Source organism: Haliotis rufescens, unplaced genomic scaffold, assembly GCF_023055435.1.
Source record: "Haliotis rufescens isolate VD_foot unplaced genomic scaffold, xgHalRufe1.0.p SCAF_4, whole genome shotgun sequence".
Taxonomy (NCBI): domain Eukaryota; kingdom Metazoa; phylum Mollusca; class Gastropoda; order Lepetellida; family Haliotidae; genus Haliotis; species Haliotis rufescens.
This window is the reverse complement of record NW_025964112.1, coordinates 54,991,446-55,135,624: the sequence shown is the minus strand read 5'-3', so window position 1 is coordinate 55,135,624 and position 144,179 is coordinate 54,991,446. Positions and strand designations below refer to the sequence as shown.

Here is a 144,179-nt window from a genome sequence, read left to right as displayed (position 1 = left end):
TCGTTGACTTGGTTGATGCATGCCATCCTATCCCATATGTGTGTGGATCGATGCCATGATGTCAATCACTGGATTGTCTGGTCCAGACCCGATTATTTACAGACCGCCGTCATTTAACTGGAATGTTGTTGAGTCCGGCATTAAACAACAAACAAACAAATGGTATGCTTACACGTTAATTTTCCTCGCACAGAGTACGAGTCGATGAGGATTGTCACGGCCGTCGCTAACAACACAGATGATGACAGTTTGAAGACCCTTGATGTTGTCACCGCCAGGTAGGAATATGAAAGTAGGGTGATTGTGTACCATGCCCGCTGATCAGTGTAATGACACATTGCTCATCTGGAGACCGAAAGGTCCGAAGTTCTATTTCCGGCCGCGTCGTACCAAAAGACTTTAAAATATGGTACTAAGTGTTACCCTGTCTGGTGCTCGGCATTAATGGGCTAAAACAAGGTCTGATCGCCCCAGGACTGAGCGTAGCGCCAGCGCAGCATACCCAGGGAACCAGGCTGTGGTCGGCTCGGAGCCGACATACTGTGTCCGTGTGGTATTTTTTCTCATTGAGCAACACACAAAACACACACACACACACACACACACACACACACACACACACGTGCATGTACGTCGCTACGTTTGTGCAATAATCTTCCACGTGACGTTAAACCCCATTATACATCACTGTAGTTACATTGATCGCAATCTATTAACTTTTTAAAATACAGCCGAGATCTTCTGAAACGTTGCTTCAAGGATGCATGTTCCTCCAGATGGTGGCATGTGCTGGGTCATTTCATATCACGAAGCGAAGCAGGGGAAGAAATTGTTAGGGTAAACACGTAACTTTGGTTACTGTAATGTAATGAGTTTGGCACATTATGTACGAAAAATAAATGTATTTCTTTGCAAAATTTATACAGGATAAAATCTTTAAAAATGTCTCTATTTTATTTTATTACATCCCCTTTCCAGGTCTATCCATGGTGGGTCAGTCCTGCACCACGACTGTGGAATGTATTTATTTTATGAAAAAAACACAATCTAGAAACGTATACAAAAGCAAGTCTAGCCACCTCAAGCTAGCTCTTTTATGGAATCAGCTTCGGGAAGGGTATTTTGTTATATAAGATTTCATAGACTAAATGTTAGTCTAATGGTGGGTATATAGACTATCTTGAATGCATCGCTGTTATTATAGCTCAATTCATCACATGCCGCTGCAACGTGGATATTTCAATCTCGTATATGTCTCTGATATTATTTTATCTAATTCATCTATCACGTAGGTATATTCCACACAGTCCGTGTCTCTGTAATATTGTTTTAATTCAACTTGTGGGGCACGTGTGGCCGATTTGCCGAGTCGCCCTGGAGACGCTGATCGTTGATTCGTATCCCAGGTTATGAACCTTGGCTTGTCAGCACAATACGCACTCGTAGGTTTCACTAACGTCTACGTTGCCTTTACGAGTGAGTGAGTTGGGTTTAACGCCGCTTTTAACAGTATTCCAGTTATATCACGGCGTGTCAGCTTAATGTGGGAAAAAGCCCGAGGTGATGCAAGTCTCAGACGTTTACCACTTCGGTAAAACACACGAGCACGGGTATGGTGCTGACAAACCTAGAAACATAATCGGGGCGAACCGGGACTCGGACCCACAATCATAGGTTTCTGGCGTGCCCAAGGGACGCAACTCTGCACAGCGAATCGCGGCGCCTTAGACGACTGAGCCACCCATGCCCCCTTCCCTTTACGACTACAGTTTACTGATTCAGCTGAACGACTGCTTACTCGGCAACTATTCATTCTGATTCTACCACATTCATCGAGAATATCAGCTTGCATATGAAGTTATCCTATTTCATATCTGTGACATATGAAGTTATATATAGTTAGAATACCCTAGCCAGGTTCATATAGTACATAAATAGTGAGTGAGTGAGTTAAAATGTAACGTCACATCGCCAATATTTCAGCCATATCGTGACGAAGTACATACATACATTGCAAGTGATTCCATGACAGTTATAGAACAGGTCTTCAAAAACCCATGCTTGTCGTAAAAGGCGACAAACGGGATCGGGTGGTCAGGCTCGCTGACTTAGTTGATGCATGTCATCGATCCCAGTTTGCGTGGATCGATGCTCATGATATTAATTACTGGATTGTCTGGTCCAGACTCGATTATTTACAGACCGACGTCATGTATGTTTCCATTCCGAAAAGTGTGTAGTTGTTGTTGTTGTTGTTTAACGCTGCACTCAGCAATACTCCAGCTATATGACCGCGGTGTGTAAATAATCGAGTCTGGACCAGACAATCCAGTGATTGATATCATGCGCATCGATCCACAATTGGGATCGATGACATGCATCAACCAAGTCAGCGAGCCTGACCACCCGATCCCGTTAGTCGCCTTTTACGACAAGCATAGTCACCTTTTACGTAGGCCACGCCTACTAGTGGAAAACTGTTTCATGATTGACTGATAGTAAGGTGGGTGGGGCTTGTATTGCATTAGTGCGCTGCACGATGTCACTTGTCTCGTATTGTTGTCTACGGTCTGTTGTGTTAACGATTAATTAAGCAATCTGTGAAGTTATTATTGTGGACTTATATATTTATAAGAAACAAACTTCTATATGATTTTGTGTTTAAATGTTGAAGGTAAAAACCGGTGTGCAAAATGTGTAAATAAATTCTTAGTTATAATACGTATTCCTATATCATTTGATATTCTGTTGTATTCAACAGTTGCATGGACGCTGCTGCCTTCCCTATCGCCGTTGAAGCCCCAACCAGGGGCACAGGGGGGGCAGATAAAAGGGAAATAACTCTAAAACTGCGTGCCTTCCACTTTGACGGTAATGACCAAGTCGGGTTCAAGTTCACCGTAAAAGTGTGTCTCACCGCAAATGATGCCGATTGTGACCCTGTGAGTATTGGTTGCTGAGATACAGATCTTTAAAAAGTCACTTGATTTCACAAAACATTACGTGTGATGTCTGTGAAACATGGTTTGTTTTATGTGTTTCTTGTGCAACACCGCACACGGCAATATTCCGGCCATATGACGGCGGTCTGTAAATAATCGAGTCTGGACCAGACAATCCAGTGATTAACATCATGAGTATCGATCCACGCAATTAGGATACGATTAAAAGTTTACGGCAAGCATGGGTTGCAGAAGACTTATTCTTCCCCGGATCTTCGCGAGTCCCCAGAAATATGAATTCATACACCAAGACATTCCTCAACTTGCCATTTTACGATTTCTTCTAATTCCTGTCGTCTACAATGTTCCCTCGTCGTTTATTTATCCTGTGGTGTTTTACTGTACCGTAAACATTTCCCTACCCGATTATTTCATAAATCGCCAGTTTCTTTCATGGGATCATAGTTAATCTGTCTTGTCATATATATTATGTATTACATACTCCATGTGCGATGGACCCGTGAAGATCCGGGGTAGAATAGGTCTTCAGCAACCCATGCTTGCCGTAAAAGGCGACTATGCTTGTCGTAAGGGGCGACTAGCGGTATCGGGTGGTCAGGCTCGCAGACTTGGTTGATGCATGTCATCGATCCCAATTGCGTGGATCAATGCTCATGATGTAAATCACTGGATTGTCTGGTTCACACTTGATTATTTACATACCGCCGTCATATAGCTGGAGTATTGCTGAGTGCTGTGTTAAACAACACGTAAACAAACAAAGCGATGGACTAACATATGCTCGACTAATATTTTCGTTGTGTCCATACATAAATAATTAAATTTTCGTTGTGTTCATGCAAATTCCTGCATTCTGATTAGCTGAATTGGTCACGTGTTATTGCATTCATTTCCCAATGAATGTAAAAAATTAAGCCACGCCCACCGCGGCGCACTACTTTTATTACCGCGGAATGTCGGGGAATCCCAATATTACAGTCGAGGGAATTCCCTTTCTGCTCACGTGTATCGTCATGCACAGGACATTTAGCGACTTTCATGCATATTCATTTTCCAAACAACCCTTTGAAACCGAAGGCCGAAAACGAATGAAACAGCAAACGTGCAGGCTCTCTCGCCTATTTTTTTCCCGCTCGTCACGGTTCAACTTTCATGTCTTCGGGTTTCATTTCTAACTAGCATTTGTCCAACTGTGTTTTACCGTAATCAGGGAAGTAATGTTTGAATCAGCAGTAAATGACCATGTTATTTGAAACAGCCGCCTTCTCTCGGTCGACATATTTTTTCCGTTTCGTTACAGTCTGACTGTTGCAGTTCTTTTCGCCTCTTGCCTTAATTGACAGGTCTAATGAACATTGTTTTAATCCCACTCTCCGTTGATTGGCTACTGAATGTGTAGGCGTGTCAAGTTATGTGCATAAATTAAACGATCACCTGATTCATGTCACGCCACTGTACATATTCTTACACCTGGAATGTTTATCAATGTCGTCATTTTTGTCTGTTTTGATATATGCAACTGTTTTGGGTTAAACTATTGTAGATAAAACCGATTTGCAAACTTCGCGGATTCATACAGTTTGCACATCGGTTTTTCGATTCATACCTCAATGAACCGAACAAAATACACAGTCAATCCTTAAATGTAAAACATCTGTTTCAGGAAACGTGTAACGGAGTTACTGCATCCGGTTTCGGTCGTAAGAAGCGAGAGGCCAGTGATGACGAGAAGGTCATCACTAGATTCATCACTGTGCGAGACTCCCTGGCTGGGGGACAAGACGGTATGTTATATTCAGAAATCATTTAACTTCACCTGAGTTCCTCTGAATTAACATAACCAACATATTTATTGACATTATAAGGTCAAATGGATTTGTCCAACATACAAACATTCCATAGGACTATATACAGACACCGGGCAGTAGCATAAATATAAAACACTGAAATAAATATGGTGCATATATAATCAATACTTCCATGAAAATCATTAAAATAAATACAAAGGCATGACAGTTTGATGTGACGAATACTGTGCATTGTCTACACAAAATATTTTCTCTAATAGCAATATCTCATGATAAGAAATATTATTGTGAGCTTTATTTGAGTAATACTTTGACAGCAATACATCTCCTGGACAGGGTTTAACACATTGTACCCATGTTGGGAATCAAACCTGCTTCTTCCATCTGACGAGTTAATGCTTTAACCATTGAGCTAACAACGTTTGTAGAAATTTTTCAAATGAACGGAAATATTAATGGTGTCTGTTAAAATATAGCTGTTTCAACAGTTTTGCAGGAAAATGTAAACTGAAACTCACCTACACCCAATTTAGGCGAAAACCACCCGGGTCAACACCACCCTCCACCATGTCAGCACCACCCTCTAATGCCCATCCGGGTCAACAAGGACGTCAGCACCACCCTCTAACGCCCACCCGGGTCAACGCAAACGTCAGCACTGCGCCTCCTCAAACTACAGAACTCATGCATGTCTTCTATCTTTTCAGGTCAAACTGGACTGACAAACAACGACTGCCAGATAAATGGACAGACGACCGTTGCCATGGTTGCTATGGGCATTGTCATCTTCACACTTATCATCCTCTGCCTTGTCCTGATCGTCCGCTCCGTGTCCCGCCGTACCCGATCCGAGTCGAAACAGGAACTCCATGCTTAAAACATGGAGGTGATTTTTGGCCCAAAATATCGATACAGCAACGTTCTTATATAATTTAGAACACTTAGCTATTTCTCACTCATTTCTCAAATTAATATGTACTTCATGACAACATATTCATAAATAGTTGGGTTTAATGATATTTGTAAGTGCAAAGATTTTGGTAAAGAATGTCCTTCATGTTCAAAATCTAAAGCATGCCATATGAAGGTTCACTATAGCAGACCTGTATTTTTACTTTTCGCTTACTGAATGTTATGTGAGACTTAAGCTTGTGATACGTACCCCTCCTCCAGATAATGTCTGTATAGAACTGTACATCTTTATGTTATATCCTTTATAGTTTTATATTTTTGTAATAAAACATCTGACGCATTGAGCGATGTTTTTTTCATTCTCCTTGAAAAAGTGCCGGGCAACAGAAAAAATGCACTTCAAAACTGGATAATACATTACAAATTTTACCATCCGTTACTAGGCTGAAAACAGTCGCCGAAACACTGCAAACATATAGTCCCAAGCTATGATATCCAGTCACGTACATGTATATAACCATTTCTTGTATATTTCAACTTTAGTCACATGGGAGCATACCTTCTGTTGCCCGGCAGTTCAGGACTGGTAGTCATGACTGGTATTCATGACTGGTATTCGTGACTGGTGCAACAATGATGCTTTCTGTGTAAAAGGTCATTAAGTGTCGGTTGCAGTTTTCAGCTCCTGGCTCATGGTTGACCAAAGGTGTTTTTGTCACTCACTCACTCACTCACTCACTCACTCACTCACTCACTCACCCACTCACTCACTCACTCACTCACCCCACTCATTCACTCACTCACTCACATTCCATCCTCCAATCCATTCACTCACTTCTTATATCCGAAGTTGGCTAAACCAGCCTGATCTTAATGACCACAGTTGGTGAAACATCACTCACTCACTCATTCACCCCACTCATTCACTCACTCACTCACATTCCATCCTCACATCCATTCACTCACTTTTTATATCAGATGTTGGCTACGGACTTGATCTTAATGACCGCAGTCACTCACTCACTTACTCACTCAGACTCAGATATAACTATTAACATTCTGCCGTTAATGACGATGTACGAGCCTTTTTAGGTTTGAGGGAAATATCAAATCACTGGACCATGAAGTATGCGTTTTGAAACATTTGCCAAAATGGGAAGAAATCCAAATGGCTTTCAACTGTTGGCCGCCTCCGTGTTTAAGTGGTAGAGCGGTGTGGGGTTTGATGCCCGGTCAGGCTGAGCATATCGACAGACACTGTCACCTGTGGCAATAGTTGCACGATTTCGCACGAACATTTAGGTAAACATTGTGACACGTAGCATTTAGTGACACAACGAGTCACGTTGTATTTAGTAACATATTGTGACACGTAACATTTAGTTACACGTTTAGCATTTAGTGACTCATTGTGAAACGTAGCATTTAGTCCGACATTGCGACACGCAGCTTTGAGTGAAACACTGAGACACGTTTGTTTGTTTGTTGTTTAACGCCGCACTCAGCAATATTCCAGCTATATGACAGCAGTCAGTGAATAGTCGAGTCTGGATCTGACAATCCAGTGATTGACAACATGAGCATCGATCCACGCATTTGGGATACGATGACATGCATCAACCAAGTCAGCGAGCTTGACCACCCGATCCCGCTAGTCGCCCCTTACGACAAGCGTAATCGCCTTTTACGGCAAGCATGGGTTGCTGAAGATCTATGCTACCCCGGATAGTCCTGAGACTATCACTATTTTAACCCGGATCTTCAAGGGTTACTTTATTTAGTAAATTGTGACAGAAAGCATTTCGTTCCACACTGGGACACATAGCATTTAGTTACACAATATGACACGTAGTGTAAAAGTGACCGCAGCTTGGCTTCTGAGGTAAGGTGAAATGGGGTTTGACTTCGCGTCCAAGATTATTGCACTTATATAGCGACGTGCATGCACGTGTGTGTGTGTGTGTGTGTGTGTGTGTGTGTGTGTGTGTGTGTGCTTGTACTAGTCCGGACTGATGCCGATTTATTGTGCTAGCTCACTGAGATACCATGCCGCAGTTTAACATGAATACCCCACTCAGACACAGTATACTGACTCCGAGCCGACCAGTCCTTGTTTTAGCCCCTTAATGCCGAGCGCCAGACAGGGTAACAACAAGTACCATCTTTTAACGTCTTTTGGTATAACGCGGTCGGGGATCGTACCCCGGACCTTCCGCTCTCCGGGCGGACGCTCTACCACTAGACCACGGAGGCGGTCTTGGTTTCTGAGAGTTTCTTGGGCTTCGGTCCTGCCCCACTGAAGGACATGTAACACATGTGGCGTCTCCTTTGGCAATGTGCCACTGTTCACCCTGCAATGAATTGGTACCCGGTAGGAAAAGATGGCAATATGGTTGTTCTTCTTCAGTGTGGTCCTTTTAGCGCCTAACAGGCAATTTAGGTTGTATACTCCCCAGGGAGCAGAGAATGATTCTTGAGTGCTCACTGTTCCAGTGACCGGGGTAATGAAAGTGCTTCTGAGTGGTGTGGAAATATGCGCAATATAAACGGCCTATTATTATTATTTATTTTATTATAAACAGATTAAAAAAAAAAGAAGCAAATTATTATTATAATATATTATAAACAGATTAAAATAAAAAAAATGCAGCAAAGGGTGATCCTGGCATTCCGTCATGACGTTTCTACATGTTGATCACAATGTATGCAAAACTATTGCCGCGTGTGGTCTGTAGTAAGGTGTTTGGGATTGAGAACTGTAAGTGAAATAAAATATCTTGTGTTATGTTATAGAAAAATCATAAAAAATTAAAGCGAAACACCTTTCCATAACTATTAGGAAGAGTCTATTGTACGATTCTGTGTTCGCGAAAAGGGGAGCGTATTCACATATCTACCATAAATGTGTTGCAAAAACATTACTGATTAAGCCCTTAAATGATGTAAACTTCAATAAACAACCTTTGAGCACCAGTCGTATGACGCTATTTGAAATCGTCGTATTAAAAGCATGTTCGATTGTACCTCAAATGGTTGTACAATTTATGGATAGATACATATTCTATTCGGTATTTAAGGCCTCATGGCAGTTGACATTTACAAGTTCATTTGTTAAGTCACATAATACACATGATATATAAAAACTATCTGACGGAGAATATATGTTTCAAAAATATGGCTAATGAACGTATAACAGATGAGATGTTGGATTTTATAAGACTGATCATTAACATCTTGTTTGTATGCCTATTGTTAAACACCGGAATATACTTTTCTCTAAGATGTTCATACTTAACATATACTTAAAAAACATGAAATTCATCCTCAATTTCACCTAATTTGCAGTTTTTACAGATACCCATTTCAACGTCCCATTTTTCACATCTACGTCTGAAATTTACACTGAAATTGTGTAATGACACTCTGAGTTTACAAACTGCCCTAACAAGCGATTTATCATATAACATACTTATAAACTTCTCTGGTTATATAACAGCGTTCGTAGGAGAACAAAGACGTATTAGTGTCTTTAGATATTTTAATCCGCTGCAAACGACGAGAAATACACAGATGGGCTTTGAGATTGAGTTGTGATTGTGTTTTACCCATCATTACTTTGTTTTTCTTCGTGACTGGCATGTGAAATAACGACATGCAATCCTCTCCATAACATTTTCACCAACACAATTCAATTGATCTGTTGTCACCTTGTGGGCTTATCACAGACAGAGATTTAACAGATTTGCTCACTAAAATGTCTCCAATTTCTTCCAGTGCTTTATTTGAAATTTCCTGCCTTTCCTTAAACCAATCCATTGCCTGCTGACATTCTGTTTCACCTTGCAACACTGACAAATACTGCCTATGGGCATCATACAGAGCTTTTACCGCAGCTTCAATTTTATTGCATGTCAGCTGATAATGTTCGTTTCAACCGCTTTTTCGTAATTTGAGACCTTGCCGTATTAATAATTGCCGTCAAACGAGCAGCATAACCACTCCTGGCATACTTCAAGTCTTGTGTTTCTGTGTTAAACTCGTATCTCTCGGGATGAATTCCCTTTGTCGATCTGCTAGACCGTCTCGGCAAACCAGGCTCAGAACGAGTGCTTCGCAAGTGTTTAGAATCAAATTCAGCATTAAGTGACAGTTTGGGGGGCTCAACTTGCTTAGATTCCATCTTTAAAGAATAACTGAAAGTTCAAACACTTCTGTGCTAGATAAGAGTAATGTACTGTGTTTGAATGTTACAAGGAGTTCAGTTTTCGCGCACAAGAAGAAAAACCTTTTGTTCGTGAGAGAACAAAGACGTATTAGTGTCTTTAGATATTTTAATCCGCTGCAAACGATGAGAAATACACAAATGGTTGAGATTGAGTTGTGATTGTGTTTTACCCATCATTACTGTGTTTTTCTTCGTTACTGGCATGCGAAATCACAACGACATGCAATCCATAATATTTTTACCAACACAAAGGAGATAACTAAAAGATAATAATTACGGACTATCAGAATTTTGCCTGATAATCTATCAAATTCAGCTGGTATTCCATCAGCAGATTTACCAGCTTTCAGATTTTGTAACGCACATTCAATTTCTTTCCCTGATATTTCACCTGATAATAGATCATCTGTAAATGGTAACTCGTTGCAGTCTTCACATGAATGGGAATTATACGAACTGGGTAACATAACAATCAAAGGTTTTGGCTTCCAAGTTATTAAATGCGGGGTTAAGTAGATCTTTAAAATAAGTGAACCAGATATCTGGTGACAAGGAGTAACTAGATGTATTACCTCGTATCGCCCTTTTTAATGAATTCCAGAAACGTTTACACTCTCCATGTTTAGCTGCCAACTTTATATCATCACACAGTTTAGCATCGTATATATTCTTCGTGTTTTACAGCATTTCTTGTACTCAGATTTCGCATTGAGATAAAGGTGTAAATATATCACATGTATATGTTCTAAACTTGTTCAGCAAACTATATTGTCTACATATTAGATTAGTACACTCTATATCAAACCATGACGGTTGTTGCTTATCGTGCTTTGTAGCTACTGGAACATATGATCCTGCATTTTTACCACATTGAATTAAAATATCACAAAATTATCCTACAACAGTATCAACATTATGTTCAAATAATATAGAAAATTCATTAAATGTTTCCTTACTCGCAGTGCTGCATAAATAATTTTGATACGAAGACCTTAACTTCAGGGAGTCTGTATCTAGCTATGTGATTTATTAGCAAATGAGTAGTTTCAGGCCTCTTATTGGGCTGACAGGTAGGATGTTCTTCAGAGTACATAGGGTTGGGAAATGGTCTGACTCAGTTTGCTGAAGAACCGACATATCTATTATATTTGTGAAAATATCAGTAGATATAATAAACTAGTCAACAACGCTGCATCCAGAATGTGATACATAAGTCAAATTGCCAATGATATCTGATTTAAATCTTCCATTAACTATATCTTACACATATCTAAAAAAATTAAGCCATAGTTGTTTATGCCTTTATCTAGACATTGTCGAGGACGAGATAAGTTATATATTATCAACATAATCAACATAATCATTTATTATATAATCTACCTGATTTCCAGTCCTGGCATTGAAATCTCCACATACAATGAATTCGCATAGGTTGTGAAATTTAGACCCCAAAGTATGGAGCTGCAGGAATATTACTCCGCATATATGGAAACTATCGACTATGTGACTAATCTGTGGAATCAACAATTAAATACTGACTGTAGCCAAACTAGTATTTACTCTGTTTACGAGCACTTTGTTATCGAAAATGTGATTTTCTTATAACAGGCCAATCAACACGGACAAGTATCATTAAGTGATTGATAATTGTGATCGACACAAGTCAGAGGCACATATGTCATAAGCCGAGTCGCCAGAGATCGAGGTGCAAGTGTGAACGTCCGAGGGAGCCATATTTCACGTGCATTACGCAGGGGCTATTCAGTGTACTCACACTTATGTATAGAGTTCGTGAGAATCTATTAAAATACAGTTGTAACACACAATCAAACCAATGGTTTCACCTCGTCCTCAAACCCACGATTCATTGGCAAGCTTTATATGCAGCTGACCCGTACAAGACCCTGTCCATTTGACCTTAAATTAATGAACAAATTGCAATTATTTGATTGCATTGGTGCCCAGTGAGTAGTCAATTAAATATATCGAAATTGTTCACAACAGGATGCACATATAATACTTAATTAGACCCCCTAATAAAACCATTGTCCAACAACTATTTAAAAGCCTTGCTGTGTCAGCGTCACATACAGTCAAAGTGGACCTGCTTGTCTACATAGTTGATGGACCAGCCTTCTTATTTCTGAACGTTTTGGGCATTAGAAAGGACGTGCATGACTTTACCCGTCATATCAACATGGAGATATTTGGTCTTGTGGACGTGCCACTAAATCTCCTTCTGGCCATAGCGGCGGCTGTACTGGTCTATAAGTAAGTAGACCGTCATATACAATCACTTATTTCATGCCAATAGCAAGTTTCAGAGGTTTTCCTGAAGACAAGCATTATATAACACAAGTCATCATACTAAGCTTCAAAAACGTTGAGACGCCTCCGTGGTCTAATGGTAGAGCGTCCTCCCGAAGAGCGGCAGGTCCGTTGTTCGATCCCCGGCCGCTTCATACTAAAATAGGTTAAAAGATGGTATTTGTTGTACCCTGTCTGGCGCTCGGCATTAAGGGACAAAAACAAGGACTGGTCGGCTCGGAGTCAGTATACTGTGTCTGAGTGGGGTACTCATCTTCAACTGCGGCATGGTTTCTTGGTGGGATAGCACTATAAATCGACATCAGTCCGGAAAAAAGCAGCCACACACACACTCGTGCATGCACATCGCTATATAATTACAATAGTGTAGTTTTACGCCGTTTTTAATAGTATTTAAGTCCTATCAATGCGTGTCAGAAAGTCCCCCAAAACAGTTCCAACTGATGCATGTCTTGGACGTTTACCACTTTTGTGAAAACCACAAACCTGGAAACATAGTCAGGACGAATCTTGGGTTCGAATCCACGATCACCGAGTTATGGCACACCTAGAACGCAACTCTGCACAGCGAATTGCATCATATTACACGACTAGGCGGCCTATGCTCACTCTTCAAAATGAGAAGTTTAGACTTACTTTTTAAACAATAACATGCTATACTTATATATTGTTGACAATAACAACATTCGCCTTTTCTTAAAATATGGCTAGAAAATGGAGTTGTATTTTGAAGTTCGTTTGAAGAACAAGGACAAGTTCTTACGGTTAAACAACTTCTCGAAAACATTTTTGTTTCTTTTATTTGTTGTTTAACGCCGCGCTCAGCAAAATACCAGCTATATTACGGCGATCTGTAAATAATCAAGTATGGACCAGATAATCCAGTGATTGACATCATGAGCATCGATTAATGCAATTGGGATAAGGTGACATGCATCAACCAAGTCAGCGAGCCTGACCACCCGATCCCGCTCATCGCCTCTAACGACAAGCATAGTCGCTTTTGGCGGCACGCATGGGTTGCTGAAGACCTATTCTACCCCGGATCTTCACGGATCACTTCTCTATGACAATAAAGGCGACGTTTCGGTGTAGATTCTGACGTGAGTAAGGTGAAGTATGGGGTTATATACATAATAGATGGTTTCTGTTTATACAATAAATGGGATGGATGTACAAACATAATGACGTTTAAACATACTTACATGCTTCCCCTTCACTGATCCATTCAAATAACCTTCACGGTTTAGATTTACATCGTCCGCCTCAGATATCAACCTTGAAGCAGTCCTGAAAAAATAAACGCGAGTGTGCCTCATTCCTTGTGGGCTAGCACTATACAACCGGTATTTGTCCGGACTAGTTTACACGCACATACGGAGACGCACGCACGCACGCACATACATACATGCACATCCGTATATATACGTGCAATAATCTTGAACGACATGACGTTAAACCCAATTCCACCTCGCCTAATCTTTTGATCTTTTTAAAGTACACCTAGTATCTATGTTACAGATACGGCACCCGGAACTATGATTACTTCAAGAAGCAGGGCATCCCTGGACCAACACCCTACCCTATTATTGGAAGCAGCCTTAGCTTTGTAGGTTTAGATAATCACTTAAACACTTCCTATGTGTAACATGGCTTTTGCAGATGTACATGTCGTGTTGTTAAGATGAGCAATTCCGCAAAATATATGTTACATAACGTAAACTATAACAATTTCGTTAATCAGGCATGACATAACTGGCATAGCGTCCGTGACCGTTCATGGCATTTACGTCAATAATGGTAACAGAAGTACATGGTGAATGGCTAGGTTCGTAAGGGCAATCCTAGTCTGGTCTCTACAGACGTGTGTCTAATGCCTCGCGTTTATATTCACTTAAAAAGCATCAAGCGCCCTCTGCGTCACGAGGCTTTGAAACACCTGTGTACTGGCCCTAAATCTATGGCATATAAACCATGTTCTGAAGGAATAATTCCTTGTCGAAAATAAGGACAAGAATCACGACATTTAGAAAGTGGTATTCATAACAATTCATTGTGTGTATTATTGACAAAATTGATGCTTAACTTAAACATGCTGCTGCAGGGTGTCATGGACAGCTGTTGGTTGTTTGGTTGGTTGGTTGTTTAACGCCGCACTCAGCAATATTCCAGCTGTATGACGGCGGTCTGTAAATAATCGAGTCTGGACCAGACAATCCAGTGATTAATATCATGAGCATCGACCCACGCAATTGGGATCGATGACATGCATCAACCAAGTCAGCGAGCCTGACCACCCGATCCCGTTAGTCGCCTTTTACGACAAGCATAGTCACCTTTTACGGCAAGCATGGGTTGCTGAAGACCTATTCTACCCCGGATCTTCACGGGTCCATTGTTGCTACAAACAACTGTTTTGGCCTAACCATGAATTCCTGTAATGAGATTATCAAGAACGTGTATCCGCCTCAATCCTCGTCCTCCTGCATCCAGTGAGACATCTGATGCGCTCATGGGGTAGGTTTTTGCCATTCTCGGTGCTGAGCCTGTATCACTTCCTGTCTATTGGATGCTGTTGGGTCCACCTTCTCTACCTGGCGTCCCAGGATGTCCCAGATGTCCACTTGTATACTTTCTGCAAACATGTATATCATTGTACTCTCAGTTGGAAATATCTCAAGACTTACAAATACAATTTTAATAAGCCATATAAATAATCTTCATTTCTTACAATAAGCATTTAAAGAAGTGACAAACCAAACTTAGTTTTCAAAATAATAACAAAGAACAATGACACGTTTCCCTAATTTCAAGAAAAATATAACTTGATAAATAGCTCTGGACCCTTCATAAACATGAATAACTTATTTATGAATAAATCATTCTGAAAAGCCCCAATGTGTAACTTCTGATATTTGCCCCTTTTCAGACCGCCATCATATAGCTGGAATATTGCTGAGTGCGGCGTAAAACAAAAAAACAACAACCCTTTTCAAATTACACTGACAAATACAAAAACGTATCTGCTCAAAATGTTTCTATTTAGAGGACCCGTGAAGATCCGGGGTAGAAAAAGTCTCCAGCTGCAGCAACCCATGCTTGCCGTAAAAGGCGACTATGCTTGTCGTAAGAGGCGACTAACGGGATCGGGTGGTCAGGCTCGCTGACTTGGTTGATGCATGTCATCGATCCCAGTTGCGTGGAGGGTTTCACCGAATTGGTAATCGTCTGAGACCTGCATCACTTCGGGCGTTCCTCCCATATGAAGCTGACACGCCGCGATATAACTGGAATACTGTTAAAAGCGGCGTTAATCCCAACTCACTCACTCACTCAATTGCGTGGATCGATGTTCATGATGTCAATCACTGGATTGTCTGGTCCTGATTCGATAATATACAGACGGCCGTCATATAGCTGGAATATTGCTGAGTGCGGCGTTAAACAACAAACCAATCAATCAATTCTATTTAGAGCACATGAGAAAAGTGTAGATAAACATCCCGGATACCCATTAATTTTGAATCCGGCCCCGAATCTTCCAGAAACCTGCATTATGTTCATTCATTTGTTTTGTTTTGTTTGTTGTTTAACGCCGCACTCAGCAATATTCCAGCTATATGACGGCTATATATCATTCTATGTTTCTATTCCTACAGTTGATCTTCTCCAAGTTCTACTCCTGGAAACAGCAGTATGGAAACATCTTTGGGTAGGTTCACCTCTCATCTCATTAACATACAGAGCAGCGTTTAGATCACACACATGGAAACGATCGGGCGGACAGGCTCGCTGACTTGGTAGAAGAAAGTATTATCTTACATCATACTTTCGATTGAGCGACCCATGCTTGCCGCAAAAAGGCGACTATGCTTGTCGTAAGAGGCGACTAACAGGATATGGTGGTCAGGCTCGCCGTCTTGATTGATGCATGTCTTCTAGACCCGTGAAGATTCCGGGGTAGAATAGGTCTTCAGCAACCCATGCTTGCCGTAAAAGGTGACTATGCTTGTCGTAAAAGGCGACTAACGGGATCGGGTGGTCTGGCTCGCTGACTTGGTTGATGCATGTCATCGATCCCAATTGCATGGATCGATGCTCATGACATTAATCACTGGATTGTTTGGTCCAGACTCGATTATTTACAGACCGCCGTCATATAGCTGGAATATTGTTGAGTGCGGCATAAAAAAAAAAAAAAAAAAAAACTTTCACAAGCATAGTCGCCTTTTACGACAAGCAGTAGTGTTGAAGACCTAATCTGATCCGGATCTTGTGAGGTTTAATCTGGGATTTGAACCCATGATTTTAGGATTCATGCACGCATTGGGTCCCAACTCTGGACAGTGAATTGTGGCGACTGAGAGCACTGGGTCAACCTTAAAGACACCTTCACATTTCGGATGCTCAATTGCCGTTTTCTGTGTCTTATTGATAAGTGCGAATACTGTGAAGATTCCGGGGTAGAATAGGTCTTCAGCAACCCATGCTTACCGTAAAGAGTGACTATGCTTGTCGTAAAGGGCGACTAACGGGATCGGGTGGTCAGGCTCGCTGACTTGGTTGACACATGTCATCGATCCCAATTGCGCGGATCGATGCCCATGATATCAATCACTGGATTGTCTGGTCTAGACTCAATTATTTACAGACCGCCGTCACATAGCTGGAATATTGTTGAGTGCGGCGTTTAACAACAAACAAACTAACATCCTCCCCGACGAGGTTTTGTTTGAGGTAGTTTTTGGTGTTCTTATTATCATGCCATGTGTTGTTTCGTTGCAATAGGATCTTTATAGGAAAGGTCCCAGCCTTAGTCATTTCCGATCTGGACATTCTAAATGAGGTCTTTGTCAAAAGTTTCAACGTTTTCAGAAACCGGATGGTAAGCATTGTCACTCATTAATCATTTTGCCCATTAACCTGCAACAATGCTATGTTATCAGGAAGGACATAGAGATTGGTTGGCTTGTTGTTTTACGCCGCACTCAGCAATATTCCAGCTGTATGACGGCGGTCTGTAAATAATCGAGTCTGGACCAAACAATCCTGTAATTGATATCATGAGCATCGATCGACGCAATTGGGATACGATGACATGCTTCAACGAAGTCAGCGAGCCTGACCACCCTATCCCGTTAGTCGCCTCTTACGACAAGCATAGTCGCCTTTTACGGCAAGCATGGTTTGCTCAAGACCTATTATACCCCGGATCTTCACGGGTTGGATATGAAGAAAATAGGGCGTCGGGGAAGATCAGTGGTTAAAGTGTTCGCTCGTCATGCCGATGACCCGGTTTCTCCCGCCGTGATATTGCTGGAATATTGCAAAAACGGCGTAAAACCATACTCATCCACACTAAAGGAAATAATCGTCGAAAGTGTACCCGTCACAAACACATTCCAAAGTCCACCTACAAAACACATACCGGTTTTTATGGTACAGGTAAAAATAGGACATCGGACATTTTGTTTGTCACTGATGCGTCAAAATTTGAAATATTACCGATGGCTTGAATGTTGTAACCTTGATCATACAATTTTGTGTGAGTGGTATGAGCAACTATATGAATTTATACAACTGAATCAACGTTAAGAGGTCGTGCAAAAACTCACTCACCCCGACAGATAGTGATTACAGTTGACGCGTGTTCAATAATAAAAGTTTCTGTTCTCATTTCTTTTCCAGAAATCCATTATCATACCGTACCCATTCAGTTTGTCTGTGTTTTACCTTGACAACGCCCAGTGGAAGAGAGTCAGAGACATCATCTCCCCAACCTTCAGCAGCGCCAAACTGAGGATGGTGAGTCCCGCTCCTTGTCTTTGGGTGAGGCATCTCATTGTCTCTTCCTATACATATAGGACATATGATGAGGGTCGGTGGATGGTATGCTTGTGCTATTAATGTGCATGCCACGTCGCAAATGGTATTATCAATATGAGCTCATGTCATTGTAAAAATGATGATACTGTATGCTACAATTAAAATTGTTTCCCGTTTATTTTGGTCTCCAGGACAAGTAAACGACAGAAACGTTGTTGTCAACTTTAAAGGTCGTATATTTTTGGGGTTTAACAATTCATCAATGCCTTACCATAACTGGGGAAAGCCCCGTAGTCCCGTAAAGGTCAGGTTTCGAGAGTCATCCAATCATGTCATTGTAAAGAGGATGATACTTTGAGCTGCATTTGGATTGGATGACAGAAGTCTTGGCCTTTCCCTGCCTATGAATATTTTTCTTCATACGCATTTGAAATGGTGAAATGGATACTATTTGTCAGAGCAACTTAATTCTTACTCTTTTTCTGCATTCTGCTAAATTGGTACGTCCAGTGGTCCACGTGTCACAGTGGGTTATGATGTTATGACATTGAACAACGACGGTTCCTATAGAATTGGGGGCACGGGTGATCCAGTCGTTTAAGGAGGCGCATCGAGTTGTGTCCCTTGTGCACGCCGGAAACCTATGATTTTGGGTTTCAATCCCGGTGTGCCCCGATTATGTTTCTAGGTTTGTCAGCACTGTACCCGTGCTCGTGTGTGTCACCAAAGTGGTAAACGTCTGATACACGATTCACTTCCGAATTTCCTCCCACATTGAGCTGACACGCCGTCTTATAACTGGAACACTGTTCAACTTCACTCACTCGCATAATCACACTATCTATCAAATAGCGAAACAATGAATTCATTGTAGTGGCATTAGATGTACAGAGAGTAAACTCGTCTATTCTTAGATGTGTGTTGCCATCAACGATTGCGCAAAGACTCTTTCTAACAACTTATCAAATGCGGCTGAGAAGAAAAAAGGGGTTACTGTCAAAGAGTAAGTATTTTTTGTATCATGCTAAACTTTGTGAAACAATTGATTTGCCTTTGCATGGGTTTGTGACGGGTGCACATAAAGTCCTGATTTTCTTGTGATTACTGAAAGTTGTGTCGCTTTTATTTAATCATATGCTCGACCATATGCTTTTGAAGGGACTTTTTTAAATTATTTATGTCTTGTAGTGAGTGAGTGAGTGTGTGAGTGAGTGAGTCAAGATTTAACGTCAAATCGGCAGTATTTCAGCCATATCGTGACGAGAAGTACATTTATAATACATAAATGTATACAATATAAAAAGCTGTCAACGATGGACAGTACAATAACTAGAATATCACAGAGTCTATTTTAAACTAAATTTTAGTTGAGAATATATAAAAGTCATAATTATTAGTGAACAACACAATATAAAAATTGGCTAGAGACCGTCAGTTACTAGAGGGAGATCACCATACTAGGGACCATGGGGACTTACAGTGCCTTTGCTTCCTGCATGGACCCTGGCAGGATTTATATCATCCCTTCAGTCAATGGCGACAGTGTACCAATTTAGCCAGAAATTAAAATGACGAATATTCTACGTTTAAAAGCCTGGCATGCAGAAAAATACTTCGAATGATATGGGACTTACATACCCTCTTAGGGGGGACAATAATTTTACGCTACTTCAACCACCCTCGAGGGTACAGCCACTAACAATCTAAGTTCTTAATTCGCCCTACCAATTTTTAAAATAATTCAGCAACTAAATCAAAATTTATGTATAAGTTCTATTTCATTTAAAAAACATAGTATTAAATGAGAGTTAACTTTACTAAAAAGGTCCTTCAATGTTTTTACACTATTTATCCCTTGTAATGGAAAAATCAATGACTATATCATCGTCAGTTTTTATTTAATATCGTTGGCTGGTTGGTTTGTTGTTTTACGCCGCACTCAGCAATATTCCAGCTATATGACGGCGGTCTGTAAATAATCGAGTCTGAACCAGCGATTGATATCATGAGCATCGATCCACACAATTGGGATCGATGACATGCATCAACCACCCTGAATATAGGAATTTAGATCAGATATATAGATGAGGAATTATATTTCATCTATAAGATGAACACACTTTCCAATCACTACATCCCTTTTGACTTATACTGAGTAGTACAAAATCTGGAAAGGTTTCGCATGAAATAGAGTGAACTTGCAGGATATTGCACGAGCTTCAATAATCAAGTTTACGTCCCAAGTGAAATTATTTCACGGACATACACTTTATATCAAATTGAAGGGAGTTTAATATTATAATTATGATCACACCTACAGCTTCAGTATCGTTCATATAGCTACGAAAGGTCAGGGGTGCAAGGTTTGCTGACCAAACAACAGCGGAGGTCAATGATGTCATACCGCTGTACAAAATAGTTTCCCGTATATATTTTCTAAAGTACATGTAAACGACAAACAGATTTGTTGTTGTTGTCAACTTGAAAGGCTGTATATTTGTGTTCTAACAATTCACTAACGCCTTACCATAACTGAGAAAAGCGAAAGTAGTCCCGTTTCGGTCAGGTTTCACAATCATCCAATCAAACGCCTAGAATAACTGAAAAGTGATAAGTGCACACTGTGCAGGTATTAGAAATATGTGCACCGATATGCTTACCCTTGGGGTAATATATTGTTTATACTGCATATTATAACTTAGCCCGTGAAGATTCCGGGGTAGAATAGGTCTTCAGCAACCAATACTTGTCGTAAGAGGCGACTAACGGGATCGGGTGGTCAGGCTCGCTGATTTGGTTCACACATGTCATCGATCCCAATTGTGTGGATCGATGCTCGTGATATTAATCACTGGATTGTCTGGTCCAGACTCAATTATTTTACAGACCTGTCATATAGCTGGAATATTGCTGAGTGCGGCGTTAAACAACAGACAAACAAACAAACATAACTTAGCATACGCATGCCTTTAGATATTCCCTACCATGTCCCAAGAGCTGCCAGTGCTTTCAACGTCCGTCCTGCATTTGGTGGAGTGAATGTGTGAGTGAATAGTGTTTTACACTGATCTTAGCAATTTGCTAGCTCCTTGTGGAAACACAAAGACAAGTAAGTCGCGTCACCCATTTACACACATGGAAGAATCTTAATTACGTCCTTGGTGTGACGGAGGACGCTTAATCATCAGGTTAAACCCTTTGCCATACCCCGAAGACGTAGATCGTTACGAACGACGTCGGTACTTGCCCCAAACTCGATTGTTTGTTTGTTGTTTAACGCCACACTCAGGAATATGATGGCGGTCTGTAAGTAATCTAGTGATTGACATCATAAGCCTCGATCCATGCAATTGGGATACCATTACATGCGACCCGTGAAGATTCAGGGGTAGAATAGGTCTTCAGCAACCCAGGCGACTACTGGGTTGCGACTATGCTTGTCGTAAAAGGCGACTAACGGGTGGTCAGGCTCGCTGACTTGGTTGATGCATGTCATCGATCCAAATTGCGTGGATCGATGCTCATGATATCAATCCTGGATTGTCTGGTCCAGACTCAATTATTTACAGACCGCCGTCATATAGCTGGAATATTGCTGAGTGCGGCGTTAAACAACAACCCAACCAACCAACCATTCCATGCATCAACCAAGTCAGCTCACCACCCAATCCCGTTAGTCGCCTTTAACGGCATGCATGGGTTGCTGAAGACCAAATCTAACCCAGATCATCACGGGTTCCGCTGAAATAAAACTGGAATGATGTTTACTTACATTATATAATAAACTTATTGGGTCACTAACAAGAACGGCTCCATGATTAGCACAGTGTCGTTATTATATATCACAGAAAGCCGTGTGGATGTGTCCTTTGACTGCAACTATTTAATTATCACACATTAACCTTTCAGATACTTTGGAGCGTACACGATGGATGTCATTTCAAGAACTGCCTTTGGTATAAAGGTCGATTCTCAAAACGAGTTTGATAACCCTTTTGTCGCTCATGCTAAAGAAATGCTTGAACAATCAAACATGAGAAGATTGTCATCAATGCTAGCAGGTACCTTGTGCATTTTTTTAAGAAATGTGTATTTTCATTCTACCGCCTTGTATATAAATATACACACCGAAAAAAATTTAGAACCCCTTCGATGATAAATTCTAACATGTCACTATTTTTTTTACTGTGATGGCAATGATGATTATGATTGATTTGTTGTTTAACGCCGCACTCAACAATATTCCAGCTATATGACGGCGGTCTGTAAATAATCGAGTCTGGACCAGACAATCCAGTGATTGATATTATGAGCATCGACCCACGCAATTGGGATCGATGACATGCATCAACCAAGTCAGCGAGCCTGACCACCCGATCCCGTTAGTCGCCTTTTACGACAAGCATAGTCACCTTTTACGGCAAGCATGGGTTGCTGAAGACCTATTCCAACCCAATCTTCACGGGTTGTATATCATAAAGTTGTGTAGTACACCACCGTGTACAAATATTTGATTTTTATTCTAAATAATGTAATTATTTGTATGCTTTGGGATTTGTTTGTAACGTGTGACTGATAAACATTTTGCTAAATTCAACTAATTTGATAACTTGTGTTTTTTAATAATTGAAGCACCAATGGGACATTCAGATCAGAATATATGTTCTTATACAAAATCATTTCAATTATTGTTCATTGTTGAATAACGTTTATTTTTTAATTTAAAAAATAATGATTCATGACACTAGGTCACAACCATGCGTGGACAGAGATACAATTTTCAAAATAATGTCAGAACTGCGTTAGTGCGTCAAGTTGGCCCATACTACAATTACACAAACGTATTGTCGTTCCTTGTCATGGTCACTTAAGCCATGACTTTGCATCTCGCCTTGTCAGCATTGGGGCATCTCAGTCAAGGGGTGGTTAGCCAATCAACACTAACTCCGAATTGTCTCCATCAGCATTTATACTCGCATAATAAAGAAACGCAACGCCAGCTTTATACTCACATTAGTTTTAATTACAATCTCAGTCCATCTTTCAAAACATGGCAGGATCAGACCGACCAGGCTCGTCACTGAGTATGGACAACTTATAACGATCAGGGTTCAACTCGATCGGCTGCAAACCGCGCTCTCCTCTCCTAATGTTGACGGCATCAAAGTATTCGGGTCTGGCCTGTCTTTGTCACATGTCCTCATAGATCATCTTAATTGGTCAAGAACAGCATCACACCATGAACTCGTATTTGTGTCGTGATCCGAAAACTACCGGAACCTACTACCGATTTAAATATGTCTGTTCATTAATTGGCGACAACACCACCGAAGCTACATGTATCTCGAAATACCCTGTGACTGTCATCGCCCTATTGATTTCCTGATTGTTTGCGTCAACACTTCGGCTTTCTGTCGCCATCGTTTTTAAAGCTACAACCATCAATTTAAAGGTTGATTTTGTTATAATTTTCTGAGGTTTTGGGGATGCATTTTTACCTTATGACAATATTGCCTTGATTGTGAAATGAAAATAGGATATGCATCTATTCATTTACAGGTTATAGCACACAACTCTTTTTAGAGGTGCCCTTAATATAAATTTGCTAATATGATCACACGAATTTTATCACTTGTTCCACATATACATATTCATGTATGTACTTACGGATATATTTTCCTAATTTTACAGGTTCAGTTCCTAGACTTGCACGAACCTTAAGGAAGCGAGGGTTTGGAATCTTTCCACAACACGTCATGACCTTTTTTCAAAGAACCGTCCGGGAAATGATCAAAGAGCGACAGGACAACACACATGAACAACGACAGGTTAGGCATTACATTTTGGGCCAAATGTGGTGGTTATAACTCTTGCTGAGGGGACACGCATAATAACATTTGACAACCAAAGCTGGTCTAGAGCTAGTGTTGGTTATCGTCGCGTTGGTAATATCATGCTGCGCATTTCCATTAATATCAAATACATAATATACATTATCACTGTTAGTGACCCGTGAAGACCCTGGGTAGAATAGGTCTTCAGCAACACATGCATGCCGTGAAAGGCGACTAAGGGGGTCGCTGACTTGGTTGATGCATGTCATCGTGTCCCAATTTCGTGGATTCATGTTAATGATGTCAATCACTGGATTGTCAGGTCCACACACGATTATTGTGGGCCGCTGTTATTATGCTGGAATATTGCTGAGTGCAGCGTTAAAGAACAAACAATCAATCAATATTACAGTTAGTATTATGCTTATACAACAGAACTACCTAAACTTGCCTTAAGCAAAGACGATGTTTTAAAGAATTATACAAAAGTATTTTCGCATTGACAGCAGAGACCTGACTTCCTGCAATTATTGGTGGACGCTGAGATAGAAGCGGGTGCAGACAATAATGTTCACGCAGCCAATGGTCAGTTCACAGAGAAAGATTCAGTCAGACGTGAGTACTAATTACACTCTTGAGTGAGTGAGTTGTTTGGAACAGTATCGTGATTATATCAGCTGAAAGAGGGAGGTAGGCCTAAAGTTGTGCATATCGTAAATGTTTACCTTTGACGTGAATTACGATAGTTCTGGTAACAAATCAGAGATCATACTCGGAGCAACCGTGAAGATCCGGGGTAAAATAGATCTTCACCTACCCATGCTTGCCGTGAAAGGCGACTATGCTTGTCGTAAGAGGGTGGATTGGGTGGTCAGGCTCGCTGACTTGGATGATGCAAGTAATCGATCCCAATTGCGTGGATCGATGTTCATGGTGTCAATCACTGGATCGTCTGGTTCAGACTCGATTATTTACAGACCGCCGTCATTTAGTTGAGTGCGGCGTTAAACAAGAAACAAGCCAGCACATCACATCTGTGAAGATCCGGGGTACAATAGGTCTTCAGCAACCCATGCTTGCCGTAAAAGGCGACTAACGGGATCGGGTAGTCAGGCTCGCTGACTTGGTTTATGCAAGTAATCGATCCCAACTGCGTCGATCCCTATTGCGTGGATCGATGGTCATGATGTCAATCCAGTGAATGATATCGTGATTATCAATCCAAGCAATCGGGATTGATGACATGACGTGAATGACCCGATATCTGCGCACCTTTTACTATATTTGCAGGTCTGTCGACAGATGAAATAGTTGCCCAAAGCATACTTTTCTTCATTGCCGGATACGAAACGACGGCTTCAACGCTTGACTTTTTGTCCTACAGCCTTGCCACGAACCCGGATGTCCAAGAAAAGGCACACAGTGAAATCGAACAAGAGTTGGAAAATGTCAGTAGTAATCTTATCACATTAATGTCGGGGGGGGGGGGGGGGGGGGGGATGTTTAACGCAGCGCTCAGCCTATATGACGGCGGTCTGTAAATAATCCAGTCTGGACCAGACGATCCAGTGATTAATATCATGAGCATCGATCCACGCAATTGTGATACGATGACCTGCATCAACCAAGTCAGCCTGCCTGACCACCAGATGCCGTTGGTCGCCCCTTACAACAAGCATAGTCGCCTATTACGGCAAGCATGTGTTGCTGAAGACCTATTCTACTCCGGATCTACATTCATGTGGTAGTTCTAATCATCAGTATTAATATACTTATAATAGCAAAATCACGACAGAGAGTACCCGAAGTGGGCTTCACACATTGTACCCTTGTCGGCGTGAAGAGTGAACGCTTTAACAACAAGCAGGTTTTAAACCGGTGCAGCAGGTTTCTGAGAAATACTAATGGTGTACATACGCGCCTGAATGAGTGAGTGAGTTTGGTCTAACGCCGCTTTTAACAATGTTCCAGTTATATCACGGCGTGTCAGCTTAATGTGGGGGGAAAGCCCGACGTGATGCAGGTCTTAGACGTGAAACCCACGAGCACGGGTATAGTGCTGACAAACCTTGAAACATAATCCGGGCAAACCGGGATTCGAACCCACAATCATAGATTTCTCGTATCCAAGGGACGCGACCGTTGACGATTTCGCCACCCACACCCCCCACAAACGCGCCTGAGAGATACACTCAAGGCAAATATATAAAACACTTTGATAAAACAGAACACTCCTGTCGACTTTTTATACTCAATGAATTATCATGTATGCAATGCGAGAACAAGAAGGAATTTCAGAAATAAAACATGGTCATTTTAACTTTTCAGAAGTAAATCGATAGGCATACCATAGGGTTCGAAGTGTTAAATGAGATTCATCTTGAAACACTCGATAAATCTGCTACATTTTTTTCATCAGTCAGAGTTTTTTTTCCCCAGGAGGAACCAAATTACGACAACATAAAGAAACTGAAGTATCTGGACAACGTCATCACCGAGACGCTCAGACTCTACCCACCAGTTATTGCGTAAGTTTACAAAAATCGTAGGACCAGGTTGTTGCTTCTCAGGGATTTGTTTACTTGTTTGTTGTTTAGAGCCGCACTCAGCAATATTTTACCTATGACGGCGGTCTGGAAATAATCGAGTCTGGACCAGACAATCTAGTGATTGACATAATGAGCATCGATCCACGTAATTGGAATACGATGACATGCAGCAACCAAGTCGGTGAGCATGACCACCCGATCCCGTTAGTCGCCTCTTACGACAAGCATAGTCGCCTTTTACGGCAAGCATGGCTTGCTGAAGAATTTTTCTACCCTGGATCTCCACGCTCTCGGAACCTGTTCGGGCTGATAATCGAGACTGATTATTCTCAGGAGTTTTATATATATTTGATTGTATATACGTAGATCCCAGCTGTATTAAAAAGAGCCACCTTTTGTGAACTGATCTGAAACAGTACATGTGCTTGAATTGACATCAGTGTACTACTATATTTAAGGTTACATCGGAGAGCGTCTGAGACGTTTCAGATTAAGGGCTTGACAATCCCCAAGAATCAAACTGTCCTTATCCCCACGTTCGCCCTGCAAAGAGACCCTCGGCTCTTCAAGGATCCAGATTCCTTCAAACCAGAAAGGTAATACTTTGTTTGTTTGTTGGTTTGTTGTCTAACGCCGTCTGTAATTAACCCTGGCTGTACATAATCGAGTCAGGACCAGACAACCCAGCGATTGACATCATGATTGGCTGGTTTATTTGTTGTCGCCGCATTCAGCAGTGATTGATATCATGAGCATCGATCCACGCAATTTGGGTACGATGACATGCATCATCCAAGTCAACGAGCCTGACCACCTGATCCCGTTAGGCGCCATGCACTTACGACAAGCATGGGTTGCTGAAAATCAATTCTACCCGGATCTTCACGGGTAGAAAGGTAATACGCCCTCCACCAGACGTGGCTAATGGAGGATAAAGCTCGAGAAACCAAGGATTGGTTTTGGTTTGTTTGTTTCACGGGTCCCATCATTATGATAACAAAAAATCCCAACATACATGTAACTCCACTATCTCTCATTTCCATTTAATATGCAAACACGGATTACGAATGAAAACGTACTGAAGAAAGACTTCCGTCAATTTTAAGACAATATTTCCCTTTTTGTGAAGATATAAAACTGAAACATGATATTTTACTGATGCCAGTGATGTGAAAGGTTATTTCCCAATAAATCTTTTTCAGACATGATGAACAGTCCAATCCACTTTCCTTCCTAGCCTTTGGACATGGCCCGAGGAAATGTCTTGGAATGCGTCTAGCCCTGGTTCAGGCTAAAATAGCTCTGGTTCATGTTCTGAGAACTGTGAAGTTTGAACGAATGCCAGACACGCCGGTACGTTATATATCAGTTGGTTGGTTCGTTTGTTGTTTCACGCCGCACTCAGCAATATTCCAGCATTATTACGGCCGTCTGTAGTAAATAATCGAGTCTGGACCAGACAATCATCCAGTGATTGATTTCATGAGCATTGATCAACGCATTTGTGATCGATGACATGCTTCAACCAAGTCAGCGAGCCCGACCACGCGATCCCGTAGTCGGCTTTTTTTCGGCAAGCATGTGTTGTTGTAGACCAATCGCTATATGGATGGAATAATGCCGATGCGACGTTAAATTTTTTAACCCGGGTCTTTTATATTAGTAATATTATCTTCATTGTAATAGTCATGCTCGGTTGTAAACGATCTACTGGCGTCATCGAAAGTTGTGTAGTTCATTCGGATATTGTTTTATGCTAAAATCCACTGACGAAAAAAAATATTTATTCCAAAATAGACACCTTCCTGGATATGTAATTGAGTAGATTACATCTATCTAAAATACTATCACATCTTATATTTTGTGTTTAATCGAATATTCTTCGCGTTCTAACTTGTGGCTTCTTCTGCTACATATATTTCCGGATGTTACGTCACCATGATAAAATCTCGCTCCAAATCAGTTGCAGATATGACAGACTCACCAAGTTAGTTGTAGTTTTGTACGGCAAAAAACTGCATCACTTCGGGCTTTTCTCCCACATTAAACTGACACGCCGTGATATAACTGGAATACTGTTCCGAACGGCATTAAACCCAACTAAATCACTCACTAATGATATTCCCCATGACATCATATTCTTGACATATATGACATTTTCGTGGTATATTTTCATGACATCACCACAGGATATCATATTCACTTCATGCCCTCACAACATCATATTGATGACATCGCCGTTAAGTGGTGAATAATTCCTTTAGCATAATACACCTAATTATTGTCATGCTTTCATGACTAAATGTATAGATCATACTGTTTGTACAATACGTCTTGGTTTTTTTTCAGGACGTTTTGAAGTTTAAGAGCACCAACATGCTTCAGACAGACAAGGACATAATACTGAAATTATCTTCAAGATGCTGAAAAATGATGGAGAGGCACCAGCAAATAATGTATTCAAGATTGATATGGCAGACACCCGTGAAGATTCCGGGGTAGAATTGGTCTTCCGCAACCCATACGTGCCGTAAAAGGCGACTATGCTTGTCGTAAAAGGCGAGTAACGGTTGTCAGGCTCGCTGACTTGGTTGATTTATGTCATCGATCCCAATTGCGTGGATCGATGCTCATGATATCAATCACTGGATTGTCTGGTCCTGTCTCTATTATTTTACAGACCGCCGTCATATAGCTGGAATATTGCGGCGTTAAACAACAAAGAAAGAAATAAAGATATGGGAGGAACATTATGGATTACAGCCGATGGATTTGAATGAAATTAACTTGTCAATTTTCTTCAAGACATCACTGAGCACTTGAACAGGGGAAAAGGAAAACATTTTCTATCAATCGATGATTTTTACCATTTGGGTAAGGGTTCCTTGAGTGCAGACTAAGCGCTAGTACCATTTTAAAATATGATAGACAAGATATTTTTCAAATAAAAATCAGACATACATGTATGATAATCACCTGACAGGCATAGTTTCTTTTGCCCCTCAGTGTATATACTTTTCTCAATAAGGGTAACCAGAGCCCTCTTTTGTCAATTCGCAACCTAGTTGCGCAAGAATCAACCGCACATTCCAGTAGTTAAGTCAAGTTATTTAAATTTGGATTTCCGCGTGCACCGTCGTCATGTTGCTTAAATATTGCGACAAGCAGCACTAGACCCAGCTCATTCACTCATACGATGTCGACAACAGTTTGTGTTACTACCTAGCAACCAATACAGTTCTTCATACAAATGTTCATATTAATTACAGACTTTAAGACTTCTGTGAAAAGAGAACGATATACCTAATCTTAATCTTTGCGTCTCTAACATTCAAACATAATAAAAGCATGATCATATGGCTAATACGTATACCTTAGACCATATTCAAGTATCAGCGTACTGTCTAGATAATATGTACCAAATAAATATTAATGCTACATATACATATTTAGTTTATTTTTATTTCTTTGAATTGACTTGAATGAGTGACGGGTGATTCCGATAGGGCACATCATGCTTGCCCATTTCGTTAACACCTTTTGTCACAACTGGTTTTCAGTGATCTGTTCATATAGTATTTACTGCTATTGTGACTTTCACGCCAAATGGAATATTTTTCGGGAGATGCTCGAGGACACGCGAAGATCCGGGGTGGAATAGGTCTTCAGCAACCCATGCTTGCCGTAATAGGTGACTATGCTCGTCATTAGAGGCGACAACAGTGATCGAGTGGTCAGGTTCGCTGACTTGGTTGTTGCATGTCATCCTATACCAACTGCGTGCATCGATGCGCATGATATCAATCACTGGATTGTCAGGTCAAGACTCAATTATTTACAGACCGCCGTCATACAGCTGGATTATTGCTGAGTGCGGCGTTTAACAACAACAAACAAACAGCAAACAAACGTTGAGTATGTTCTGGTTAAAGATCATATTCATAGAGCACTTCATCTCGGTTTTTTTATTGTAAACCACAGGGCCATTGGAGCAATATTTTACAGGTGCTTCAGAGAATTTATAGATATACCTGATGTGAAATATGACGTGTAGAATGTGTTGAGAGCAGAGATGTTTTAAAGTTAGTGTTGCTTTGAGCAAAAATTAAAACAGTAATATGTGAAATATACTGAGTGAAATAATTATGGAATGGAATTAAGTATGGAATGCGTTGAGTGATTGCATTATTGAAATACAACTGTGTTTCCTGCATTATTTCAGAACCTTATTTCAGAACCTTGTTTCTTCTGGCAGCCTGCGCGTCTGGGTCAATTGCACACACACCATCAACAGAAAACAACCATATCTTTATCTGTTTGTCTTCGAAAGGCTACAGGGACATCATCACAGGGCATTTTGAAAAGAGTATTTCTAGGTTGGTGTGCCCTTCAGATCCTACATTGATGAGAAAGGTTTCATATTGACTAGTATTGTGCACAACAACCGTTGATTATTGTTGGTTGGTATGTTGTTTAACGCCGCAATATTCCAGCTATATGACGGCGGTCTGTAAATAACCGAGTCTGGACCAGACAATCCAGTGGCTGATGTCATGAACATCGATCCACGCAATTGGGACCTATAGTCTAGTTGTTTTTGTTAGATCCCCTATCCTATCCTTACACTTTGCAGAAGTATTGGACATGTGTCTCTAATGGACAACTCTTTGTCCTGATAAGAGAGAATATAATTTCAGTGATATACTTCCAACTGGAGACAATGTGTTTAAATTACTTGAAACAATATCTGTGTCCCAGCTCACCTAGCATCTTGGAAGTGCAGGTCTCAACTGAAAGAAACCCTTTCAACTATCTTACAAGAATAGGATGAGTCCCTATCGTGTCTCAAGTTTCTCTGAAAACACTTGTTGATATATCCGATCTGGCGGCATTAAAAGAACTATAACCTTATCCTTTATCACAGTCATAAAGTCTATAACCACTCCTATAGGTTGTGCAAAGGGATATGGACATCGTCCACAACAATATTCCAGATACTGTCTGATGAAAGGGCTATTCCAGATACTGTCTGATGAAAGGGCTGTACTGCTGCTTAGTGGGATTCCTCCGTGACTGCATGATGATCCATGCACCCCTTCTCGAAATGCCTTGCTCCTGAATGACATCCCGGACATTCCCACAGTCTCGTCTTGGGCAAGCTGTGAGTCTTCGCATCCACTTGTGGCCAGGGGAGGGTACTTCGCCATCTGGGAATAATGTATTGACAATCAATAAGCATGCGAAACTCGGAAAGCGATACTTGTGTTGTCCACATTGATACGACAATTATTCCTTCTGCTATTTCACTGATGATTTTCTGGATACACCTTCCAACCCAATTAAATGGAGGAAAATGATAGCAAAATTGTTCTACCGCTATTACCCCTAGTTCTCTTTTCCAAGATTAATATCTCTCAAGCTGAAAGTTAACTCCAGAAGCAAATAGATGAATATTTGGTGATCCCCACAAACAAACATCTTCTCTGAATTAGGAGTGTTTTTAATGTCCACACTGAAGAGCTGTGGTCCTTTCTGGATTCTCTATCAGCATCTTTATTCGAGACCCCCGGTAAATGAGATGGTGTAGGTTCTACTACACCAAATCAGAACCAGTTTGGACAGTGCGGTTTTCGTAGGGAGCCTTCAGTGTAGATCGAGAGATATCTGCAGGCTGTGATTGGAGGATATTCTGTAAGATTTTTATGTCTTTCAAATGTACATCCATCCGGTTATTGAAACTGACCATGTTTTTCTATATTTAGTACTGTCTTTTTCAACATGATGACTTATGCTGAATGTGACCACAGCTATTTTCAAGTAGGTGACATTTGGTGCGAAACTGGGGGTGGTGTGTTTAGCTTCCGGTACTCGGAAAAGGAGCTGACTAAGCTAGTCATTTTTATTTTTTTTATTGCTGCTCTAAGGCCAAACTGTGCACACACATACAGGTAATAGCTGTTGAATGCTTAGTTATTTAAAAAGAAATCATAACGTTACTATAGAAGTCTATGGGAAAACATTTGGTTGTGTGTAACCTGTAAGCCAAATATCTTAATGTCTACCAATATGCAGTCCTGACATGAACCAATGTTCTGCCAACTCTACTGCTGTCATTTCAAGACAAGTAATGTGCTTTTCAGTTTCCTGCTCTGACCACTGCCGTAAAAGGCGACTATGCTTGTCGTAAGAAGCGACTAAAAGGATCGGGTGGTCAGGCTTCGCTGACTTGGTTTGATGCATGTCATTGTATCTCAATTGCGTGGATCGATGCTCATGATATGAGTCACTGGATTATTTACAGACCGTCATATAGCTGGAATATTGCTGAATGTGGCGTTAAACAACAAACCAAGCCAAAACCAACCCTTTTTTGATGCATCAGTTTGCATAATGTCATCCGGATTGCCTTGTGAAATGAGATTAAATGTAGTGAGGGAAGAATTTTCCATCAACAAGTGTAAGTCAGGTTTACTTTCTTGTGATATCTCCAAGGCTGCATCAAAATTTCCTTGCCGTTGGGTCAACTATCTGGACTTGTCATTATCCAAGATTCTATAAAACAATTGTACAAATTTTACAGAATGAAACCTGGCCACCATTCTACCAACAGTCTCGTCCACTAACCTAATAGATGGTTTTGAAAATTCCAACAATTTTCCACATGACAATTTCAGAGTGTGCTTTCTCTTCTGTCAGTCTAACAGTCATAGAGACAGACAGACAATTCCCTTAACTCGATGAAATTTGAAACCTGCCTATGTGAAAAGTTCAGTTGAATCAGCAACATATCTCATAAGTGCATCCCTAGTCTTGCCTAACAGCAATCATCAATATATTCTGACAATAGACATTCTTTCTCAAACAGGAGACAGGCACATTTCCTTGGCCCTGGGTGCTTTTTATTGTTGTTTGATGTCTGGTACCCATGGTAACCGCCTACGCAGAACCCTTCGAGGAATCGTCCTCTGCCTTGAAAGGGTCTTCGACATAGGTAAAACCCATGATATCCCTGTCCGGAGACTTGATTTCCGATTCGGCTTCTATCAGAAATGTCATCACAAAATAGTAGTGAAGTAACAACAGTATTTGAGCGAAGCTGACGATATCGACTTCTCAATGCCGGTCTGATAAGATCTCTGAGTTTCTGGTAAAGTTCTGCGTTGGCATTGCATAGTAGGGCGACTATATCAAAGTCAGATCAGTGACATCAACATATCGACTGCTCAAAGCCGGCCTGATAAGATCTCTGAGTTTCTGGTAAAGTTCTGCTTTGGCATTGCATAGTAGGGCGACTGAATCAAAGTCAGGTCAGTGACATCAACGGTACTCATGTCAACCTGTTTTTGCTGAACTGCCAGCATTACTTCCATAATTTGCACCATTGGGACGCCAGATTTAACCAGTCTGTTCTGAATCTTTTGCATATTTACGTACATGTATGTCCCTGGACTTTTCTGGATCTAAATTGTCCAACACTTCTTTTTTACAGTAGATGTCACCAAGGCAATATTTTCTGGCATCTTATACCAGTCGAGAGTAGTTTTCAACTTACATCTGAAACTTATTATTTCTCTTCCCTCAGGACAATGCGCCAGTCAGTTATTGCCAGATCACTAAAAGAAAACATTTGTCATTTGATTGTTCATTTCATTACATTGCGTTCAAATGCAAAATAAATTTCAAGCAAGAAACAATTATATGTTACAATATATATGGAAGTCCCGATATATCATATATCCGGGATAGAATAGGTCTTCAGCCACCCATGCTTGCCGTAAAAGGCGACTAACGGGATCTCGTGGTCAAGCTCGCTGACTTGGTTGATGCATGTCACCGTATCACTGGATTGTCTGGTCCAGACTCGATTATTTACAGACCGACGTCATATAGCTGTAACAGGGCTGAATGCGGCGATAAACAACAAAGAAAGAAAGAAACAAATATCACATTTCTGACAAAACGAACGCAATTTGTTTGGGTTGTCACAATGTGATGCGATACAGTGAGCTGCTCGGGAATTCTGTTGTAAAGAATCTTGACGTCAGTGGGTGTGCATTGATAGTCGAAATTAACTCCCATTGTAGGTTGTGAAACAGGCGGATTCAGCTCATTCGGTTTGATATACGTGAGCACTTCACACAGGTCTCCACATCAATGCACCACACGGGTGACTTGGTCATATGTCACCTGTTGTTCACTCATACACACAGAGATAATTGAAATGTCAAATTCGGGTGCGTTTAGTTTTCTGCATGTCATCATAGCCACAGGGCTGTCTCCGTGGTATTGTGGAAGAGCGTCCGCCCGGAGAGCGGAAAGTCGGGGTTCGATCTTCGACCGCGTCATACCAAAAGACGTTAACAGATGCTACTTGTGGTTACCCTGCCTGTCTCTCGGCATTAAGGGGCTAAAACATGTACTGGTCGGCTCGGTGGCCGTATACTGTGACTGGTGGTATTCATGTCAGACTGCGGCATGATATTTCATTGGGCTAATGCTATATACAAACACACACACACACACACACACACACACACACACACACACACACACACACACCCACACACACGTCACAACCTTGGACGCGACGTTAATCCCCATTACACCTCACCTCACCGCATAGTGACAATGATACGTTAGTGTTGGTTGTTGGAGCAGCTGTTTCACAGACTGAAAGCTATCTGACCATCCAGTACATGTACGTGTAACAGACATTGCGCAACTGAAATCAGTGATTCGGAAAACGATATTTCTGATGTTGTAATGATATACAAAAAGCGCGTGTTTGTCGTTGCAGTTGATCTGCCTTCAAAGGGTACGAATCATAATCCTATAGTGTGGCTGTCCCTTGCCGTCACATAACACCTGACTGTGATGTAACGCCTATCTTATAGTGTGGCTATCCCTTTAATATGTACGGTTCAGTCGTATTACATCTGACGGTCATATAAGATAGTAGGATATCACATAGAGTGGCTATCCTTATAGTATGTATTTGCATTTTTTATTACACATTATTTTGTTTTGTTATAATACTCTTCTGTGTTTGAACTTGATGGCCGGTCTGTTTTAATTGTAGTCACATCCACATTCGCTACAGTTTGAGTTAATGTTGGTCCGTATTTATCTTGTACGTATCCTCAGATGCGAATTCTGTCCATCTGCCTCTTCAAGGTATGAGAAGGTGCCTGTTGTAAGAACTAAACATTTTAAATATACTCATTTATCATGGCGTTTATCTCGTGTTTAATAAAATAAAACACTGATACCTGCTGAAACGTTTTCACAAGAACACTGCTTTGCCAGATGGTCAAAAGTACTTTGACAAATCAACTCGGACAAAGAGGCAGAGGGTGCAGTACATGGGTGGTTAGATAACTATTGCCCTGAAGTGAGTGAGTGAGAAAGTATGGTTTTACGCCGCTTTTAGCAATATTCCAGCAATATCACGGCGGGGGACACCAGAAATGGGCTTCACACATTGTACCCATGTCGGGAATCGAACCTAGGTCTTCGGCGTGACGAGCGAACGCTTTAACCACTAGGCTACCCGACCGCCCCTATTGCCCTGGAAGAGCTACAGTCATTAGAATATCGAGTTTGGATGCTATTGTTTAACATGAGTATGCCACTCTGTAAACAAAACAAATGTATCTCGTCAGTATATTAATACAGCCTACGATTTTTTAAAAAGGTTGTAGAGCGAAATAGGTCGTTCTGAAATAGCAAATGGAACCTTCAAGCGAAACGGAGTAGCATTTATTCAACTGTACCTCCCAGTATGCTCAATCTGTATAGGTTCTACTGTTTTCAGTATGTTGCATTGATAGATATATGTATTGGAACTAGGTTGTTTAAGTGTTACTTCTTTTATTAAAAACAATTTGTTTAAAATGCATTTTCCTCATATTACATATACATGATGCGTCAATAAAAACTGCGCCAGTGTTTATGTCTCTTCAAAATTGTCGACAAGAAAATCACAAACTTAGAAACATAGTTTTTAAATACGAATTACTTCGCATTGATTGATATATGTGGTATTCGTCCTCCGCTTATTGAGTGTCAGGCAAATAGTTGCTGTTTAAAATTTCATAATATAATATCAGACCTTTTAGGTGGTGAAACATTAAACACAGACCCGAGTACAAACAACGGTTCGTGGCATTCACTGCCAACACCTGCTTTCACTTTGATGATTAAAATGCATTTCCTTTCTTTGTGGTCATACCTCATGCCTCGTTGCGAGATTGTAGGATATGTCCGTAGAAAAAAACCCGATCGTGACAGACACATGTTACACTATTGTTCGAAGTACAAATGTACACGAGTCACAACTGACTGGGTACAAATAACGACGGAGGATGTACACGGTGTGTAGGACGTATCAACAGTGTGTATTAACTGTGACAGGATATTGAGTTCTGAGTAACCAGATCCCATTCAAATATTCACTGCATAGAGAAGATCCGGGTAGAATAGGTCTTAAGCAACCCATGCTTGCCGTAAAAGGTGACTATGCTTGTCGTAAAAGGCGACTAACGGGATCGGGTGGTCAGGCTCGCTGACTTGGTTGATACATGTCATCGTATACCAATTGCCTGGATCGATGCTCATGATGTCAATCACTGGATTGTCTGGTCCAGACTCGATTATTTACAGACCGCCGTCATATCGCTGTAATATTGCTAGCTGCGGCGGTAAAAAACAAACAAACAAACAACTTCATAGAGACGTCATTTGCAAAAGAAATTGCGGCGTTCGGCAACAAACAAATGCGTATTTTTTATGTGAATTTTGTGAGTGGCGGGTGCTACGGATAGATCAGGAAATGGTAAACCCATTTCGCAAACGCCTGATGTCATTGCTGATTCATATATAATTTTCACCACTATTTTTTACCTATTACGTCCAATGGAGTCTCTTTCAGCAGGTAATCGAGACTGGGTATTCTCTGGCGTCGACGTTTTATATTTACGTAATGTGAAAATCTACCCCGATAAGCAATGACATCATGAGCATCGATCCACGCAATTGGGATCGATGACATGCATCAACCAAGTCGGCGAGCCTGACCACCCGATCCCGTTAGTCGCCTTTTACGACAAGCATGGATTGCTGAAGATCTATTCTACCCCGGATCTTCACGGGTCTCAAATGTTTGTTTGTTTGTTTGTTTGTTTTTTAACGCCGCACTCAGCAATATTTCAGCTATATGACGGCGGTCTGTAAAATAATCGAGTCTGGACCAGACACATGAGCATCGATCATCGTATGTCAATTTACGGCAACTATATCTCAAAGCAAAGTTCTATTGTCATCCTAACGTTCATAAATTTAATATGCTTCTGTCATCACCAGATACATATTATTACAAGTCTAGCAAAATGTCTATATTATGCAAATGAAGTAAGAAATGCGAAACTGAATATCTAAAACTTGTCTGTGCTCAACTTTTGTACACAAAGGACTGTGGCCTATATGTATTGGAATTCAAATAAAATGATTGATTGAATGAGGAAGCGAACATATATGAGATAACAAACATCAAGTCAATACCTGGTAAAAGTGTGCCGTTAAATCACAAGAGAATGAAATAGTCGGGTCACTAATTATAAGTCTCTAACAAAACTTGAGATGACTCTGTACAACGACGACCGCCGGACTTTGCCGAACGGTGACGTAGTTCAAGCAGAAGAACGGTGCGATCACTATACCGATGACACACAGAGGTACTTCTGTATTAGCGCATATCGGAAGTCGAACGCTTGCAAGTGTAATACATATATAACGTCAACGCCAGAGAATAATCAGATCCGATTTTCTGCCGAAACAGATTCCATTGGGTGTAAAAAGGAAGTAATGGTGAACATATATGACTGGATCACTGAAATTCAGTGATGACACCGGGTGTTCGCAAAAAAGCATATATTAGACCCGTGAAGATTTCGGGGTAGAATAGGTCTTCAGCAACCCATGCTTGCCGTAAAAGGTGACTATGCTTGTCGTAAATGGCGACTAACGGGATCGGGTGGTCAGGCTCGCTGACTTGGTTGATGCATGTCATCGATCCCAATTGCATGGATCGATGCTCATGATATCAATCACTGGATTGTCTTGTCCAGACTCGATTATTTACAGACCGCCGTCATATAGCTGGAATATTGCTGAGTGCGGCGTTAAACAACAAACAAACAAACAATGCGATGCGATACAGTGAGCTGCTCGGGAAATCTGTTGTAACGAATCTTGACGTCAGTGGAGGATTAAAGATGGGTTGTGCACTGATAGTCGAAATTAACTCCCATTGTTGTAGGTTGGGAAGGTCTCCACAGTCTTCAACCCAATGAACCACACGGATGACTAGGTCATATATATATGTCACCTGATGTTCACTCATGCACACAGAGATAATTGAAATGTCAAATTCGGGTGCGTTTAGATTTCTGCATGACATCATAGTCACATGACTGTCTCCGGAGGGCGGAAAGTCGGCGGGTCGATCTCCGACCGCGTCATACCAAAAGACGTTAACAGATGCTACTTTTTTTACCCTGGCTGGTTCTCGGCATTAAGGGACTAAACCACGTACTGGTCAGCGCGGAGTCAGTATACTGTGACTGACTGGGGGTATCATGTTAAACTGCGGCATGGTATTTCATTGGGTTAATGCTATAAACAAGCAAACACTCACACACACAAACACACACACACACGTGCATGCACGTCGCTCTCTACGTGCAATAATCTTCGACGAGACGTTCAACCCCATTACACCTCACCTCACCTCACCTCACCTCACCTCATGGTCACAATGATACGTGAGTGTAGGTTGTTGATTTTTGTCATTATTTGTAATTTCATTTTATCTTTGACTGCGCAACTGAAATCAGTGATTCGGAAAGTGTTATTGCTGATGTTGTAATGATATACAAAAAAGCGCGTGTTTGTTGTTGCAGTTGATCTGCCTTCAAAGGGTCCGAATCATAATCTTATAGTGCGGCTGTCCCTTGCCGTCATATAACACCTGACTGTGATGTAACGCTTATCTTATAGTGTGGCTATCCCTTTAATATGTACGGTTCAGTCGTATTACATCTGACGGTCATATAAGATAGTAGGATATCACATAGAGTGGCTGTCCTTATAGTATGTATTTGCATTTTTTATTACACATTATTTTGTTTTGTTATAATACTCTACTGTGTTTGAACTTGATGGCCGGTCTGTTTTACTTGTAGTCACATCCACATTCGCTACAGTTTGAGTTAATGTTGGTCTGTATTTATGTTGTACGTATCCTCAGATGCGAAATCCGTCCATCTGACTCTTCAAGGTATGAGAAGGTGCCTGTTGTCAGAACTAAACATTTTAAATATACTCATTTATCATGGCGTTTATCTCCTGTTTAAGAAAATGAAACACTGATACCTGGTGAATCGTTTTCACAAGAACACTGCTTTGCCAGATGGTCAAAAGTACTTTGACAAATCAACTCGGACAAAGAGGCAGAGGGTGCAGTACATGGGTGGTCAGATAACTATTGCCCTGGAGTGAGTGAGTGAGTGAGTATGGTTTTACGCCGCTTTTAGCAATATTCCAGCAATATCACGGCTGGGGACACCAGAAATGGGCTTCACACATTGTACCCATGTCGGGAATCGAACCCAGGTCTTCGGCGTGACGAGCGAACGCTTTAAACACTAGGCTACCCGACCGCCCCTATTGCCCTGGAAGAGCTACAGTCATTAGAATATCGAGTTTGGATTTGCCACTCTGTAAACAAAACAAATGTATCTCGTCAGTATATTAATACAGTCTACGATTTTTTTAAAAGGTTGTAAAGCGAAATAGGTCATCTGAAATATCAAATGGAACCTTCAAGCGAAACGGAGTAGCATTTATTCAACTGTACCTCCCAGTATGCTCAATCTGTATAGGTTTTACTGTTTTCAGTATGTTGCATTGATAGATATATGTATTGGAACTAGGTTGTTTAAGTGTTACTTCTTTTATTAAAAACAACTTGTTTAAAATGCATTTTCCTCATATTACATATACATGATGCGTCAATAAAAACTGCGCCTGTGTTTATGTCTCTTCAACATTGTCAACAAGAAAATCACAAACTTAGAAACATAGTTTTTTACTACGAATTACTTCGCATTGATTGATATATGTGGTATTCGTCCTCCGCTTATTGAGTGTCAGGCAAATAGTTGCTGTTTAAAATTTCATAATATAATATCAGACTTTTTAGGTGGTGAAACATTAAACACAGACCCGAGTACAAACAACGGTTCGTGGCATTCACTGCCAACACCTGCTTTCACTTTGATGATTAAAATGCATTTCTTTTCGTAGTGGTAATACCTCGTTGCGAGATTCTAGGATATGTCCGTAGAAAAAAACCCGATCGTGACAGACACATTTTACACTATTGTTCGAAGTACAAAAGTACACGAGTCACAATTGATTGGGTACAAATAACGACGGAGGATGTACAAGGTGTGTAGGATGTATCAACAGTGTGTATTTACTGTGACAGGATATTGAGTTCTGGGTAACCAGATCCCATTTAAATATTTACTGCATAGAGAAGATCCGGGTAGAATAGGTCTTAAGCAACCCATGCTTGCCGTAAAAGGTGACTATGCTTGTCGTAAAAGGCGACTAACGGGATCGGGTGGTCAGGCTCGCTGACTTGGTTGATACATGTCATCGTATACCAATTGCCTGGATCGATGTTCATGATGTCAATCAATGGAATGTCTGGTCCAGACTCGATTACTTTCAGACCGCCGTCATATCGCTGAGTGCAACGTTAAACAACAAACAAACAACTTCATAGAGACGTCATTTGCAAAAGAATTACGGCGTTCGGCAACAAACAAATGCGTATTTTTTATGTGAATTGTGTGAGTGGCGGGTGCTACAGATAGATCAGGAAATGCTAAACCAATTTCGCAAACGCCTGATGTCATTGCTGATTCATATATAATTTTCACCACTATTTTTACCTATTACGCCCAATGGAGTCTCTTTCAGCAGGTTATCGAGACTGGGTATTCTCTGGCGGTGACGTTTTATATTTACGTGATGTGAAACTCTACCCCGATAAGCAATGAAATAAAGTTACTAGTAAATTTGCAGCACATTCGGTTTGACAATAACAATGATACTAGTGATACTGAAATAATATTAAACAAAATTTATGTTGAATTTGCTGAGCTTATGGAATGTTTAAAAACAATGGAAATATACAAATCCAATTTTATTGACAAAGGCCCATCGCCTCCAAAGTTTTAAACGCTGATTGCCCATACTGTTCTGAGGTAAAATACGATGGCGAAATGTGATTTAGCTTTGTAAAATAAGCATTGCTGATGACGTTTAACCATTACGTTTTCCCGTAAAATGAAAGTTTAAGTTACACATGAGATTTCCTGAGACTTTGCTTACTCTAAGACGATCCCAAGGTACGGCTACATGCATTTTTCCTTACCAGTTTGTTTATATACTCTTCAAATAAAAAGAAACGCAAAGCCAGATTTGTGTGAGATAGGAAAACACAATTATACAAGGAACCGTACGAGGTATTGAGCCAAAATATTGTGGAGAGAACACTTGGTGATTGTTGTATGCCAACTGCTGCAACGTCTGGGGTTGTGGTTGACGTCGGCGAAGCCGTTTTTCCAATTCATCCCACGGGTGCTCTATCAGGTTGAAATCTTGGGATCTGGAGGGCCAGGGGAGAACATCAACGTTGTTGTTAAACAGGTACGTGTGATCCATGCTGTAGGTGGTCGAGCGTTGTCCTGTTGGTATACAACGTTGCCGTTGGCTGCAGTTGGGAGGACGTGTGGTAGGAGAATTTCGTTGATGTATCGTTGAGCCGTAAGATTGCCCTGGGTATGGACCAAACCTGTCCGGCCATGATGAGAGATAGCCGCCCACATCATAATGCTACCCCCACTCCTGTACGCAGTCTCCGGCGTAACGTTCTCTCTGACGTCTGATGACCCGTGCTCGTCCACCCCGTCGACGGAGGAGAAATCTTAATTCGTCACTGAAATAGACATTTCTCCATCGCAGTTGAGGCCATACCCTGTGTTGACGACACCAATGCAGTTGTTGTTGACGATGTTGTCGACTCAATACGACGCGTCGAACATGACGTCTTGCTCGTATACCTGCTGCTTATAAACGTTTTTTTACGTTCTGGCCGGAGATTCTGCCTAGCCCAGTTATTTGGGATTCGGTTGAGGTGTCTGTGGTCGACCTTTCACGTAGGTGGCGCACTGACACTAAAACACATTTTACCTCTTCACCTCTTGGTCCGCTGATTTTACTTTTATGGCCAAAAATGTCCGTATTGCGTTTCTTTTTGTGAAGAGTATAGTTTAACGCAATACTCAGCAACATCCCAGCTATTTGATAGCGGTTCATAAATAATCGAATGTGGACCAAGCAAACCGGTGATTGATGATGTAATCCGTTGGGGGACAATGACAGGACATCAACCAGGTCAGCCTGACATTTGTTCTTTCAGTCGCCTCTTTCGTTGCTGGTTACATATTCTAACACAGAACCCCCGCGGGGACTTACATTCGCTCATCTCAAGTAACCTACATATGTTCACTCATCTGAGTTTTAAATGTGAGTCTTATTTCTACAGAATCATTTCGCTTGGGTAAACCCTGTCATTGTGCCCAATACCATGTCGAGTCGCTGTCGTGTATAGCCACGTTGCTCTGTAATGTTAATTTGGAATTGCTCAAGTTTATCAGGATGTGAGTACTGGGTTTCTGATTACATACATTTCCAAGCGATGGCGAGATTATGGTTACCATAGATGATAGTCCAGTAGTTATTTCTGCGTATGCTCCACATATTATAGATTTGATTTACGCCAATTATTTGCATTGAAAACTTTACAAGATCACGTTCAATATATACACTAAAAAAAGTAGGGGATACCAGAACTTAAAATTTCCAAAATTGTGAGAGATATTAGTTTCTATTAGTTGTATGATAATGAACGAATTGGGAACACATGACATCCGTTAGTGAAGTATGATAGTAGATGTTATGACTGCCAGCGTTCTTGAAGGACGATAGGGATAAGTGAGTAAGTGAGTTGGGTTTAACGCCACTTTTAACAGTACTCCAGTTATATCGCGGCGTGTCAGCTTAATGTGGGAGGAAAGCCCGAAGTTTTGCAGGTCTCAGACGTTTACCAAACCCACGAGCACTGGTATGGTGCTGACAAACAAAATCGGGGCGAACCGGGATTCGAACCCATAATCATAGGTTTCTGGCGTGCCCAAGGGACGCAACTCTGCACACCGAATCGCGGCGCCTTAGACGACTGGGCCACCCGTGCCCCTGATAGGGGTAAGATAGGAAATTTGAAAGGTGACCTTGTTGGATCAGTAGTACGTAATACCACCACGATTGGTCAACCATTCATTCACTCGACGAGGCATACTGAGTCTCCCAACAGCGATTTGAGGAAGTCGGTCCCACTCTTCTGGTAGAGCCTGGTTAAGTTCAGACAACGTGGTCGGCAGCCTATGACGTTGACGCACACGTCTCCCTATCATGTCTCCCCAGTCAGTGGGGGAAAGACTGGGCTCATTCCCCACAATGGCATTGTATGGATGTTGCGTTGCTGGAACTATCAGTAACTGTCGAAACACGAGGTAATATAACACTGATATACTGCAGCGCCTTATTGACGACTGAGTTTGCGCTCCAACATGTTATGAGTGAGTGAATGACGAGCGAACCCTTTACCCACAAGGCTACCCTATTATGCCAACATATTGAACAACCTGTATACGCGAGGCAATACCTCAAGGCATAATACATGTACATGCACAGCAGCATTTTTTCGAAAGCGCGGAGCGGGGGACATAGTATTCATGATCGTCCGTACGTCCCACCTGTTTGTTGCCGTGATATCTCAAGAACAAACACTGGATTGTCTTCATATTTGGAACTATGGTGTATATACAGACTCCGCAGACACCAGTCGGTTTTGGTGACCTTGACCCCATTTTCAAGGTCACAGCTGGCAAATCTGCTTTTGGAGTTGGAAAACGGTGTTGCCGCGATATCTCAAGAACTAATCGCTGGATTGTCTTCATATTTGGAACTATGGTGTATATACAGACACCGCAGACACCAGTCGGTTTTGGTGACCTTGATCCCATTTTCAAGGTCACAGCTGGCAAATCTGCTTTTGGAGTTGGAAAACGGTGTTGCCGCGATATCTCAAGAACTAATCGCTGGATTGTCTTCATATTTGGAACTATGGTGTATATACAGACTCCGCAGACACCAGTCGATTTTGGTGACCTTAACTTAATTTTCAAGGTAACAGAAGGGAAATCTGTTATTCGAGATGGAAAACAGTGTTGCTGCGATATCTCAAGAACTAATTTCTGGATTCCTTCATGTTTGATGATATTGGCTTTTGGAGTACGACAAATAGTTCCATGGAGGTATCTAACAGAAAATAATATTATTCAAAAGGAATAAAATATTTGGTAAAAAAACACATATTGCATAAGGCGGCGAGGGACATTTCGTCACTATGTGACAAATACTTGTTATATGCTTATTTCTTTATAGGCTGAACAGCACCTGTGTAATTCCAGGCCATGTCATTGCAGGTAAATTGCCTATATTTACTAGAGGGAAGACATTATATATGAAAACAGCATATACATACAAACTAAAGGCGGTGTATAGATAATTTTGTTATCATTGGAGGTAAGTGACCAGAACATTGAGGACGCGACTACGTGTACCCACTGAACACAAAAGGGAGTTTTGTTGTTAAAGACCACGTTACCTGAAGCATAACGCTTCTTGAGATGTATGTATCTTACATTCTGGCGAGCAGCCTACCGTGTAAATACTTTAAAACGAAAAATAACATTCGGCTCGCATTATTAAGTTCCGTGGAGCATATCCTATTCAAATAGTTGGCCCTGGGAAACATGTTTTATATATTGGATAGTTGTGACTTTCATAAGCTTATTGACGTGCAAAGTATAGGAGCCAAACAGTTTTAGACTAGCAAATGCATGCGAAGATATAACTTGTATTTAGAAGAACATTTGAACAAATATTTGCTAAGAACACTTGTCTACAGACAATAATAAGGACCGGTCTCGATATCTTAAGGAAGCGACGTTTCGTGTAAATAAATAAGATTTGAAGTTACTTCATGAAAACAGTTTATATGAGGCCACTGTGTGATAATGAATTATTAGAGGTAGTTTATCCATAGACTAACATTTAGTACAATAAATAAAGTTATCTTATTTCAAATATTAAAAAGTATATTCTCTAGATCAATATCCTCAATATCATTGTTGCAGCTGCGCAACAGTATTTGAAGTAATTTACTATATGTAATTTACAAATGTAAATGATTGAATCTACTTGTCTCAAACGAAAGACCATATTTGACAAATAGTCATTACAGCAGATATCATTTTAAGAGAAATAAACAAAACTGTACATTTTGAGTACTTTCTATATTGCCAATGAGCCAAGGATCAAGGCTACAGACCCGTAAAGATTCCGAGGTAGAATAGGTTTTCAGAAACCCATGCTTGCCGTAAAAGGTGACTATGCTTGTCGTAAAAGGCGACTAACGGGATCGGGTGGTCAGGTTCGCTGACTTGGTTGATGCATGTCATCAATCCCAATTGCGTGGATCGATGATCATGATATTAATCACTGGATTGTCTGGTCCAGACTCGAATATTTACAGACCGCCGTCATATAGCTGGAATATTGCTGAGTGCGGCGTAAAACAACAAACCAACTATTATTAAAATACAAACCCAAGTAAGTAAAACCGCAATCAACTTCAACCCTTTTCCCTTTTTAAAACCACTTTTCGGCCTGGTCCAGACTCGATTATTTACAGACCGCCGTCATATAGCTGGAATATTGCTGAGTGCGGCGTTAAACAACAAACCAACCTTTTCTACCCCGGATATTCACGGGTATAAAACTGGTCTAACACTATTGAAAGTAAACTTTGGTTCGGAGATGTATGAAAGTTCCAAATGTATGGTTGGTTGGTTTGTTGTTTAACGCCGCACTCAGCAATATTCCAGCTATATGACGGCGGTCTGTAAATAATCGTGTCTGGACCAGACAATCCAGTGATTCATATCATGAGCATCGATCCACGCAATTGGGATCGATGACATGCATCAACCAAGTCAGCGAGCCTGACCACCCGATCCCGGTAGTCGCCTTTTTCGACAAGCATGGGTTGCTGAAGATCTATTCTACCCCGGATCTTCATGGGTCTCAAATGTTTGTTTGTTTGTTTGTTGTTTAACGCCGCACTCAGCAATATTCCAGCTATATGACGGCGGTCTGTAAAATAATCGAGTCTGTACCAGAGAATCCAGTGATTGACATCATGAGCATCGATCCACGTATGTCAAGTTACGGCAACTATATCTCAAAGATAAGTTCTATTGTTGTCCTGACGTTCATAAATTTAATATGCTTCTGTCATCACCAGATACAGATATTATTACAAATCTAGCAAAATGTCTATATTATGCAAATGAAGTAAGAAATGCGAAACTGAATATCTAAAACTTGTCTGTACTCAACTTTTGTACACAAAGGACTGTGGCCTATATGTATTGGAATTCAAATAAAATGATTGATTGAATGAGGAAGCGAACATATATTAGATAACAAACATCAAGTCAATACCTGGTAAAAGTGTGCCGTTAAATCACAAGAGAGTGAAATAGTCGGGTCACTAAGTCTCTAACAAAACATGAGATGACTCTGTACAACGACGACCGCCGGACTTTGCCGAACGGTGACGTAGTTCAAGCTTAAGAACGGTGCGATCACTATACCGATGACACACAGAGGTACTTCTGTATAAGCGCATATCGGAAGTCCAACGCTTGCAAGTGTAATATATATATATATAACGTCAACGCCAGAGAATAATCAGTTCCGATTTTCTGCCGAAACAGATTCCATTGGGTGTTAAAAGGAAGTTATGGTGAACATATATGACTGGATCACTGAAATTCAGTGACGACACCGGGTGTTCGCAAAAAGCATATATTAGACCCGTGAAGATTCCGGGGTAGAATAGGTCTTCAGCAACCCATGCTTGCCGTAATAGGTGACTATGCTTGTCGTAAAAGGCGACTAACGGGATCGGGTGGTCAGGCTCGCTGACTTGGTTGATGTATGTCCTCGTATCGTATCCCAATTGCGTGGATCGATGCTCATGATATTCATCACTGGATTGTCTGGTCCAGACTCGATTATTTACAGACCGCCGTCATATAGCTGGAATATTGCTAAGTGCGGCGCTAAACAACAAACCAACCAACCAACCAAAAAGCATAGTCATGATCTGCAGGGACAGGACATGCAAACCTGGATTAAAGAACGCCACTCATTTGCATAAAAGGTTAGTGTTTTTTCTGTTGCCTAACGAAGTAGGGCGGCGGCATGTAAACGAAAACAAGTTGTCAGCTATTTGAATATGTTTGATCATTTTCATATCTATATTTGAATGTTTTCGTCAGGATTTGACATTTCCAGCCAGCTGGTAAGGCGGCTTTTCCTATCCCGTCCTTTGAATATTCCTATATTCCTATAGTCTTTTCACCGTTTACAGGACGGTGAGGTTGGTTGGTTGGCTGGTTTATTGTTTATCGATGACAAGCATCAACCATGTCAGCGAGCCTGTGAGGGAGTGAGTTAATATTAACGTCACATTGGCAATATTTCAGCCATATTGTGAATAGACCAATATACATGTATATCAAGAGTAAATACATTTAGAGTTTATAAAACTGTCGACAATGGATAGTGAAACAACGATAGTATCACAGATTTGAATTTAAAACTTTCATTTATTCTTCAACTGTGACTATTCATAACAATACATAATAAAAATTAGCTATGGATCACCAGCAACCAAGGTTAGGCCACTATACTAGGAACCATGGGGACTTACGGTACTTCTGCTACCGACATGGTACCCCAGCAAGATTTTACACCATCCCTCTGGGTACTGGCGGTTGTCAGGTAGTTAAGCCAAACAGTTGAAATCAACAAGAATACTGCGACTAAAATAACAGAGAAACGATTAACGCCGCTTTTAACAGTTATTATCACGGCGCGTTAGCTTAATGTGGGAGGAAAGCCCGAAGTGATGCAGGTCTCAGACGTTTACCACTTCGGTGAAACCCACGAGCACGGGTATGGTGATGACAAACCTAGAAACATAATCGGGTGAACCGGGATTCGAACCCACGTTCATAGGTTTCTGGCGTGCCCAAGGGACGCAACTCTGCACAGCGAACCGCGGCGCCTTGGACCAATGGGCCACCCGCGACCCCAAAAGACAAATACTTCGAATGACATAGGACTTACGTACCCTCTCAGGGGGACAATTGTTTTACGATACTTCAACCCCCACCCCCTTTGCAGATACAGCCACTAAAAATATCAGTTATGAATTCATTTAAAAAAAATGAAAAATCACTTAAATACATACACATATTATAATCTGCATTTATCATTTAATTCAATCTCTTTTTTAAATCAAAACAAGAATAAAATGATGATTTACATTAAAAAGATTCTTTGTGGATGAAACCTGGAAAGTAATATCCCTTGTGATGGAAAAATGAATGCAGTCAAGAAGGACATGCTTTACCGTGATTCGTTCATCACAAGGGACACAGAATGGAAGATCTTCACCTTGCAATAGATATTCATGAGTTTATCTGCAATGGCCAATACGACATCTTCGCATAAAATTACCTCTACAAATCTGGACTGACAACCCAAGTAGGTGTAACCGATTGTTGGTTTAATAGCATGTAATTTATTTAATATCTACATGAGTGTCCCACTTCTTGTGCATGAGGCCGCTGATGTAAAAAAAGACAGGTTTGTAATCACTGTGAGGGATCACATCTTGTGTCACAGATTTGTCGAGCGCTGCTTTAGCCTTTACAGAACGGACTGGCATGACTGGTCATGCACTCGATGAATACAGTGTTCATTTTATTTCCTCTAATTATATCAAATAACAACTCTTTTGTTAGCTTCATTCATGTAAACATCTCTTTTGAAGTTGTCCCGATCCAGTAGAGCGCTGATGCGTATCGAGATGACACGGCGCATTTCACTCGAAAAGAGAGAGAGAATAATATGCACCTTGCTACATCCAACGATCAATCCCCCTTTTTATCTGCCGCAGTCTGCAGGTTCCTAGTTTAGTGAGTGACGTAAACCAGCTGAAGGTCCTGTTCGGCAGAACCGGGTAAGTCGACACCTAAAATCACCATGAATGTCCATGTACACTTTCCGTATCGCAAGTTTACTTATGTCGAATAGTCTCGATATTTATCTTATGTTTATTTGTTCATTTGTTGTTTATCGCCTAGCTCAGCAATACTCCCGCTACATGGCCATGTCCTGTTTCTTTCAAATTGCTGATGATAAGATGCCCGCTGACACGGGAAAAGAGATCTTTCAGATTTACGCGTTGGTAATGTGAATCCCTTGCGATTGCAAAGTCCACACAGTCAAGCAATATATGCTTGACGGTTAACCTTTCATCACAAGGGAACCCAGTACAAATGAAGAATAGGAATGGTTTTAGAGTCAAGCCAAAAGTTGATAGTACAGTGCATTGTTTCGGCAGATTTCTACCTCAGTTGGCCTTATAGGGAGCATTACTTGATATGTAACTTATATCAAAAAATTTTATCAAACAATTTATGAAGTTATCAAATCTTAACGCCACTCGATGTAAATATCCACATTCTGAGAACTCTGAGAACCGGTATTAAATGCAGTCCTGATTGACTGGAGAACACATGAATTGTATGTTGCTTTAATTCCAAATATAAAAGAAAATCAGTGACAATTCAAAACAGTGGCAACCTTTCGATTTCCGCTTCTAGGTCGATCCTGCGTGCTTCCAGTTTAAGCTTCACAAGCTCCGTTTCAAGATTCGCACACTCGTCTCTCATCCCCTGACACGATTTACCATCCGTTGTCACCAATTCATAGAACATCCATGCATTTCGCGCCTTGCCGCTCTGTCGGTGTAAACGGCGATTTCAAATCGGCCAAAATTTCCGCCATCCGTGCCCCCGCTCCCATTCGTTTACTTCTTTAAGCCATTTTGTCGCAGATAGCTGACCTTACTGTTCAAGATTGCACAAGGATAGTCAAAACTGAAGCCTAAAAAATGTTGTGACTCAAAGTGCGTTGTCTTCTCGCCATGCTTCTGTAGGAGGATGTATGTGGCGCTCGGGTAAGGCAGGGTACTCTCAGTTAAAACTGGGTTTACCTAAAAGTCAAACTACTTGACACCTTTGTTCTGCTACGTCACTACGTCCGGTTCCCATGAGATTGCGCAGTGCGATCGAGCGGCAGTGCACCATGTGCTTTGAGCGGTGGTAGGACTGACGTGGTCGGTCACAGCACAAATTTGTGATTTTCGTTAGTCACGAGGTGGCTAATTTTAAATCAACAAGACCTGATGATGATGATGGTAAATCTGGATAGTATCGTAAGACCTGATAACTGTCCTTCGCTCGTTGCCACACGAGTTGACAAACTTATTTGGAGTCTATTGAGACCTAACTCACAGAGCATGGACAAAAATTTCCAAAACTGCCAGTTAATGATTGTCAAGACAGTGTCTTTATTGGCAGTTATCACTGACAAGATATACTACATGAAGAAAAATCTTGACAAGGGGTCTGGGCCCAACATTGTGAATGATTCTTTGGGAGAAGTGGTCAAGGGTCTCATAGACACCATCCAGATGGCCAGTCTGGCGAACTTCGAGCTCAATATGAGACGGCGTGAACACATAAGGCCAGATGTGCATGCAAACTATATGCCCCTATTTTCTGCCCCTATTTGCAGCTCATAGTACGAGAGCTGCAGCCACATCGGCAGCTAAGAAAGCAAATGTGCCAATGAATGGCATCTTAAAAACTGCAGGCTGGGCTGCAGGCTGGGCTTCAGCTGAAACTTTTGTTAGACACTACAATGTACCAATAGAAACACTGTCGAACAACACAAGTCGTATGTCCAAAACAATTGTGTCGACATCTGCGGGTGAATAGAATTACTACTGATTGGAGTTATGTGCAAACAACCTGCTGGTTGTGATTAGCAGTTTTTAAGTTAGTGGAATGTATGTTTAACATGTTTAGTGAATTTGTGCCATGTTGGCTTGAATACCAGTTTTGAACTTTCGTTGGGTTGTAATGCTTATGCATACATGTTTCCCAATTTTGTGCAAATCTTGTTGAATTTGCTGGAACTGAAAAAGATAAATATACTGAACTTCTCATGGGAACCGGAAGCATTAGTGACGTAGCAGATTTAAACAATTACAAAAGACTTACTTCTTAGTTGAAGTTTGATTGGGGTTCTGCTACGTCACTGGAATGCTGGAGGTTTACATGCCCTCCTCATCCCTCCCTCGTACCTGTAGTGGCACTTGGTGTCACAAGCACACTTTAAATCCTGCCGCTCGATCGCACTGCGCAATCTCATGTAAACCTCCAGCATTCCAGTAACGTAGCAGAACCCCAATCAAACTTCAACTTACAGGTAAGTATCGTTTAATTGTTTAATTACCCTCCATGTATAGATAGCTTCGCTGTGACCCCCTTTTGACACGTTTGCACTTATTCACTCCCGGGACCGACAAAACGGTTTGAGGGGTTTCGAAAAGGCTGACTGTACCTTATATAAATGCGAGACGAATTTTCTTGGTCGAAAACAAAACTCACTGCGCAGAATAACAGTTATGGTGTTATATCCAATATATCTGTCAACTTGGGCGAAACTTTCGAAACAGGCATAGATATGTACCCCATGACACCAATACTAAAGAGAGAAAACGTCGACGTTTAGGTTGGATTTGTGAACTGCATTTTGGGAACTCTTTGCATCTGATTATATCAGCACTTCCTTTACCAAATTTTGTTTTGGCACTACTTAATAAATTAAATACTACGCCAACTTAAACATACGTGATAGGTAACTAAGACAGATATAATAGGATCAAAATGACAAATATTAACAGAAACTCTTTTGAACACTCCCCTCAACACTGTATGACAAGACTTTCCAATAGTCAACTTCCTTTCATGTCGAGCAGCATTCCAGCAGCTCCAGCCTTTTGTGTTTACATTTCACAACTGTTGAGATACAATCGAGCATGCTCTTTCTTCCAAGATTTCAAAAAATCTTTCTCAGAACTTGTTTGATCAAGGTTACAACATTCAAGTTCCTCAGTAAAAATTTCAAAATGTTTTGTGGTAGACATGTTGGGAACATTTCGAAATTTGACGCATCCGTGACTGAAATTATGTCCGACGCAATTCCCTATTTTGACTTGTACCATATATTCCCGTGTTTTTTCAGGTGAATAATTCGACGTGACTGTTATTTTATCTGCTTGCACTATCTTTCCTAGGCATTGGTGGTAACTACTTTAACAGTCAGTTACCTCCATTGCCTCGGGAAGATGTACTTGCCAATGCGGACGTGATACGGGTTGAGGATTGATCATTAAAAGTTTTATAGGTGTTCGGGCAACTAGGCCCATATACACCTTGCCCTTATTAAATGTTTGCCAAGTACCTGGATATTTTATAAAGTATCAAAACTGCCACACTCTCTAATATAAGCGGTGATGGTGAACAATATTCCTAGAAGATAAAATACCAGACAATGAGAAGTCAATATTGAGAACTGTTAGAGACTCCACCATTGCCTTACGCTGATTAACATACTTTTGGCTATGCAATAATAAATGAGCTACATTATCAAACTGATAACACACTGTACAAGACCCGTGAAGATTCCGGGCTAGAATAGGTCTTCAGCAACCCATGCTTGCCGTCAAAGTCGACTAATGGGATCGGGTGGTGAGGCTCGCTGACTTGGTTGATTCATGTCATCGATCCCAATTGTGTGGATCGATGCTCATGATATTAATCACTGGATTGTCTAGTCCAGACTCGATTATTTACAGACCGCCGTCATATAGCTGGAATATTGCTGAGTGCGGCGTTAAACAACAAACCAACCAAAAATCTGATTTAGACGTGTGCAAAACCAACAAAATTGACCACATTGAAGAAGTGTGTGCAAGCCAGTAGTCTGCTCCCTTGTTTTGGACTACGGACGTCAGACAACCGTGACATTTGAACTTACTGTAGTGGATGATGTATTTTGATGTATTCAATATGTTTCAGATATCATGTAAATGATGTTTCTTGTTTTGTCAGACACGCCTGGTGAAATGTGCTTAAACACCATCTACAGCATTGGGGCTGTACTGCTGTTGTGTCATGCTGTTGTGCAAGCAGGTAGGGCAACGACACTAGTTGATAGATTGGTCTATTAGCCTGATACAGGTGCAGTGTTAATTCCATATTGATATAAGTGAATACGTGTTCACATCGCATTAAGCTATATTTAACTACATCACGGCGGGGGACAAATGAAGTGTCCTTTTACCACATATATCATGAGAATGTTTTCACGAATCACTTCCAAACAGTGAACGTTTGCGTTGTTCTTTTAAATTATTTAATTTATTTATTAGAAGTTGACGGATGACAGGGTTGGCACAATTTTATGGATAATTATAGAATACTAAACTCGCTCCCGTGTAGTACCAATTTTATGAAACGAGTGAATAGTATCGCTCGTCAGATACCAGAACTATTCACTCGTTTCATAAAATTGGGACTACACGGGAGCGAGTTTAGTATTTTATTTATTACTCGTCATTTGTACCTACGTAAAAATCAGCTGATTGACTCCGTACGTCGCATCCCGAGTTCAAATCAGGTCATGCGTATGAATACAAAGTCATGTAAATAGTCATCGTCAAGTGCATCTATAATATCAAAATTTTAGCAATTCCAATGGAGAAAACACCCGAACGCTCTTTTTCTCCACAATAAATCTACTTTAATGAACTTCCTGCGAAACTTCGAAACTGCGGTAATGTTTCGAAAACAATAACAAAACAAGTTTATTCGTTCGTTGACAAGGCCAAGGTCACAACGTCACATGACCGCAGGCAACTGTTACTGTTACTGTTAATCCTCTACTGTTATTCCTCCACCTACTATATAAATACTTTACCATGTCCATCATTCAGTCTTGCTTGACAACGGTATAAGGATCTATACCGATAGTTCTAAAGTTCGTAATAACCGTAGTACGTTATATACATCATATATACAACAAATGGCCAGGATAAGTTCGTTACATCGGTCAGGTCGTTATAAACACTCGTAGTTTAATGTGTATGGGAATGATGGACTCACCAATGTTCCCTCTCTTCTTTAATAACTGATAAATAATAAATGTATTCACACAGGAATTGAACTAGTAGATTACCCCACTGATATCATGGTTTACTGTTTAAATGTCAATCTCGAATTGCACTCATAATAGTTTTTTGTTAAAAACAGTGACAAAACCCTTTCCACAATCATGACAAACCAGTGTACGTTTAAAAGGGAACTATGCTTGTCTTAAGAGGCGACTAACGGGATCGGGTGGTCAGGCTCGCTGACTTGGTTGATGCATGCCATCGTATCCCAATTGCGTGGATCGATGTGCATCATGTCAATCACTGGATTGTCTGGTCCAGACTCGATTATTTACAGACCTGCGTCATATAGCTGGAATATTGCTGAGTGCGGCGTTAAACAACAAACAAACAAACAAATCATAAAACGTGTTGATGGCCTTACTAATATAAGGCCATCCATGTTGTAACCCTGACCAATCGACGTTTGAGCAAGTCGTAAGACGCTTTGCGAAATCCTCGTTGAAACAGCATACTTGATTGTACCTCAAAGTTGTGAAATGTAGGCATCAAAGCCTGGAGGTCTTGAAATATTGCTTGACATAAAGGGAAAATATATATGTATATATATATATATATATATATATATATATATATATATATATATGAAAGTTGAGTTGCCCCTTTATATGCCCCTGTCATACAGTATTGTGGAGAGTTATTTGTTACTCTAAATAATTATTTATGCACAGATCTAAATATGAAACAGATGAGGCTGTTTCACGGTTTAAACCTAATTCTCATGATATAGTCGGAATCGTCCAATGGATTCTGCTTCCAGCACAGATTTCTTATGAGTACCATTTAACTTTTTTTCTCCAAAATATTCCCATTGTCTGTAGCACATGATATATGAGAGTAAGTGCGGTTGAACAAATAACAAATATTACATTTACAATCTATAGATGTCCAGGTCTCTACAATTTTAATAAAATGACAAGTAACGTCGGTGTACAAGGTTTGTGTTTCGGATGGAAATATTTTAAACCTGGCATCATCACTATTTGATTGTGATTCATAACCACATGCTTATGATACGTTTGAATCGTACACTTGACTGTTTAAGAGTTCTTTTGATTATAGAAATGGTTTTGTTCTTAAGTATAACTCATGGTGTCTATCCCTATTCTTGCCCTCATGAATCGCCTACAACTTTAAACCAACCGACTGCAGAGGTCACCACACCGCCGTCATTGGTTTTCAGCGCAAACGCGAAAACATGTGTCACCGAGAGCTTGGGGCTACTAATCATCCGAATCAAGAGACCATCATCGGACAAGTCGAGAATGGCTGCAGCAGTAGCCTATACCAATGGCGACGCAGATTCGACCACTGACTACGCCAACAATGTCACAACGCTCACCTTTGGACGTCGAAAGAGAAATGCTTATCTGGAAGTGCCGATCATCGACGATCTGGTAAGAGTGGAGAGAGAGGTGTACATGTAGGGTTTATATTACCCTGGATGAGAGAGAGTCAGATATACATTAAGGGTTAATTATTTTTAACCTTGGATGAGGGAAGTACAAGTGTTCATGTAGGGTTTATAGTTAGTGAGTGAACAGTCACATCGGCAAAACTTCAGCCATATCGTGACTAAATCAAGTTAGACAGTAATACAAACAATTTGATTATAAAAACCTGTCGGCCGAGAGCAGTAAAAAAACTAGATTATCACAGATGTATATTTTAAAACAAGTATGGAACCATAAAAAGATATCACGGATAACATTACATTATAAAAAAGGGGCTAGGGATCGCCAGCAACCAAAGTTAGGCCACCATACATGGAACCTTGGAGACAATACTTCTGCCACCTCCACAGCAGGATTTACACCATCCCGTAGCTGCTGGCGATTATCATCAAGTTTAGCGAAAGTAAAAAACAAACACGACTAAAAACGGTAGTAGGAATGAACTTACTTCGAATGATGTGGTCTTACATACCCTCTCAGGGGTACAATGCTTTTACAGTACTTCAACCCCCTCTGAGGATACAGACACTAACAATCTCAGTTACAAGTTAAACACTACTGATACAGTAAAATGATGACTATGTACACATATTCAAAATTTATCTAACAGTTCAATTTCTTTTAAAAAGCTAATTATGTAATCAGACGGAACATTATTAATAAGATCCATAATTGATATTGCACTGAAATAGCTATCCCGTGTGATGGAATGTAGGATGTATATTACCTTGGATGAGAGAGGGACATGTGTACATGTAGGGTGTATATTACCCTGGATGAGAGAGGGACAGGTGTACATGTAGGGTTAGAAAGAGTCAGATCTACATGTTGGGTTTATATTACCCTGGATGAGAGAGGGACGGGTCTACATGTAGGGTGTATGTTACCCTGGATGAGAGAGGGACAGTTGTACATATATGGTTTATATTACCCTGGCTGAGGGGGGAACACGTGAACATGTAGGGTGTATATTACCCTGGATGAGGGAGGAACACGTGTATATCTAGGGTTTATATTACCCTGGATGAGGGAGGAATACGTGTACATGTAGGGTGTATATTACCCTGTATGAGAGAGGGACAGGTGTACATGTAGGGTTAGAGAGAGTCAGATCTACATGTTGGGTTTATATTACCCTGGATGAGAGAGGGACAAGTGTACATGTAGGGTTGATATTACCCTGGCTGAGGGAGGAACACGTGTACAATTAGGGTGTATATTACCCTGGATGAGAGAGGGACAGGTGTACATGTAGGGTGTATATTACCCTGGATGAGAGAGGGACAGGTGTACATGTAGGGTTTATATTACCCTGGCTGAGGGAGGAACACGTGTACATGTAGGGTGTATATTACCCTGGATGAGAGAGGGACAGGTGTACATGTAGGGTTAGAGAGAGTCAGATCTACATGTTGGGTTTTATATTACCCTGGATGAGAGAGGGACAGGTGTACATGTAGGGTGTATATTACCCTGTATGAGAGAGGGACAGGTGTACATGTAGGGTTAGAGAGAGTCAGATCTACATGTTGGGTTTATATTACCCTGGATGAGAGAGGGACAAGTGTACATGTAGGGTTGATATTACCCTGGCTGAGGGAGGAACACGTGTACAATTAGGATGTATATTACCCTAGATGAGAGAGGGACAGGTGTACATGTAGGGTGTATATTACCCTGGATGAGAGAGGGACAGGTGTACATGTAGGGTTTATATTACCCTGGCTGAGGGAGGAACACGTGTACATGTAGGGTGTATATTATCCTGGATGAGAGAGGGACAGGTGTACATGTAGGGTTAGAGAGAGTCAGATCTACATGTTGGGTTTTATATTACCCTGGATGAGAGAGGGACAGGTGTACATGTAGGGTGTATATTACCCTGGATGAGAGAGGGACAGGTGTACATGTAGGGTGTATATTACCCTGGATGAGAGAGGGACAGGTGTACATGTAGGGTTAGAGAGAGTCAGATCTACATGTTGGGTTTATATTACCCTGGGTGAGAGAGGGACGGGTGTACATGTAGGGTGTATGTTACCCTGGATGAGAGAGGGACAGTTGTACATATAGGGTTTATATTACCCTGGCTGAGGGGGGAACACGTGTACATGTAGGGTGTATATTACCCTGGATGAGGGAGGAACACGTGTATATCTAGGGTTTCTATTACCCTGGATGAGGGAGGAATACGTGTACATGTAGGGTGTATATTACCCTGTATGAGAGAGGGACAGGTGTACATGTAGGGTTAGAGAGAGTCAGATCTACATGTTGGGTTTATATTACCCTGGATGAGAGAGGGACAAGTGTACATGTAGGGTTTATATTACCCTGGCTGAGGGAGGAACACGTGTACATGTAGGGTGTATATTACCCTGGATGAGAGAGGGACAGGTGTACATGTAGGGTGTATATTACCCTGGATGAGAGAGGGACAGGTGTACATGTAGGGTTTATATTACCCTGGCTGAGGGAGGAACACGTGTACATGTAGGGTGTATATTACCCTGGATGAGAGAGGCACAGGTGTACATGTAGGGTTAGAGAGAGTCAGATCTACATGTTGGGTTTTATATTACCCTGGATGAGATAGGGACGGGTGTACATGTAGGGTTTATATTTCCCTGGCTGAGGGAGGAACACGTGTACATGTAGGGTGTATATTACCCTGGATGAGAGAGGGACAGGTGTACATGTAGGGTTAGAGAGAGTCAGATCTACATGTTGGGTTTTATATTACCCTGGATGAGAGAGGGACGGGTGTACATGTAGGGTTAGAGAGAGTCAGATCTACATGTTGGGTTTTATATTACCCTGGATGAGAGAGGGACGGGTGTACATGTAGGGTTTATATTACCCTAGATGAGGGAGGGACAAGTGTACATAAGGGTGTATATAACGCTGGGTGAGAGAGGGACGGCTGTACATATAGGTTTTGTATTACCCTAGTTGAGAGAGGGACGGTGTACATGTATGGTTTATTTTAGCCTGGTTGAGGGAGGAACACGTGTACATGTAGGGTGTATATTACCCTGGATGAGAGTCGGACAGGTGTACATGTAGGGTTCATTTTACCCTGGTTGAGGAAGGAACACGTGTACATGTAGGGTGTATATTGCATGGATGAAAGAGGGACGGGTGTACATGTAGGGTTGATACTACGCTGGATGAGAGTCTGACGGGTGTACATGTAGGGTTTTTATTACTCTCTATGTGAGAGAGTCAGATCTACATGTAGGGTTTATATTACCCTAGATGAGAGTGGGACGGCTGTACATGTAGGGTTTATATTACCTTGGTTGAAAGAGGGACGGTGTACATGTAGGGTTTATTTTACCCTGGTTGAGGACGGAACACGTGTACATGTGGGGTGTATATCACCCTGTATGAGAGAGTGACGGGTGTACATGTAGAATTGATACTACGCTGGATGAGAGTCGGACGGGTGGACATGTAGGGTTTAGATTACTCTGTATGTGAGAGAGTCAGATTTACATGTAGTGTTTATATTAACCTGGATCAGAGAGGGGCGGGTGTAGTTGTAGGGTTGATATCACCCTGGATGAGAGAGTGACGGGTGTATTTGTAAGGTTTATATTACCCTTGATGAGAGAGGGACATGTCTACATGTAGGGTTTATATTACCCTGGATTAGAGAGGGACAGGTGTACATGTAGGGTGTATATTATCCTGAATGAGAGAGAGATGTACATTTGGGTTTTGTATTACCCTTGATGAGAGAGGGGCGTGTGTACATGAAGAGTTTATATTACCATGGATGTGAGACGGACGGGTGTCACATGTAGGGTTTATATTATTCTGGATGAGAAAAGGACAGGTGTACATGTAGGTTTATATTACCTTGGATGTGGGAGAGTCAGGTGTACATGTAGGATGTGTATTACCCTTGATGAGAGAGGGACAGGTGTATATTTAGGGTTTATATTACCCTGGATGAGAGAGGAACGGGTGTACATGTAAGGTTTATATTACCTTGGATGAGAGAGCGACAGGTGTACATGTAGGGTTTATATTACCCTAGATGAGAGAGAGTCAGATGTACATGTAGGATTTATATTACCCTGGATGAGAGAGGGACGAGTGTACATGTAAGATTGATATTACCCTGGAAGAGAGAGAGAGTAAGATGTACATGTAGGCTTAATATTACCCTGGATGAGAGAAGGGCAGATGTACATGTATGGTTTATATTACCCTGGATGAGAGAAGGATAGATGTACATGTATGGTTTATATTACCCTGGATGAGTGAAGGGCAGGTGTACATTTATATTAGCCTGAGAGGGTTCAAGTCTCCCAGTGTTGTGTGTGTCTCCGATGCCAGGTGGCCACGGGTGGCCCAGTTGCCTAAGGCGCCGCGATTCCCTGTGTAGAGTTGCGTCCCTTGAGCACGCCAGAAACCTATAATGGGTTCGAATCCCGGTTCGCCCCGATTATGTTTCTAGGTTTGTCAGCACCATACCCGTGCTCATGGGTTTCACCAAAGTGTTAAACGTCTGAGACCTGCATCACTACGGGCTTCCCCCCAGCATTAAGCTGACACTCCGTGATATAACTGGAATACTGTAAAAAGCGGCGTTAAACCCAACTCACTTACTCACTCACTCACTCACCCACCCACCCACCCACCCACTCACCCACTCACTCACTCACTCACTCACTCACTCACTCACTCACTCACTCACCTATGTCAGCAAATGTCCAGGAAGTTGTATATGTGTTATGCCGTAGGTTGTCGAATCACGGGAAGAGTTCTCAGTGACAATCAGTGCTTCGGGCTACGATGACATCACCATTAAGGGATGCATACACGATGACGACGGTTAGTAATATATTGTGATATTTCTCATTTCGAGCATATAGTATACACCATTTTCTGGAACCAGAAGTTGTTATCCATGAAGTTGTTCGTTTTCTTTTTTACTCACCAACTTCTAGAATGCCCATCAAACAGTTTCCACATTCTTTTTCGAAAAGTTTATAACTTAAGCGTGTTCGGATCTAAACATTAAGACATGCGTATATTCTCAGCGAACAATAATAATAAAGAATCGTTTTGTGTAAGGCACCGACCATGTAATACCCTTCAGTGAGGATTTGGTGGTTTAGGGTTTTTGAGGCTGTGTGGTTTGGGGTTAGAAACACAATGTATGTCCTTTTACGGTCACTGTTCAAAGACATGTAAAGGATGTGCCAAACATATATTATTTTTTTTATAAATATTGTGGGTGTAAAACCTGAGACCAAATTATGTTTTAACCAACTCCCCCGATAATTGCGGCCGCTAATTTGGATATGTGTAGGAATTGTTGCTGTTCCATGTTCCAGCTGCTGTTCTATTCGACTGTAACCGGTATGGTGTTACCTGCAAAGCCGGCGTCTGTCCGCCCAGCAGTCCGACTTGTGACTGTTCCTCCGCTACTGGTAGAACAGGAGATGACTGTGGTATTATTCAATGTAAGTTTGTAGCATCAGAACAAAATGTACGATTGTCGTCATACCATGCGGACACGTAATGTGTTACCATACAGGGATTATATATAGTCTTTTAGGAATTTGTTTTCGATGATCTAATTCAAGCAACTGACTCTTTATAACTAAGTATCCAATCAGCTTGTTCATCTAGTCAGGCCCGTGAAGACGCCGGGGTAGAATAGGTCTTCAGCAACCCATACTTGCCGTAATAGGTGACTATGCTTGTCGTAAAAGGCGACTGACGAGATCGGGTTGTCAGGCTTGCTGACTTGGTTGATGCATGTCATCAATCCAAATTGTGTGGGTCGATGCTTATGATATAAATCACTGGATTGTCTGGTCCAGACCCGATTATTTACAGACCGCCGTCATATAGCTGGAATATTGCGGCGTGAAACAACAAACCAACCAACCAAATTAATATCGATATCATTTTGTTCAACATTTAAATCCCTACTGTATATCTGGCTTCATCACCTGTGTGCTATTTGTTATTCTTACATAACATCTGGCTTTATCCAATAAAAAGTGTGTTACTTGTTGTCAATTACCTGTTGTTGTTAATGTTAACCTTTGCTTATCACAACATATCATGTATATATACCTACCATTACTTGGTTGAAGTCAGCCCAGCTTGATAACGGTTTTAAAATCTACATCGAAACGTCGCTATATGCAACGAAGTTGTTCGTTTTGTTATTTACTCTACAACAGTGCCAATCTTTCACCTGGATATATAACTTTGATGAACAAATTCTATAGCAAAATCCAACCTACATACACAGGTACCATTTTAACTTTCTGTCGATCTTGATTTGCTGATTTGATCATTTAATTTAATCATAGTCATGTAGAGGATTGAATGATTGAGAATGCTTTTTATGTCGCTCTTAGTTATATTCCTGGATCATCACGGCGTGGGACACCAAATTGGCTAAACACATGGTACCCATATGTGGGATCGACTCGGGGCTTACGAGCGAACGCTTAAACCGCTTGGACACCTCATCGCCTCTCTTGTATTTAAGGCTGAGATAATGATTTCATTGCTTGATCATTGCAGCTAACATAAATGGCACAGGCTGTTCTGGCATGGACTGTGGAAGTAACGGACGGTGCGTCTCTGATGGGTCAACAGGCGCATGTGTATGTGGTTCTGGACATTACAGTGGCAATGCTGGGAAGTGTGAACGCAAGAGGAGTACGTTCATATATTACTCAAGATAGTAACAGCTTAAATTCTCTGTGATATTCTTATAATCGTTTTAAATGAAATGAGACACATCATCGTCCATGGTCATGTCCACAGATTGAAAGGCAGAAAGGTGTCATTGGAGCAAATGATTACGGAACCTGTAATCGTGCATAATTGCTGATATTAATTTGTTATACACGTTCACCTTAATATGACCACATATTTTGTCATCGTTATTTGTATATGATTTATAGTGTGAGTAAATTGGTTTAACGCCGCTTTTAACGGTATTTCAGTTATATCGTGGCATGTCAGCTTAATGTGAGAGCCCGCAGTGATGCAAGTCTCAGACGTTTACCACTTCGGTGAAACCCACGAGCACGGGTATGGTGAAACATAATCGTGGCGAACCTGGGATTCGAACCCACAATCATAGGTTTCTGGCGTGCCCAAGGGACGCAACTCTGCACAGCGAATCGCGGCGCCTTTGAAGTTCAATATCAAATGTTTTTGGACTATCATTTTCAGTATTTTGTTTCTGGTCACAATAATCTTTTTCCCATTTTCATCTCTTGATATTACTGATGGACATAATAGCCAGACATGTTCCTGAAATGTATTTTGAAATTTGTTAAAAGGGATCATTTTGCATCCTGGGGCTAATTTATCAGAGACTGATGAAATCTGAATTGTAGAAGTAATTAGAAAGGAGTAATGAAAACCATAACGCATCTGTGCTAGACCAAACATTTTACATATTGATAACCATGAGACCTTCTGTATTACATAAGATAATAATGCACTTGCTATTATCTGGGTACATTTTCAAACGTATACACTTCACTGTTGCTCAATGTCTGTGACTGCTCATGTTGACTATATCGCCTATCTATAACTAGCAACCATCACATCCTGTGATAACAACAAGATGACAATCTGCATGAACCCCATCAACCTGTATCAGCCCCTCATCACGGTCTCTGGCTACACCTCCACTGAATGCACTGCCAATCCAGTAGGGGGTATCACTGACACTGAAGACAGGATCCCCTCAGACATACAAGGCCAGTGCATCACTGTCGGCTTCAGTGGCAGCTGTGGAACGTACACCACTACGACACAGGTAAGAGGAGAGCTGAAAGTCGCTGTGAACCTCAGAATTAAACGTTCTTGCATTGGATGTTTGACGTCAGCACTTATCTTTGTTCAAATACTTGGTAATTACAGTTTTATGTCATGATCCCCAAATTTTGCTAATTGTATATCTTAAAATATATAACGTTTGTGCATATCTATATATTTGATATGGATCCTTCACACGTAGCACGAATCCAGGAAATATTTAGTTTAGAAAGACGTCATTTATGATAATAATAATTTGATGATATTCGTCAAAGACTATTGGACATACATACATACATGTATTTCCATACTACCCACTAAACGCCAGGGAAATAGTAAGGGCAAGTGATGGTGACTATTTTTATGAGGAAACAACGTATATGTATTACATTTGCTTTCATTGTGGTAATACATCTAGTTTCGCGACAAAGTAATGTGTCATCACTATGTTCTGCAGGGAGGGAACGTGTGTTATACAATACCATACCGCATCCAGTACAACCCTATCATGCTGGTGGCCTCCGATGAGGTTGTATATGGCAATTGTTGTGTCAACGAATCCGGGCAAACCATATCCACAGATGCCATCCTAGCAGATACTGCAACGTGAGTAATATACCACGAATGACTGTTTTACGTCGAGAGGAGGGTGAGATTATGCAATGCCATTTGTATTATTCAAAATAGCCATACGTCATTATTTGTAGTAGAAGTAGTAGTTGTATTATTCAAAATAGCCATACGTCATTATTTGTAGTAGAAGTAGTAGTAGTCGTTCTAGATGTATCTGTGGTAATTGGTAATGTGGTAATATGGTAATTGTTGTGTAAAGAAATCCGGACAAACCATCTCCAAAGATGCCATCCTTGCAGACGTGCAACTTGAGTATTTTACCACGAATGAATTTTTGATAATTGATACATGTAAGTGTAGTTTGAGTGAGGATTGTATGTTGATATATACTTATCAAGTAGGGGAATTGCTCTGTTATTACAGAAAATTTCTCAACAAACAGCAGGAGAGTGCCAACTTTTTGGGAGTCAAGTTATCCGCCACGCTCAGTAATGGTCTCGCTATATCCAACCCTGTTCCACTTAACCAAATCTACAGGCTGTGTTTAAACATTGCAGATGATGGTAAGTATTTCGTTAATTATGATGTTCAGTCAATGTTGATCTTTAATAAAAGCAAATAGCTAACATGTCTGAAAATATAGTAGAATTCACTGGACAAGCAATGATCAGTCGCAGGCAGGTGAACCTTCACCATCTGTACAGGTCACAGTGACCAACATTTTGGTAGGAAACTGCGCTCTTAAGAGTACAGAACGATATCCTCAGGTCCATGGATAGACAGGAGATAGTTCTTCAAGTTCTGCTAGATCTGTCAGCTGCGTTCGACACCATCGACCATGGTATAACATGGGAACATCATTGGGAATTACAGGCACAGCCCAAGAGTGGTTCAGATCTTATATGTCCGGCCGAATAATGTCTGTCCAAGTTGATGGTGTAATGTCTGAGGAACAGAACCTCTCATTTTTGGCCCCACATGGTTCTGTCCTAGGGCCTGTCCTGTTCTCCATCTATTCACAAAGAAATGAGTTAAGCACACCCTGATATATTTCATTATTGTTTGGTACCAATATTTGTAACAGTCATGAAAGATATAATTACGGGAAGCATTATGTTTTCTCGAGATGATGTAATCAGTCATGCGTGACGAAAGCTCACTTGCCATGCATGGTATGCCCGTGCAGCGTGCTACCCTCGACTATCTCTAAAAGCAGTATATCCAAACGTTAAAATTGCTTTCTTAAGCTCGGTTTTAAACAGTTATTTCATAAATTGTGTGACCATGGCACAAGGGCGATTATCAGATGGCTAATAATTGGCATGCATAAAGCTGCAATGTCTTGTAATGGTCGGAATTTGGAGTATCATCACACTGTCGTAAGCCGTTTAGTCGAGAATCATGCTCACACCGGTACAGGACCGTCCCAGATCCGGAAGACCTCCTGTGACGATACATAGCGAAGACAGGGACCTTCTTCGTCTCAAACTCACCAATATCTCCTCTATTTGTTGTCAAATGTTGGTTCTATCCGATGACATTGGTATCGCCCAGCTCCTGTGGTCAGTCATCCAATGCCATGATGTTTGCCATTTGTCATGGTTCAGAAATAGGGGTGTGCTTAACTTTGTTCTTTGTGTATACATCCTTCCCATCGGAAATATCATCAGAAAACATAGTTTGGAATTTCATGGGTATGACGACAATCAGCTATACTTCGGCGTCAAGGCCCTGAACGCACATGGATGCCAATCTCAAGTTGAAGCCTGCATTAGGGATATCAAACACTGGCTGCCATCAAAACTTCTCAAATTGAAAGGTGACAAGGCAGAATCCGAGTTGGAGCAAGACATCGTGACGCAGATATTTTCGCGTCGTACGTCGTACGTAGGAAATAGTGATTCTAGGCCATACTAAGTCCTACGTAAGAGATAGTAAGTCCTACGTAGGAGATACGAAGTCCTACGTAGGAGATTGTAAGTCCTACGTAGGAGATGATAAGTCCTACGTAGGAGATACTAAGACAACAACAAAATCACCGTAGCCCTACTATGCTTCCGTAAGAAGTCAAGGCGACTATTACTTAAATGACCATTTGTTAAGCAGTTATGTGTCTATATATATCGAACCAACATGCATCTGGGGTCATTAAGCCGGATATGCATACAATATATATTAGATATGTTGAGAGGTGTTTTTGTTTTCAATTTGAACTTCACTTGGGATGTTTTTTACCCAACATGCATTATAAGGTAACACGATCACTTTGAACCAGAGGATCAACACTGCGCAAAGACACTTTGTAGCATACCTACCTTATGATGCAATTACCTATGTTGTCATAAAGCTCACATATGTAACCCAGAAGATAAACAAATTGTAATTTGCATGTAGTACCTACAGAATATTTATGTAATATAAAAGTAGAAAAGAAGCATACTATGAAAACAAAACGAGTAATATGTTATCAACAACAATAACGTCCTAAAACATTTGTTATTGTTTTCAAGGAACAATGGGTGTTAAGTTGACACAATCCTTGTGGTATGCATGTTACTGTTGACATTGACATATCTACAATGGTAAAGGTTTAAATATTTTTGAAAATTAATCGTTTCAAAGTAATAGCTACAATGTTGTAATATGATGTTACAATGAAGTAGATCAGAACATGCAGGTATTGTTAAAATTGAAACCCACAACGTTGGGAATGCGTTTTTGTATATATATATAACCATGAACCATACATCTCTATGAGAGTCACCTACCGTTTGGTAATATGTTTACTCTTGTAGCCTGACACGTCAGTTATTCACTGTCCAAAAGTGTAAAAAACCCGCTACGACAGACAGTCACGCTTCACGGAAATGGGTCAACAATTCACTGCAGCGAAATGCTGTATGGGGAAATAAGTCTGAAAGAGCTAGAGTGGTACACGGTCTGTCGCCTCCAAAAGGCTGTAGGTTAAAAGCGCAAGCGATCTAGGGCAGGTAAACCAGTCTAGGACAGGACGTTGCTATGATTGTTGCCGAATGGCATAAATGTGTTTTGTGTAATAATCTACAATTAGGAATGTTTTAAAAGATATTTTAATAAAAAAATATTTATTTTTTTATGTACCCACGTATCAGTATACACATATGAGACAAAGATAAAGTTTCTTTTAAAAGTTTGATTCCCTTCATCTAACGACTACTCATCCCCATTGCCCGTGCCTCCATGTAACTATCTTTAACCATGTAACTTTCTCTTTGGACGTTATCTTGAATAAGAAATGTTTCCCAAACGGAAGTAACGTCATTTATTAACTACTTCTTTAATAAGATAGTTGGAAACATTGGACATTAACATTGCATGCGACATGTATCTTAACCGGAAGTCGTAATACTTTCTTTAGAAGCTGGCTACAGGAATAGGACTTACTTGCTGAAATTGATACTGCTTTGATAACATGTTTCCCCAAAACAGACGCGATGTAAATAGACTGGATATGATGTTATTAGAGAGAAACTGGTTTACATTTAGGATCCTAAGTATGTATGCTAGAAGCAAGATATGTTTCTGTAGTTTGAGGGTGAAGTATATAAATATTTACCAAACCGAAGAAAGTTATTACACTGGTAATGGTGGTAAAGGGCCGCGTATGTTTTTCAAACACTTCAAAACAAGTACTAGTTGAAATACGTGGTTGAAATGTGTAGCTTTGCTTGGTTACAACATTAACCTGTTCAGTGCTAAGGCTTCACGATCTGTTTCAGTTGGAGCTCCCATATTAAGGTGCCTACGGTAATATAACTGAAACACTTTTTTTCCTCTCTGATGCAGTATTCATTATTGATTTATCTCTGCAGGCTTCTTGTATCTTGGCTTGATCCGAATAATCGTCCATAATGGTCAGACGGATTCCTCGCGGAAAGAGGCAGTGGTGTATGGAAACGATGGGTAAGAACAACGTAAATCGATCCACGTATACTCAAAAGAGGTCACCGCTTCAAACACAGTCAGCACGGTACTGACTATATCATGCGCATGTCATTATGATTCACTATCTAATTGTGATGATACCATAATGATGCTCGCGAAAAGATGAACGTATCCTGCACCACCGGTGGCACCCCTCACAAACACATGCAACGGAAAGACAATCTTTCAGCTGACAATGAAAGTGACCGTATGAAGCAACTCAAAATATGGAAATGCATCAGACATCATTTTTGTTACCGATACATACAATTTAAACATGTCCACCTCATGTCTAGCTAACACCTATTGAAAGCAATACTGAGGCCATGAGTGTTGTTAACCTGATCAAATCAAGAATCATATGACGTTCTGTGAAATCTCCTCGAAAAGGGCATACCTGATTAAAGACGGGAGCTCCTTTAATGTTGCTCGACATAAAAGGAAAGTTGGCTATTGGAAAGTTGAAGTCATCCCTCCTGTTATACATGGTCCTGTGTATAGGTGTCTGTCACTTTGAATCTTTACACGCAGATCTAAACATAAAATCATCTCTTTTCGGTTCATGTGTGTAAATCAGTGGCAAGGCATTGGACAATGTGGTCACTTTTATTGCACGATATCACATCACCGATGTACCTGAAGCTCCATTCTCTTGTTTTGATGTTTCCAATCCATTGAATCGCTATAAAAAAGTAATGATACCTGGTGTTCGCGAAAAGGTGAGCGTATCCTGCCCCACCGGTGGCACCCGGCACAAACACATGCAAAGGCAAGTCAATTGTTCGCCTAAAATAACCACGGGACATATTGCACGCATTTGTTTGCAGGATATGTGCCACAATCGTTCTACGATACTGTTTAGGGCAAGACAATGTTGAGAAATTGAACAGACTTAATCGTAAAAGTTTTCAGCAAACAGAAACGTTTGCAAAACAACATACAGTTACAATTTATTCAAATCAACGTATGGTGTTCACCAACAATTATTTTCAATAGAGCAAAAATTACAACTAATAAAACAATGTGTGACATTCGATGAGGTTCGTAGTGGTTGTTTTTAACTCAAACCTTTTTCTTATTGAAATAATGTGCATAATTTAACAGTCTTTATGTTGCCGAAAATATAACATAGTTTCAATAATAGTTACATATATCACTGCGAACGAATGACATCGGAGCTTTATTGCACTGGTGAGCTACAGTGTTCTTTTATAATTGGAATGTATCAGCTTAAGAAGAGGAAATACGTTCATATTCAAAATCATTATCAAAGATAATCTTGTTATCTTTTCCACTGACAATTGACAGTAATGAAATATTGAAATCGCGATCTGTTCTTATTCCAGATGCAGCGACGAGTCCGGTAAGGCAATCGTGCACTCCTATCCAAGCAGGGTGAGTGACACGCAGATTTGCATGCAGTACAGACCAGGTTACTTCCGACCAGGGCCTGCAGCCGTGGTGCACGACATGAAGTACAAACTGTGCCTCTCCGGGGATCAAGCTGGCTGTCAACTGGTGCGTGGAGTTATCAGTCAAATGTTGACACATCGGTTCAAAGACAAAAAGCCTATCTTAGTCATGATGGGTTGAAATATGTTGATAATCTTTCGCAGAGGTTTGTGCGTTTGAAGAAGGTACTACATAATTTGATATTAAGGCAATGCGGTTGTAGGTGATACACTTTGACCATTGACACACAATTGTGTACACTGTCTTGAATGGTTTATTTTAGGGTTCAGCATAGATTGACTCATACATTCTTGATACAGTCTTGAAACATTGGGACCGTAATGATGTATTTTCTTCTAATTCTTTTACTGGCCCTTTAATGGTAAGGATTATTGTTGACAGGTACAAGCTATTATAAAAAATACAAATGGTAAATATTACATCTTGTAACTAATGTAGCAAGTACAAGTTATTATCATACCAACATTATTTTCAGGTTTTTAAACGAAACATCTTTCATACACATTTGCAGCATTGCATTTACCCTTATACACCCTTTACATTTGTTATAGCATTGCTTGTTATGATTTAAATGTCGTTACTATTACATATTATATCAATACTTACAAACTTTGTGGGCCCTTTACAGCCTACACAAGTTCATTTCATATTTTATTTACATCCATGTATTTGGCCTTGCACTGACTAAAACACGGATGATTAAACAGGACAAACCAAAGAAAGTAGAGAAATTAAATGAAGCACTCATAAAAGATCTAAAGTGACCTCCTCACATGTGGTAGCGTACAACGGTAATAGTTTACTTATATTTAATTTATCAATGGTCGGTTTCAACTTTATGTCTATACACCCATGTAGTTAAGTTCCTGTTTAGTGATGAGACAATGTATCTCCCGCGAAGTGCAGATATCAGTGTAAGGGTGTACATACAACGTAACGGACCAACCTGCCAGTAATCCTCAGAAACACCTGTTCTCGGCGTCTACAATCTGTTGTTGATGAGACATGAACTGGAAAACTGTGTAAATATTACCGTAGGTTAGTTTTAAATAACTTCAGTCTGAAATTGGACACATTTCTGTTGACAGTATGTATGTACTTCCTTCATGTATTTATTTCAAGACAACATGCGGAGTAACGGGAGACAGAAAGAAGCGTCAAACCAATGACGGCAGAGTTGAGTCAACAGCCAACACCACAGTGTACTTTGAGGATGACACCACGGCAGCATCGCAAACAAACGGTATGTTCTGCACAACAATGTGGAAATAGTGTTTCTCATTAAATTGTAGTCAATATAAGACTAGTCTGTGCCAATCATATCGATGACTCACGCGTCATGAAAGTGATGACATTTACTAAACAAGTACAATGCTCGAGTGAAATGAGATAGCACGCTACACGAATGTTAATGATATATCACAGAGAGCTGACTCGACAGTAAGGGCGGATGTACAGTTCCCTTTTGCGAGATGAAAGTTCTATGACATACCTATTAGAGGCGAATTGTGTCTTTCATTTGTTTGTTTGTTGTTTAACTCAGCAATATTCCAGCTATACGTCGACCGACTGTAAATAATCGAGTCTGGACCAGACAATCTAGTGATTGGCATCATGAGCATCGATCCACGCAATTGGGATACGATGACGTGTATCAGGCAAGTTTGCGAGCCTGACCACCCGATCCCGTTAGTCGCCTCCTACGATAGCATAGTCCCCTTTTTAACGCATGCTTGGGTTGCTGAAGACCTATTCAACCCCGTATCTTCACACACACATGAACAATGGGTATACTAGTATTCGAGTATGTGGAGTGAAAAGAGGTTTTGTGAAGTGGAAGTGGGGCTTAAAGTCGCATTCAAGACTATTACATTCATACAGCGACGTGCATGCACGTATGCGTGCGTCTACTTGTACTAGTACGGACCCGGGGTGGTCTTCAGCAACCCACCGGGATCGGGTTGTCAGGCTCGCTGACTTGGTGGATGCATGTCATCGTATCCAAATTGCGTAGGTCGATGGTCATGATGTCAATCACTTGATTGTCTGATCCCGACTCGATCATTTACAGGCTGTCCTATAGCTGGAATATTGCTGAGTGTGGCGTTAAACATCAAACAAACAAGGAAGAGAATATGTTGATGTCAACTTTTTTTATTATGAGGAACACAACGTTTCGGAGTATATGTTTACTCCTTCATCAGGTTCACCTGAGTAAGCATATACTGACGTCTTTTGGTGTGACGCGACCAGGAGATCGAACCATAAATTGTCCGTTTCCAGGCAGATGCTCTATCCACTAGACCACGGATGCGGTTAGTCAGACGAGATATAAGCGTTTTAACTGCTGGCTATGCATAAGATGTTAGGAAGGTCAGTTGGGTTTTCCACTGTTTTCAGTATTATTCTGGCCATATTACGGAAGGGATGCCCTTGAATGGGCTTTACACATTATACCAATTTAAGGAGTCGAACCTTCAGTACCACGCCACTCAGCTACCCCACCAACAAAACCCGGGCAGATCTCTGAAAAAGTCCGCAATTGGTGAAGTTCTACCAATGGATAAAAGACGATATGAATTTCTTTCCAGGCGAAACTGGTGTTTTTCCAACTGCAAAGAACTGCCTCCCTGGGATGTCTGTGATGTTCCCCGCCATCATCGTGGTCTGCATCGTCGCCCTGATACTGCTCCTGATCATTGTGTACATGTGTTTCCTCCTCATGAAGAAACGACGCAAACAAGAGGATGAAGACAATGAAGTGAAGTCCCAAAAGAGTTGCATGTCACAACGCTACTAATTCAGCTTAATATACTGAACCGCAAAAGAAACGTCACCCCAAGTAATATTGCATGAAAAGTTGCCATTTAAATATCTGTGTAATTTTTGTCAAAGTTTCTAAAATTTAACATTATCATGTCCGGAAAAATTAAATTTGATGATACCAAAACAAAGCAGATGACAATAAAACCGATCGCCTAACCAATCACGGCAACCGCCATGGTAATCCAATGCACGTTCCGTGCAAATTGAAATGCACATGCGTTCCCCAATTTCTTGCCCTATAAGAATCCACCAAGATCGGATAACATTCATTCGTTTTTGAATTGCTACCACATGCCAAGATTGACAAGAAATCAGTGACACCAAGCCCTTGGACGATTGCAAGCTGGACAAACCGCCCGGCAAGAAGCCAATGCATTTCAAGTCCACGTAAGGACCATATACAGGCTCCAGCAACGGTACCAAACAACCAACACTACAGATGACCGACCACGTAGTGGAAGACCAAGGGTCACTACCCGACGTCAGGATCGTCAGATTGTGCGACAGCATCTTCAAGATCGCTTTGTTACTGCTGCGGAAACTGCTCGACAGACCATGGGGACACACCAGCGCCACATTAGTGCGGACACCGTGCGTCGACGATTGACGAGCAGACACCTCCACTGTCACAGGCCACACCGAGGACCCATTCTGACACCACGTCATCGCCGGGACCGTCTTCAGTTGGAAACACAGCACCAGCATTGGCGCCACCAGTAGTGGAGAAGAGTCCTCTTCTCAGACGATAGCCGTTACTGTATCTCAACAGCAGATGGCAGAGAGATAGTCTGGCGACGCTGTGGGGAACGTTATTCGGATGCTTGTGATGTTGAGAGTGTCTCGTGAGGTAGTCCGAGCATCATGGTGTGGGGTGGAATTGGTCTTGCACAAAGGGTCGGCCCTGTGGTCTTCCAGAACATCGGTCCAGGGAGAGGCAATGGTGTCACAGCCACTCGGTACATTGGTCAAGTTTCGAGACCACACGCCATACCTCATTTGGCACGTCGCCGCAACCACAAGTTTCAGCATGATTACGCCCGTGTCCACACTGCGAGAGCAATAAGAGACTTCCTTTGCAGAATGGCTCCAGAACCATGCAGTGGCCTGCCCTCAGTCCCGATTTATATCCCATTAAGCACCTGTGGGACGAGATTCAAGGACGTCTGAATGACGTCCGACTAAGGCCGACAACTGCAGCTTAACTGCGTCAGGCGTTCCTCAGAGTGTGGGCTCAAGTGCCTATGGCCTTCATCAACCTCCTGACCCATTCCATGTATCGACGTTGCACCGCAGTCATCAATGCACATGACGGACACACGATATACTGACTTCTGATGCCATTTTCTCAGAGACTGGGGTTGTGTTGCCCTTAAAGAACAGTTTTGCCAAGTTTCATCTTTTTAATATGTCTCAAAGTATGTTTACAGTGTTTGGACAAATAAGGTTTCTCATATTTCTATCCATGGTGACGTTTCTTTTGCGGTTCAGTATATGTCAACAAAGCAAACTCTTTCCCTTATATTTAGGTCGTAAAACAATGCTCACTGGGATCCAGACCAGGCAAACAAGTCAATTTAACAATATGCAACCATCCATGCTGTCGAAGTAAACTGATGGGCAAAAGAAAGTATACACCCAACTTTGATGGTGTCTGAACAAACGCAAAATGGTTGATTGTTGGATGGATTGATACGGGAATCATTGTTGTGTTTTGGACCTTAAGTTTGCAGCGTTTCCGTGACGTTTCATCGTAGTAAGATTTTGATAACGTTTTTTAAGTTTTTTGCTTTCTTTTGTTCGGCAGTTTACATAACTGTCGACTTGGTTTCATCTTTTTAGAGTTGAGTAGCAGAGAAAGACAACTCGTTTAACAATCACACAGCTCTTACGACAAGTATGTTCTTCTTAGGACCTATTTTTACCTTGAATCTGTGTCAACTAGAATGGGGATCCGGGGTTGAATAGGTCTTCAGCAACTCACGCTTGCTGTAAAAAGCGACTCTGCTTGTAGTAAGAGGCGACTAACGGGATCGGGTGGTCAGGTTCGCTGAATGGTGGATGCATGTCATTGATCCATATTGCGTGGATCGATGCCCATGATGTCAATCAATGGATTGTCTGGTCCAAACTCGATTATTTGCAGACCGCCTTCATTTAGCTGGAATATTTCTGAGCGCAGTGTTAAACAACAAGCAAACAAACAAAACAAAACTTGTGGTTGACTGCGTGTACTTCTACAATTGCAATCGGTTTACGATCCGGCAACTCCAAGAAAATTGAAATGCAAAAAAATCAAAACATCAGCGGTTTCAACTCCATGAACTCTATCTCTATCAATCTTAAACTCTCTAAACATATCGAATTCTGAAGAAACCCTTTTCCTTCCTGCCCAGACTAACCGAACAATTTGAGGAAATTAAACATTTTTCATTTGAAACTGTTTTTGTTTATATTATTTTTATAACCGACCTACCAAACTCTGTTAACCCCAAACATGGGTATATCATTGAAAGGATTGACTCTAGGGCACTTGTGACAATGAAATGATCCAGTTTCATCGAGATCACCTTTGTAAGCAACAACAATAATAATATATATCCATAACTATGTTTACGAATCACTATCAAATCGTGATGATACCAGGTGTTCGTGAAAGGGCGAGCGTATCCAGTCCCACCCGTCACAAATACATGCAAAGTCCATTGTTCACCTTGAAACACATGGGAACATAATTGTGGTACAAGTCAAAATAAGGAATTGCATCGGACATATATTTTTGTCAATGATGTGTCAGATTTGGAAATGTCCTACACATGTCCACATAAAGCCTTTTGAAAGCTTTAATTGCGTCTTAAAGGTTGTAACCTTGATCAAGCAACTTCTGAACAAGAGTCGTATGACGCTCTTTGAAATCTTGGTAGAAAGAGCATGCTCCATTGTATCTCAAAAGTTTTGAAATGTAAAAACCAAAGGCTAGAGCTGCTGGAATATTTCTCGACATAAAGGGAAAGTTGACTTTTGGAAAGTTGAAGTCATCCCTCTTGTCATACAGTCTTGTGGAGAGTGTTTTGTCACCTTGAATCTTTATGCATAGATCTAAGTATGAAACAGATGAGACCGTCTCCTTTATTTCTAGCTCGGGTGTGTAAATCGCTGGAGGGGAATTTGCTATTTGATTGTGAATGAACGCGTATAACGCGAACAGTTATCACACTATTGAAGAATAGGATGACATTGCATATTGCATCATGTGAACACTGTTCAATGTGTGATATACTATAGGCATATGAATACAAGAAATTGATAATTTGATTGTTGTTTATGTTTCATTAGCCAGCTGTGTAAATGGGGATGTTTTTGCCTCAGTTTAATAGCCACACTTATCTTATGAAACCATGCATTGCTTGGGCATCTCTTTGGAATAAATAACACATGTTTCCTTGGCTTAGAACGTCTAATGACACATTGATCTGTTATGACAAAGGTCAAAGTCACTAGCAGACAAAAAGTTTGTTTGTGGTCTATACTTCCTATCGGCAGGGGTCGAAGTTAGAAAAAGGTCATGCGTGACCTACATACAATACATTTTCTCTAAATTGCCTTTTTCTGCAGAAGTCTTAGTAACTCTTATACATATACCGGTTATATTATTTTCATAGTTTTGTCAATGTTATGTTTAATTCCACCAAAGAACAACATATTTAATTTGATTATTAATTAATTAAATGCACTATTTTGGTAATCTGACATTATTCCAATTCAAGGGGCTTTCTCCCCCTGCATTTGTGTTCCACGGTCAAAGGGAAGCTACTCTTCCTGGTTTGTAAGTGCAAAGGAAGCTACTCTTCCTGGTTTAATAGTGCAAGGCACCTTATCAGTGTATTATTCAAGAATTGTTCTTCACATGCTCTAAACAAAGGGAAGTAAACCACGTTGCAGCTGAATTTAGTTGCTACAATCTTTTTTCATCCACACAACCACACCGGTAACACTTTTTATAAATGGCGGAACACTAACGTTAGAAGAAACATTTCTAATTCTCGTTGTTGTGGCGTTAGTTATTATTGTAGTGAACGTTATAGCTTTATTTATCCTGTTGGAAAAGTATTTCAAACAAAGGACAATTTTGTTTCGGGGATGGAATCAAGATTTGCAGTAACAACTGCAGCTAAGAGAGTGCGTTTCATGGAGACAGGGAAAATGGCGGCAGCAGAGTGGCCGAAGCAGAGGTCCCCGTGGTCCCAGAGGCTATCGACGATAACGCCTGTTACCACTACTCCTTCAGGAGGTGAGTCGGTGCAAATTGGTTTTTATCCAAATAATGCATATAACCCTTCAGTTAACTCACAAATGTATCCTCCCGGAATTTGAAAATCATGTCCCTCAATCCCAGCATCATAACAATGCTCCTAGCATGGTTAGTAACCCAAATGCCCCTCATAATTCACAAGTCATTCTCATGTTTCAAAATGTTGACATGTTAAATATGCCACCACCTACAACGACACAAAGTGTTTATGATCACCTGGGTTGTAATGTTTCTGTCAGCATTAAAAACAAACTATGGAATGGTGAGTACATAGATTTTCAGACTTTTGCTTAAACCAGACAGAGATTCGATGGTTTTATATACAACTTCGGCAGTATTCATCAGTACAGATGGACAGCTGGAGTTGAGGCAAAAGTCTCAAGGCGCGAGAATTAGAACATTTTTAATTGGACAACAGCTTTTACAACTTACACGTGGAAGCGATGCCCATCCAGCCTGCAGAGGTACATCAACCAGCACTCCTTCCAGAGTTATACAAGCTCGGTCAAACACCAGTAAAGACACAGGTGATGGAACGAATGGCCAAGCATTTTCCGGATGAGGCTCAGTTTCTCGTTAATGGTTTCAAATATGGCTTCAAGCTAGGATATGATGGTACAGTGGTAGGTTCTATGGTATGGCAAGAAATCTCAAATTTGTTAAAAATAATCATCTTATGTCACATTTAAAATTCCAAAAAGAGTTGGACTTGGGTAGAATAGACAACCCTCCAAAACCATATGTTAAGGTTTCACGCTTGATTGGTCCCTAACAGCGCTCCAGGAGATTATAGATTAATACACCACCTATCTTTCCAGGAGGTCAGAGCGTAAATGATTTTATTGATAAATCAACACGTGTGTGCGTGTGCCGGAGATAAGCTCATTCGTTCGATGCTATAGATCATATTTTGACACGATTAAAGGTTAGATTAAAGGTGATGCAGTCGTTACTTGGTTTACTTAATTTCCTGTGCAAAGCAGTTCCATCGGACAGATGTTTCCTTCGACGAATGATTAATGCAACGTGTGGTAGGAAGCCTCACCACCACATAAGATTGACAAAGAACATGAAGAGTGACCTAAGAGTTTGGCAGAGATTTTGAAGGAGTTCAATGTAGTTTCCATAATGAGATCAAATGCTGATCTGGAGTTTTTATACTGACAATGCTTGTGGACAAGGCAAAGGTTTTGGTATTTATTTTGCCAGTCCATGGACCTGTGGAGCTTGGCCGAATCATTGGGTTCCAGGGCTTTATGACGAATATTACCTTCCTTGAGTATTTTCCCATCGCAGTTGCAATTGTGATATGGGGATATGGAGATAGACGTATGTACCGTGTGCACACTGTAAAACTTGGATTTTACGCCTCCTTGAAAAGTATTTCAGTTACATTTATATCATGTAAAGGCGACATGTAAAGCTATACAATCAACAAAATGTAACTAGGTTTACAAATCAATACAAATTACTACACGGCAATTACAATGGCAGTAAACAATAGAGTGGTAATACAATATCCAATGGCAATATATAATATGATGGCAGTGGTCAGTATCAAATACATACGTACAGTGGTGATAGCAAAAATCAGTGATAACTATATATACTCACTCAGCGCCGCCAGCGGTCAAGCTTCCGAGATGGACTAAGCAGGGAATCAGGGATGATCCTCACATGAAAGTTGGTCTTGACGTGATGAAAATGCGTGAGAGACGAAATGTGTGAGAGATATGTAAACACGCTATTGTACCACTATATATACAGCCTAACCAGATCCAGGACGGTTCAACCGTGTCTTTACCAGGCCATCGGCACGAGAACATTAAAGATGATTCCACAACATTCTGTCACAGTCCGCGGTAAACGGAAGTTTACACACCACAATGGCATCTAAATGCTTCCTGCCCATTCGTCACCACTCGCCCCTTTCCGTAACCCGTAATCTGAGTGCGCATATGATTTCAAGTTCTTCGTCAAAGAATCCCTCAGAAATAATTTTTGATCTTACGTATGTCTTGCATCTAAAAATATACCCAAGGCACAGTTAAATGTGTTCAATCATACTGTATAATTTCGCACGTCCCGATGTTTTTTTACCCTGAAATATATATATAATATAAGGGGAAATATATTTGAACCACTGCGCAACGAGTTGACAATTGTTTTAGGTAGGCCCGTTTGCGCTAAGACGGAACCCGGTCGCAAAAATGCCCACGAGATGGGCACGAGTCGCTATTCGGCTTGTCCCGGAATAACACGAGTTGGTCACGAATGGCTTCCTGACGACTAATCACTCTACCGAATCGCAACCAAAACAATGGAGCACAGTTACAATCATTGTCAAACAATAAAACAGATAGAGCCATATAACAATAGTACTAGTTACATTGATTATGAATTACATGTAACACAGGGGGACAGCCACTTTACGATACTTTAACCTCCTGAGCAGAGCCTTTGTCGATAAAAGCTTCACACCAAGTTTAGAAGCAAGCAATTAAATATCCACGTACTTATTTAAAATGTATGATGCCGACTAATTTCTTTCAAGTGGTTTAGAATGAGATGCCCTCATATGGGAAAAAAGATCTTTCAGATTTACTGTTTGATTATGTGACTCCCTTGCGAATGCAAAGTCCAAACTGTCAAGCAAAATATGCTTGACGGTGAAACTTTCAATACAAGTGATACACTTAGGAGGTTCGTCCTTATCTGTTTTAAGCAGATATTCATGGGAAAACCGACTGTGGCCAGTACGACATCGTCGCAAATCGACCTCATCATATCGTGACTGGCAACCCAAGAAGGTATAACCGACTGTTGGTTTAAACTACCTGGGTGTCCCACCTTTATTGCATATGATCCCGAGTATAACTCTTGGTTTGAAATTACTGTACGGATAAAGGAATGGAGATAACGGTTTATTAAGAGCTGCTTTAGCTGCAGCATCGACTTTTGAGTTATCTGTATTTGATGACATGGTATCCAACAAAAGACGATGTCACATAGGCTAGTAGAAAGATCATTATATGTATAAATGTTAAGGATTATAGGATATTTCGATGAGAAGGCAAGACAAGGAATCTGAACATATGATGAAAGTTGTACATTTTTGTTGTTGTTTTACATAGGTCAAAGCTGTCAAGATAGTTTGGCCTCAGCAGTTGCGATTGAACTATTATCTGGGATTCTTGAGGTTTGGATCCTATGATTGTAGCACTTTTCCCCCATTCGTGGGCCCGTCTGTAAAAATGGATCTGTAAGAATAATATTGTGTTCGTAATTGGTTATATTCTTGGTGATTTACCAAAGGATGTGACTATTGTGATGACACTCAAATGATTTCATATTTTGTCGGTGAACACGAAACGCCAACGGGCTCGGAGCCGCACCATATGATTTGAGGACGTGTTATGGTTGATCTCTACTTCAGCGACACATTATAAGGACTAAACTACAAACTTTTCTGGTCTCTGTCGGCCAGTAAAACGACTGGCATCACCCAAGCAATGTTTGGCGGTTCTTATTCACGAACCAACAGTCACACATATGTCCCCCCCCAATAGAGGAGACACAGAAAGTATCCTCAGTACAAAATGTGAGATTGATCCTGTGAAAGGTTACAGGATGGTCAAGGTTCTAGAAAGCTGGTTGCACCTTTATAAGAGCGGCCTCTTACGACCTGAATTGTTTCCTATCTACTTGCCAAGTGCCCGTGAGTGTGTGAGTTGGGTTTAACGCCGCTTTTAACAGTATTCCAGTTATATCACGGCGTGTCCGCTTCATATTGGAGGAAAGCCCAAAATGATGCAGGTCTCAGACGTTTACCACTTCGGTGAAACCCACGAGCACGGGTATGGTGCGGACAAACCTAGAAACATAATCGGGGCCAACCGGGATTCGAACCCACAATCATGGGTGTCTGGCGTGCCCAAGGGAAGCAACTCTGCACAGCGAATCGCGGCGGCTTAGACGACTAGGCAACCCGTGCTGGAATACTGTTAAAAACTAACTCACGCACTCCAGGTTGGAATAGGTCTTCAGCAACCCATGCTTGCCATAAAAAGCAACTATGCTTGTCGTAAGATGCGACTAATGAGATGGGGTGGTCAGGGTCGCTGACTTGGTTGATGCATGTCATCGTATCCCAATGGCGTGGATCGATGCTCATGATGTCAATCACTGGATCATATATCTTGAATATTGCTGAGAGTGGCGTTAAACAACAACCAAAACAGAACAAAATCTTGCCAAGTGCGTCAAGTGATACCTTTCGGAAAACAACGAATCCCTTCCAGCTTCCAACACTATTCAAAAACAGAAACAGGCCTGTGCAGGGACACATATGGAAGGGCCTGTACTTATCGACACCTTTTTGACCCATTATATTGCCTTTTGTGACTAAAAACTGTGTCTTTCTCTGAATAAAATTGCTAGAGTCCTCCCGAACCTTTCATGATTCAATCAATATGGAAACTGAAGACACAAATATCAATCATTTTCAATTCATCACACTTTATTTGATTTTCAAGAAGAACAGTCGCTTAGAAAACATAATTGATTGTTACTTACAAAGGATATATCAATCAAACAATTTAATTATCATACGTGCCGTTGTGTAAATTCCATCAACGATATGGTCAGACGAATATTTGTTGGCTTTGGGGGCCCAGTAATGTAGGGTATATATATGTCAACTGCCAGGCAAAAGAAAGCATAAACTTAAAATTGGATTTCACCGAAATTACAGACGTTATCAAGATGTTAATACGATGAAAAGTCACCGAACACTGCAAACGTAGATAAAAACACAACTGTGATTCACCAGCGACAACCGTGTCTTGTTCGTTTAGAAATCTTGAAACAAGGGTGTATCCTTTTTCTTGCCCGGCAGATAACTTTGACAGCATGGGTGGTAGCACATTGTAAATGAGAACATGTAATTATGTTCAATGTATGACGCTAAAATAAGATCTTATCTTATCAATATTAATAGACTGTCGTGATGTAGCTCGAGCAAAATACCAGACCGAGTCAACACTAATTGTGTGGCAGTGTACCTCGACATCGAGTGTGTCTGCATAGTCCCCACGAAGTGACTTGTTTGTCTTGTTTGGACTCAAATGTCGAAATCACAACTTTGATTCCGGACTCAAATGCCACGATCAAGATGTAGCTGCGCTAATGTGTGGCTTGCTTTACACAACATTCACAAAAACCTCCTGTGCATTTGTTTCATTGATACCTGCGTCTTGTAAACATTATGAAAAATTAAACTTGTAACTAAGTCTATGATCTGTGCTGTTTGTGCTAATCTGTGCTACCTGACCTATGTGTCAGTACGACCTAAATAAGTTGGAAAGAGTTTGCTTTGTTTGTGTGTTGAATTGAAATTAATTTTGACAGTGCGGTTAAATGATATTTATTTCCAGTTTATTATGACAACAGATTAAGCTGAATCAGTAGTGGTGTGACATGCGACTCTTTTGGGACTTCACTTCATCGTCTTCATCCTCTTGTTTGCGTCGTTTCTTCATGAGCAGGAAACACATGTACACAATGATCAGGAGGAGTATCAGGGCGACGATGCAGACCACGATGATGGCGGGGAACATCACAGACATCTCAGGGAGGCAGTTCTTTGCTGTTGGAGAAACACTAGTACCGCCTGGAAGAAAATATTATAGTCTTTAATCCATTAGTTGAACTTCTACAATTCGACTATCAAAGAGATCAACCCGGGTTCTGTTGATGGGGCAGGTAAATGGATCGTTACGTTAGGTTCTACCCCCAAATGGGTAAAATGGGTAAAGCCCATTCCAGGCATCCCCTCTGTGATATGGCAAGAATAATACTGACAGCAGTGCAAAACCCAACTGACCTTCCTAACATCTTATGCATGACCAAAGCAGTGACAGCTCGATTATTTGAACTTCATTTACATCGAACAATTTTGTTTATATCTCGCCTCAATAACCATCTCCGTGGTCTAATGGATAGAGCATATGCCTGGAAAACGGAAGGCATGTGGTTTGATCCCATGGCCGCGTCATACCAGAAGACATTGGTAGATGGTACTTGTTGGTATCCTGCCGGGCGCTTTGTATTAAGAGGATACACGAATGACTCGGAGTATAATTTGTCTGAGTGGGGTATCCATGTTAAACTTATGCTGACTACAATTTAAAGAGAAACGTTTTAATCACATTGAAGTGCCGAGTAGAATTCGAGACTAGTTCAAGCAGATACATATAGGTGAGAACCTACCGTTTGTTTGCGATGCTGTCGTGGTGTCATCCTCAAAGTACACTGTGGTGTTGGCTGTTGACTCAACTCTGCCATCATTGGTTTGACGCTTCTTTCTGTCTCCCGTTACTCCGCATGTTGTCTTGAAATAAATACATGCAGGAAGTACATACATACTGTTAACAGAAATGTGTCCAATTTCAGACTGAAGTGATTTAAAAATAATCTACGGTAATATTTACACAGTTTTACAGTTCATGTCTCATCAACATCAGATTGTAGACGCTGAAAACTGGTGCGACAGGGGACAAACGGCAGGTGGGCTTCGTTACGTTGTGTGTACACACTGGTATGTGCCCGTCGCAAATAAATAAATTGAGATATACTGCATCTTCACTGAAGAGGACCAAACACCGTGTATCCCCTTCCTACAAACCTCTCCGAAAGGTAATCAACATATGTTATACAAGGAAGCTATTAAATATATTCCATCTAATCATTGCTGCTTGTAATATAGGATATTTGTCTTTGAATTGTTGTGTCCACATTTGCTTGAGAACTGCGAGAACAATTGCGTTGGTCGATGCTCATGATGTCAATCACTGGATTGTCTGGTCCAGACTCGATTATTTCCAGGCCGACGTCATATAGCTGGAATATTGCTGAGTGTGGCGTTAAACAACAAATAAACAAACAAAAGCTTGAGAACTCCACGCACCAGTTGACAGCCAGCTCGATCCCCGGAGAGGCACAGTTTGTACTTCATGTCGTGCACCACGGCTGCAGGCCCTGGTCGGAAGTAACCTGGTCTGTACTGCATGCAAATCTTCGTGTCACTCACCCTGCTTGGATAGGAGTGCACGATTGCCTTACCGGACTCGTCGCTGCATCTGGAATAAGAACAAATCGCGATTTTAATGTTTGATTACTGTCAATTTTCAGTGGAAAAGATTAGTAGTATAGAACGGGTCAGCAGGAACCTTTTTTGGTTGATCCGGTTGATCCAGGCGGATGCGAAGGTGATTGGTTGATCCAAGTCACGTGATCGGATAGGATGACTCATGCCTCAACAGCGCGTCAGGAAAGGGTGGGGAATGAAAGGTGTGTGTTTATAAGGCAGAAAAGAATTCATAAGAAAACAAAAGTAAAGGGTTATGAATAGAGCTAAATGTATAGCGTGCTGCTCTGAATAGACAAGCAGCCCAGTTTGAATTGAGCGCGCTTGACAACTCACGTGGCCTCGTCGTTTAACCCGCGCTCGCTAGAGCGTGCGACCTGGTTTGATGAATACAGGGTGTGTGTTGAAAGTACATCATACCACCATAGAGACGGGTTGTGTCAACATGATATACGCCGGGTAATGTAAGAAAAAAAAAATGTACGTCTAGCTGGATCAAATTCATCTTGTACGGTCTACACGTTGTACACCATGAACGTTAGACAACCTGTATGGAAAAAATATAGACAAAATAGATAAGACTACGCAATCAGCAAGCTAGCAGTTTACATTTAGCGCGCAAGAACGAGCTAATGTATAGCAGAGAGACTAAGCGACCGGCCGCCCATAACAATGTCAACATACACTTACAATTAATGTTAACATAACAGCCTCGCCTGAAGCTTCCCATTCATAAATTGTGTGACCAGTGTCCCGTATTTATGATACGTTAGGGAACATGTGTTGTACATTTGTTATTTTAAAAGGGAGTTATTTCAGAGAGGATATATATGGGTATTCCCCCTCATTAAACCTTTCTTTCGTTGGTGTCTATTAAACGTATCCGGTATTTAATACATTTGAATGATGTAGGAAAGTATGTGCGTGAAGATGTTGTACCTATATCCGAACACGAATGTATGACACCTTTCAATAGATCAATTACGGTTCTAACCACAACACGCAACATGACTATGAGCGTGGTTAGCAGTTCATATTTATAAACACATCGTAAATGACAGATTTCTGATGAATGAACTCGCCCGCACACATGTCTATAGGGTTATGTTCGCCCGAACTGTAAACAGTGACACATTGATAACAGGAAGGGTGTGCGGAATGCACTCGTCCTTGTAAGGGTAAAATACGCGTTTAAACTCACCATTTAAATGATGATGACATTACTTTTTAGATGTATTGCTATCAGTGAGTGAGTGAATTTAGTTTTACGCCACAATCGGCATTTTTCCAGCTCTAGGATGGTGGTCTGTCAATAAACGAGCTTGGACCAGACAATCCAGTTGATCAACAGCATGAGCAGCGATCTGTGCAACTAGGAACCAATGGCACGTGTCATCCGAGACTGACCAACCGATCCCCGTCAGTCGCCGATAAGCATGGGTTACTGAAGGTCGATTCTATAACCCGGGACCTTCACGGGTGTAGTATGACGAAGACTATATACTAATATGCCAAAAACTGAGAAAAAAACCCAAACAGTTCATTCGTATCTTTTATTGATTCGAGTAAATCGGTTCCATACAAAGCCGTGATATACGAATGGACAATATTATTCACTCTGGAACATTATTTAGTCACTCATATACACATGCTGCTGCTGTTCGAAGGCCCTAGTGTTTAAACAGCGAGTCCATGTTTTGAAACACATTTCGCACTGTTGAATGTTTCCTTTTCTACGCTGTTTTAAGGTTGAATAGTTGTCTCTAGTCTATGCTTTATCCATTGCTTGTAACGATTTCCGTCCAGGAGGTCCCAGTTTCACAATTCCTCTCACGTACAGGGAAGTTCGGCGTTTCTTATCATTCAAACGCCTCAGTTTACGAGGTGTTTTCAAAATATGAATCAAACTAGACGCGTGGCGTTGACTCGGCATTCTCTTCTGACTGTTAGACTGATATAGTAGTGATAGGTATTTATGCCTAATCTTCTGCTCACGATCAATATACTCCTCCTATCCATCAATGGCAGGATCTCTTTCATCTTTGGTTTTAGGAGGAGTTTGAGTTTATTTTTGAGAACAGATTGTTCCGTGGAAGGATTCATGTCTCCCAGGTTGTATAGCATGTTTTGAAACAGAGGTGCCTCTTTAAAGTACGTGGTATATTCCATCGCATAGTTGAGAGTACTACGCACTAGAGCCTCCCACCTCAGTTTCAATCTTCTCTCAATCCATTCTTGCGTTCGTCCCTGTCGCTTGTACTGTTTTTTTCTGCAGTTTCATCTTGTCATGAAACGTATCGTACACCTGCTTCCAGATGCGCTGTAAGCCTACATTTTGCCACTCCGCGGCTTCCATATTAGTGAATGTTGACTTCCCATGTGGAGGTTTGACGGCAAGACCACTGCCTTTCTTGGAAGAGGCTAGGTCGTCAAAGTCTCTGTCATCGTCATCACTCTCGAGTCTGGCACGCTTTCTCTTAGGTTGAAGGCTATTGGCCGGACACCAGTGTTTGATATGTCGCTGTAGATCGTGCATGTTATCTATCAGCACCCCGCAATCTGCGCAAGCCGTGGCCATAGTCAATGATGTCTCACTACTCGTGTCTGAATCGGTTTCAATTGGCGTGAGCTGATGTTGGGGCAATCTCTTTTCTTGTGTCAGAGGACGATCCAGAGATTCTGTTGTAGTCAACTTCTCCCTACGCAGATCAGGTTCAGACTGTGCTGTTGTTCTCCTGTTTTCCTCATTTATGGGGTTAACATGCAGTCGATCCTTATCTTTGGTGGTAGGTTTTAGATCGATGGTGAGTTGTCCATAGGGTGTTTCAGCAACCTTTTCATACATAGCCATAAAGTGATCCATATGTCGGGGAAAATTCTACGAGCGAAGAGTTTGATTTGCTGTTTATCTATGGGGGAATGAAACAGGGTGACATAATGAGCGTTCAAAGCAATGTCTCTCGATTCCTTACCTCTCGGAAACAGATTTTGTATCAAGAGAAAGATCAATACATTCTTGTGATGTGAGGTTTGAGTAAACAGCCGCGAAATACGCTTGTCGTGCTTTGCTTCGGCCAGGAAATCATCCAGGACCAACACGTTCTGTTGACGAGCATCAAAGTAATCCTCGTCCAAGATATCGTAGGGAATTCCTTTTACAAAGGTCAGCTGAGGCAGCTGCTCACCGAGGTCCTTATATAATGGCTGCCATTGAGTATAACACCAAACGATGCGGGTAGGTTGGGGTTGGATCAGGCCATGCCGGAGTACATGAGAGGTAAACACAGACTTTCCACAACCACTGGGTCACACAACGAGCGCATTTGAGGGAATCAGGAACTTGAATTGTTCTCGAAGATCAGATATACATGGTAAATGAGGCAGCCACGAGTGGACTTGCGATGGCGGCGGCGGCGGCGGATGTGCTTGTAACGGCGGCTTGGCTTGACGCAGCGGCGGCGGTGGGTGGACTTGCGGCGGCGGCGGCGTTAGCGGGTGGGCTTGTAATGGCGGGTGGATTTGTGGCGGCGGCGGCGGTAGCGGATGGGCTTGCGGCGGCGGCGTTAGCGGGTGGGCTTGTAATGGCGAGTGGACTTGCGGCGGTGGGTGGGCTTGTAACGGCGGCGGCGGTATGCTATGTTTATTTCTCCTGTGTCGTAACATGACATCTCTCCTTGAAAACATTTTTTCACAGACCGGACAGGTGGCAACCCCCATGGTGATCCAATACGGTGTGCGATTAGAGGGTATGAAGCTTTCTTTTATACCCTTGACTTTGTTGACGCTTCAAGGCAGCAAGTGCCCGTTCCACCACAGCCTTCACCTCCGACACATGTTGTATTTTCACGGGTTGGGGTGTTGTCTTCGATACCTGTTTGGTTGTCATCGTTTTCATTTTAGGTGTTACCTGTCTCTTCTTTCTCTTCAGCGTCGACTTCTTGGCTGCTTGTGGTTTCTTTCTCTGTTGTGATTTTCTCAACGTAGTCTTCCTAAATATATCTCTAGGGTCAAGTCTAATCTCTGATGCTTTCTTCATGTTGTTCACGTCCAATACGTTTGCTGGCGAGAGTAAAACTGTTTGTCGGGCTACACTACTGTAGAGTTTATACTGTCTTACACGTGCAGGGAATCTTGGAAGACACTCTTTTCTTCACAGCACACTTGTGAGTATGTTAAAAAAGCGATCAGTATGTGTATTTTAATTTGGTTTTACAATACCCACTGGTAAATAATCCTTGATGGTCTTCACCTTTGGCTTCCACAGGCAGCAGGCCCATTAACCCATGCTTATCGGCGACTGACGGGGATCGGTTGGTCAGTCCCGCCTCTCTGAAATAACTCCCTTTAAAAATAACAAATGTACAACACATCTTCCCTAACATATCATGAATACGGGACACTGGTCACACAATTTATGAATGGGAAGCTTCAGGCGAGGCTGGTATGTTAACATTAATTGTAAGGCCGGGGTATGTTGACATTGTTATAGGCGGTCGGTCGCTTAGTCTCTCTGCTATACATTAGCTATGAATAAACCTGCTTCGACATTTATTTCCAATAAAACATTTTCCTCGTCAAACAATTTTCCATGATAAACTCTGTTCTCTCTTCGAATTAAGGGTGAGTATTGTAAACATGAAAATGTCCTATAGATTGCTTCCATCACTTTCCCAACAAACCTAGCTTGGTGCCGTCACACGGGTACATGTACTTATCAGTTTTCTATCTATTTTCAAAATAGCACGTTCTGAAGTAAAACTGTGCACATCATGTTACACGGTTAAAACTCAAACCATAGGGCTTATTTGTCATCGCATTAAATGGAAACGCTAGCATTGAAACATCAACTATGCAAGTCGGGACAGGGCTGAATAATTCTTTACAAATGGTTCACAATAGTACGCAGCGCGAGTGATTCGAAATCCGGTTGCCTTCAGCGTTATAGTCAATGCAGGGTGACGTGACTACCTCGTTGTTGCGCGCTAAATGTAATTAAACGACACTGCTAGCTTGCTGATTGCGTAGTCTTATCTATTTTGTCTATATTTTTTTTCCATACAGGTTGTCTAACGTTCATGGTGTACAACGTGTAGACCGTACAAGATGAATTTGATCCAGCTAGACGTACATTTTTTATTCCTACATTACCCGGCGTATATCGTGTTGACACAACCCGTCTCTATGGTGGTATGATGTACTTTCAACACACACCCTGTATTCATCAAACCAGGTCGCACGCTCTAGCGAGCGCGGGTTAAACGACGAGGCCACGTGAGTTGTCAAGCGTGCTCAATTCAAACTGGGCTGCTTGTCTATTCAGAGCAGCACGCTATACATTTAGCTCTATTCTTAACCCTTTACTTTTGTTTTCTTATGAATTCTTTTCTGCCTTATAAACACACACCTTTCATTCCCCACCCTTTCCCGACGCGCTGTTGATGCATGAGTCATCCTATCCGATCACGTGACTTGGATCAACCAATCACCTTCGCATCCGCCTGGATCAACCGGATCAACCAAAAAAGGTTCCTGAGGACCCGTTCTATACTACTAAGATTACAAGATTATCTTTGATACTGATTTTGAAAATGAACAAATTGTCTCTTCTTAAACTGATGCATTCCGTTTATGAAACACTGTAGCTCACCTGCTAAATCCTGTGTAATAAAGTGCCCATCTAATTCGTACGCACGGAAATTTGTAATAATAATAATTTAAACTAAAAATCTTATTATTTTCAGAAAAACAAAGATTGTCAAATCACACATATTGTTGCATGAAATATACGATCTTAGTTCAAACATTACAAGCCTCATCGAATGTAATAAATTGGTTTACTCATCGTAATATTTACTGTATTATATATAAATGTTGTTTTGCAAACGTTTCATGAGTTCGGGAACATGTGTGATTAAATCTGTACAATTTCTGAACATTTGCTTGACATAAACAGTATTCACAGAACGATTTTGGCACATGAGCTTAAAATAAAAACCTGCCTTTGAAGGCCACAAATATGCATTCTCTGCTCGGATTGGCTCGGAAATCAAAATAGGGTGTTTAAACATGAAGTTCAAATCAAGCTTCAGGTATATCGATGGTCTGATATCGTGCAATAATAGCAACGTAGCCAATTACATTCCACAGATTGAGCCATCTGAACTGAAAATATAATGTTTAGATCTATGTAAATAGTTTAAGAGTGACAAAAACACCCATAAGACTTATAACAGCAGGAATAACTTCAACTTTCCAATTGTCAAATTCGAGCAATATTTAAGGACCTCCCGCCTACATTTTACAACTTTCTGGGAATAATCGTGCATGCTCTTTTTCGCGGAGATTTCAAAGAGCATCAAATGGGTCTTGCCGAAAATGTGTGATCAGGGTTATAACATCCGTAGCCTCAATATTGTGGCATGGCATGTGGAAGACATGCTTGAATTTGATGTATCGGTGACAAAAATTATCTCTGATGCAATTTCATATTTCACTTGCTTCATGTGGTCCCATGCAGTTTCAGGCTAATTGTTTCTTGCCTTTGCATGTGTTTATGATGGGTGTCACCGGTGTGGCAAGATTCGCCCACCTTTTCGCAAATATCCGGTATCATTACAATTTGATAGTGATTCATTAACACATGCTCATAATATAGTCAGTATCATACAATGGTCTGTGCTTTTTGCGGAGATTTCCTTCGGTCGTGGACATGTTTTTTGTGTGTGAATTGATTAAGCTGCTCTTACCCATCGTTTCCAAACACCACTGCCTCTTTCCGCGAGGAATCCGTCTGACCATTATGGACGATTATGCGGATCAAGCCAAGGTACGAAAAACCTGAAATTACTGATAATTGAAGAAGCGGCAAATATTTGCATACTCAATCCTCTTACCGACCCGTGAATACCCGAGTTAAAATAGGTCTTCAGCAACCCATGCTTGCCGTGAAAGGCGACTACATTGTATGCGTGTCGTAAGAGTCGACTAACGGGATCGGGTGGTCAGGCTCGCTGATTTGGTTGATGCCTGTGATCGTTTCCCAGTTGCGTGGATCGATGCTCATGATGTCAATCACTGGATTGTCTGGTCAAGACTCGATTGTTTCCAGACCGTCGTCATATAGCTTGAATATTGCTGCATGCGGCGTTAACAACAAAAAACAAAACAATCCTCAAAACACATTAACATAACTTGTCTCCATCTTACATACAAAGCAACCTAAATTTACACCAGTTCCTCAATAATGACATCATACCCAGTCTACTGACATCGTGTCTGGTTAGGGAAACACGTGACCAAAGCAAGATACATGTCGCATGCAGTGTGAAAGCCACATGCTTCCAACTATCTTATAAAGAAAGTCGTTTGTACTTCCGGTTAAATGTCGTTACTTCTACTGTTTGGTGAAACATGTCTAACTCACAATATGCTCCTGCTTAATGACTCCATATTTATGTTAGTTTAGTATATAAAGACAAAGAATTACTAAATGAATGACCATTCTAGTTACAGTGACCTTGAAATGTATGAAAAGTCGCTCAATACCTTACCACTTCAATACTTCTACGAATGATGCCACTTCTTGAGTAATCATAAACTTAAGACGATTTGAGTGTATGACCTTGATAGTGAATGTGAACATTCCCGAGGACTATCCAGCATATAAACAAATGTGTTGTCCCAAGGTGGTATTCCATGTCACAAACATAAATATAGCATATGCTTCTCATTGAAAGTAGGTCATCGTGACCTGTTATTGAAATCATAAGATTGTCATCACGTTTGATTCATATTACATAACCACTATAAGCAAATAGTTTAACAAAACACTGCATGCATATTTTAAGAATGACCTCTATTGTGAGCTTGACCTTTACGATCTCGGTTCCGTCCTAAAGATGACAATTACCAAGTTGCATTGACTAACAACAAATATTTCTCGAGTATATTGGGCAATCCCCCTTATGATGACTTTGACCTTTGACATCACTGACATTTACAAACATATTATCGAATTATGTGACCTAAATGCGGTGCCGGTCTGGCTGGCAGAATATGATATAATGCAATCTCTTGCTGACTTTTTAAGTACTATTTCATCATCGAATAATCATTACGTGTCCATTGAATTCTTATACATTTTAACATTCATTAATAACCGTTTGCTTTTATTAAAGATAAATCTTGATTGAAATAATTCATGAAACACTTACCATCATCCACGATGTTTAAACACAGCTTGTAGATTTGGTTAAGTGGAACAGGGTTGGATATGGTGCGACCATTACTCAGCGTGGCGAATAGTTTTACTCCCAAAAAGTGAGCAGTCTCTTGTTGTTTGTTGAGAAAGTTTCTGTAATAACAGAGCAATTGTCCCACTTAATAAGTATATATTAACATACAATCCACAGGCAAACTACAGACATGTTCTATACTTTGAAATATAGTATCTTATTGTGTGAATGTGCGTGGGCCACATACATAAACATTTTACAACAGCTACATCTAGAACGACTACTACTACTTCTCCTACAAATTATGACGTATGGCTATTTTGAATAATACAAATGGCATTGCATAATCTCACCCTCCTCTCGACGTAAAACAGTCATTCGTGGTATATTACTCACGTTGCAGTATCTGCTAGGATGGCATCTGTGGATATGGTTTGCCCGGATTCGTTGACACAACAATTGCCATATACAACCTCATCGGAGGCCACCAGCATGTTAGGGTTGTACTGGATGCGGTATGGTATTGTATAACACACGTTCCCTCCCTGCAGAACATAATGTTGACACATTGCTTTGTCGCGAAATATTACCGAAAAGGGTAACAAATTATATATATATATATATATATATATATATATATATATATATATATATATATATATATATATATATATCTGTGTTTGTGTGTGTGTATGTGTGTGTGTGTGTGTGTGTGTGTGTGTGTTGTTTTGATATAACTCTTTAAAACGATTTAGGACACTCGCAAATGAACAAGTAAACTTAATAACCTAGCATCTAGCTTCTCCTCAAATACATAGGTAAATTGATATCAGTCTTAACAGATGATTATGAACCTGCCATCCAAACATTTCACATACATGAAATATGATCTGCCCGCGGATCCTCTCATCTCAGCACTACGTGTCCACCGAAAGTTTGTAAACGGCTTATCATTGCAAGGATTAGCTCATTTTTCGACAATATTTGAAGTTGCTGCCTTGCTTCTGCTGCTGCTGTTGCAGGCTGTATGAAAGCTTCTTAGCACTGAGGTCCACAGCGACTTTCAGCTCTCCTCTTACCTGTGTCGTAGTGGTGTACGTTCCACAGCTGCCACTGAAGCCGACAGTGATGCACTGGCCTTGTATGTCTGAGGGGATCCTGTCTTCAGTGTCAGTGATATCCCCTACTGGATTGGCAGTGCATTCAGTAGAGGTGTAGCCAGAGACCGTGATGAGGGGCTGGTACAGGTTGATGGGGTTCATGCAGATTGTCATCTTGTTTTTATCACAGGATGTGATGGTTGCTAGTTATATATATAGTCAACATGAGCAGTCACAGACATTTAGCAACAGCCTATGAACAAGTGCTTACGTTTGAAAATGTACCCAGATAATAGCAAGTGCATTATAACCATGTTTGATTCAGAAAGTTTCAATGGTTATCAATATGAAAAGGGCCTAATGTGCTGCAAATTGATCCTATATTAATTAATATATTTCCAAAATTTATTCCAGGTTTAGACTATTATCTCCATTGAGTGATATCAATATCTAAATGGGATACATATTATAATAACTAAAAACAAAATACTGAAAAAGATCGTCAAGAAACAATATATACTGAGTTTAATTAAATATGTTCATATAATGATGACAAAATATGTGGTTATATTAAGGTCACCGTGTCGAACAAACTATTATGATCACTTATACAGGTTCAGTAATCTCTTAATAATCAGATCTCTTTCTCCGTAATGATGCCTTTCTGTATGATGATCTGCAGACACAACAGATGATATTTTATATCATTTGAGACGATTATGAGAATATAATAGAGAATTTACTATGTAACTATCTTGAGTAAAATATGAACGTACTTCTCTTGCGTTCGCACTTCTCAGCTTTGCCATTGTAATATCCAGAGTCACATACACATGCACCTGTTGACCCGTTTGAGACGCACTGTCCGTTACTTCCACAGTCCATGCCAGAACAGCCTGGGCCATTTATGTCAGCTGCAATGACCAAACAATGATATCATTGTCACAACCTTTTCTACAAGAGGGGGTGCAACTGTGCAGAGTTGCGTCCCTTGGGCACGCCAGAAACCTATGATTGTGGGTTCCTATCCCGGTTCGCCCCAATTATGTTTCTAGGTTTGTCAGCACCATACCCATGCTCGTGGGTTTCACCGAAGTGGTAACCGTCTGAGACCTGCATGACTTAGGGCTTTCCTCCCACATTAAGCTGACAACGCCTTGATATAACTGGAATACTGTAAAAGCGGCGTTAAACCAAACTCACTCACTCACTCTCTACAAAGAGAGGCGATTGGGTGGCTAAGTGGTTACAGCATTCGCTTGTCACACTGAAGGCCCGGGTTCGATTCCCCACATGGGCACGATTTGTGAAGCCCATTTCTCGTGTCTCCAGCTGAAAAAATATACTCTATCAGTCAATCCTCTACATGACCATGTTGAAGTTAAATAAAATTTGCAAATCAAGATCGCCAGCAAGTTAACTTGTACCTAAGTTTATAAATGCAGGTTGGATGAGGCGATTTTGCTGGAAGGCTATCGTAAAACCACAATCTTACAGAATTGTGCGGAAAGTGTGAATTCGTCATTCATTACACATTCCCACAACACTATGTGTCATCCCAGAATTGGGAAACATTACATGTCCGCATGGAATGACAAAAATAATCGTGCATCTTGTACTGAACACCAAGCACATCTGATGCTATAACTTACATTGAATAATACCACAGTCATCTCCTGTTCTACCAGTAGCGGAGGAACAGTCACAAGTCGAACTGCTGGGTGGACAGACGCCGGCTTTGCAGGTAACACCGTACCGGTTACAGTCGAATAGAACCGCAGCTGGAACCATGGCAGACAATCAATCATTCCTACACATGTCCAAACACTCATTCGATATTTCGGGGAGGGGGTTAAAACATAATTTGGCCCCATTTTTTACATCCACAAGAAACATGTTGCTTGATTTGCTGCTTGATGTGAAAAATGCTTTCTGAAAAAATATGTTCCGCACACCCTTTAAGTGAGAAGAAACTATATGTCTTGGAACCGTTACCGTAAAACTACATGTATTCTCTTGGAACCAAAATGAAATACGGCCCTACAAACAAACAACCTCAAAATCCCCACCCACCACCCCGATGTAGAGTATTGTATGGTCGGTGCCTCACAAAAACGATTTCGTATTATGATTGCTCACAGACTGTAATGATGTCTTAATATTTAGATCCAAACAATCATAAACATGCTTTAGCTATAGACGTTAAGAAAATGGAATGTGATAACTGTTTGCTAATTCGCTAATACAATAAACTAGACGTTGTTTTTTCACAAACTTGTGCGTTTTCTTAAGTAATGTGGTTGATTATATATGTTTTGAAAATACAAATTTAAGAACGAAATATATTTTTCTTCTTGTCTGTTTCAGACAATGGTGATAAATTACACAATATTTATCTTACTGTCATCGTCGTTTATGCATCCCTTGATGGTGACGTCATCGTAGCCCGAAGCACTGATTGTTATTGAGAACTCTTCCTGTGATTCGACAACCTAAAACACAACACATGTACTGCTCCTGGAAAATGGCATGAGATACATCAATACATAAACAGGGGGAGACTCTCTCAGGGTAATATAAACCCTACATGTCCATATGCACTTCCCTCATCCAGGATAATATAAAACCTACATGAACACCTGACGGTCTCACGTCCAGGGTAATAAAACCCTACATGAATATCTCCCCTCTCTCATTCAGAGATAAAAATCCTACATAAAGACCTGACTGTATCTCATGCAGAGAAATATAAACCATACATGAACACATGATGTTCTCACTTCCAGGGTCATATAAACCCTACATGGATAACTGCCCCTCTCTCATTCAGAGATATAAACACTACACGTATACCCGACTGTATCTCATGCAAATAAATATAAACCATACATGAACACCTGACTGTCCATCACTAGGTGTCATATGAAATTTAGATGTACATTTTGCTGCCAATAATATTATTCGAACTTTGTACCCTCCATCATAACTGTAAGATTGCGGTGTCTGTACATAAGCTGGAACTGTGCTATGCCAATAATTGAATTTAAACCAACATAACTGTTTACCTTGCCCCTATGATAACAACACGTTGCTAAGATTGTTGCAGTGCCTCTCAGTGAGCTGGCACATTGCGTTACCTCTTATATAAATGTTACCTTGCAATGTTTTTAACATAACTTGATTGTTACAGTATCTTTTACTTAAAAGGAAACTTGCAGAACCACATTTATAACTGTTACCTTACATTGTCTCTTACATTACTGAACTGTTGCCGTCTTTATACTTAACTGAAACATTGCAGTACTGGCAGCTGTAACTGTTACTCTACAGCGCCTCTTTCTAAACAGGAAAATTACAGTACTGGCTGCTTTAGGTGTTACTCTGCAGTGTCTCTTTCTTAACAGGAACTTTGCAGTACTTCCTGCGTTAACTGTTTCTATGCAGTGTCTCTTTCTTAACAGGAACATTGCAGTACTGCTGCGATAACTGTTACTCTGCAGTGCCTCTATCTTAACAGGAACATGGCAGCACTTCCTGCGTTAAATGTTACTCTGCAGTGCCTCTTTCTTAACAGGAACATGGCAGTACTTCCTGCGTTAAATGTTACTCTGCAGTGCCTCTATGCAGTGTCTCTTTCTTAACAGGAACATTGCAGTCCTGGCTGATTTAACTGTTACTCTACAGTGCCTCTTTCTTAACAGGAGCATTGCAGTACTTCCTGCTTTAACTGTTACTCTGCAGTGCCTCTTTCTTAACAGGAACATTGCAGTACTGGCAGCTGTAACTGTTACTCTGCAGTGCCTCTATCTTAACAGGAACATGGCAGTACTGGCAGCGTTAACTGTTACTCTGAAGTGCCTCTTTCTTAACAGGAGCATTGCAGCACTGGCAGCTGTAACTGTTACTCTGCAGTACCTCTTTCTTAACAAGAGCATTGCAGTACTTCCTGCTTTAACTGTTACTCTACAGTGCCTCTATCTTAACAGGAACATGGCAGTACTTCCTGCTTTAACTGTTACTCTACATTGCCTCTTTCTTAATAGGAACATTGCAGTACTTCCTGCTTTAACTGTTACTCTGCAGTGCCTCTTTCTTAACAGGAACATTGCAGTACATCCTGCTTTAACTGTTACTCTGCAGTGCCTCCATCTTAACATGAACATGGCAGTACTGGCAGCTGTAACTGTTACTCTGCAGTGCCTCTTTCTTAACAGGAGCATTGCAGTACTGGCATCTGTAACTGTTACTCTGCAGTGCCTCTTTCTTAACAGGAACATGGCAGTACTGGCAGCTGTAACTGTTACTCTGCAGTGCCTCTTTCTTAACAGGAGCATTGCAGTACTTCCTGCTTTAACTGTTACTCTGCAGTGTCTCTTTCTTAACAGGGACATTGCAGTACTTCCTGCTTTAACTGTTACTCTGCAGTGCCTCTTTCTTAACAGGAGCATTGCAGTACTTTCTGCTTTAACTGTTACTCTGCAGTACCTCTATCTTAACAGGAACATTGCAGTACTTCCTGCTTTAACTGTTACTCTGCAGTGCCTCTTTCTTAACAGGAGCATTGCAGTACTTCCTGCTTTAACTGTTACTCTGCAGTGCCTCTTTCTTAACAGGAGCATTGCAGTACTTTCTGCTTTAACTGTTACTCTGCAGTACCTCTATCTTAACAGGAGCATTGCAGTACTTTCTGCTTTAACTGTTACTCTACAGTGCCTCTTTCTTAACGGGAGCATTGCAGTACTTTCTGCTTTAACTGTTACTCTGCAGTACCTCTATCTTAACAGGAACATGGCAGTACTTCCTGCGTTAAATGTTACTCTGCAGTGCCTCTATGCAGTTCTTTGTCTTAACAGGAACATTGCAGTACTTCCTGCTTTAACTGTTACTCTACAGTGCCTCTTTCTTAACAGGAACATTGCAGTACTTCCTGCTTTAACTGTTACTCTGCAGTGCCTCCATCTTAACAGGAACATGGCAGTACATCCTGCTTTAACTGTTACTCTGCAGTGCCTATTGGATAACAGGACCATTTCCGGGATTTCTGCTTTAACTGGAACTTTTCAGTGCCTGTTGCATTACTGGAACATTACGGCGTCTGTAGTCTATTGATACCTTCCATGCACACTGTCTCAAACATTGTGTAACCTAGTCACCCAAGTAAACTGCAACATTGTAGTGCCTGTGATAAAAATGTGGTATTGCGTTAATGTTACATTCAACATTGCGGTATCTCTAACATAACGTCCATCTTCATATGGCTTAATCAGTGCTTATAGATTACTTTTTGATTAGCATCTAGACATTGGAAGAACATAAAAATATAAAAACAATAATGGTGAAGGTGAAAGACGCTGCCTTGAAACGTGGATAAAAACAGTTACCATGCTAATATGGTCGCACAAGACCTCTTGGTTAAACATAAATTGTCAATGCAAGAGAAAATAGTCTAGATTATCCACCGCAACAGATTGTATATAGCGAAAAGGGAAAAATAGCTGTTAAAATTCAATGTAAATCAGTGATGACACCAGATGTTAGCGAAAGGCTAGGCATAACCTGCCATAGGCCCTGCCGGCATCACCCATCATACACATAATTTGCATGAAAGTATATATATATATATCAAGTGATCGATGAACCACAAAACCCAGTGAAAGGATTGTCCATTTACTGATTTGTTGAAACTAATAAAAACGATGTTGAATTTTGAATTATGCCTGCTGTTTACAAGTGCAGAGATTCTGCTACTTTTAAGTAAAGAAAAAACGTTTAAGAAATATATTCGTTTTGCAACACGACAATTGGGATCAGGTATATTCAAGATACTTTGTAACAATCAAACAAGTGAACAAATATCTGAACGAATTCTGTGCATGAACTGTTCAAATCATTCCCGCAATCTTTGTTAGGACGTGATTTATGATCGTTTATCTATCAAAATTGAAACCAGATCGATACTACCACTCTTACCAGATCGTCGATTATAGGCACTTCCAGATAAGCATTTCTCTTTCCGTTTTGAAAGGCGAGCGTTGTGACATTGTTGGCGTAGTCAGTGGTCGAATCTGCATCGCCGTTGGTGTAGGTCACTGCTGCAGTCATTGTTGACCTATCCGATGATGGTCTCCTAATTGGGATGACCAGTTGCCCCAAGCTCTCGGTGACACATGATTTCGCATTCGCGCTGAACACCAATGGAGGCTGCGTGGTTGTCGTGGTAGTCGTGGTCGTCGTGGTAGTCGGATCTGGAGGCATTGTAGAATAGCGTTTAATGTGTTGAAAATTAAAGCGACAAAGGCAGCACAATCCATTGTACGATTCCAACAATATTACAAACATCATTGTGTTTTAATAGTGAAACCGGCTCATTTGTTTTATATTTAGATCTTTGCATAAAGATTCAGAGTAACAAATACATCTCCACAATACTGTCTGACAAGAGGGGTGACTTCTGCTTTCCAATATTTAATTTTCTCTTTATGTCAAGCTGCGATGCCAACGGATCAGGATCCAACCTTTGGTGTCCCCATTTAAGGCACAATCGAGCATACTACTTCTACGACTTTTAGCAAAGGGTCATAGGACTTGCTCATAATTTATTTACATAATTAAAAGAACTGTTCACCTTCACAGCAGCAATAGTATAGGTATAATCTTTGAATGGACGGTATGCGAGTGCATTGCAATTTACATCGAAAAAATCTCATGCACATTCTTATTTGTTTGTGACTAAATATTCCCAACAGGTTACACAAACATAAATAAAACCAACATATCAATTTAGTTCATTTCTGATATCTATCAATATGTGGTCAAAGGTCAATATTTTCTACTTGACAAATACCCAGCTGACTTCAAATACAACTCGCAGAGTTATTCAAACTCACAGCTTCTCGGTGTTTAGCTTCATGTACTATACTGCAATGAGAGTTGCCAGGGACTCACATGCTACATTATTTCAGAAAGGTGAGTGAGTATGGTTGTACGCCGCTTTTAGCAATATTCCAGCAATATCACGGCGGGGGACACCAGAAATGGGCTTCACACATTGTACCCATGTCAGGAATCGAACCCGGGTCTTCGGCGTGACGAGCGAACGCTTTAACCACTAGGCTACCCGACCGCCCCTATTTCAGAAAGGAGAATATTTTGTCAATGATAAGGAGGTGAGCTGTGGAATACTTACGATAAATGTTGACGTGATATTATCGGGAGTGCCAAATTGTAACACTTTGTCCCGCTTGCGTGCCTTGTTGACATCGCCGTGGGAGCCACGTGCTTTCCAGCTATCACCTTATGCACTCCAAGCCTCGCTTTCATAGCGGAAGTAGCGAAATGCGTAAAGGCCAATAACGGAACTTTGTTTGTCCTGCGACAATTAGCTATATTTAATTGCTACCAATTATAACTAAACGAGCTACAACAAAGTATCACTGGCAACAACCATTTGTTACCAGCTATAACCAGAAAAACTGAGCCTAACAAGAATTGTACATGAACAGTGATCTGAGATTACCAAGTTGACCAGGGATGCAAAATGCTACCACTAATGGCGAGTAGTTAGCCGCTGTAAATCTTAATGCGAATCTCTCCTCTGGCTCTTGGGTCTGTAACAGAACAAACCAGTAAATTAGGCTATGTGTAGGTGTCAGTAACGTCAAAATGTTGAATCTCCGTGACACTGTTATCACAGCGCGTTACTTGAGTCGAATGAATGAATGAATCCTTGTTGAATTTCGTTCAATGGTAAATAATTTCCAGTGGAAGCTGTGGTTTAGGACCAAACAAGGCTGTATCATAACCATACATTATATTACAGTTAAAGAACTCAACATCTTTAAACAGGGTTATCTTCGCAAACTTCCACATGCCCAAATTGCAACAATTAGTGGAACACCACAATGAGTTGTTTCATTTGTTTCATTTGAAGAACATGACTGAAAAGATGAATTTTATTAGCGAGGTTTCCTATTCTAATGAGTAGATTCTGAGTGTAAAAAATGGTTTATGCTGTAGTTTCTGCTGGTTGTATAATTTCCTGTTACCACTGTGCTGTCATATCGCTTCTTGTGCAATGTTTTATTGAGTAGAACCTCACACAGAGTTAAATTTGGTACATCGCATATTTTTAGTCGATTGCATCATGCTCAGTGATGTTTGTACAAACGTAGCTATTTACATATCAATTCATAAGTATGGAAATAATATTTACGTATCAAGAATTTAGTTTAAACATACCATGTCTGATGTTATTGATACACGGATTGCAACGGTTGGAAGGACTGTGAAAATTCCGACTTTTCCAGAGGGGATATTATAATCCACATCGAACGTTGCAGTGTCATCTCCTTGTGGATCAATTCTAAAGCTGAGTCCAAACCCGTTGTCGCTTAGATCCTTACGTAAAGTGAACACAAAGTTATCCCCCTCAGATGTCTCAAAACAAACATCGGTGGAAGGTTCAGTTGAAAAAGAAAACAGTGCAACTGAAATTTCACAAACGTAAATTGTCATTGAATTATATAACGTATTTCATAATACAAAAAACTTTTAGATTGAGGTCACACTCTGCGGAACACAGCATACACTTTATGACCGAGTTGGACATTAACTGAAATACCAACCCTTGGCACTGTCTCAATAATTAATATATGTCCTACATATGATACCAAGAGGTGGAGAGGTAGCCTAGTCGTAAAAAGTTCCATGGGTGCGGTGTGTGAAGCCCATTTCTGGTGTTCTTCGCTTAGATGTTGCTGTATTTATGTGAAGAGCATCTCATTCATTCACATGACTATATTCCCTGTGAAGATCAGGGTTAGCATTGGTTATCAGCAACTCCATCCAACGGGATCGAGTGGTCAGGCCCGCTGACCAGGTTGATGCATGTATAATTACATACCGTCGTTATATGACCCGTGAAGACCTGGGGTAGAATAGGTCTTCAGCAACCCATGGCTTCCCTGAAAGGCGACTAGGCTTGTCGTAAGAGGCGACTGACGGGATCGGGTGCTCAGGCTGACTTGGTTGATAGATGCTCATACTGTCAATCACTGGATTGTCTGGTCTAAACTCTATTATTTACAGGCCGCCGTCATATAGCCGGAATATTGCTGAGTGCGGCGTTAAACAATAAACAACTAAACAAACAAACACACCGTCCTGAAATAGCTGGAATATTGCTGCGTGCGGCGTTATACAAGAAACAATCATACAAACACACGACTATATTACGATGCTCTGAGATGCATGTTAGTAAGTGAGTGATTGCACAATGGTATCAACACATTCCAGTAGCACCCCAAATTGAAGCAGTACAAAGTAGGTTTCTCACTGGTATTCCCTGATACTCCATAAAGTAGTCTAACAACCTTTTTGTTTTGGCTTTGAACACGATTGCCGTAGAATAATACTTCTTTTGTGCTGACATTTCACCAAAAATGTTTATAATAAACTTGCATAATCCCATGCAACTGACACCAAAGTGAGTGGTATTGCTTTTAGAATCGATGTAGACACCTCACCAAATCCAGATCATGGTATTCATCAAAAGTTGATTCTCCCATGAAATATCCCTCGTACTATCAATATCGGGAGGTGGGTTTCGCTGATGTTTAAGGTTCTGGTTCTATTATACACATGGGTATAATCAATATGAAATCCATTTCTCGTGTCCCCGCCGTGAATATTGCTAACAGCGGCGTAAACACCTATTCACTTCTAACAATATGGAACTAACATTGCACCTGTATCAGGTAAATAGACCAAGCGATGAACTAAGCCTCACCTGATTGCCCAGAACACATGTACAACAGCAGCAGAGAGCCAAAGCTGTAGACGGTGTTTAAGCACATTTCCCCAGGCGTGTCTGACAAAACAAGAAAAATCATTTACCTGATATCTGAGAAATAATGAATACATCAAAATACATCATCCACTACAGTAAGTTCAATTGCCACGGTTGTTTGACATTGGTAGTCTAATACAAGACAGAAAAATTCCTGTCATCCACAAACTGTGAGTATGTGGTCAGGTTTATTGTTTTGCATACACCTAAATTGGGTAGTACAAAACAGACTTGTAATGATGAAGGGACGTGAATAAGATATCATATTGAAGGAAGTTTTTTATTATTGATCCAATTTAAACCGTTTCAAGTGTATGTTCAAAGACATGTTGGCGATGTTCGTTTGTTTGTTTGTTGTTGAATGCCGCACTCAGCAAGAGTCCAGCTATATGACGGCTGTCTGGAAATAATCGAGTCTGGATCAGACAATCCAGTGATTGACATCCACGCAATTGGGATACGATGACATGCATCAACCAAGTCAGCGAGCCTGACCAACCAATCTCGTTAGTTGCCTCTCCAGACAAGCATAATCGCCTTTTACGGCAAGCAAGAGTTGCTGAAGACCTATTCTGCCCTGGGTCTTGTTGGCGATGTATTGTGAGGGTGCAGAGAACCAAAAGGCGAATGTGGTGTGTCGTCAAACAATGAACGAATGATCAATCATAAGGTGTGACATGGTCAAAACCAATCTCCTAATTACAATTTGAGAGAGTCTTGTCCACTGCGCTTGCAGCGACTGGCTCCCGATCATGTCCCAGACGTGCCCTATGGAGGTAAGTTTGATGATGTATTGCTGCTGTATGCGAGCCTCCCTTTCCATGGACAATATGCAACGGCGTTCTGGCAGTCATAGTGATTCCGTCTTATGTCCTTACACATCCTATCCTGAATATCTATCACCTTGCCTTACGTTGACGTTCGTCAAGACGCATCCGTCCACGCCTATCCAGAAAGCCCAGTGTGAATCTAGACTCACCTGAAAATATTGCAAGGTCATCGGCGATTTCCCCAGTTACGTCGTTCTAAATATTATTGACGTCTGGTTATACTGTAAACAGTTATCGGAAATGTGACGCTGTTTTACTGTAAATCCATGTGTTAGGACGACAGTATTATGTTGTTTTTATTATACCTGAACTGTTCTGTCATATGTTTCTTCAGTTACGGTAAGTTACTGTATGCACTGTCTCCATTACGCAAAGGTGCACAAAAGGGTGACGGGGGTGTGCAAATCTGAAACTTCAACCTGACAGGACAACATCGGTACGCATCATGGTGGTACAAACTTCTATCCGAGCACTGGGATGGTGAAAGTTGTGTTCCGTGTCAGCTCCGTTCTGCAATCGTGCGTCATCCCATCCTTGACTGTTACTGACCTACATGTACCACCATATTGGTCACGGTACCTAACAGTACAGGGATGAAGTCGTTGTTTGGGGACCGACCATACCTCGTCGTCACGTCTCCTGTCTGAACTACAGGTTCCACATATGCGAAATCACACTTTTGGACATCAGCATCTCTCTATCTGTCTGGCAGATCCCCCCCCCCCCCCCCCCCCAAACATGGGTGTATACTAAAATGTCTTTCTCTTGCATCTGTGTTTTATGCTTTCTGTTTTTGTCTGTCAATGGGCTCATTCTTGCCTCTTGAATTTTATCACGTTTTGCATATGCTGCGACTGTAGACTTGTGTTTACATCTATTTGGTGGACATGGCTCAGAATTCTTGATAGCATGTCACTCAGCAGTGTCTCAACTTAGCCTTCTTTTCATCCTTTCTATCAGTGTATCTCACATACATTTACGGTAACACTGAACTTGTCACTACATGACGTTACATAGCCACATTAACAAACTATCACAGTTTAATTATGCTTAATTTATTAAATATAATGATTCCGACAATAGGCCATTTGAAATTCGATGTACTCTTCGAGATCGTTCATTTTGTTACAGTTGATCTAGGCCAAACAATAACGATTGTTATGTATGATTCTAATGAATAAAAATGCAATGTGGATGTCTGTCTGTGAAAGAAGGGATCGTTCTATTGTTTTGTTGAAATTTTAGTCGCATTCACGTCAATACAATACTACTTCGTGATAACTGACATCAATGCAAACACTTCTCACCTAACATTCCTGTATGATTTTACATATGTGCCGAAACAGATGCAGTAGGGAGAAATCGGTAGAATAGTGATGAGATTTCACAGGGTATGCATAGTCAATGACCAAGAAAAAGTAAACCTTTGCCTTGAGTGAAAATGTAAAATTCTCGCGTGGTTTAGACTATAGGACACCGTAGTTCGAGACAAGAGGAGGGACGATGTTTTGGCTCAACTCAAATAGCATAGAAGAGATACTCGTACGTATTTGATTTATCTTGAAATGAGATATATCGTTGCATTATTCGATTGGTTTGTCATTTTTATGATAAATCTAAGGCATGGAGAACCCACGGCATTGCGAGAAAAGGGATATACATTTAACTTGTCAAATGTAAATCTGCAGGTAATTTAACCCTACATTGACAACACTGTAGTGATATAGCATGTTGTCACGCCGGTGACCCGGGTTCGAATCCCAACATGGGTACAATGTGTAAAGCCCATTTTTGGTGTCCCCCGCCGTGACTATGCTGGAATATTGCTAAAAGCGGCGTAAAACCATACTCACTCACTCACTCATATAGCGTGTTAATTGCTGAAACCCGGAAATCGATACATTTGAGGACAGAACTAAATTGTGAAATAAGTAAATGACCACACAAGACCAATGAGCAATCAACACAGTATATTGAAATACACAAGGTTTACAATCCTAAAATGTAAATTAAATAATTGGATTGCTCAGTATGTGGCAGCAGCAATAAATAATAGGCCCTATTACAGAATTAGTGCCCAGTATTGATAACAGGTGGATGTTTCGAATTAAGCATGTGCCCCGTTCTTGAATCCCGCAAACAATATTGGAAACAGGCTGAAAAGTTTGTTGTCTTTTTCTGGCAGGTATATGTGTTTCCCGTCCGCATGGGCAAGTAAGATAGAAAGGATGAAAGTCGAGCTTCTCACAACGGAGCTATCTGTGCAGGGAGGCTATAGCTAGCGAAGGTGTCAAGGACGTAAAAAGTGAGGGAAGCCACAATGTTACACTTTGGACCACCGTAGGCTAATAGTACGTTTTTTCAACGCATCATTGAATTTTTGCCACTTAGAATCAACACAAGTGCCTACGTATACAACAATACTGCTGCCACATAACTGTATGAAAAGATAGAAAACTATATGTAGACTATTTTCCAGTCATAGGATGAAACGAATTTAGATCTTGATCCTGCTAACTCAAAGTCAACTTGTCCACTCATAATATATCGAACTGTCCGAAGTGTGAGACAATAGGAATGTTGATATTGGCTCAGAGTGCCGTTAGAATGTTGTCGCAAACTACATTAATTGTTTGTAATGTCACAGATAAGATAAGAATGTTATCCGAGGAAGAAATCTGCCAAAAGAGTACATCAGTACTATCAACTTTAGATTTGACTCTTAAACCTGATAAATGTCCATTCCACATTTGTACTGGATTCCAATGCTCCGTAAAAATCCGTACAAAGAGAAATATATTGCTGGGTTCAGCAAACATACCAACAAATCCCTGTCTCAAAGATAAACCATAATCCTTAATACTATAAAGTAAGGACTTTCTTTATATTCAAAGAATACATTTGAGACAAGTGGAATTAATACGGTGTGGGTTCTCACAAACTTAAAGCACTGGCTTCAGTTTTGCAACCTCAGCAAAGAACCAAGTATACATTTGATTTTTTAACTTTGTACACCACTATCCCACATGTAAACTTAAGGAAAAAACTGATCCCTGGGGCATTTGTTACAAAACGTGACCAAGCATCCAGCACTACTGTTTTATGTTAATTCGCGAACGCTTGGCGTCATCACTGATTTTCAATGATCCATTCATTTAATTATCACCGCTATATTGCCTTTCACGTCCTATGGAATTGATTTCGGTGGATAATCGTGACAAGTTAATCACTGGCTTTGAATCTATAGATTTACATTTCTATCGTCACAGGTTCGGGGTTACTTGTCAAAAATGAAACCAAATGCCGTCTCAAGTTTAATGAGAAAACAATCAAGCAAAAAGCAGGGAACCCCCATAGGCTACAATCGGCTCGCCTTCTTGCTTGATCGGCTTCTTATGCATAGAATCGGAATTACTTCTCTGAAAACAAGGAATTTTGACGAAAAGATGAACTTCAGTTTCAGGTATATCGATTATATGACATCGTTCAATAACCATCAAATAACTAATTCCCTTCTCTGATGTACCCACCTGAACTACAAATGAAGGAGACTTCGTCTGTTTATGTTTATATCTATGCATAGACCATATGACATGAAGCATGACTTCAACTTTCAAACGGTCAACTTTCCCTTTATGTCCAGCAATATTCCAGCAACTCCAGCCTTTGGTGCCACAATCGAGTATACTCTTTATACGATGATTTCAAAGAGCGTCATAGGAATCTTCAACACAAGTTGTAGCCGTGGGTAGTCGTACTTTAATACCACGTGCATGGACAATATTAGCTATACAATATCTAAACATTGTGTAGGACAAGGGCATTGAGAGCATGATTTGGGGGACCAAAATTGGGGGGAAAGACATTTCTTCAAGAAGAAGACGTCCCATGGGCACCATTTGTGCTCCCCTTCTTGTTGATCTTTGTCTTTATGCATATTTCCAAAAGTCAACTTACCCTTTATGTCAAGCAATATTCCAGCAGCTCCAGCCTTTGGTGTCTACATTTTACACATTTTGCGGTACAATCGAGCATACTCCTTCGATGATTTCAACGAGCGGCATAGGAAACATTAACAAAAGTTGTTTGGTCCAGGTTACAACATTCAAGGCCTCAGTAATGCTTTCAAAACATTTTAAGAAAGACACGTGGAGGACATTTCCAAATTTGACGCATCAATGACAACATTGATGTCCGAAGCAATTCCCTTTTTCGACACGTTCAATGTGTTCCCGTGTCTTTTCAGATGAATACCTGATTTGCCTTTACCTGGGTGCCACCGGTGGGGCAGGATGCACTCACATTTCAGCACAAGATATCATCACTATTTGTGAGAGGTTCATAACCACATGCTCATGATATAGTCGGAATTGTATAATCGACTCGGTTTTTGGTCGCTTTTATTTAATAGTATCTTGTTTCTTCTTAAGCGGTATAGGGGCGGTCGGGTAGCCGAGTGGTTAAAGCGATATGGCTGAAATATTGCCGATGTGACGTAAAGCATAAACTCACTCACTCCCTAGTGGTTAAAGCGTTCGCTCGTCACGCCAAAGACCAGTGTTCGATTCCCGACATGGGGTACAATGTGTGAAGCCCATTTCTGGTGTCCCCCGCCGTGATATTGCTGGAATATTGCTAAAAGCGGCGTATAGCCAAACTCACTCACTCACTCTTAAGCAGTATATGATTAATGGAGTTTCAGATAACAAGGTTTCACTGTACTCGTACCCAGGAAGCAAATTATCCTGGACGTAAGAGGTGTCTTCATTGATCGGTAGTCAGGTTCGGTCACGTCAATGTGTCCTCATACACAAACGGTGTAAATCATTGCTCACAATATCGATCGTTGGATTGTCTTATCCGGTCACTATTATTTACACGACGAGGTCTGAGTGAGGCAATAAACAACAAATGAACAAATAAACAAAACATAAATATCGAGTCTATTTGATATAATTAAAAATGCGATACGTAAAGTGTAAATATATATACATGGTGATTTTATATGTCGACTTACCAAGTTCTGCCAAACAGGTCTTCCAGCTGGTAAACTTCCTAAACAAGGTAGATGCAGCCTGTTTCAGAGATATATTGAAACTGTTGTCGGATAAGGCTACGTACATATACATACCCGTTACTCCACCAGTGAGGTTCGCCGAAACATCTCGATATGCATCAGCACTCCTTTACACAAGCTAACAAAAGAAATATTTTTGACATATGTTGAACAAATTTATATAAAATGTGTTTTTGTCACACTACGTAACCATGGAGTGCACAAAACCAGTCATGTCAGTCGGTCTGTTCTGTAAACGGTGACAAGTCCTGAAAACAATCTATAGGATGGACGGGGTAGGACAAGTGTCTTTACAAACTGGAAATATTCCTTTGAAAATTATCAGATATGTTCAAGTGGCCTCCTTCTAGTTGTTTTCGTACACAGGCCGCAGGTGTACTGCGGTTCGGCTTCAGGCAACTAACAAATTGTGAATAGCCTTCTTGAATCATGCTGGAGCAGGACACCCGGTGTCATCACTGATTTTCTGTGCTCCATTCATTTAATGTTCACCTCTATTTCTCTTTTACACACAATGGGTCTGTTTCGCCTGATCATATACAGGTAACTAAACGAGTCCCCGTTAGATACAGTTTTTATTACAATGAGTGTATTTCAAAATGTATCTAACGAGCGAAAGCGGGAGTGTGCGACTACGTGTATTTCAAAATGTATACTCAACAACAAAAGTTCCTGTGACACCAATATTTTAGTGTATTTTTCAAACAAGTAAAGTTTGGTTTTCATTATTGTAGTACATGTATGGAATCAAATTACAAAAACGCAACTGCTACAGAAAAGCATGCATTCCATGCAAAAGTTGACTTTTATGCAAGCCCTATGCATTTCACTACCCAAGAATGGGTATAAAACATGTGCGTTAACGGGATTCCATATGCATTGTTTAGCATCGTGCTGACAACAACCACTCAGAAAAACACCAAAATTATGCAGTTATTCAACATTACGTAAAGCCACGCCTGTCCGAAGATGAGCGTCTGCGAGCAATTGGTATGCTTGAAGCAGGATCGATCCATTTGGTGTTTATGGCAACGTTGGCAACAGACGAATGCAGTCCGAGACCATCCTCGGAGTGACAGGCCACGCGTCACCAATAATCGACAAGACAACTGGATTCGAACAAAACACCTACGAAATCGATTCCAGCCAGCAACAGTGACTGCAAGAAGCATCCCTGGCCTTCGACGAATATCTTCCAAAACCGTACGTCGTCGCCTCAGATGTGCAGGGATTGTCGCCAGAAGACCCGCCAGACGTCCCATTTGACAGGAAACCACCGTCAAGCACGTCTACAGTGGTGCAGACAGCGTCTACGCTGGACGGCCATGCAGTGGGGACAAGTTCTATTCACTGACGAGTCTCGTTTTCACCTCAGCCACAGCGATGGACGGATTCGAGTGTACCGACATCAAGGTGAACGTTACGTCAATCATTGTGTCATGGAAGAAGATCGGTTCGGGGGCGGCAGCGTTATAATATGGGGTGGGATTACAGAAAGACAGAGGACCCGTTTGATAGTGGTAGAGGGAAATCTCAATGGACAGCGCTACCGCGACGAGATCATCGGCCCTGTTGTTCTATCGTTTTTGCGTCGTCATGGCCCAGGCATTACCTTTCAACATGACAACGCCCGGCCTCATATTGCTCGACTTGTTCAGGATTCCCTTCAACAAAACAACGTAAATGTCATCCCCTGGCCGGCTTGCTCCCCTGAGCTCTCACCAATCGAGCACATGTGGGATGAGATGGATCGGCGCAAACACTCAAGGAACTTCGAAACATGCTGCAGCAGATATGGACAGATATCCCACAGGACTTTGTGCGACGCCTGAGACGAAGATGTGTTGCTTGCATCGCAACCAGAGGTGGACACACACGCTATTGATTTATAAATTGACATTTTGGCATGTTCATGTTTATTTTTTTAATTCATGCATTTTCTGAAGTCAGTATGGCAAATTTTGAAAATCACAAGTTGTAATAAAAACTATATCTAACGGGTACGAGTGGAGTAATTTATTTATTACTCATTTTAACTTTGCATATTATCTAAATTCAAAGTTGAACAAGTAGCTTATGATTACAACAATCTTAGCTGATGATTCGATCATAGAATGTTCTCAAAAGGTGCAACCTGGAAAGTGTGCAGCTTACTCCAAAATCGATTGTAAGAAACGTTAAAATGTCAATTCTAAAATCATGTTTATAATAGTATTGATATACACAGATATAACCAAACATTTGCATTCAGCGGATAATCTGGCTTTAAACTCGTTTCAGTATACGTGAGCCGTTAGGGGAGCCCGCGAGACGTTCGATTCATCGAGTTGTGTCATGTTGGCTGTGTCATTTCATTCGTGTGTGTGTGTGTGTGTGTGTGTGTGTGTGTGTGTGTGTGTGTGTGTGTGTGCAGATGAATAAAAGCGACAAACCTCTTTCCATTTCTTAAGAAATCGCTGCCAAAAGCAGAGTCAATTGTTCGATTCCAGCTGTATCATGAGTACGTGTTCATGAATGACAAACAACAAGAAAACAGCATTATCACTATCCCCCGCCATGGGACACATTAGAATTGTGTTTGTTGATATAGTAGTGAATTTAAACTTTAAAAAGGCACAAAGGTGTCATCAGAAAAAAAATATTGAGTGTGAAATTAATACACAGAAAAGGACCCTCCTCTGGAAAAATAACTTATGGCACTAATTCACGAACTCAATCTTTTTAAGTATCTCTTAGATAGGCATGCAAAGTTTCCATGTTATTTCAGTAGCTCCTGAGAAAACGTGTCCCCAGTTCACGGAGTATGCAAAAAGTTGAAAACAAGAAGCACGGGCCATAGCTCTGTAAAAACTGAATTTAAGACACTAATTTACGACCTCATTTAAGATCATGACCAGTAATATCAGTGTGTAAATGTCATTTCTCTTACTTAATTACTAGTAGTTTTTGAGAAAACGGACGAAGGAACACCGTTCCTATACCCCCGTCCATCTTCGTGCTAAAGCACATGTAAAGGCAAGCTGCTCATCTGAAAACGGGAACCCATGAAACGTGTCGAAACAAGGATTTCTATCAAAGATCATTTTTGTCATTGATGCGTCAAATTTGGAAAGATCAACAAGAAGGGGAGCACACATGGTGCCCATGGGATGTCTTTTTCTTGAAGAAATGTCTTTCCCCCCAATCTTTTTCCCCAAATCATGCCCTCAATGCCCTTGTCCTACAGAATGTGTAGATATTGTATAGCCAACATTGTCCATACACGTGGTATTAAATTACTACTAACCACGGCTACAAATGTTACTACAACTATAATTACTACTGTACTGCTACTACTTATAGTATCACTACCGTTACCACCGCTTGACCCCTACCACCACTACTACTACAACTGCTCCTACCACTACCACTACCACTTCTACCATTAGCAGCACCACTGCCACTACTAGTTCTACTACTACTACTACTACTACTACTAGTACTACACTTCCACTACTACTGCAACTTCTACCACTAGCAGTGCCACTATCACTACTACTACCATTACTACAACTACCAGTCGAGGTGGCCTAGCTTTGGTTACTGGTGGCCTATAGCCCATGTTTTAAACTGCATTAATGATATTGTTTGTAATGCTCAAATATGTTTCATAAGTTGTTTTTAACTATAATAACTTTGCATAAATAACTAAATATCAACATATTAACTTGGTCTCGCTGCAATATAGCTGAAATAATGCCAATGCGACGTAAAATTCACTCATTACTACTACCAGTACTTCTACAACTACAAAAACTACAACTATAACGACCACCACTACCACTGGTACTGCTGCCACTACTAATACCACCACCACTACCACTACCACTACCACTACCACTACTACTCTTGACCTGTGAATATCAGGGGTGGAAAAGGTCTTCAGCAACGCATGCTTGCCGTACTACTACTACTACTACTACTACTACTCCTACTACTATTACTACTACTACTACTACTGCCCTGTGAAGATCAGGGATAGAATAGGTCTTCAGCAACCCATGCTTGCCGTAAAAGGCGACTATGCTTGTCGTTAAAGGCCACTAACAGGATCGGGTGGTCAGGCTCGCTGACGTGGTTGATGCATGTCATCGTATTCCAATTGTGTGGATCAATCATCATGATGTCAATCACTGGATTGTCTGGTCCAGTCTCGATTATTTACAGACCGCTGTCATATGGCGGGAATAGTGCGGCGTTAAACAACAAACAAACAAACGTACTACTCCTACTACTACTCAAGCAACAAACACACTACTAATACTACTACTACTATCGAAGACATATGAATCGTCATATGAAAATGGGTGATGAAACTGCTGATATTATCAATTCCCCAAATGCAGCACATGCAAAAATGCAACCAAATGTTACACGTTTCCACTCTTCGGCATTCGTGTCGTGACATACGTCTCTGTCTATGTTCTGAAAGTTTCGCCCATTTTGACAGACACTTTGGATACAACACCATAACTGCTATTCTTCACATTGACTTCACAAGATGCATTTTGGGGTTCATTAAAAAACATATGTGCCCTTGGGTCATATCACGTAACACGACAACAGTGTATTGTTTCTGTCATAAGGGCGGCATTGTTGACATCATTCGAATCTTATTGTGTCGTGAGGTTGGAATGACTTCAGAATAGAAACGATGCCATAGCTGAAGATTGTTGACGTCATTCGACAAATTGTGGTTCCGCTGCTATTGCGACTTGCTGTCCTTATAGGTAAACACTAAAATTCGTTCTGTATGTAGACATCTTCTTCGATAATAAATAGAACATTATATTTGTTTTCATTTTATACTACGTTTAAGACACTCGTGCCTAAGTTGTGGTATGTCCCTCGCTTTCTCTCGAGAAATACCGGAATTAAGACACTCGTCGTAGTCCGTTCGTGAAGTTAATCGGAATAATCCGAGTTTTACCGATTGTCTTGTGTACATCATTTGACCAATCAGCGACACTATTTCTTGTCATGTTTTCTACAATGCAACAAAGCACGTACTTTTCACATTCAGTTCAACCCAGCATGGCAACAGAATCGGACGACGAGCTTGTGTTTATTCCCCGAGAAAGGATAACTGGACGAGGAGGATACACCTCACTCTTTAATATCCGCTTGCATTGGCGCCTCCAGAGGTTGCTCTTTCCGTATCACCCAAGGATCCTAAAATTAGGATATCGACCTCTGATGACGTCACTTCAAATTGATATGGTTAATATCTAGTTATCCTCTCACTAGACCATATCATTCCAAGGTGCGTATATGAGAGTAATTTCAACTTAAGTACATCTATCTGTAGGGTTGTACGTAGTGCAAATCAGATAACGCGTTCGTTGAAACATGTCCCACACAAGAGCATTTTAGTGCCACTGAATAGTTTCAGGAGATACAGATTAGAAGACCTCCCAAATGGTTTTCGTTGTCTGTTGCGTACTGTGCACCTGGTTTTGCAATTTCTGTCTGACAGGCGAGGTAAAATGGGGATTAACGTTGCGTTTAAGATAAGATTATAGGGCGTGTGTGCGTGTACGTGTGCGTGTGCGTTACCTTGTGCTTTTCTTTCTGCTTTTACTTGTACTTTCACATATGCCGGTTATATGGTACTAGCCCACCGACACACCATACAACCGTTTGACATAAATACCCCCACACAGACGACCAGTCCTTCTGTTATCCTCTCAATGCCGTGCGGCAGGCAGAGAAGCAACAAGTACCATATTTTAACGTCATATGGTATGACGTTGTCGGGGATCGAACCACAGACCTTCCGCTCTGTGCACAGATTATCTATCCAATAGACCACAAAGTGGTCTCGTTCAGACAGGTACTTGTTTAAACAGAGGACTCTAAAAGTTGTATCCTCATATTGTGTTAAAAGAAGTCAACCTTGTATCATTGTGCATCTTCTGGATGTCCATGTAACGGATACACTAGCCTGGAGAATGAATTAAATAATGAATTTAACTCAAATCTGGAATGATTTGGTCCGCCTAGATTGCCTCTATTCTCTTCTGAAATTAAGCATTGTCCATCACTCCATTTGTATTTTATTCTCTATTTTGTAGATATATAGGTTTTTTTTAAATAACTTTATTTAAATTTTGTGACTGAATATTAGGGTTAATTACCCCTAGTATTTTATATTATCTATACACAAGAAAATGTAAAGTATGCCTTGATATATGGCTAGCTGTTGTTATCAGTAACTGTTTGTACTACATATATTTGTTCCTAATAAAAATTCCTTCTAAATATTAGTTATTTATTCGCATGCATTTGTTAGACTTAGTCTAAAACTGTTTGGCTATTAGTAACAAAACTTGTTCGTCAACAACCTTATGAAATTCATAACTGTCTATAATTATCAAACGTGTTTCACAGGGCCGCATATCTAAATGAGGATATGCTCCCCCGAATCTTAAACTGTCAGTCTTGCTCGGTTGTTGCTCAAGAGCCTCCTCAGTAGGCAGGCTTCTATTCAGTGTTGTATATAAGTAACTCTGTAATTCATTGAAGTCCTTGGTCCCTAAAGAACTTACATCAGCCCCAAGCAGTTTAAGTTTTCAATGAAGGCGTACTTTAGCAACAAAACCGACTTTGTGCTCAGTGGGTACATGCTTGGTGTGTCTTCAATGTCCCGCTCTAATACCCAGGGCGTTATCCACAACTTGCCTTTATGAGTTTCGTTTTTGTGTATTTTATACAATCCATGATATCATGTGTGTATGCCGGTTTGACGTGATGATGGTGCTCGGTTGATAAATTGTCAGTTGGTACAGATGTAATTTGACAGGGTTTTGAATGTTATCCTCAGTTTGGGTACATGTGATCCCAGGACTTCCGGCAAGCGAGGCTTAAAATTTAAACCAGTTTAATTTCATAAATATAGGAGAGTCTACATCTGGGCTGACCCGTGAAGATCCGGGGTAGAATAGGTCTTCAGCAACCCATGCTTGCCGTAAAAGGCGACTATGCTTGTCGTAAAAGGCGACTAACTGGTTCGGGTGGTCAGGCTCGCTGACTTGGTTGATGCATGTCATCGATCCCAATAGCATGGATCATGATATCAATGGCTGGATTGTCTGGTCCAAACTCGATTATTTACAGACTGCTGTCATAAAGCTGGAATATTGCTGAGTGCGGCGCAAAAAAACAAACCAACTAACCAACCAACATCTGGGCTTTTTTTCTAACTTTTCAATTGAACATGAACGTACACGTACTCTGTTGTAAGAGCAGGGCTATATTACCCGTACATTTGGCCAACCTGAATCTCAAATCAAAAGGTAACATTTCCATATACTGAAATTGCAACACGCATGTTTCTATTTAACATGACCGAAAACGTTTCATGTCACATGCTCACATTAATTTTATATGACAAAATACCAGTCACATGCATTGTACGTCAGCTTAAAAGAAAATAATTATATTCTCTTGGAAATATTTAAACAAAGAGTAGATACAAGAAACATATTCACACAATATCGTATCTTTTATTTGCATATTATCATTCATCGCCATCACAAGACGTATTTCCTTCAATAACTCTCAAATGGCCAATTCCACAGATTTACTCACCTGATCATGAGGAAGAAATACAGACAAGTGAAGCTATCTCATTTGTTTCCTGCTCAGATTGATGCATAAAAATTCAGAGTGAGAAAAAATCTCTGCCCAAGGTTGTATGACGGGAAGGATGACTTCAACTTTCCAATAGTGATCTTTCCCTTTATGTAAAGCAATATTCATGCAGCTCCATCCTTTGGTATCAACATTTCACAACTTCTGAGGTACAGGCAGGCATGTTCTTTCTACGACGAATCAAAGAGCCCCATGCGGCTCTTGTTCAAACAATGTTTGATCAGGCTTACAAAATTGAAGGCATCAGGTTTCTATAATTATTGACTGTGGTCATACAAACTGATAATATTATTTTAGCTGCATGTTTTATACTGCTGGTGGATAAATATACTGTGGAAAATATTTTGTTTCACTCAACTGCCAAGAAACCTTGAGCTGTAGAAGAGGTGAAATGTGAGGTGAAAAAATGTAATCTGATGTTTGTGTTCAACAGTTAACAGTTTATGTAGAATACAAATTTGAAGCACCACACCACATTTGCCCTCAGATAAAATTTTAAAAGATCTTGAGCAAAAAAATAGTTGAGTGAGTACAAAGGCATGAAAGATGTGATACACAGACGGAGATAATCAGAGATACCAAACAAGCCGGCGCCCTACAGTGTCCTTGACCGTTTTACAAAGTTCGGATGGTGGGATGCATGGATGGTTTATCCTCAGGTTGTGAATGTGCGTCTTAGATACGGACCCGATAATGATATAGGGTGTATGATTAGGTCTGTAAGGTGTATTCTAGAGTGCGTCACATGATTGTTGCATTATCTCTCAAATGACACATTGGTGGGAACGGAGTCATGGAGTTGTGATGAATATTACTTCGCTTTGGAGGCAATTTACCTAAAGTAAGATGGACTTGAATTACACATATACTTTGAGCTATAAAAACCCATCCTCCATATTACCAACCAATTATATAAACTACATGCAGCTGCATGGTGCTTTATGATATTGCATTGCTATAGAGCTCAACATATGTGGGGGCGTTGGGGTAACCTTGGGATAAAAGCTTTAAAACAAACTACAGGGCAATCCATCGGTCTGTCCTCTAGAGTAACTGCCCTTTATGAAAGGGAAGCTACTCTAGCCCTAGTCTAAGAGACGTCACGGTAGTTGACAGAGTCTGACTGTCATGACGTTACGAAGTACAGTCAGGTGAACAACACCGACAAAACGAAACAAGGGAACGATTCGGACACATTTCGACCAAAACCACCTGTTTGCAGTTGGGCAATAGGTTCCAAGCAGCAGAGGTGTTCAAGCTCAGCCATGGAAACCGATCCCACAAGGTTAGTATCCTCGCCAAATCTCAAACGTTGCCAAAACTTGTCAAAAGCCTCAGCTACGTCACAGTTATACATTGATTTTCAGCGTATCTTTTGATAATGATAGCAACTGTCCCAATTGTTTCTCCAGGGGGCTGCCGGGTAGCCTTGTGGTTAAAGCGTTCGCTCGTCACGCCAAAGACCTTGGTTCGATTCCCGAAATGGGTACAATGTGTGAAGCCCATTCCTGGTATCCCCAGCAATGATATTGCTAAAATATTGCTAAAAGCGGCATACAACAATACACACTCACTCACTCTAGATTCCCGTTGGTTAATTCTGACTGGATCACCGACTGCCAAGGGCGACGCCATGTTTGTGAACACTGAAGGACGTCCCTACTTGATATTTGAATCCGTATATGATCCCAACGTATATCGTTTTTATCCATTGGCTTTATCCTGCCGAGAAACCTACCCATTGTATGACAAACTTATTTCTCCTGACGTTTATCCCATGTTCAAGAAGATATCGGACGTACCAGTGATTCCTGGCGAACAAGTACTATGTCACAATAAATCAGACAAAGAGGGAGAGCAATACATGGGTAGTCAAATAACTATTGCCCCGTAAGGTGAGGTGAGGTGAAATTGGGTTTAACGTCGCGTCCAAGATTATTGCACTTATATAGCGACGTGCATGCACGTGTATGTGTGTGTGTGGCTGCTTGTACTAGTCCGGACTGATGCCGATTTATAGTGCTAGCTCACTGAGATACCATGCCGCAGTTTAACATGAATACCCCACTCAGACACAGTATACTGACTCCGAGCCGACCAGTCCTTGTTTTAGCCCCTTAGTGCCGAGCGCCAGACAGGGTAACAACAAGTACAATCTTTTAACGTCTTTTTGTATGACGCGGCCCGGGATCGAACCCCGGACCTTCCGCTCTCTGGGCGGACGCTCTACCACTAGACCACGGAGGCGGTCTGCCCCGTAAGAGTTACATCCATTAGATTATCGAGTTTGGATTCTATTGTTTAACATGTCACTCTGTCAACAAATCAAATGTATTTCGTCAGTATATTAATACAGCCTACGATTTAACAAAAAAGGTCTTATCGCGAAACGAAATAGGTCTCTCGGAACCTTCAAGCAAAACTAAGTGACATTTATTCAACTGGAAGCTCAAACATGCACAAGATTCCATATACATGATGCGTCAACTATTTTCGTCTTGAACATTGTTAACAAGAAAAATACAAACTTTGACGACGATTAATTTTAAGACGAATTATTTTGCATTGATTTTTATTTTCGGAATTTGCCCTACCCTTATTTATTGTCAGAATAATAGTTGAAATTGCTGTTTAAGGTTGCCTTTGATGCTTTTTTTCCTAAGCTTCCATATACATTATACAGTAATTTGTGTAACATGGTTACACATTGAATACAGACCTGAGTGTGATCGACGGTGCGTGGCATTTACTGTCAACACCTACTTTCCCTATAATGATTCCAAAATATATTCTTTTACTTCGATGTCTTCAAGGTCATACCTAATGTCTCGTTGCGAGATTTTGCGATATGCTTGCAGGAAAAAACGAGACTTTAACCGATAGTGTCAGACGTATTTACACTATTTTTCTCTTAAGTACCCGAGTCACAACTGACTGGGTCCAAATAACGACAGAGAGAACGCATAAGAACGTATGTAAACTGAGTCAAAATCTTGTCACTGTTTTTGCAACATGATATTCAATTTTGGGTCCGCAGGTTCCATTGAAATATTCTTTGCATAGAGACGTAATCTGTAATATTCTTTGCGGCGTTCGCAACAAACGAATGCATATTTGTATGCAAATTGTGTGAGGGGCGGGTGTTACGGATAGAGCTGGACATGCTAACCCATTTCGTAAACTTCTGGCGTCATAACTGAATGTCATAATCCATTCATATAAATGTCAGCACTATTTTGCCGTTTACGCCCAAAGGTATCTGTTTTGACAGACAATCGAGACCAGGTATCTTCTGGAAGTGACGTTTCAAATTTACGTAATGTGAAATTCCAACCCGAGAACCAATATAATATAATTACTAGTATGTTTGCAGTACAATCAGTTATACAATAATAATTAAATAGAAATATTTAGGATATTTTGAAAACGAGATTGATGTTAAATTTGCTGAGCTTAGATTAACAATATAAGTATACAAATCCAAATTTATTAACAAATGCCCACCACCTCGCCTTCGTCGTTTGCCCATGCTGCTCTGAGGTGAAGATAGAGGGCAAAATATGATTTAGCCTTGATAAATCGGCAGCCCTCGATGACGTTTAAGCATGGCATCTTGATCATACTGTGTGAGGCGAAATTACCGCAACAAAATTAATGTTTTACTGTAAAATGGACATTTTCGCTGAAATGAAGGGCAGGAAGAGAGCCAGGCAGGAATTATACCATCTATGAATGAAACACCTCACAAACCACCGGTTCTAATTGGTGCTTTTCCTTCCTATTCGCTCCAGTTATACAAAATATAACTCACACTCATGTGCCCATATTTATTTGCTGGTACTTTATTTACTCTTAGACGATGCCAAGGCACGTCTACGTGCACTTCCGCTTACCCTTTCGTTTATTGTTTAACGTCGCACTCAGTAACAGCTATTTGATGGCGGTTTTGAATTTATCGAATCTGGACCAGGCAAATTGGTGCTTGATGTTGTTGGGACACAATGATAGGACATCAACCAGGTCAGCCTAACATTTGTTCTTTCAGACGCCTTGTTGAAAAGTCTTGGAATCGTTTGATTGATATTTATTACCATTAAAACTTACATCCTTCTTGTGAAACGGCCCACGTGGGTGGGTGTTTACATGTAGTCATTCGTTTACGCATTAACCAATGACATTTGTGTTATCATGACGTCATAATCACCTTCCAGATCGACCGTATACACTCAGCCAACAAAAGCCACGTTAAAAAGTGATTTCTACCCGAACATTAAATTCAGGACAGACCGGGGCTGAATGGTTCTGTTCTGATGCGTATCTCGGGGTAAAAAAAGACTCACTGCAAACGAAGAGTTTAATTTGCATTTTGATGTTTCTGAATGAAGATGTAAATAAAAAAACACAATTCATCTTCAACTTAATATTCATGTCGCCACGACGTCGGGGGTTTGCCACTATTATGTTAGATATAAAGGCACATTCAAAAGCATAGATTCAAAACCCACCAGAGCTGAACACAACACTGCTTGCCGTGTACGGGACAATAAGCATTTAGTGTATGTTCTCTAAGCACCTATTTGCTGTTATCCCTAAAGAACTTACATCAACCCCAAGCAGTTTAAGTTTTCAATGAAGGCGTACTTCAGCAACAAAACCGTCTTTGTGTTCAGTGGGTACATGCTGGGTGTGTCTTCAATGTCCCGCGCTAATACCCAGGGCGTTATTCACAACTTGCCTTTATGTTTTTCGTTTTTGTGTATTTTATACACTCCATGAGATCATGTGTGTATGCTGGTTTGACGTGATGATGGTGCTCGGTTGATAAATTGTCAGTTGGTACAGATGTAATTTGACAGGGTTTTGAATGTTATCCACAGTTTGGGTACATGTGATCCCAGGACTTTCGGCAAGCGAGGCTTAAAATTTAAACCAGTTTAATCACATAAATACAGGAGAGTCTACATCTGGGCTGACCCGTGAAGATCCGGGGTAGAATAGGTCTTCAGCAACCCATGCTTGCCGTAAAAGGCGACTATGCTTGTCGTAAAAGGCGACTAACTGGTTCGGGTGGTCAGGCTCGCTGACTTGGTTGATGCATGTCATCGATTCAAAAGCATTGATACCTCAGACATGTGCAAAGAATTATCAGTTACATCTGGCATTTTCAATTTCAGCCCTTTCGTCAAAACCCACCAGAGCTGAACACAACACTGCTTGCCGTGTACGGGACAATAAGCATTTAGTGTATGTTCTCCAAGCACCTGTTTGCTGTTATCACCTAAACTAACCGTTTGATATAAACTCATAATGTATCATAATACTTTATCTCTGTAATCATATTTCTGAAAAACGATCGCAATTTGTTTTGGCTTTCACAATGTAATGCGATAGGGTGAGCTGCTCGGGAATCCTTTTGTAAAGAATAATGACGTCAGTGGAAGCATAAAGATGGGTGGCTATTCCCTTAGTGTGTTCGTTGCTATCGTATTACATCTGACTGCGCGATACAATAATGTCTGTCTATCTATACCATCTATGAATAAAATACTTTACAAACCTCCGGTTCTAATGGGTACTTTTCCTTCCCACTCGCTCCAGTTATCTTAGGAGATGCCAAGGCACGTTTACATGCATTCCCCCTTACTTTATTGTTTATTGTTTAACGTCGCACTCAGTAACAAAACAGCTATTTGATGGCGGTTTTGAATTGATCGAATCTGGACCAGGCATATCGGTGCTTGATGTTGGGACACAGTGACAGGACATCAACCAGATCAGCCTCACATTTGTTCTTTCAGTCGCTCTTTCGTTGCTGTAACATATATTAACACTGAAACCCCGGAGGGACTGACATGCATTCACTCGTCTCAAGTAACCCCACCCATCTCAGTTTCAAATGTGAGTACTATTTTACAGAATCATGGCTGAACCCTGTCATAGTGGTCCATCCCATGAAGAATCGCTGTTTGTAATTGGCTTCTGCTTTCACACATTTCCAAGCGCTGACGACATAATGGTTACAATGGATTAAGGTTAAGTAGTTATTACTGCGTATGCTCCAGATATACCGTATTCGACGTAATAGGCGCCCCTCTCTAATAAGCGCCCACGGCGATATTTGCTATTGGCTAGTGAACAATCCCAATTAGCACCCCTTCCGATTGATAAATGTACACAAGACCTTTTTTTATTCGTGTATAATACGCACTCGTGTGTTATATGCACCCTTAATTATGGGCAATTAAATTCGGGAAAATCTGTCATATATGATACGCACATTCTTTTCTTTTGTATCATTTCAGGCTGTCAGCCTAAACTACGAAATTTACAATCTTTCAACTCTGTTTTTTTCTCACCATAATTATATTCTAAGCAGAGTCCCCTATTTCTAATTTTGAGAGAGCCCCGGGCGCTTATTATGTCGAATACGGTACATATATATATATTTAATTATTATATATTCAATTGACGAAAAGTATATGCACTGAAAACTCATGAAGACCACCAAGTTAGGAGTGCAATTTACTGAACAAACATGTTTTTGCCATCTACACCATCAATACAATTGATTCATTTAATTATATAGGTGTAGCTAGTGCAGTATTTCATTATATAGGTGTAGCTAGTGCAATATTTAAGTGTATTAACCTTTATAACCATGTAAGTAATGTATTTTGCAAATTGTATTTGCCTACAAACTACTCTTACGCAGGTTACTTTAAAAAAATTAATGAAACTGATAAATACTTTTAGTTCACAATTTTATAGATGATACACACTGACGTTACAAATAGATTTTGAATACCAGTGTTACGATGTCGAGGGCGTGGACATTCTTGATTCTCTGTAATTATCTGTCTTGCTTTGTTATCGGTGCCTTAAAGCGTTAAACGTCTTCGACCTTCGGGCATTCCTCGTGTTGCCTACCCCATTTCTGTAAGACCCGTGAAGATCGGGGAAGAATATGCTTGACGTAAGAGGCGACTAACGGGTTCCGGTGGTCAGGCTCGCTGACTTGATTGATGCATGTCATCGTATCGTAATTGCGTAGATCGATGCTCATGATATCGATCACTGGTTTGTCTGGTCCACACTCGATTATTTACAGACTGCCGTCATACAGTTTGAATATTCCTGATTAAGCGTTCAACAACAAACACACAAACAATGATACAAACAAACATTTCTGTGAAGGAGACCATACCCGAAGCTGTCAGTGACTGTCGGAAAAACACGAGGTGATATAACTGATATACTGCAGCGCCTGAGACGACTGGGCCACGCGTGTACTCGCCAACATATTATGAGTGGGTGGGTAAATATGGTTTTAACGCCGTTTTGGGCAATATTCTAACAGTTTCGCACCAGAAATGGGCAACAAGCATTTTACCCATGTGGGGAATCGAACCGGGGACTTCGGCGTGACGAGCGAACGCTGTCACCACTAGGCTACACGACCGCCCCCTGGAGAAACAACTGGGACAGTTACTATCATTATCAAAAGAGAAGTCTCATACGCTGAAAATCAATGTCTAACTGTGACGTTGCTAAGGCATTTTACAAGCTTTGGAGATTTGGCGAGGACACTAGCCTTGTGGGATCGGTTTCCATGGCTGAGCTTGTTCACCTCTGCTGCTTGGAACCTTTTCCCCAAATAGAAACACTTGGTTTTGGTCGAAATATGTCCGAATCGTTACCTTTTTTCGTTTTGTCGGTGTTGTTCACCTGACTGCACTTCATGACGTCATGACCGGACAGGCAGACTCTGTCAACAACCGTGACGTCTCTTAGACTAGGGTCATTAAGGGCAGTTACTCCAGAGGACAGACCGATGGATTGCCCTGATAGGCAAGTAGAAACAATTTGTGTTGGGAATTACTGCTTTTCCTATATGTAGTTACGTCACTGTATAAGAAACAGGTTTTAGTTGTATAGCCAAGGCTAGCTAAATACAATGTAAATTGCTAATACAATATATTTACCACCCCCAAACACACTCGCGTGATAACATCTCTGTATATTAAAGATGTCAAGTACTGACAAAGGGCACCTTCTCATACCCTGAAGAGACGGAGGGACGGAATTCGCATAGACGGATTGTGCAATATATACAGACCAACATTAACATATATTCTAAAATTGAATTGGGAACTTCCTGGATTCTTATTGGTCAATCAGAGGCTATTAAATCACGGCAGCATCACCGCGGAAGCTTATAGTAATAAAATATTACTTTTTTCAGTCTTGTCGGTAGGCATATTTAGATAATTATATCTACAATTATATGTTACTACAATATTCCAAGGATGTGTGACAATACACTTCGTGCAGAAAACATGACATAAATCTACAAAAAGAACAACAGGGAGCTTGGAATTGGGCGCCTTTCTATCTACGACTGTGACGTCATATCTTTTGCGTCACAATGAGCGATATGCCGTGTAGAACGAAAGCTTTGCAAAGCTTGCTCAGTTTTCTTTAGGTGTGCCAACATCATGTTAGTTTCAAAGTTGCCATGCTTATACGCTTGCAGTGCCTGTCATATGTTCGAGTGAAGTATTACGGTGTATTACGGTGCAGTTTGCCGGAGCATATACAACACCATATTTTGTTTTAAGGATGTTGTCGGTGAATCTGTAATTCACATCGACAACCCACTCAAAACACTGGACTCAACCCATGCCGCTTTACTTGTTTATATACTAACACCAAAGAGTTCGCATTCTATTTAGTCATGGTAGAATGGAGATAAACATAATATGTTTTCAACGTAGAGCTTGGTTACCTGTAGATTTAACCGCGCTAAGTTAAACATTTTAAACCACAATGTAGCGTGGTTACATCTACAGGTAGCCTAGCTCTATATTGAAAACACAGTATGTTTATCTCCTAATTAAAACTGTGGCCAGATGGATGTGAATCCAGACTAAACAGACAAGTCATCACAGTAATGTGGTTATACAACACAGAATAAATAACATGGAACTACAAGGGACATCTTAATGGATAGCCCCTCAATAAGTTATACATTCTTATATCACACAGTCAGATGTTATACGACTACAACGAACATCTTAAGGGGATTGCTATTCCATACCATAGAGATTATTATATCATGATTGGTTGGTTGGTTGGTTGGTTTGTTGTTTAACGCCGCACTCAGCAATGGTCCAGCTATATGACGGCGGTCTGTAAATAATCGAGTCTGGACCAGACAATCCAGTGATTGATATCATAAGCATCGATCCACGCAATTGGGATCAATGACATGCATCAACCAAGTCAGCGAGCCTGACCACACGATCCCGTTCGTCGCCATTTACGACAAGCATAGTCGCCTTTTACGTCAAGCATGGGTTGCCTAAGACCTATTCTACCCCGGAATCTTCAAGGGTCAGCCACTCTTATAAGATAGACATTATTGTATCACACAGTCAGATGTAATACGACTTCAACGAACATGTTAAGGGGATAGCCATACTATGAGATAGGCATTATATGTTCTTACCTTTTGATGTCAACTCAAGTACGACGACAAACAGGCGCTTTTAGTTCATCATGACAGCATCCGCTATTGCACTTTCCGAATCACGGATTTCAATAGCAGATTGTCTGTGTGTAAGTGTACCTGGAAGAGATGGTGAGATAGCTTTTATTTTGTGTAGCAACAGCTGCCTGTGGTCAGCCAACAAACGTCAATGTACTCTGGGAGGCAAAGGTAAAATATAATTAACAATTTTCAAATCACTGTCCCTGTCAGTGACACGAATCACTGTCACTGTGATTGCATCAGGCGCTCGGTTGTATAATTTGAACTGTAACAACTCTAGCTCTCACTCTCCGTGGGGTATTTTGTTTTTTATTGTTCCTAAACAACTATAAAACATGCAGAACACTAAACGCATTTTAATGATATACCGGCTGACGCATATTAGATATGACCAAGTCATCCGTGTGGTTCATTGTGGTGAAGACTGTGGAGACCTGTGTAAAGTGCTCGTGTATATCTAACCGAAGCGCTAAATCCGCCTGTTTCACAACTTACAACAATGGGAGTTCATTTCGACTGCCAATGCACACCCATCGTTATGCTGCCACTGACGTCAAGATTCTTTACAACAGATTTCCCGAGCAGCTCATCCTATCGAATTGCATTGTGAAAGCCTAAACAAATTGCGTTCGTTTTTCAGAAATATGATGACAGAGATAGAGTTTTATGAGACGTTAATGCAGGTTTATATCAAACTGTTGGTGTCCCGTACAGGCGAGGGGTGTTGTGTTCAGCTCTGGTGGGTTTTGAAGAAAGGGCTGAAATTAAAATTCCAGACGTAACTGATAATTCTTGCACGTGTCTGAGATGTCAATGCTTTTGAATGTGCTTTTTTAATCATATATAATATTTGCAAAACCTAGACATAGTGGCGACATGGATAGAAGGAACGTACCGTCTACCTAACGTTAAAGGGGCATCTGCGGTAGTGACTACCGCACTCTGAATGGACGTAGCTTATACGTGTGATCTGACAGGTCAATGTGACTTCATGATAACACACAAATTTCATTGGTTAATGCGTTTGCGGGTGACGTCGTGTAAACACCCACCAACGTGGGCTGTTTGACAACAAGTGGGAAGTAACAGGTAAGGTAATAAATATCAATCAAATGATATCAGCACTTTTCAACAAACGGGTATGTCTATGGTTTCAAAACCTACCTGCCATGTCATCTTTACATCTTTATAAAATGATACTGTGGAATGGCCATGATTTATCCAACACAGGCCAACACGAGAACGAAATACGTTTGTCATGATGAATAAGAGCAGTGTTATTGAACAAAAAAACATAATATGCATCACGGCACCAATCGTGATCCTGGGGTGTATCGTATATCTGCAGTTTATGATTAGCATTTCACACAATGTATACGACAATCGGAATTTCAACAGAGTTTTTTTTCGTTGCGTTCGTCTTGCCTTGATCTGGAATCTGGATGACAACGATCGTGTAAAAAACCCTGGTAATGGTCAAAAATATTTTCAAGCGATAAAAGTCCGTCTCGATTCGTGAAACTTGGCGGGTCCCAGCGACCCATATTTCCTGTTGATTGGCATGCCAAGTGTCATTTGCATAAGGCCATCCATATTTTTTGTATGTGTTTCTCCACTCAAGCCTCAACTTACTAGAGGAGCGGGCGGACGAAAGAAAATATATTACGTATTAAAACATGTCTTTCAATAAGTGTCTAAGTTATTTTATGACATTTAAAAAAAGTTTTCACACTTGGTACTAGAATCTAGTCTATCAATTAATTAATGATGTAGATCGAGTCGAGTCGCTTTTTAATAAACAACTGAAGAAAGATAAAAGTTGACCTAGTTCTTTTATGACGGTGCAATATTAGATCTAGTAGTATTTCTATTATTAGATCGGTGCGCAATTTTCCACAGCGGCCTGAAAAAATTGAGACATGAAAATTCTATATTATTTCACATCGGATTGAAGATACAATACGGAGAGCCTCACATACTTCGAAACGATGTTCAAACAAATATTTGTTCACAATAATTTTGTCATGTGCGTGAACATGGATTTCACAATTATTTTCATCAAGCTTATTCAGGTTGCTGGCTGCACGGGTCATCCTCCCTTTTAAACTACTTCGGCATGAAGTTAACACATGTTTGATCTCGAAACTCAAAGCAACAATGTTTCTCTCAGGTGAATTTTTTCTTCATCCATGACAGCATCTGTCATAATGTCGACGCCTCGACAATCTTTTTGGTCAGTTAATTTCAACAATCTAATACACACAGCCTCATTCACGGCGTCACCACAAGATTTCTTCCAAATACCCACCCACGTGATCAGGGTTACGACCTTGGGATGAATTAATTGATTAATTTGCATTTTTAGAAAAGAAATGTTTCTGTGGATATTATTTTAAAAAACATCCTGTCCATTGTACTTTTGGATTGCACTGCGATTTTCTTGTATTACTTTCTAAAACATTTTGTTTTCACTCTTTCTGACCACGCGATCTCCTAGCAACCACGCCCCATGAGCGCATCCGAGTTTGATTGCTGCTTAGAAATGTCAAAAACTTTGCAAGTTCACTTGTCTTCAATATGAGCATTAAAACATTTTCATACGACTCTTATTTTGACGGAGAGTTGTTCGAGATGATCAGGGAGCCTTTGGTCATTTCGATAATGACATTGGTGACTTTATCGTGAAGAATCGACAAGATGGCGCCTCTCTTCCCGCCCTTGCATGTGAAACAGAAACTTTGACAAGTTCAGTGCCGATTCTTGGGATTAGTGAATCAGTTTCACGGCGAGATTTCATTGTGGAACCAGATGAAGCCGAATTTGTATGTGCAAACTTCTTTTGTCAAGGCACTCGTGAAGAGCAACCTCCCCGTGGCGTGTGCTGGATAACGCTAATAGCTCTTCCACCGTATGGACCCAGGGTTAGAATGTGTTCACAGCACCCCATTGCTGGTCGTAAAAGGCGACCGAATTGGGCAACCCGTTTGCCGTGGGTTGCGCCCCTGTGTCTGTGGAGGAAGGGATTCTGGTGGTTGAGGGCACTGAAGCTAGGGACTGCTGTCCTTTTTGCCCAACACACCACTTCGACCCTTACTTCACCTAGACGGGTGGTAGAATTGGCCCGATTCTATCAATCGGCTGGTCACGTCACGCCATGTCCTGTGCATGGAATACTTGATAATTTAGACATATCCTATCACACAGGTTTTGTTCAGACTACATGATGACCTTCATTATGTCAATTAAAGTTAAAATCCTATGTCAGAAGACGGTGGCTCAAGGGCCAATCTGGTGATACGGACCGCTGAATTCTGTGTTTTTATAGGAAAATGCCATGGGCCGAACCAGCCTGACATTCCTCCTTTTATTAACGACAGCTATTCATGTCTTTATTTCTGGAGTATAACACTCCTGTAGCCCTGGTGTTGCAGCCTGGCTTCCAATGTGGCACCGTCCTTGTTGACATTCGATGGCGGGTGGGGACTAGGAATGCTGAATTTATATTACGTCCACCATGTCTCACAATAACCCTCCTGGTTCCAGTAAAGCAAACAGACGCACATCTGATGAAGAACCTTCTCCAAAAGATACAGCTCCTGAACTTTCGGACTCTTGGCCAAATTTTATTGTGATTGCTTCAGATGATGGAAATCCATTAAAAATAAATCCTTTCGCTATCTCCATGGTCATCAAGAGTGCTTGTAAGGGAGTGAAAAATGTCACGCGTCTTCGTAACGGATCACTACTTGTAGAATGTGCGCGGAGGCAGCAATCAGTCAACCTGCTGGGTTTACAGCAGTTTGTTAATGTTAAGGTTGTTGTCTCAGTGCACAGGTCACTCAATTCAAGTCGAGGTATTGTCAGAGACCGTGCTCGCTGTCTCTCTGACATGTCTGAAGATGAGATAGTGTCAGAACTACAGCAAAAGGTTGCACTGGTGTAAAGCGTTTCACCAGGAAAAGAGATGATGGAACTATTACTAACACTCAAACTTATCTTTTAACATTTTCAACACCTATAATCCCAAAGTCAATTAAAGCAGGCAATTTCAATATCGGAGTAGAGGTATATGTACCAAGCCCGCTCTGATGTTATAAATGTCAACAGTTTGGCCATTGGGCCAAATCCTGCCATAGCAAATCGGTGGTGTGTTGCCGCTGCAGTGAAAATCATGAGAGTTCTCAGTGCTCGACTGAGACTCTTCTGTGTTTCAACTGTCATGGAGATAACATGAGCTCATCTAAATCCTGCCCTGTTGAGACCAAAATTCTAAAGATAAAATGCACCATCGCCTACCTTGATGCATAGAAGTTAGTTCAATCTCAAACTCCATCTGCCAATCATTTTCAGCTGGAGTGTCTTCTCTGCCTGTAAACCAAAGCTGCTACAGTTTGCACATGGTGTCAAACATCAATCTCCTTGGTGAAAGATGATCAAATCGTTATTGAGGACACCACTCCCGTTTCAAAAAAAGTGTCTTCACCATCAAGTTCAGCCTCACAATACCATCATCTCCAACTTCTGACAATACATCAGAATCAAGTCTTCTTCCGGGCGATGCCCATCTTACCAAAACAGAGAAAAAGAAACTCAAAAGTGCAAGGGCCCTCCAACATTTGGAGGTGCCTTCTCTGCCCAACCCTGTGGAGGTTCACAATCCATTCGAACCTCTAGAGATGGAAGTCACTCCCTCTGTGCCAGTCGTTGGGAGTGGACTCCCTTCCCGTTTCAGATCACCAGTTGAGCCACCGTGAGCTCTTCTATTAGTATTATCCAATGGAATTGCAGAGGGCAACGGAATAATTTTACTGATTTACAATTAATACTTCAGGATTATAAACCATCGGCATTATGCGTATAGGAAACTTACTTAAAAATTACTGATCAAATTGACATCAGACAATACGATTCCTATCGTTTCTTTTCCCCTCCCGGTGAAAAGGCAACTGGAGGCTCTTCTGTCTTAGTGAGGCAGGGTGTTCTTCATAGCCCTGTCCATCTTAATAGCCCACTTCAAGCTGTTGCTGTCCGAGTTACCATGCACGTTGTTCTCACGTTGTGTTCTGTGTATATTCCTCCATCGTCTTCTCTTAGACAGGCTGACCTTCAGAATTTATATGACCAGCTCCCAAAGCCCAGTGTCATTATGGGCGATTTGAATGGGCACAATCCTCTTTGGGGCAGTACAGATACAAACAGCAAAGGAAGAACCATAGAAGATTTTATTTCTAATAATGATTTATGCATATATAATGATGGTTCGAACACATATCTACATCCAGGTACAGGTACTCACTCTTCTATAGAGTTATCGATTTCAGGGAGGGGTGTCCTCACATACGAAAACCATGGTTTAATACTGACTGCAAAATAGCTAGGAAGTCAAGTAAAAAGGCAGAGCATTATTTCCGTCGCCATCCTATGGTACATAATTTGAACAAATTTAAAGTTATAAATGCTAACGCATGACGCACTTTCAAACAAAATAAACGCCAATCTTGGCAGAATTATGTTTCAAAAATAAATTCCCGAACGCCAATGTCAAAAGTATGAAACATGATCCAAAAGATCAAGGGTAAGGGTTCAAAATTCAGCATCCACCACCTTAAGAATGGGGATGAATTGCTAACTGATAGCTCAGATATTGCTAATAAACTCGGGGAAACTTTGGCGACACATTCGTCCTCGAATAACTATGTACCTAAAAGGTACGAAAAGCAGCAAGAAAAGAAAAACATAAACTTTCAATCAGATAATGGGGAAGACTACAATGAAATATTTTCTATTCATGAGATCCACACTGCCCTTGGGCAAGCTCATGATACATTATCAACTCCTGAAACATGTACAGGGACTAGTTTAGAAACTCTTCTGCTGATATTTGAAGAAATTTATTCCCACACCAAAATCTGGACAGGATCATACCGATCCCTCAAATTATAGACCCATTTCATTGACTAGCTGCGTTTGCCAAACCATGGAACGCATGGTCAATAATAGATTGACATGGTACTTAGAAACTAATAATTTAATAACCATTATTCAGTGTGGTTTTCGTAAAAATCGCAGTACCATTGACCATTTAGTTCAATTGGAATCGTTCGTTAGGAATGCAATAATAAACAAGCAGCATGCAGTGTCTATCTTTTTCGATCTAGAAAAAGCATACGACACAACATGGAAACACGGTATTTTAAAAGATTTACATGGTTTTGGATTGCGAGGCCGTTTGCCTCAATTTATATCCAGGTTTTTAACTGACAGGCAGTTACAAGTCCGCATGGGTTCTACCCTGTCTGATGATTATCATCAGGATCAGGGTGTCCCACAAGGCAGTATTGCGTCTGTCACATTGTTTTGTATCAAATAAATAGCCTCCCTAAAGTTTTAAATGATTCAGTTGATGGGTCATTTTTTGTGGATGATTTTAACGTATCTTGCCGTGGTTAAAATATGCATACTATTGAAAGACAATTACAATATAATTATATCTAAATAAAATACATAAATGGTCTTTAGAAAACGGTTTTAAATTTTCAAAATCTAAAACAAATTGTATTCACTTTTGTAGAAAATACAAACCTCATAGAGACCCAGAATTAGTTTTGGACGGTAATCATATAAAGGCTGTCAAGGAGGCAAAGTTTTTGGGTTTAATTTTTGACAGCAATTTGAGGTTTTTACCTCACATCAAATATTTAAAAAATAGATGCCTAAAGGCCCTGGATTTGCTGAGGGTCGTATCAATTCAAAATGGGGAGGAGATCAGAAAACGCTCCTCCAAATGTACAGACCACTCATTCGCTCTAAACTGTTTATGGCTCCATCATCTATGGTGGGGCCTGTAAAAGTAATATAACATAATTAGATAGTATTCACCATCAAGGTCTGAGGCTTTGCCTTGGTGCCTTCCGAACTTCTATCAATAGTTTATATGTTGAGGCTGATGAGCCGTCACTCAAACACCGTCGCTAAAAACTATCCTTACAATACATTACTAAACTTGTTTTCCAATCCGTCTAATCCAGCATGTCACTGTGTTTCTTTATCGGTTAACAAACTGACCTGAAATGTTTCATTATTATCCCCACCACGAAGGCTTCACGTCCGCTTCTTAAAGAGGATATTTTTTCTTAAAAACTATTTGAAAAATTCAAAAATACAAATAAAATTGTGCACACTGATATAGCTGGTCATGCAGTTTGTGCATTCTATCAACATCTACCATCAACATCTAACATGACTCAACCCGCTGTGATAGGTGAGTCTTCTCTCTTGGCCGATTTATTGGCATATAATTTTGGTCCATATTTGAATAACTGACAAGGTTTGTCAACAATAGAGAGGTCACATGTAGTTTTATGACCTACAGGTGTAGCAGTATGATGAGTCTTGGCAGCCACAAGTAGTGGAATTTACATCATGAGTCCACGTTCTGCAACTTTGAATGACATGGTGATCGTACAGGAAAATGAAATTATTGTTTCCTTAAATTTGAAATAGTGTGTGAAACTGATGTTTCTCTGAGACTGTTACTTAAATTGCTTGTTTTCAAATATTAAATTCACAAACATGCGGTCTTTGTCTAATTTAGGGGAGTCTGGTTCTGGTTTGTCCAAACGTTTCAAAGCAATTATCAAGAACTATACCCTCCAGTCGATATTGTGGGCTCTTGCTGTTTGTAGTTCCACCCAGCAGCAGAAGTTGCTTGAGTCGTTTAATTTCTTTCAGTGACACAGAGTACGGTACTCTTGTTCTCACTTTGTGCAGTCCCAATGGTTATTTAGTCCTGGAGATCCGGGACAGAATGGGTCTTCAGCAACCCATGCTTGTCGTAAAAGGCGACTATGCTTGTCGTAAGAGGCGACTAACGGAATCGGTTGGTCAGGCTCGCTGACTTGGTTGATGCATGCCATCTATCCCAATTTCGTGGATCGATGCTCATGATGTCAATCACTGGATTGTCTGGTCCAGACTAGATTATTTACCGCTCCAACATAAATATATCCACAAAGGGTACATTCAATACCATAATTGACTCTTCTAGTTTGACATTATTGATCTCCGAAAGGTTTATTGCAGTATGTTTTAACTGTAAATTTAGATATTAATTCAGAGTCAGATATTAAAATGTCCAAATATGACGCATCAATTCCCGGTGCAATTCCCTATTTTTGTCAGAAAAACCCAATTGACTTGCATTTGCATGTTCTTGTGACGGGCACCCCCAGTGGGACAGGATACGCTCGCCTTTTCGTGAACAACTGGTATCATCACTATTTGATAGCGATTTGTAAACATATGCTTATGATATAGTCGTAATCGTACAATGGACTGTGGTCTTAGCAGATATGTCATATGATTATGGAAATGTTTTTTGTCGCTGATAAGCTTGCTCATATATTTGGGGGCGACAGAACAATGGAAGTATACACGTGAGAATCGGTGTGCACGCTGTAAAAATTGGATTTTACGCCTCTTTGAACAGTATTTTAATTACATGTATATCATGGCGTGCCAGCTTAATATGTGTGTTGAAAGTCTAAAGTGAAGCAGCTATGAAACTTGGACTACAGGGGAACAGATCTTTCAGATTTATGCTTTGATAATGTAAATTCCTTGCGATTGGAAAGTCCACACAGTGAAGCAAAATATGCTTGATGGTGAACCTTACAATCACAAGAGATATACATGAGAGGTTCGTCCCCATCTGCTGTTAGCAGATATTCTTGGGTAAACCGATTGTTGTCAATACGACATCGTCGGAACATGACCTCTTCATGTCTTGACTGACAACCCAAGAATGTATGACCAATTGCTGGTTTAAATTCGTGAAGTTTATTTATTCCTACCTAGGTGTCCCACCTTTATTGCATAAGATCCCGAGTATAACTATTGGTTTGAAATTACTGTATGGAATAAAGAGTGGAGATAGCGGTTTGTTAAGAGCTGCATTGGCTGCATTATCGACTGTTTAGTTACCAGTTATGCCTACATGACTTGGTAATTAACAAACGACGATGTCACATTGACCAGCAGAAAGATCAGTATATAGTTCTAAAATGTTAAGGATTACAGGATTATTTGAAGAGACGCATGTAAGTGCCTCAAGCCAGACGAGGAATCTCAACATATGATGATTTTTAACAATATCGTTGTTGTTCAATATAAGTCAATGGTGTTAAGATAGGTTTGACCTCAGCAGTGGAGTTTGAACTATTATCTGTGACTCTTGAGGAAACAGTTTTGGGTCCAATGATGGTGGCACTTGCAACTTTGCTACCATCCTTGGGACCGTCTGTAAAAATGAATCTGTGAAATAATTGAAAATAATAAAAAAAATGAAATATATTTTGATCGTCATTGGTTATATTCTTGATGATATATCAATGGATGTGACTATTGTATTGACACTCAAGTGATTTTATATTTTGTAGGTAAACACGAATCGAAAGCGGGACTCGAACCCTCACCATATGATTTGAGGAGGTGTAATAGTCGATAACCACTACAGCAACACATTATAAGGACTAAACTGCAAACTTGCAAATCTTTCTGTTCTGTTACAGTTACAGTAACTGTCATGTTCTCCTCAGCAGAAGGGACACAGAAAATATCCTTTGTACAAAATGTGAGATTGGTCGTTCGAAACGTTTCGGGATGGCTGAGGTTCCAGAAAGCTGATTGTACACAAATGTACCCATATAAGACCCGACTTGCGTCTGATCTACTTGCCAAGTGCGGATGGGATACCTTTCTGAAGACACTGTATTTCCGCCAGTTTCTAACAGTATTCAAAAACAGAACAGGCCTGTGCAATGTGTGTTTGTCTTGTTTGTTTGTTGTTTAACGCCGCATTCAGCAATATTACAGCTATATGACGGCAGTCTGTAAATAATCGAGTCTGGACCAGATAATATAATGGTTGACATCATGAGCATCGATCTAAGCAATTGGGAAACGATGACATAAGTCTACAAAGTCAACGAGCCTGACCACCCGATCCTGTTAATTGCCTTTACGTCAAGCATGGGTTGCTGAAGACCGAAACTACACCGGATCTTCACGGCCTGTGCGATTTCATATATGGGTCTGTAAGTTATTGCAACATATTTGACCCCTTGTATTGCGTTTGTGACCTAAAGCTTTGCCTTTCTCTGAATATAATTGCTTATGTCCTCCGCTATTTTTATAATTCAATCTATATGGAACCTTTAAACGAAAACACATGTATTAATTATTGTAACCTGTTTGACCCGTGAAGATCTGGGCTACAATAGGCCTTCAGCAACCCATGCTTGTCGTAAAAGGCGACTATGCTTGTCGTAAAAGGCGACTAATGGGATCGGGTGGTCAGGCTCACTGACTTGGTTGATGGATTGCGTGGATTGATGCTCATGATGTCAATCACTGGATGCCCGCGCTCACGTAGCTGGAATATTGCTAAGTGTGGCGTAAAACAACAAACAAACCAAACTGTAATGTTGCCTGGTGCTGCTTCATAAACAACAATCATCCTTACATTATTGATTTTCAGGAACAAAAATGTAAATTACAGTCGCTTTAAAATCATAAATTATAGTTGCTTAAACCTGATAACAATTGTTATTGTCATACGTGCCGTTGTGTCAATTCTATCAACGACAAGTGCTAAAGATTTGTTAGGTTGAGGGGGGGGGGGGGGGGGGGGGGCAAAATTGTAGGTTGTAAAAATAACATAAACAAAACCATTCCAAATGTATATTTTTTATTCTTCAAAATATGACCGTGGCATAAAACAACGACCTAAGACTTATGTTAATTGCTGGGCAAAAGAAAGTATACACTTAAGATTTGGATTTCACCAAAATTACAGACTTTGTCAAAACCTTACGATGAAAAGTCACTGAAACACTGCAAACTTTCCAAATAACAACTTCGATTCCGGACTCAAATGCTACGATCAAGATGTAGGTGCACTAATCTGTCGCGTGCTTTACACTACATTAACAAAAACAACCTCCTGTGCCAACAAAGCGTGCATTTGTTTCATTGCTTGAAACATGCGTCTTGTAAACATTATGAAAAATGTGTGTTGTAAGTAATGAGACCTTGTTACACATGTAATCTGCGATCTGTGTTAACTGACCTGGGTGTTAGTGCGATCTAAAAAGTGTGAAAGGGTTTCCTTTTTTTGTGTGTTGAATTGAAATAAATTTTGACAGTGCGATTAAATGATATCTATTTCCAGTTTATTATGACTTAAGCTGAATCAGTAGCGGTGTGACATGCGACTCTTTTGGGACTTCACTTCATTGTCTTCATCCTCTTGTTTGCGTCGCGTTTTTTCATGAGCAGGAAACACATGTACACAATGATCAGGAGGAGTATCAGGGCGACGATGAAGACCACGATGGTGGCGGGGAACATCACAGACATATCAGGAAGGCAATTCTTTGCTGTTGGAGAAACACTAGTATCGCCTGGAAGAAAATCATATCTTCTCTGATCCATCAGTAGAACTTCTACAATTTGACTATCAAAGAGATCAACCCGGGTTCTGTTGATGGGGCAGGTAAGTGGATCGTGGATCGTTAGGTTCTATCCCCAAATGGGTAAAATGGGTAAAGCCCATTCTAGGCATTCCCTCTGTGATATGGCCAGAATAATACTGACAGCAGTGCAAAACCCAACTGACCTTCCTAACATCTTATGCATGACCAAAGCAGTGACAGCTCGATTATTTGAACTTCATTTACATCGAATAATTTCGTTTATATCTCGCCTCAATAACCATCTCCGTGGCCTAATGGATAGAGAACCTACCGTTTGTTTGCGATGCTGTCGTGGTGTCATCCTCAAAGTACACTGTGGTGTTGGCTGTTGACTCAACTCCGCCGTCATTGGTTTGACGCTTCTTTCTGTCACCCGTTACTCCGCATGTTGTCTTGAAATAAGTACATGCAGGAAGAACATACATACTGTTCACAGAAATGTGTCCAATTTTAGACTGAAGTTATTTAAAACTAACCTACGGTAATATTTACACAGTTTTACAGTTCATGTCTCATCATCAACAGATTGTAGACGCTGACAACAGGTGCGACAGGGGACAAACGGCAGGTGGGCTTCGTTACGTTGTATGTACACCCTCACACTGGTATGTGCCCGTCGCACATAAATAAGTTGAGATATACTGCATCTTCACTGAACAGAACCAAACACCATAGGTGTATTGACATAAGAGAAACGGACCATTGATAAATTAAATTAAAGTAAGCAACAACCGTATCATTGCTACATGTAATATAAAATATTTGTGTCCACATTTGCTTGAGAACTGACCCGTGAGGATCCAGGGTAGAATCAGCAACCCATGCATACCGTAAAAGGCGACTAACGGGATCGGGTGGTCAGGCTCGCTGACTTGGTTGATGCATGTCTTCGTGTCCCAATTGCGTCGATCGATGCTCATGATGTTAATCACGGGATTATCTGGTCAAGACTCGATTATTTCCAGACCGCCGGCATACCGCTGGAATATTGCTGAGTGTGGCGTTAAACAACACACAAACAAACAAAAGCTTGAGAACTCCACGCACCAGTTGACAGCCAGCTTGATCCCCGGAGAGGCACAGTTTGTACTTCATGTCGTGCACCACGGCTGCAGGCCCTGGTCGGAAGTAACCTGGCCTGTACTGCATGCAAATCTTCGTGTCACTCACCCTGCTTGGATAGGAGTGCACGATTGCCTTACCGGACTCGTCGCTGCATCTGGAATAAGAACAAATCGCCATTTCGATGTTTCATTACTGTCAATTGTCAGTGGAAAAGATTACAAGATTATCTTTGATACTGATTTTGAAAATGAACAAATTGTCTCTTCTTAAGCTGATGCATTCCGTTTATTAAACATGGTAGCTCACCTGCTAAACCCTGTGTAATGAAGTGCCCATCTAATTCGTACGCACGGATATTCGTAATAATAATCAAAGCTATCTTATAATTTTCAGAAAAACAAAGATTGTCAAAGCATACATATTGTTGTATGAAATATAAGATCTTAGTTCAAACATTACAAGCCTCATCGAATGTTACAAATTGGTTTACTAGCCGTAATATTTGCTGTATTAAATATAACTGTGGGGGAACATGATATGATGTACTGGAATAAATTGTAACTGTTGTTTTGCAAACATTGTGTTTTCGGGGAAATTTGTGATTAAATCAGTACAATTTCTGAGCATTAGCTTGACATACACAGTATTCACAGAACGATTGTGGCATGTGAGCTTAAAATAAAAGCCTGCCTTTGAAGGCCACAAATATGCATTCTCTGCTCGGATTGGCTCGGAAATCAACACAGGGAGTTTGAACATGAAGTTTAAATCAAGCTTCAGGTATATCGATGGTCTGATATCGTGCAATAATGGTAACATAGCCAATTACATTCCACAGATTTAGCCATCTGAACTGAAAATATAATGTTTAGATCTATGTGTACAGATTCAGAGTGACAAAAACACCCATAAGACTGTATAACAGGAGGAATAACTTCAACTTTCCAATTGTCAATTTGAGCAATATTTAAGGACCTCCCGCCTACATTTAACAACTTTCTGGGAATAATCGGGCATGCCCTTTTTCGCGAAGATTTCAAAGAGCGTCAAATGGGTGTTGCCGAAAATGTTTGATCAGGGCTATAACATTCGTAGCCTCAATATTGTGGCATGGCATGTGGAAGACGTGCTTGAATTTGATGTATCGGTGACCAAAATTATTTACAAAAGTACACGAGTCACAACTGACTGGGTACAAATAACGACGGAGGATGTACAAGGTGTGTAGGATGTATCAACAGTGTGTATTTACTGTGACAGGATATTGAGTTCTGGGTAACCAGATCCCATTCAAATATTCACTGCATAGAGAAGATCCGGGTAGAATAGGTCTTAAGCAACCATGCCTGCCGTAAAAGGTGACTATGCTTGTCGTAAAAGGCGACTAACGGGATCGGGTGGTCAGGCTCGCTGACTTGGTTGATACATGTCATCGTATACCAATTGCCTGGATCGATGCTAATGATGTCAATCACTGGATTGTCTGGTCCAGACTCGATTATTTACAGACCGCCGTCATATCGCTGTAATATTGCTAGGTGCGGCGGTAAAAAACAAACAAACAAACAACTTCATAGAGACGTCATTTGCAAAAGAAATTACGGCGTTCGGCAACAAAAAAATGCGTATTTTTATGTGAATTGTGTGAGTGGCGGGTGCTACGGATAGATCAGGAAATGCTAAACCCATTTCGCAAACGCCTGATGTCATTGCTGATTCATATATAATTTTCACCACTATTTTTTACCTATTACGTCCAATGGAGTCTCTTTCAGCAGGTAATCGAGACTTGGTATTCTCTGGCGTCGACGTTTTATATTTACGTAATGTGAAATTCTACCCCGATAAGCAATGACTTCATGAGCATCGATCCACGCAATTGGGATCGATGACATGCATCAACCAAGTCAGCGAGCCTGACCACCCGATGATAGTCGCCTTTTACGACAAGCATGGGTTGCTGAAGATCTATATTCTACCCCGGATCTTCACGGGTCTCAAATGTTTGTTTGTTTGTTTGTTGTTTAACGCCGCACTCAGCAATATTCCAGCTATATGACGGCGGTCTGTAAAATAATCGAGTCTGGACCAGACAATCCAGTGATTGACATCATGAGCATCGATCATCGTATGTCAATTTACGGCAACTATATCTCAAAGCAAAGTTCTATTGTCATCCTAACGTTCATAAATTTAATATGCTTCTGTCATCACCAGATACATATATTATTACAAATCTAGCTAAAACTTGTCTGTACTCAACTTTTGTACACAAAGGACTGTGGCCTATATGTATTGGAATTCAAATAAAATGATTGATTGTGTGAGGAAGCGAACATATATGAGATAACAAACATCAAGTCAATACCTGGTAAAAGTGTGCCGTTAAATCACAAGAGAATGAAATAGTCGGGTCACTAAGTATCTAACAAAACTTGAGATGACTCTGTACAACGACGACCGCCGGACTTTGCGGAACGGTGACGTAGTTCAAGCAGAAGAACGGTGCGATCACTAAACCGATGACACACAGAGGTACTTCAGTATTAGCGCATATCGGAAGTCCAACGCTTGCAAGTGTAATACATATATAACGTCAACGCCAGAGAATAATCAGATCCGATTTTCTGCCGAAACAGATTCCATTGGGTGTAAAAAGGAAGTAATGGTGAACATATATGACTGGATCACTGAAATTCAGTGATGACACCGGGTGTTCGCAAAAAAGCATATATTAGACCCGTGAAGATTTCGGGGTATTCAGCAACCCATGCTTGCCGTAAAAGGTGACTATGCTTGTCGTAAATGGCGACTAACGGGATCAGGTGGTCAGGCTCGCTGACTTGGTTGATGCATGTCATCGATCCCAATTGCATGGATCGATGCTCATGATATCAATCACTGGATTGTCTGGTCCAGACTCGATTATGTACAGACCGCCGTCATATAGCTGGAATATTGCTGAGTGCGGCGTTAAACAACAAACAAACAAACAATGCGATGCGATACAGTGAGCTGCTCGGGAAATCTGTTGTAACGAATCTTGACGTCAGTGGAGGATTAAAGATGGGTTGTGCACTGATAGTCGAAATTAACTCCCATTGTTGTAGGTTGGGAAGGTCTCCACAGTCTTCAACCCAATGAACCACACGGATGACTAGGTCAAAAATATATGTCACCTGATGTTCACTCATGCACACAGAGATAATTGAAATGTCAAATTCGGGTGCGTTTAGATTTCTGCATGACATCATAGTCACATGACTGTCTCCGGAGGGCGGAAAGTCGGCGGGTCGATCTCCGACCGCGTCATACCAAAAGACGTTAACAGATGCTACTTTTTTTACCCTGGCTGGTTCTCGGCATTAAGGGACTAAACCACGTACTGGTCAGCGCGGAGTCAGTATACTGTGACTGACTGGGGGTATCATGTTAAACTGCGGCATGGTATTTCATTGGGTTAATGCTATAAACAAGCAAACACACACACACACAAACACACACACACACGTGCATGCACGTCACTCTCTACGTGCAATAATCTTCGACGAGACGTTCAACCCCATTACACCTCACCTCACCTCACCTCACCTCACCTCACCTCACCTCACCTCATGGTCACAATGATACGTGAGTGTAGGTTGTTGATTTTTGTCATTATTTGTAATTTCATTTTATCTTTGACTGCGCAACTGAAATCAGTGATTCGGAAAGTGTTATTGCTAATGTTGTAATGATATACAAAAAAGCGCGTGTTTGTCGTTGCAGTTGATCTGCCTTCAAAGGGTCCGAATCATAATCTTATAGTGCGGCTGTCCCTTGCCGTCATATAACACCTGACTGTGATGTAACGCTTATCTTATAGTGTGGCTATCCCTTTAATATGTACGGTTCAGTCGTATTACATCTGACGGTCATATAAGATAGTAAGATATCACATAGAGTGGCTGTCCTTATAGTATGTATTTGCATTTTTTATTACACATTATTTTGTTTTGTTATAATACTCTACTGTGTTTGAACTTGATGGCCGGTCTGTTTTACTTGTAGTCACATCCACATTCGCTACAGTTTGAGTTAATGTTGGTCTGTATTTATGTTGTACGTATCCTCAGATGCGAAATCCGTCCATCTGACTCTTCAAGGTATGAGAAGGTGCCTGTTGTCAGAACTAAACATTTTAAATATACTCATTTATCATGGCGTTTATCTCGTGTTTAATGAAATGAAACACTGATACCTGGTGAATCGTTTTCACAAGAACACTGCTTTGCCAGATGGTCAAAAGTACTTTGACAAATCAACTCGGACAAAGAGGCAGAGGGTGCAGTACATGGGTGGTCAGATAACTATTGCCCTGGAGTGAGTGAGTGAGTGAGTATGGTTTTACGCCGCTTTTAGCAATATTCCAGCAATATCACGGCTGGGGACACCAGAAATGGGCTTCACACATTGTACCCATGTCGGGAATCGAACCCAGGTCTTCGGCGTGACGAGCGAACGCTTTAAACACTAGGCTACCCGACCGCCTCTATTGCCCTGGAAGAGCTACAGTCATTAGAATATCGAATTTGGATTTGCCACTCTGTAAACAAAACAAATGTATCTCGTCAGTATATTAATACAGTCTACGATTTTTTTAAAAGGTTGTAAAGCGAAATAGGTCATCTGAAATATCAAATGGAACCTTCAAGCGAAACGGAGTAGCATTTATTCAACTGTACCTCCCAGTATGCTCAATCTGTATAGGTTTTACTGTTTT

At 40.8% G+C, this 144,179-nt stretch overlaps 5 protein-coding genes across 5 annotated transcripts in view; 3 read left to right on the top strand and 2 right to left on the bottom strand.

The window, feature by feature from the left end:
* LOC124115849 (EGF-like domain-containing protein 2) overlaps positions 1-6,027 on the top strand; it is a 16,393-nt gene extending 10,366 nt beyond the window's left edge. The window contains exons 8-11 of the mRNA XM_046477002.2: positions 194-278; positions 2,762-2,942; positions 4,627-4,747; positions 5,479-6,027. Coding sequence (XP_046332958.2) covers positions 194-278; positions 2,762-2,942; positions 4,627-4,747; positions 5,479-5,648 — 557 coding nt within the window. The 3' untranslated portion in view covers positions 5,649-6,027. The remainder of the gene's footprint in view (positions 1-193; positions 279-2,761; positions 2,943-4,626; positions 4,748-5,478) is intronic.
* Positions 6,028-12,105: 6,078 nt separating this feature from the next.
* Positions 12,106-38,812, top strand: LOC124115565 (cytochrome P450 3A29-like). Its single transcript, XM_048381594.1, has 12 exons — positions 12,106-12,179; positions 13,758-13,845; positions 15,896-15,948; positions 17,025-17,121; positions 17,925-18,041; positions 18,977-19,065; positions 21,972-22,123; positions 25,187-25,344; positions 26,339-26,424; positions 26,904-27,041; positions 27,648-27,798; positions 38,762-38,812. The coding sequence occupies exons 1-12, from the start codon at positions 12,106-12,108 to the stop codon at positions 38,810-38,812; spliced, it is 1,254 nt and encodes a 417-aa protein (XP_048237551.1).
* A 10,845-nt stretch (positions 38,813-49,657) lies between these two features.
* Positions 49,658-73,329, top strand: LOC124128531 (EGF-like domain-containing protein 2). Its single transcript, XM_048382253.1, has 13 exons — positions 49,658-49,801; positions 53,808-53,888; positions 56,081-56,325; positions 61,137-61,227; positions 61,734-61,862; positions 62,944-63,081; positions 63,975-64,198; positions 64,655-64,803; positions 65,194-65,333; positions 68,622-68,712; positions 70,080-70,251; positions 71,329-71,449; positions 72,798-73,329. The coding sequence occupies exons 2-13, from the start codon at positions 53,822-53,824 to the stop codon at positions 73,004-73,006; spliced, it is 1,776 nt and encodes a 591-aa protein (XP_048238210.1). The 5' UTR covers positions 49,658-49,801; positions 53,808-53,821; the 3' UTR covers positions 73,007-73,329.
* Positions 73,330-81,839: 8,510 nt separating this feature from the next.
* LOC124114998 (EGF-like domain-containing protein 2) lies at positions 81,840-109,672 on the bottom strand. The gene is made up of 15 exons (XM_046475774.2): positions 109,517-109,672; positions 103,610-103,690; positions 102,061-102,308; positions 101,339-101,429; positions 99,793-100,067; positions 96,224-96,314; positions 95,475-95,603; positions 94,599-94,736; positions 93,802-94,025; positions 93,119-93,267; positions 92,702-92,841; positions 91,235-91,325; positions 84,309-84,480; positions 83,612-83,732; positions 81,840-83,012 (listed from the first exon to the last, which is right to left on the bottom strand). Exons 1-15 carry the CDS (start codon positions 109,626-109,628, stop codon positions 82,804-82,806), a joined length of 2,271 nt encoding a protein of 756 aa, XP_046331730.2. The 5' UTR covers positions 109,629-109,672; the 3' UTR covers positions 81,840-82,803.
* A 28,214-nt stretch (positions 109,673-137,886) lies between these two features.
* LOC124128529 lies at positions 137,887-139,609 on the bottom strand. The gene is made up of 3 exons (XM_046491953.1): positions 139,400-139,609; positions 138,624-138,744; positions 137,887-138,280 (listed from the first exon to the last, which is right to left on the bottom strand). Exons 1-3 carry the CDS (start codon positions 139,592-139,594, stop codon positions 138,105-138,107), a joined length of 492 nt encoding a protein of 163 aa, XP_046347909.1. The 5' UTR covers positions 139,595-139,609; the 3' UTR covers positions 137,887-138,104.
* Positions 139,610-144,179: the final 4,570 nt, after the last annotated feature.

What these genes read in the sequence shown, in the direction of transcription:
- LOC124128531 (XM_048382253.1), top strand. Translation starts at nt 53,822, where the DNA reads ATGTGCTTAAACACCATCTACAGCATTGGGGCTGTACTGCTGTTGTGT. An exon ending in GAAGTGTGAACGCAAGAGGA is followed by an intron (nt 63,082 to 63,974) that starts GTACGTTCATAT and finishes ATCTATAACTAG; the next exon opens with CAACCATCACATCCTGTGAT. An exon ending in CGTACACCACTACGACACAG is followed by an intron (nt 64,199 to 64,654) that starts GTAAGAGGAGAG and finishes TATGTTCTGCAG; the next exon opens with GGAGGGAACGTGTGTTATAC.
- LOC124115565 (XM_048381594.1), top strand. Translation starts at nt 12,106, where the DNA reads ATGGAGATATTTGGTCTTGTGGACGTGCCACTAAATCTCCTTCTGGCC. An exon ending in GCAGCGCCAAACTGAGGATG is followed by an intron (nt 18,042 to 18,976) that starts GTGAGTCCCGCT and finishes GTCTATTCTTAG; the next exon opens with ATGTGTGTTGCCATCAACGA. An exon ending in GATTCCTTCAAACCAGAAAG is followed by an intron (nt 27,042 to 27,647) that starts GTAATACTTTGT and finishes AATCTTTTTCAG; the next exon opens with ACATGATGAACAGTCCAATC.
- LOC124128529 (XM_046491953.1), bottom strand. Translation starts at nt 139,594, where the DNA reads ATGGCGATTTGTTCTTATTCCAGATGCAGCGACGAGTCCGGTAAGGCA. An exon ending in ATCAAGCTGGCTGTCAACTG is followed by an intron (nt 138,745 to 139,399) that starts GTGCGTGGAGTT and finishes ACTTATTTCAAG; the next exon opens with ACAACATGCGGAGTAACGGG. An exon ending in GACAGCATCGCAAACAAACG is followed by an intron (nt 138,281 to 138,623) that starts GTAGGTTCTCTA and finishes ATTTTCTTCCAG; the next exon opens with GCGATACTAGTGTTTCTCCA.
- LOC124114998 (XM_046475774.2), bottom strand. Translation starts at nt 109,628, where the DNA reads ATGTATATGTACGTAGCCTTATCCGACAACAGTTTCAATATATCTCTG. An exon ending in TGCCTATAATCGACGATCTG is followed by an intron (nt 96,315 to 99,792) that starts GTAAGAGTGGTA and finishes GTTGTGTTTTAG; the next exon opens with GTTGTCGAATCACAGGAAGA. An exon ending in TGACTGTGGTATTATTCAAT is followed by an intron (nt 94,737 to 95,474) that starts GTAAGTTATAGC and finishes TGGTCATTGCAG; the next exon opens with CTGACATAAATGGCCCAGGC.